The sequence below is a fragment of the Leucopleurus acutus genome (genome assembly GCF_964270905.1).
Source record: "Leucopleurus acutus genome assembly, chromosome: 3".
NCBI classification, from domain to species: domain Eukaryota; kingdom Metazoa; phylum Chordata; class Mammalia; order Artiodactyla; family Delphinidae; genus Leucopleurus; species Leucopleurus acutus.
This window is the reverse complement of record NC_139145.1, coordinates 53,321,703-53,465,881: the sequence shown is the minus strand read 5'-3', so window position 1 is coordinate 53,465,881 and position 144,179 is coordinate 53,321,703. Positions and strand designations below refer to the sequence as shown.

General features: G+C 39.2%; 2 protein-coding genes across 7 annotated transcripts; one reads left to right on the top strand and one right to left on the bottom strand.

Moving 5' to 3' along the window:
• Positions 1–57,232: 57,232 nt before the first annotated feature.
• On the top strand, positions 57,233–117,330 carry TCERG1 (transcription elongation regulator 1; the record flags this gene model as incomplete). Of its 6 annotated transcripts, XR_014326100.1 has the most annotated exons (24): positions 57,233–57,291; positions 63,180–63,405; positions 65,730–65,882; positions 66,932–67,391; positions 67,702–67,821; positions 71,710–71,952; positions 76,163–76,225; positions 77,754–77,954; positions 78,679–78,791; positions 79,913–80,001; positions 90,212–90,372; positions 91,432–91,488; positions 91,857–91,923; positions 94,425–94,560; positions 95,374–95,463; positions 101,126–101,244; positions 105,836–105,986; positions 110,140–110,304; positions 110,567–110,749; positions 112,717–112,896; positions 113,587–113,670; positions 114,980–115,080; positions 115,901–115,994; positions 116,272–116,377. XR_014326100.1 is itself a non-coding variant. In XM_082836410.1 (23 exons), the coding sequence occupies 23 exons, from the start codon at positions 57,233–57,235 to the stop codon at positions 116,471–116,473; spliced, it is 3,402 nt and encodes a 1,133-aa protein (XP_082692536.1). In that variant the 3' UTR covers positions 116,474–117,330. The 6 variants fall into 6 exon arrangements, 5 of the variants coding, with proteins under 5 accessions (XP_082692536.1, XP_082692532.1, XP_082692534.1 ...); XM_082836410.1 differs by lacking the exons at positions 67,702–67,821; positions 115,901–115,994 and adding an exon at positions 93,298–93,396 and having other exon boundaries at positions 116,272–117,330; XM_082836406.1 differs by lacking the exon at positions 115,901–115,994 and having other exon boundaries at positions 116,272–117,330.
• Positions 117,331–120,712: 3,382 nt separating this feature from the next.
• Positions 120,713–121,984, bottom strand: GPR151 (G protein-coupled receptor 151; the record flags this gene model as incomplete). The annotated part of the gene is made up of 1 exon (XM_082835636.1): positions 120,713–121,984. The coding sequence occupies one exon, from the start codon at positions 121,982–121,984 to the stop codon at positions 120,713–120,715; it is 1,272 nt and encodes a 423-aa protein (XP_082691762.1).
• Between the last annotated feature and the right edge of the window lie 22,195 nt (positions 121,985–144,179).

Here is a 144,179-nt window from a genome sequence, read left to right as displayed (position 1 = left end):
AAAGAATATAAGAGAAGCTGGAAATTCATTTTTTATCACTACCATGAATACACGATGAGCAAATAATTACATAAGAGCAAGGGAAGTTTGATTAAGCTATTTGGGAAATATTTCTGTAAGCTTGGGTTATTCAGCATTAGTCTTAGCTTTCTCTGGGGCATGGTGGCATCTTCTTAGGAAACAGAATACAAAAGAGAGTCTTGCCTGCTTAGGAAAGCAGACAGACGATGGTGACATCTTCATGTTGGTCCTATGAATTTACGAAATCTGGCCAAATCTGGGCTCTGGCTCACTCAACAAAGGGCTTTCTATCCGTTTCTATGCTACAAAATCGCACCTTCATTATGAAAATGCACATTATTAAGAGATAAATAGCTTAAATACTGAGAGGAACTATTATAATGATTCCTTGTCACATATCCTTAACCCCTTGGCTCTCCTGTCACTTCTTCACAGTCGATGAAAACCACAGCTTTTGTTCATCCTAACACCTACATACTCTGATCCTGTATCCATGCAGCTGAATGTGCTGGAGGAAATCCCACCACCATATCGACTGGATTCACTTTAAAAAGATGACTTTGAAACTCCAGCGGCCCCCTACCAGGCAATCATATTACTTGTCCTGGGTTCACTCATCCTCCTATATCCTACACAATTATTTCACACATTACCTTTCCCATTTCCTAATACCTCCTCCCCAATCCTCATTTTCAACTGGTAAGTCAGTTTTATGCTTCACGGAGAAAACGGAAGCTAACAGCAACCAAACCCAAACCTCCCAGTGTCTTCATTCACCTACTCTGCCTTCTTGTTACTGTAGAGGAGCTTTCCATACTCGTATCTAAATCCACTACCTTTGCTTCTGTGCTAAATCCTCTCTCCTCTCACTCACTTCAAGACGTAACTGAAAAGTCTGTCCTCACTCCCCACATAATCAATTTTTTCTCTCTACAGCATATTAATCCCATCTTACAAAAAATCTTCTCTTGACTCCATTCCCCTCACCAGCTACTGTTTGCTCCCCTTTTCATCAAAACTTCTCTAGAGTTGTCTGTGCTTCCTGTCTTCAATTCTTCTTCTTTGCATCTCTCTTGCATCCAGTTCACTCAAGTTCCACCCAAACTGCTCTATCAATTTTATCAGTGACCTCTACTTGGCTAAATTCATTGGTTAATAATCAGCCCTCAGCATCCTAAACCCATCAGCAGTATTTGACCAGTTGATCACTCCTTCTGTTTGATGCACCTTTCACTTTGCTTTCAGGATGACACATTCTCTTGGTTTTCTCCTACCTCGTTGGTTACTCCTTCACCGTCTCCTTTGCAGGTTCCTTCTCTTTTCTCCCAGCTCTTAGCTGCAGCGTCTCAGGCTCAGTCCTTGGACTTCTTCTCTATCTACACACTCTCTACTGACCATCTCATCAAATCCCATCTCAAGTCCGTTGACTCACACATATACATTTCCAGCATTCATCTCTTTTCTGAATTTAAGACTTGTATATCCTACTGCTGATTTGACTTCTCTATTCAGATGTCTAATAGACACCTAAAACTTAATATGTCCAAGGACAGAACTACTGATCTTCCTCCGTAAACCTGCTCTAGCCCTAGCCTTCTCCATCTCAGTTTATTGTAATTCCATTCTTCCAGATGCTCAGGTCAAAAAACTCAGAGTCATTCTTCATGTCAGTTCATCAGCAAGTCCTGTTAACTCTTCCTTTGAAATATATCTGCCCACTTCTCACTGCCTTCATGGCTACTACCCTAACCCAGGCTGTCATCGTCTCCTAGGGCAGCCTCCTAACAAATGGGTTTCCCTGCTTCCACTCTTGCCCCTCTTTGGGCTGTTCTCAACAAAGCAGCTAATATAAGCCAGATCATGTCACATCTATGCTCAAATCATCCCCTTGGGGTAAATATCAACATATTTACAAAGGCCCACAAAGCTCTGTGTGATCTAGATTCCCACTCCCTCTCTGTCCTCATCCTCTCCCTGGCTTACTCCGTTCTGCACTCTGGCCTCCCTGCTGTTACGTGAACATGCCAAGCCACTCTATCTTTGCTGTTACTGTTCCCTCTGCTTGGAATGCTCTTCCCACACATATCTATTTGCCCATCCTCCTCACCTCCCCGAAATGTTTGTTCAAATCTCACCCACTCACTTTCTGACCATCCTATGTAATACTTGCCATGTCCCCTACTCTTTTTTTTTTCTTTTTTTTTTTGCGGTACGCGGGCCTCTCACTGCTGTGGCCTCTCCCGTTGCAGAGCACAGGCTCCGGACGCGCAGGCTCAGCGGCCATGGCTCATGGGCCCAGCCGCTCCGCGGCACATGGGATCTTCCCGGACCGGGGCACGAACCCGCGTCCCCTGCATCGGCAGGCGGACTCTCAACCACTGCGCCACCAGGGAAGCCCATGTCCCCTACTCTTGATTCTCTTTACCTTGCTCAACTTTGTCTTTCTTGTTGCAGTACCTATCACCTTCTAATTTACTTATTACTTTAACAGTCTGCTTTCTGACTCCTTGTAGAAATTATTCATCTTTTTCTGTTCTGGGATATTACTTTCCCGAGCCTCTAGTACAGGGTTTCTCATCTGCAGCACCATTGACCTTCAGGCTTGTGATGGGCTGCTGTTCTGTGCTTTGTAGGATGTCAAGCAGTATCCATGGCCTCTAACCTCTAGTTGTCAGTAGCGCCCCTTAGATGTGACAACCGAAACCATCTCCAGACATTGCCAAATGTCCCCTGGAGAGCAAAATTGTCCCCAGTTGGGAACTAAGCTTCTAGAAGAGTGCCTGCCACTGGCCGACATTCAATCATTATTCGCTGAAAGAAAGAAAACAAGGATGAGCAATTTGAGGTGTGTGTATTCCTCATGGGTTCTCCCAGCATTCATAATTCACCTAAAAGCAGTGAATCTCACTGAACACAATGGCTGGCTCTGTCCTTGTTTTTGTGCAAGACAACTTGTGGGAGAGAAAGGTACAAAGTTAAGGATAGTAAAAGAAAATTAGGCATCAGGATAGAGACACACTGAGAGGCAAGCTGCCTAGGAAGGTACTGCTTATGAGAATCATGTGGATTTGTTCAGGAGGATTTATAGATCTCGGGACATTGAGTAATTTTCCGTACTGCTTCCATTCCCTTTTACAGTCATCTTTCCTCCTCAATATACATATAAATCGGTCTGAGGTTTCAACAACTGGTTCTGTCCAAAGATAGTAGTAATAATAAAAAAAAAAACTAATAATAAGAAGAATGTTTGTTGAGCCCTTATGTGCGCTGTCATTTAATTCGTAACAGCTTTGGGAGGCAGGTCCTACTATTATCCCCCATTTTACATATGAAGAAACAGGCTCAGAAAGGTTAAGTAATTTGTCCAAGGCGCACAGCTAGAACTGAGAATGAGCTGGAATGATAAAGTATATTAATGTAAGTATATTAGAAGTATATTATATATAGTACTACTTATTAAAAAATAGGTTTTATTAAGTAATACAGTGCAATCACAAGACCCATGCAAAAGTCAGTCTCACTGACAGCTACAAATGCTATCTGAGGCCGTTTCTTTTCCACAGCCAGAAAAGATATAGCACACCAAATCATAAAGACAATAATAATTTAAGACTTTAGGCTGGTTCTTTGATTTGAACGTTCTTTTTCATTTTCAAAGGAAGAGTACTCTGTAGGGAAGAATGAGGCCAACAGTTCTGTTCAGTGAAAAGACTCAGTGGGTTTAACATGATTTGAGGAATAAGGAAAGGCTGCCTTTACCAAAGGGTATTTTTCCTAAAGGATGTGTCCTAGGAGCCAGGATTCAGTTGAGCTTATTTATTTACTTACTTACTTACTTATGTATTATGTCGAAAGGCAAATCATGCACATGGTACAAAAATAAAAAAAAAAGGGCTTCCCTGCTGGCGCAGTGGTTGGGGGTCCGCCTGCCGATGCAGGGGACGCGGGTTCGTGCCCCGGTCCGGGAAGATCCCACGTGCCGCGGAGTGGCTGGGCCCGTGAGCCATGGCCGCTGAGCCTGTGCGTCCGGAGCCTGTGCTCCGCAACGGGAGAGGCCACAGCAGTGAGAGGCCCGCGTACTGCAAAAAAAAAAAAAAGATCTAGAGTGAAAAGTCAGTCTCTCTCCCTCTCCTGTCTCCCAGTCACCGAGTTTCTTTTTCTATGTGAGTCCTTCCGGACCTCTGCATAAACAGGCATGTAGGTGAATTCAGGGCTTCATCCGGAGACGGTTTCCTGTTTCCAGAGCACATCCACATCCAGAGCATCTTCTCTTCTGATCCTCTCCGCAAACAGCCCAACCGTGTGAAGGAAATCTGCTGATTGTCTCCACACGTGTCCCCTTCACAGCGCTCATTCAGGGTCCTGAGACATTTAATGAGGTCTGCTGTTTCTCCCACAAGTGGCTACTCCCTCTCCATCCTCTTCGAAAAATCTGAACACAAATGTCCCACAGGTATTTAGTCATAAAACCCAAGTAAAATGGATAAGCACTTGCCAGGGTTGTTTTTTTTTTTTTAAGTAGTGATCCTTTAATTTCCCTACACAGGCACACTTCTCCCCTTCTCTGCTGGGCTCAGATGCCAGCTGTATGTTGCCATGGTCCAAAGAAGGACCTGTGGGTCTCCCCTGGCAGATGCTGCCACTGTTTTAGCCTGAAGGCCCTGCAGGAAGCCCCTGGCAACATTTTTAATTCAACATCAAACTTCAACTTGAAATTTGAAAAAGAGGGGGAAAAATGACAAGATGTCAAAGTCTCGGAACCCAGCAAGCAGGGCTTGCAAATGTACTCAGTCTGGATTGCTTTGAGCAGGGAGGTGTGTGAGGGGGAGTTCAATGGCCCAATGTGGCCATTGAAAGTGACTGTATGCTATCAAAGGGACCATAAAGGATGCTGGAAGAACTCGAAGGGGCTGCTATGTCTCAAGAAGAGTCCTCCAGGGCTTCCCTGGTGGCGCAGTGGTTGAGAGTTCGCCTGCCGATGCAGCGGACACGGGTTCGTGCCCCGGTCCCGTGTACCACCAAAAAAAAAAAAAAAAAAAAAAGAGTCCTCCAGATCTGGTCAGAGAGCCTTTTAAGTGAAGTCAGGTGGAAAGCTTTCCAGGGTATATTTTTAATCAAAAGGGCAGGTTGAGAAACAGTGCCTATAAAAGGCCCCATCCTTGGAAAAATATTATGTGAATATATAGCAAAAATTTTGGCAAGCTATACTCCCTAAAATTCACAGTTCTAAGATTGTATAATATTTAGAATTTCTTCCTTATACCTTTCTCTATTTTCTGAATTTTTTTTGTGTGCAGAGACCCAATGTATTACATTTATAACCACAAAAATGCTATCTATATAAAATTTGAAAATAAAAAAGATAACAAAGCTGGATGCCTATCCCCTCAGTGCCCACAGACTCCTAGAGCAGAAACCAGCAAGTTCTCAACTGCCCAGGCAGCTTAGCACTCAAATCTCCAGGTGTATAGAGTTCAGGGGGCAAGTTCACTCAGCACAGTGCCTGGCGCAGCCTGAACCAGAGTTCAGTAATAATAGGGTCCATCTGGATAGAGCTTCAGAGCACGGCACTCTTTCATCATCTCATTCCATCCCACAGCAACTCTGGGAAGTATACAGAGCAGCCATTTTTACTGGCAATTTGCATATAAAGGAACTGAGGCTACAGAAATGTAGAAGGTAAGTAGTAGCCTGGGACTTGAAGTCCGTAGCGTTTACCACCACATATTTTAAGACGTGTGCGCATTTAGGAATGATCTCGTGAACTCCGAACCATACACTGCTCATTTGGGGTGGTGATGAGAAAATTTTCCTCTGGAATCACAAGTGTCAACTTGGCAGGCACTTGGGGTGAAGACTTCTGAAGGTAATACATTAGCAACCCCAGTTAGTTGCGTTACTGGAAACAGATCTGATGATCAGGGAATTGTGCTGTCCTACCTGGCCTCTAATGAAGATTTTGCAGGATTTTAAGGGACTGAAATTTGGGCAGGGGCTGCCTCTTGTTCTAGCTTTAGCTCTGGACCCTAACATGCGCGTGACACAATGTGATACTCCTTTCTTGATGAACAAAAGAATGAATGAATTTGAATCAGAGCTTTAGAGGAGGGAGACCCTTCCTTCTCTGTCCCAAGCTCTGAGTCTGCTTCCCACATGGCTCACCTCTGATCGTCTCTGCTTCTCATCCCCTACCGGACTCCTCCCCTGCCTCTGATTAGAGCTTCGACTTGGTGGTGGGTGGCATGGAGGGTAGAGGTGAGGGAAGTATGGGGAGTAGAGAAAATAAGATATGCTAAGAAGAGGGGTGAGTAGTCAAATCTAAGATATTAAAAAAAAACGTAATCCCTTTGCTCCCCCATCTCCCAGAAAAGGAATGCAATTTCCCCTCAATTCTAGCTGCCCTGGGCACTAACTGTAAAAATACTAAATGAGAAACGGAGTCGGTTGTTGTCATTCAAACACAAATGGGCATGTACATTCAGCCTTTATGGCTAGATAACTTCCACTTCCAGTGCTCTGTATTTATTGGCTTTGACTTATCGATAGAACATCCTGGGGCCTGAAGTCCTCCTTCCCACAGAGCAAAGATACCATCAGCAACCGCTTTCTCCTCTCAACCCATGAATAATAATGTGGATGATGATGACGGTGTTATTATTATCATTTGGTATTTAGCCAACGTGTTTCCCCGAAGTACTTAAAGCACTTTATAGGCATTGCCTTATTATTCCTCACAATACCTCCCCCGAGAAAGGGCCAGAAGAGAGATTTGATTTCCATTTCACTGAGAGGAGAAGCTGAGACCCAGAGCGATGAAAGGGCTGCTCCAAGGTTACCTGGAAAAACTGGGCCGAGGTTAGGAGAAGAACTGAGGGCTCGTAATGGCTGTTTAAGGGCGCCTTCCCACCCACCTTGAGGGAGAAGGAGTCATTAGCTCAGTCACTGAGCATAAGTGTAATAGGACATTAAAAGGGAAATTTTCACTGAGGCACATTCTAAAGTGAGGTGCTTGAACAAAACAAACATTTTCAAAGGGGGCGGCTGAGAAACCCCTCACTTACCTCAAGGGCATAAAAGGGCCATTAGTTGGAGATGAGAGGAGTTTCGAAGAGGATTTCTTCACCCCAGGGGGAGGGTGGAGGCTGAACTTCACCTGAAGTTCAGGGAAAAAGACTTCAAGTAAACCATCAAAGAGCTTAAAATGAGTCCTTTGCTGTTCCTGGTGTACGGTGGACGGGTGTGAGCCGTGTCCGAGAAATCTAAGGAAGATGAGGTTGGCTGGAGTGGCCTCTGGCACTGAATGGAGGCCTGAACTTGGGAAATAATTGCTCTTCTAGAGTTTAATGGAGCAAAGGATACGTGAGTATTTCCCATGATCAGGTGTGGACCATGTGCATGAGAAAGTCAGCCTGGGGTCATTGTGGATTCTGCCCAAGAAGACCACCACAAGAGGCAAAGGGGTCTTGGTAGAAAGAACATGGAAGTGGAATCCAAGATGCCCAGGGGTGATGGGTGGAGGCATGAGCAATGATCAGAATAGGCGCGCAGTCGTTCACATCAAGGAAGTGGAAGCAAGTGATCTGCATTGATGGGGGTCTCCAAAGAACCCAAGAAAGCGCCTCAAGAGAAAGGGTGAGCTTTATCCTTCTGCCAAGTCTAATATTAGCATTGTTCAGGGAGAACTCTCCTTCTTCTGTGTATGGTCAGGCCACTCAAGATGGCCGTTCTCTTGCTCTCCGTACACCCCCTGCCCGACCAGTGCCCGCTTCACCTACACCCTATGCACATGACTGACCTTCCTACATACTTGCCCCAGGCCCAGCTGGTGACTGTTCTTATCAAAGGGGCGGTGAGGGGCGTGCAGCTCTGCTGGTTTCCCTGGTAACTAATGAGCCAACCTGATATCAGTTCCCCCTGTAACTGGCAACCTCTTCCTCCCCCGGGAGCGAAGCCTGCCGCCATGGCCTGCCCACTGTCCGCTGCACACAGTGGGGTGTCGCTCCAGGACCTTGCTTCAGACATGTAAGATCCCCCATCCATTAAACCACTGATGTCTCTGTCACTGACTCTGAGCTCTTTCTTTGGTCTTAAAGCTGGGTAAGTGCGGGGCTTGCAGGCCTGTGAGGTCCAGCCCAACATCCTGTTACCTCTTTCCTCAGCCCGCCTGGCCCTGCAGGACTTAGGGGGAGTTAGGAATAAGACAGAAGTCTGTCCCATCCCATTCCCCAACTCCAGCTCTAAGGCAGGAGAGCTGAACATTTAACTTTAAGTCATATTAGATATATTTATTAGTACATGGGGACTGGGCATCTTAATTACCAAACTGAGATGATGTTTTACGAATTAAAGTGAATAAAATTTGCCTAAGAGTAAACAGCGTAGTCGTGGGAACCTGCCTAAATTTTTATCCTGTAGCAGAAGAACTCTCCCCACAGGGCAGATTTAAATGGACAGAGGGGTCAAACATTAAATTTCTTTGTGATTACACCCCACAAGATGTGCTTGTTTAACAGAATGATTATATAAGGTTTCATGAGGTCAGGGGTGGCACCAAGAAGCAATGCTGTGCTGCAAACCTGTGATGTTCACCATCATTTATACCCAGTTTTATCCAATATCATGTAAGAACAGCTACCATTTTAAAGCATTGATTTTAGGTGAGGCACTGACAAAGCACTTCACATACATCATCTCGTTTAACGCTCTCAGTTACCCTAAGAAGTAGATTTTTCCTCCCATTTTCTAGATGAGGAAACTGAGGCATAGAGAGGTAAAATAAACTTGCCCACAGGCATGCAGCTTGTTAAGTGGCAGAGCTAGAATTCACCCCAGGTTTGTCTGACTCCAAAGCCTTGCTTCTAAACCACGCTACAAGCCTCCTTTAGAGTCATAAAAACTGTTCTGGGCCCCTTCTTTGTCCAATGCTCTTCCCAGCTAGGGTGGCACACATTTAACCTTTGATCTTCTGCACATCTATATCACATTCTGGAAGTTTGCCCAAATTGAGTACCCTGAGCTCAGCAGTGTCTTGGTCCATAGTGGGAACTTTAAGGCAGCTACTGACTGGCTGAAAACACATATTCAACTGTGGGCTTTGGAGTCAAGTCGACATCTGCCATTTACTAGCTGTGTGATCTTGGGTAAATTACTTATCCTCAGTTTCTTCATCTGTGAAATGGGTTGATAATGCCTTCCTGGGAGGGCAGCTGGGAGGATTGAATAAGCCTGTTATCACTCTATATGCCTTCAGTAGTTAGTGTTGAATGAAATCACTAAGTCTGGTGCTGCCTTGTGTTGTTCCTTATTCACACATTTAAAGCCTTATCTTTCCAATCAGCTCAGAGGCTCCGTAATGGGTCAGCTCTCATCCGCTGTACAAGTGTTAGGCAGCAGAGCTGCGTGGATGTTAGCAGCTAATTGACATCGTCTTTGCCATGGAAGACTGCATGGTCTGGAAGCCCTCCTATCAATGTAGAGAAGTATATAGTCAGGGAAGTGCATTTCAGGGAAGTGAAGTAAGGGTACATGGCTAATAAAGGTGCTCAGTTAAGTTGATGGCTAAAAAATATATGTTATGAGTCAGTGCATATCCGAAGTGCCTTACATATAATCTCACTGACTGCTCACACAACGCTGTGAAGTGGACTCTATTATTGCATCCCTTTTTTGTTTTTTTTTGGCGTGAGAAAACTGAGGCTTAGAGACATTAAGTAACTTACCCAAGGTCACATGACTATCATGGGGATGATGGTATTGAAACCCATTAACCATTTACTGGACCTACGAAGTCTGCCCTTAGTAATTCCTACTTCTGGTTTTCCTTATACATAATTCTAGTGCTCACCTAGCATGAAATCAGTTGTCACGTGTCTTTTCTTACCTATTGTTTTATAAGCATTTTGAATTCAGAGACCATGTCCTCCCCATCTTTGTGTCTTTTCTGGGCCTTGTTCAGAGCATGTGCTTAATAAACTCTTGTTAAATAGACTCTTGGCCCGATCGACACCCCAGATATGTATCCAATCTGTCCACGTCTCTCCAGCTCCACTGCAACTCCAGTTCAAACTGCTAATATTTCCTCTGGAGAGTAATAAACCAGCTTCCAACTTTCTCTTCAATTTCCACATTGCAACTGCAGAGATATTTTTATATCATTTGTAACAGTAATAGTAACTTGGAAAATTTAAACTAATATACCATTCTTCTCCCCATGAAGAAGAATCTCAAACAGCTGATTGGCCACAGCAGCCTCTGGTAAGAGTGAATGGTGATGTCTCTTCTGGAGGAAGGAGAAAGTGATACAGGAAGTCCCGACCAGAGGAAGAAGAAGAGGGAGGCTGAATCCTTCTACCCCAGGGGACTGGAGGTAAGATTAGGGGACAGAGATGGTGAAACACGTGTGCCCTATCTCCCTTGTTAGGTGGATTGAGGGGAGACTTTTACTTGGCTTCCTGACTCTGATTTGGACTCTGGCAGGAGACTGCCTTGCTGGTGCTATCTGGGCAAATGTGGAAAAGCCACTTCAGGGTAAAACCAGTGGCACGGCATCAGTAGAGTTAAATCGCAAAAAACTCCAACCTTGGCCCCTTATAGCATGGAAAGTATCCAGAAGCTCCCATGTGCTCCGTGGAGGGATGTAGCAGAGCTGTTTGGAAAGCTTACTGAACGTGGAATAACCGAGGACTAGAAGGCTGACCCCCAAGCCCAGGGTTGAATGGGAGTTGAGGGCAGGCTGCAGGTCTGTAGCACCAGCAAGATCAAAACTGGGTCAACTGGGCTGGGATGTTGTGGGTTGGGGACACCACTATGGATCAAAGAGGCATGCTCACTCTTTACAGCCTTTCTGCAGCAGGGAGGTAAGGAGAGGAAAGCAAGGGCGCATTCCTGCTGCAGAGTCTAGAAAGACTCCGAGACCCTCACAAGGACCCACATTAGGTCCAAGGCCCTCCCCCCGCCAACACAAGGATTTGTGTGTAAGCTCCCATACCCCAGGGGCCATCTTGAGAAGAAAAAGGGCCAGATCCTCCTGGCATTTTCTGAGACCAAGATATGATGAATACTGAAAACTCCTGCTGGAGTTAGGAAAATTTTAAGATTGGACCCACGTGAGAAAATAGAGACTGCATTTTCTTTGCACATCTGAATGCAGTGGAGTAAGTTTCCACTTGCAGGTAAGTTAGATGCAAGCTCCTTCCCACGGCCTACAGAGCTCAGCACCATCTGCGCCAGGTCAAACTCCCCCGACTCACGTCTGACCTTGCGTCAGTTCTGAGAGCATGTGCACCTCTCTCCCAGGGACTTGCACCTGTTGCTTCCCTCCCTGGACTGTGCCTCGCCCTGCGTTCTCACAACTGCGTCCTCCTCTCTCTTCAGGCCTCAGGTTACAAGTCACCCACTCAGAGAACCTCTGTGACTACCTCAACGAAAATAGGTGCCTCTCCCCCCTTGTCTGTTATCGTCTATCCCGGTACTCTACTTCCTTCGGAGCAATGGTCACAATTTGGAATTATTTTGTGTGTTTATTTATTTCCTTGTTCATTGCCTGACTCCTTACTTAGACTCTAAGCACCCTGAGGACTAGTTTACTAAAGTATCTGTTGGAGGGAGTGAGGAAAGAAGGGAGGGAGGGAGCCTCGTTAACAGATATTGTCAACGTGAACAGAACTGCTTAGTCATTCTCACATTGTCAAAAACTGTTTCTTAAGCATCATAGCAGACGCAGTTGGTACCCAACCTGGATCCCTTTACCAGGCCAGCGCACCCATCCCCCAGCTGCTGCAGATGTTGGCTGCTACCGGCTCACATACTTGTACTCTTCTCTAGAGGGTTATCCACGCTTGCAGAGAGCCTCATGGTGGGAGATGCCTGGGAGGTTACCTCCCACCCCAAGGGTGGGAATGACATGGCATTTGGCTTCTTAATGGGGGGAGCATAACGGTCCAGCCCCTTTACCTGGGCAGGACATCCGTGGAGATGCAATTCATCCTGCAGAGGTCCCAGGGAGATTGAATCTAGGCTAGGTTTTTCCTAAATCCCATCTTTGCCCAGCTCCTTTTCCTGCCCCGTTCTCCTTCTCTCCCTCTTTCTATCCCCTCTCCCCTGACCCAATAAAGGCTTCTTCTGAGGGTAGTCCCTCAATAAATCACTTGCACAAGAATCGCCATCTGGGCCCCTGCATCTAGAGAACCTGATTTAAGACAAACTTCTTTCACGGACATGGCGCTGGGCGAGGGCGATGGAGGAGGGGGTACAGAGAAGAGGACACAGGCCACCGCTGAGGCTGCTGTGAGGCCACATCAGTATCACCTTCCTCTTCCCCAGCCTTCCCACCCCGATTCAACCCTGAGGTGCCACAGACGTGCCACTCAGAACACCATCAGTTACGGAAGAAGCTCCGAAAAGGAGAGATTGTAAACGAAGATGAAAGATTCCAATGGAAGACACACAGGTCCCACTGCTTGGGGAGGACCTAAGCAATCATGTGTGGGGAAAAAAGCGTTTTAGTTTCCTGCCGTGAGAAAGCTGCACATGCTTTGGAGCCTGAAGAAGCAGTTCTGACACAGACAGGAGTTTGAGGGCGGGGCTGATGGGTCTTTTGCATCTCCCCTCTCTTTGGCTGATCAAGAGGCAGGCGCTGTAAATCGGATGGCAAGGGCTGAGATGGTAGCAAACCTCTTTTCATCTCCCCTCTTGTGTTTTGGAGACAGGAAGGCATGGGAAGCCAGCCAGGCCCCAACTATCAGGAAGGTGGCAGCCTCAGAAGGGGAGAGACCAGGTCTGGGGAGCCTTGCCCTGGTCCTCAGGTTTGCGGGGAATCAGCAATAACAATGCCCGTGTGGGGCGTAAGATGACATTCCCTTCCCAATCGTCCTCAGGGTCATGTCAGGCACTTGCAGCCAAGGAAGAATGGGAGTGAATTCAGGTCAAGAGTAAAATCAAAGCGGGAACATTTTTAAAGGGATATTTAAATGCAGTGTTTTCATATGAAGCAACCTGGCCACCCCCCCCCCACTCCTTTTGGAAGCCTAAATGTCAAACAACAACTACTAATATTTACTAAGAACTTACAAGGATGTAGCCACTGAACTAGGCATTGATACAAGTCCCAGCCCCCCAAAATGAGACATGCTCAGTGGTGGATTCAAACCAGCGGGGAATCCAGTCGTGCTGAAGATGTGCATCTTCCACCACATCTGTGGACAGGAGTCCAGATTTACGATTCAGGCTCGATCGGGACGCTGGGAAGGTTGCAATCTCCTTGAGAACAGGGGGCTTTTGTCTGTCTCGTTCCCCGGAGTATCTCCAGTGTTCAGAACAGTGGCTGGGACCTAGAAGGGGCTCAACAGATGTCTGTGGAATGGAAGAATAAATGGGCAAGATAAGTGTACTGACTTGGGAGTCATTGACCACTCAGTTCCTTTTCTCATGAGCCAGGTTTCTTGAGCAAACTCTCTTGAATTTTCTGAGCTTTGGTTTCCTCAACTATAAAGCATGAAAAAATACTGTCTGCCTCCTAGGTTACAGATGAGGTTTGAACAAGCTATGCTGTACGTAGCACAGCGGATGGCACAGGGTAAGCACTGCCAAGAGGTAGTGACTGTCATTATGAAGCCTTGTATATTTCATAGGACAAATGAACAACAGAAGAATTTTCTAGGAGTGAAAACTGAATGCAAAGGAGATCTGTGAATAAGCAAAGTAAAACAGGGCAGTGACATCCACGTTTTCCTGACCGATTATTTTGCAAAGTGCCAGAAAAAACTAAGGCCATTCTTAGTTGTCAAGAAGCCTAAAATAGCAATTTTGAAATAAAGGAGGCAGTAATGTGTTACAAAACCCAATGTGTCTATTCACATCTATTTCAAAAGACTCAAAATTAAATGATCATAAAAAGATCTTGGAGAAATACCATTAAGGGAAGCAAGCTAGTTATCTAATTATGTACTGTGTGAATTATATCTAATTCTAATCCAATTTAATATAAATGCATTCATTTATAATAAAAACCTAATGATGATTTAAAAGCATCCTATTCAGCTTTGATTTTAAAATGAAATACTTACTCCCTCACACAGATTTGATGTGATATGTCCCGGACAGCCTATGAATATTCATACAATACACTTCTTACCCAAGCTGAGAGATGCACCCTTTTTCCTCTGGAAAGAAAATCAGGAAAGTGTAGTGGAAAATGGAAAAGCCAACAGTCCCTTAAAGAAAAGGTACAGCATCCAGAGGGGCTGCCAGCCTAATAAATTGTTTGTTTAACTCGTTTGGTATGATGAGGTTGACAAGGCAACAGGAAGCTTAAAAAGGAAATCTGCCTCGGTGGCCGGTACACCTGGGGCTCAGGCTGCCTGCGGTGTGTCCATCAGGCATGAAGAAATTCTCAGAAGCCCCACATGCTCTGCTGGAAGTAAAGGCGCAATTTACTGAGTGTGTCAGTTGGAGATCTCGCCTAGCCCCTTCCAACCACAGGCAATCCTGATCTTGGGACCCAGGAGGTTCTTTGCTACTTGGTGCTGCACCTGGCCGCTCCACCTCTCAGAGGACTGCCAGGTGGAGACATCTCAGATGAGAGGCTGGGGTCCTGAGCGAGGATGTGGACATACACAGGTGGACGTCATTTTACTCACTAGATGTGGCCCTTAAAATCACTTGCGTGTTCAACAGATTTTTCTAAGCTGACTATTGTTTTCCATGTACTATACAGCATAAGAATCCTAAAGCAAACTCTGCTGTAAGATAAGGAGTGCTTTTGGAGAGCTGCTCTCTCTTCTACAATTAGGGGGTGCAGTCTGGCACACCAGGAGCTCTCAGCAAATACGAGGGAGTGGCTTAGCAATGTAGTGCCTGGCCTTTGGGGTCACACATTCTATTGAATTTGGGTTCTACCACTGAGTGAAGTAAGACTGTTTACCCTAGCTGAGCCTCTGAATAGAGGAATCTTCATCTCTAAAATGGGGATAGTAATATCTGCCCTGTAAGGGAACAGAGAATGAAATAAGCATGGACACAGTGACACAGGAAATCCTCACTCAGTGTCAGCACTCATTAGTTGATGCTCCTCGAAGTGGAAAGACCCCACACACACACACACTTACAAAGGATCCAGCCGAGTCAAGGCTGTAACTCGTACAGGTTTGAAGAGGGTAGACCTCCAGGCAGATTTGCTACTCCTTCCCTGCTCCGCAGCCTTTGCTGGAGCCTCTGGGGAAGCTCTTACTCCACTCTCCGCTGACTGTTTGCATGTCTGTCTTCCCGTCTAAACTGAAGCTCTTGGAGGGTTGTCTTAGATGTGGTATCAATGTGGGACCAGCACAGTTCTTGGCACACACCAAGTGTGGAACTGGATTAATTCAAATTGCTGTTTTAAATATCTCCACATGTGGCTTTGGGTGGCAAGAAAAGGGGAAAGAAAACCTTGTAGGTTAGGATTCTTTTATTTGTAAGTACAGGAAGCCCAATTTCAATGGGCTTAAACACAGGTAACTGTGAAGTCCAGGAGTTGGGTTGCCTCAGGTGATGCCACCGGGAACTGACTTCTCTCTTCCTCTGTCATTTGGCTCTGCTTTCTTCGATTGGCTCTGTTTCAGACAGGTTGTTTGCCTCTAGCTAGCAAAATGGCTGCTTAGCTCCAGACCTAAAACTTCCCCAGTCTCTAATCCAGCAGGAAAAAAAAAATGTCAACAGTTTTTGTCCCAGGAGGAGACGTGTGCAGCTTTATTGTGGTCATACGTCCATCTTTGAGACACTCTTGATGTGACAGGTTGACTGGCTTAGATCTGAGCTGTATATTCCTCCCTGAGCCGGAGGTGAGAACAGCTCCCCTTTAATCATGAATTGAGATTGAAGTTGGGGTGGGTTCTCAGGGTTGATACTTGTTTTAAAATGTACCTAGGGGACTTCCCTGGTGGTGCAGTGGTTAAGAATCTGCCTGCCAATGCAGGGGACAGCAGTTTGAGCCCTGGTCCGGGAAGATCCCACATGCCACGGAGCAGCTAAGCCTGTGTGTCACAACTACTGAGCCTGCGCTCTAGAGCCCGTGAGCCACAACTACTGAGCCCACACGCCACAACTACTGAGGCCCACACGCTCTAGGGCCTGTGCTCCGCAGCAGGAGAAGCCACCACAATGAGAAGACTGCTCACTGCAACTAGAGAAAGCCCGCGCACAGCAATGAAGACCCAACATAGCCAAAAAATAAATTCATTAAAAAAAATGTACCTAGGATTTTGTTTTTATACAGATATGGACAGGTCAACACATCAGGAGGTGACTGCTGTTGAAAAGATAGTTTGTTACTCAGAGTTCCCAAGAGGAGGGGGCATGCCACGCCATGCAGGGCCACAAAGGGGAAGCACCAGGAGTCAGACAGAGCAAGGGCAGAGCATGAGAAAAAGCCTTTATTGTGGTTTCCACGGGAAGCAATGGGCTAGGGAGGGTAAACAGCTGAATAGGTTTAGAGTTTGAATAATTTTGGAGGGCTCTGGACTGCAGGGGTGGTCCCTAGTTACCTGGTACCTGGCCCTGGGTGATTTAGGGTAGGGGGATGGTGTCCGGGAAGGCAGGAGCCTAGTAAAAGGAGGTAGATATGGGGTATGGGCTCAGGATTGATTGGTTTGCATATTAAAGATGCACTCGCTGGTAAATTGTTTGCTATTTCTAGGAATTAGCTACCCCTGGGAGGGGCCGTTCTTCTCTGGGTCCACAGGGCCTCAAGATGTCAAAGCATCACAAAATATAGAAAGTTAAAGACATGATTAATACAGTATGGGGTGATAAAAAGCCACAGACATGTACTATGAAAACCAAAGTCTAACATAGGGCTGTCACCTCATTGATTTAGCCATTCATTCATTCACTCATTCAGTTATTCACACAGCATTTACTGAGCAACTTTAATGTACCACACCCTGAACTAGGTGCAAGGGACACAGAAGTGAACAAACCAGGCGTGGTTCTGCCCTCCCGATAATTAGAGCCATTGATCAAATAGTTAGAATTCTTTTTTTTTAGTGCTGACTTTATTTATCTATTTATTTATTTATTTATTTATTTATTTATTTTTGGCTGTATCGGGTCTTCGTTGCTGTGCGCGGACTTTCTCTAGTTGCAGTGAGCGGGGGCTACTCTTTGTTGTGGTGCGCGGGCTTCTCGTTGCGGTGGCTTCTCTTGCTGCGGAGCATGCGCTCTCGGCGCGCGGGCTCAGTAGTTGTGGCTCGTGGGCTCTAGAGCTTAGGCTCAGTCGTTGTGGCACACGGGCTTAGTTGCTCCGCAGCATGTGGGATCTTCCCAGACCAGGGCTCGAACCCGTGTCCCCTGCACTGGCAGGCAGATTCTTAACCACTGCGCCACCGGGAAAATCCGTTAGAATTCTTAAGAATGCTTCGTTCTGTCCTACTAGGACCTCTTCTACGTGATCTGGGATCCAACAATTCATTTTTAAAGGCTTTAATACACTTACTTATTTTAGGCTACAGTGAGATGTTTGGCCTGGAAGTATATCCTGGGCCGCTGGGAAAAGAAATCTGATACCCATAAATAAAAGCACTACAAGTGAAGCTAATCCTTCATGACATGTACAGCATTTCAGAGATTACAAAATGTTTTAACTATTCTCATGTATTCCTCACAACATCCCCATTACAGAGATTATTATCATCTCATTTTACAGCTGGGGAAGCTGAGGTTTTAAGAAGAGGTGAAGTGATTGGCCCGAGGATTTATAATCAGCAAGTGGCCAGGCCAGGGCTAGAAACCAAGTCCAACTCTCCTTCCATTTTACTGGTACTTTCCAAACTAGGGGCCGCTACCAGTGGCACACAGGCAAGAGCATCAAAGTACATGACCTCACCTGGTGAGAAGTTTATTTCCGCTCCACTTCTCCTTCAATCTTAGTTGCCCTTTAGTTCTGCCAAGGGCAAAGTCTCCTGTCTGTGCTAATATATCTTTAACACCTTTTACTTGCTAATCTCCCTCTCTCTTTAGAAACCAAGAAAGTGCAGGACTCTGTCTCAAAACCTTTGGCAGATAAATTCGATCTAGAATCTAATAACATTGTTTTGCTTTATTTATGACAAGCGATATGGGTTTTTCCATTGATGGTTGAGGTACTCAGTTTCCCTTTGAAATAAATTTATTTTTGAAGTTAAGACAAGTGTTGATTTAAAACAAATGCTAAATAAACAATATATAGATGATTTGTGGAGATGGGCAAGTTGTGAAAACGATACCCAAATTACTGCAACCTGGGAACACTGCATAGACCAAGTGAGTAGGAAGAGACACCTGGAAGGAATTAGAGGGTCTCTCTCACTTCTCTCTTTTCCAGGGTGGAAGAGGACTGGGTCAGATCCCGCTCCCCATAGAAGACATGGTCATGAGCCTGGAAGACAGTGGTTCTCAAGCCAGGGTCCACAATCCAAGATGCTGTTTCCAAATCCTTTGTGAGAAGAAAAATAAGGACGCTGTGTATGTCAGGGCAGGAATGCCAGTTGTTCTTTCTTAGGTAAGAATGTACTTTATTCTGGAATTATGTTCTTATTTTGGTATGAGTACATGTGTGTTAAATGTTCATGCTTTAGTGGTTGCCTGATGATAATAGATTGCCATTGTTTCTTGTGATTGTTTCAATAGCTTTACTTGGCAAAACAAAAAGCCGGCAATCTTATCTTAACAATCTCCTCCTCTATTTTTTTTTCTATATATCACTGAATCTCTGTTCTAGGAGACTTCAATTGCAGGAAACAGCTTGCCTTCTATAGTTAGAGGAAAAAGGTATTGATAGACCCACCATTATAATTGTGGTTAATAGCAATGCAAAAAAGCAAGCCATAAATCCTTATTGAACCCAGGAGCTGCTGTTTATCATTGAAGAGATCATTCTTTCTCTCCAGTGTAACTAAATAAAGATGGGAGATTAGCGAAATAAGATAGCTGTTAAATTAAAGAGGAAAAAAGTTCAAGTTTCAAGGAGGCTGTTACAAAAACAAACAAATATACAAATAAACCAACCCCCAAACTCCTAGACCAATATGTAGCTCTCAGTGGCCTTGAAGACCATCTCACTTGAGATGGGCAAGCTGATAGCCCATTAAAAATGGCAGCCCCACCCCCTCTCATACTCTGATGATGGAAATGCAAACTGGTGTGTCAGGCTAACTCCTTGACCTAGTGATTCCTTTTCCACTCATTTGTCTGAGAAAATATCATAATTAGGCACAAGTAATTAATTACAAGTCTACTCATCAAAAACATCACTTACAGTAAACAGTGAAAAGCTAAATACAACTTAAATCAGGAGATTGGTTGGGTAAGTCATGGTACATCGATAGACTAGAATAGTGGAAATATATAAAAATATGCTGTAGAAAAATACAAAATGTTGTATAAATATGTTAAGAATATATTGTTAAACGAGAAAAGCAAAAGAGTGAAACAGATACAGAACGTCGGATACAGAATGATTTAATTTTGACTTAAAAGATTGGGGGCTTCCCTGGTGGCGCAGTGGTTGAGAGTCCGCCTGCCGATGCAGGGGACACAGGTTCGTGCCCCGGTCCGGGAGGATCCCGCATGCCGCGGAGCGGCTGGGCCCGTGAGCCATGGCCGCTGAGCCTGCGCGTCCGGAGCCTGTGCTCCGCGATGGGAGAGACCACAGCAGTGAGAGGCCCGCGTATCGCAAAAAAAAAAAAAAAAAAGATTGGTACATTTTATCTGGATGGTGACATTATGGGTGAGTTCTCTTTTCTTCTTTTAGTGTAAAGGTATTTTCTAAAAACGTCTACAGTGAAAATGTACTACTTTTACTTTAAGGGGGAAAAAAAGGTGATTTCTTTAAATCGGGCCCCACTTAACCTGTTTAAATGGGTCAGCAACCATACGCCTAAGCTTAAAGTTATGTATTTGTGGACTTGTATTTTGCAGTGCTGACGTGCTTCCCCTAGAACCAAAGGGAGACACTAAACCTCTCTGCAAACTCTTTGTAGATTCCCATCTGTGACTTGATAAATATTTGATGCAGTGGCCAGTCAACATCCCTACATTAGTGAAACTTCTGCCCAGGAGCAACTGCACAGCTCTCAGCGATGAGATCGGAATAAGTTAAAAAGAGTGTATTCATTAGCTACTTCAAAAGGTTTGGTTTTTTTAGCTGGCAACTTCACAGACTGGATTATTGGCTCTGCTGTCTACTGCGTGACAACCAAAAAACATACTATTGCAAGGAGGAGCCTGCTTCTTCCCTTAACAATATTTTCTTTCCTTTTTGTTCACAGCCCAGGAGGCAAGTGCAGCATGACTCACCCCCTCCCTTCCCCTTGGTTAAACAGCTGTGAATATCTAAAATGAGTTTAGGGTCTGCCCAGTAACTTTGATGCCCCAAACCTGGAATCTGGTCCCCCTGTCTGATATAGTTTTATATAATGAGATGGACCACTTATTCTCTCCACACATTCATGGTTACAATGGATAATTAAAAAGTCAGCACTTTTGTTCCCAAGTAGCTTGAGTTGACAAGTAGAATGGGTGAACAAAATGTAGCAGGGCAGAGAAGGGGCCTGAAAATAGCTGAAATTAACTGCAACTGTAGGGGCCTCCAGAAGGACCTGGACAAACTCCTACTCATTCCTCAAACCTCAGTTTAAATGTCACCTCTTCTTGGAAGCCTACCAGGATCCATCTCCACTGTTTCAGGCTTGGTGTCCCTCCCCTGAGCTTCCATAACTACTGTGATTCTCCTGCAAGAGCACCTAGGCTGTATTATAGTTACATGCTGGTTTCTAGCTCTCTGTAGCCAGCTGAGTTTCAGGAAGACTGTCCCGTTCACCACTGCCTAGCGTAGTATCTGGCACTTTGAAAAGTGCTGAATAAATAGTTATGGAATTGAATACATTTGTCTGGAAATTACTGCTGCAGAGGACTCAGAACATTGCAGGATCATATGGCATCACATTTGAAAGTTTCCTCCATTCAGTGCTCCATGCCCTACCTGTCATAGCTCTCCAAGCAAGCAGTTGTTCAATCTCCTTGCACACTTCTAATGACAAGGAGTTCACCTCCTTCAAAATAGAGGTAGACTTTGAGTGACTTAGGAAGATGAGTAAAATAAAAGATGAGCATGACCAGTCCTGAGCTAAATCAGGAAGTAGTTAATCCAGCTTCTCATTTTTCTGCTGGACCTTTATCTCAATGGGGAGGTCAAGTAAACCCCACCCACGTGCCCACTGATAGCAGTTTAAGGCTCTGCTTTCTAAGCCAGAGGGCTGGACACTATGCCGAGGAGTTCTTGAGCTCTAAGAGGAACATGGAGTGAAGCATCATTTTTACTTGGATATCTGGAGGGAAACATTTTTATATTAAAAATATATATATATATATTATGGAGAAAAATATATGCATGATTTTAAAGAAATAACACAAGACTTAAAAGAAATTGATCAGAATCTTTTGGGCTGAGCCTTCAGACTCCTGTGGGTTAAGAATTCAATTTTGGTCTGATGGGTTACTTTGGTGGAAAAAATATGAGAAATACTCCTGGCTTCACATGTTAGCATCTTTTACCCCCTGGGAGGATTTGCATTTCCATTGGTTTCTTTTGGAGACTGGAAAGGCTTTAGAACTAAAAGGAATCACTGTATATAATGGTGGAATTTCAGGTGGCATGAATTGGGATAGAGTGACAGACATTTCCCAGAAGAGGCCTTGCATTTATAAAGCCCATTCCCTAGTACTCTGTCAGCCCTAACAGTTAGTCCCAGTTCAGGATGGGTACAGTAAATGTCCGTTTGATTCACTTTTGACATGGTTTGAGCAGCGACTTTAACCCCTCTAAAGCCTCAGTTTCCCTAGCTGTAAAATGAAATGAGAGTATTTGCCTTGTAGAGGTATTGTGAGCCTACTGTATAAAAAGTACCTAGCTCGGTGCCCAGTACATGATAAGCACTTAATGGTAGTTCTTGTCAGCATTACTTATAAAATGAACATGTGCTGAATTAGACCCACCCCTGAATTTGTGGACCTGGGCAAAAATATAAATGGAGAAACATATATCTAAATATTTAAAGTTATAAACAAGCTAACAACTGTTAAATAATAGTAAAATATGTCCTATCCTCCTACAGTTAAAACAAAATTGAAAATAGGTCTTTTTTGTCCTCAAACATTAAAAAAAATTTTTTTGTGTGTGATAAGAACATATAACATGAGACCTAGAGAACAAGTTTGCTTATTTATTTATTTGGCTGCATCGGGTCTTAGCTGAGGCATGTGGGATCTTTTTTGTGGCGCACAGGCTTCTCTCTAGTTGTGACATGTGGGCTCAGTAGTTGCAGCACACGGGCTTAGTTGCCCCACGGCATGTGGGATCGTAGTTCCCCAACCAGGGATCGAACCTGCGTCCCCTGCATTGGAAGGTGGATTCTTAACCACTGGACCACCAGGGAAGTCCCTACAGAACAAGTTTTATATGACTGAATATCAGCAGGCTTTAAAGTTGACTGCTCTTTTTTTTTAATTTATTTAATTTAATTTATTTATTTTTCTATACAGCAGGTTCCTATTTGTTCTCTATTTTATACATATTAGTATATACATGTCAATCCCAATCTCCCAATTCATCCCAGCCCCCACCCCCACGCTTCCCCCCTTGGTTGTCCATACGTTTGTTCTCTACATCTGTGTCTCTATTTCTGCTTTGCAAATCGCTTCATCTGTACCATTTTTCTAGGTTCCACATATATGTGTTAATATACGATATTTGTTTTTCTCTTTCTGACTTCACACTGTATGACAGTCTCCAGGTTCATCCACGTCTCTACAAATGACCCAATTTTGTTCCTTTTATGGCTGAGTAATATTTAATTATAAAATGTACCACATCTTCTTTATCCATTCCTCTGTCGATGGGCATTTAAGTGCTTCTGTGACCTGGCTACTGTAAATAGTGCTGAAATGAACATTGGGGTGCATGTGTCTTTTTGAATTATGGCTTTCTCAGGGTATATGCCCAGTAATGGGATGCTGGGTCATATGGTAATTCTATTTTTACTTTTTTAAGGAACCTGCATACTCTTCTCCGTAGTGCCTGTATCAATTTACATTCCCACCAACAGTGCAAGAGGGTACCCTTTCCTCCAAACCCTCTCCAGCATTTGTTGTTTGTAGATTTTCTGATGATGGCCATTCTAACTGGTGTGAGGTGATACCTCATTGGAGTTTTGATTTGCATTTCTCTAATAATTAGTGATGTTGAGCAGCTTTTCATGTGCCTCTTGGCCATCTGTATGTCTTCTTTGGAGAAATGTCTATTTAGGTCTTCTGCCCATTTTTTTAAATAAATTAATTTAATTCATTAATTAATTAATTTAGGCTGCATTGGGTCTTTGTTGCTGCACACAGGCTTTCTCTAGTTATGGTGAGCAGGGGCTACTTTTCATTGTGGTGCACGAGCTTCTCATTGCGGTGGCTTCTCCTGTTGTGGAGCATGGGCTGTAGGTGCACAGGCTTCAGTAGTTGTGGCACACGGGCTCAGTAGTTGCGGCACACAGACTTAGTTGCTCCGCGGCATGTGGGATCTTCCCGGACCAGGGCTTGAACCCGTGTCCCCTGCATTGGCAGGCAGATTCTTAACCACTGCGCCACCAGGGAAGTCCTTCTGCCCATTTTTTGATTGGGTTATGTTTTTAATATTGAGCTGCAAGAGCTGTTTATATATTTTGGAGATTAATCCCTTGTCCATTGATTCATTTGCAAATATTTTCTCCCATTCTGAGGGTTGTCTTTTTGTCTTATTTATAGCTTCCTTTGTTGTGCAAAAGCCTAATGAAGCAAAAGCTTCATTACATCCCATTTTTTTGTCTTTGTTTTTATTTCCATTACTCGAGGAGGTGGGTCAAAAAAGATCTTGCTGTGATTTATGTAAAAATGAGTGTTCTGCCTATGTTTTCCTCTAAGACTTTTATAGTATCTGGTCTTACATTTAGGTCTTTAATCCATTTTGAGTTTATTTTTGTGTATAGTGTTAGGGAGTGTTCTAATTTCAATCTTTTACATGTAGCTGTCCAGTTTTCCCAACATCACTTATTGAAGAGACTGTCTTTTCCCCATTGTATATCCTTGCCTCCTTTGTCATAGATTAGTTGATCATGGGTGCATGGGTTTATCTCTGGGCTTTCTATCCTGTTCCATTGATTTATATTTCTGTTTTTGTGCCAGTACCATATTGTCTTGATTACTGTAGCTTTGTAGTATAGTCTGAAGTCAGGGAGTCTGATTCCTCCAGCTCAGTTTCTTTCCCTCAAGATTGCTTTGGCTATTTGGGGTCTTTTGTGTCTCCATACAGATTTTAAGATTTTTTTGTTCTAGTTCTGTAAAAAATGCCATTGGTAATTTGATAGGGATTGCACTGGATCTGTAGATTGCTTTGGGTAGTATAGTCATTTTCACAATATTGGTTCTTCCAATCCAAGAACATGGTATATCTCTCCATCTGTTTGTGTCATCTTTGATTTCTTTCATCAGTGTCTTATAGTTTTCTGAGTACAGGTCTTTTGTCTCCTTAGGTAAATTTATTCCTAGGTATTTTATTCTTTTGGTTGCGATGGTGAATGGGATTGTTTCCTTAATTTCTCTTTCTGATCTTTCATTGTTAGTGTATAGAAATGCAAGAGATTTCTGTGCATTAATTTTGTATCCTGAAACTTTACCAAATTCATTGATTAGCTCAAGTAGTTTTCTGGTGGCATCTTTAGGATTTTCTGTGTATAATATCATGTCATCTGCCAACAATGACAGTTTTACGTCTTCTTTTCCAATTTGTATTCCTTTTATATCTTTTTCTTCTCTGATTGCTGTGGCTAGGACTTCCAAAACTGTATTGAATAACAGTGGCAAGAGTGGACATCCTTGTCTTGTTCCTGATCTTAGAGGAAATGCTTTCAGTTTTTCACCATTGAAAGTGATGCTTGCTGTGGGTTTGTCATATATGGCCTTTATTATGTTGAGGTAGGTTCCCTCTTTGCCCACTTTCTGGAGAGTTTTTATCATAAATCAGTGTTGAATTTTGTCAAAAGCTTTTTCTGCATCTATTGAGATGATCATATGGTTTTTATTCTTCAATTTGTAAATATGGTGTATCACATTGATTTATTTGCATATATTGAAGAATCCTTGCATCCCTGGGATAAATCCCACTTAATCATGGTGTATGATCCTTTTAATGTGCTGTTGGATTCTGTTTGCTAATATTTTGTTGAGGATTTTTGCATCTATATTCATCTGTGATATTGGTCTTTAATTTTCTTTTTCTGTAGTATCTTTGTCTGGTTTTGGTATCAGGGTGATGGTGGCCTTGTAGAATGAGTGTGGGAATGTTCCTTCCTCTGCAATTTTTTGGAAGAGTTTGAGAAGGATGGGTGTTGACTCTTCTCTAAGTGTTGGATAGAATTCACCTGTGAAGCCATCTGGTCCTGGACTTTTGTTTGTTGGAAGATTTTTAATCACAGTTTCAAGTTCATTACTGTGATTGGTCTGTTCATATTTTCCATTTCTTCCTGGTTAAGTCTTGGAAAGTTATACCTTTCCAAGAATTTGTCCATTTCTTCCAGGTTGTCCATTTTATTGGCACAGGGTTGCTTGTAGTAGTCTCTTATGATGCTTTGTATTTCTGCAGTGTCTGTTGCAACTTCTCCTTTTTCATTTGTAATTTTATTGATTTGAGTCCTCTCCCTCTTTTTCTTGATGAGTCTGGCTAAAGGTTTATCTTCTCAAAGAACCAGCTTTTAGTTTTATTGATCTTTGCTGTTGTTTTCTTTGTTTCTATTTCATTTATTTTTGCTCTGATCTTTATAATTTCTTTCCTTCTACTAACTTTGGGTTTTGTTTGTCTTCTTTCTCTCATTGCTTTAGGTGTAAGGTTAGATTATTTATTTGAGATTTTTCTCGTTTCTTGAGGTAGGATTGTATTGCTATAAACTTCCCTCTTAGAACTGCTTTTGCTGCATCCCATAGGTTTTGGATCATTGTGTTTTTGTTGTTATTTGTCTGTAGGTATTTTTTGATTTCCTCTTTGATTTCTTCAGTGATCTCTTGGTTATTTAGTAAGGTATTGTTTAGCCTCCATGTGTTTGTGTTTTTTACATTTTTTTCCCCTGTAATTGATTTCTAATCTCATAGCATTGTGGTCAGAAAAGATGCTTGACGTGATTTCAATTTTCTTAAATTTACCGAAGCTTGATTTGTGACCCAAGATGTGATCTATCATGGAGAATGTTCTGTGTGCACTTGAGAAGAAAGTGTATTCTGCTGTTTTCGGAAAGAATGTCCTATAAATATCAATTAAATCTATCTGGTCTATTGTGTCAAAAGCTCATGTTTCCTTATTAATTTTCTGTCTGGATGATCTGTCCATTGGTGTAAGTGAGGTGTTAAAGTCCCCCACTATTACTGTGTTACTGTCGATTTCCTCTTTTATAGCTGTTAGCATTCACCTTATGTATTGAGGTGCTCCTATGTTGGGTGCATATATATTTATAATTGTTATATCTTCTTCTTGGATTTTGATCCCTTGATCATTATGTAGTGTCCTTCCTTGTCTCTTGTAACCTTCTTTATTTTAAAGTCTATTTTATCTGATATGAGCATTGCTACTCCAGCTTTCTTTTGATTTCCATTTGCAAGGAATATCTTTCTCCATCCCCTCATTTTCAGTCTGTATGTGTCCCTAGGTCTGAAGTGGGTCTCTTGTAGACAGCATATATATGGGTCTTGTTTTTGTATCCATTCAGCCAGTCTTTGTCTTTTGGTTGGAGCATTTAATCCATTCACATTTAAGGTAATTATTGATATGTACGTTCCTATTACCATTTTCTTAATTGTTTTGGGTTTGTTTTTGTAGGTCCTTTTCTTCTTTTGTGTTTCCTTCCTTTAGCCTTAGTTGTAGAGCTGGTTTGGTGGTGCTGAATTCTCTTAGCTGTTGCTTGTCTGTAAAGCTTTTGATTTATCTGTCGAATCTGATGAGATCCTTGCCAGGTAGAGTAATGTTGGTTGTAAGTTCTTCCCTTTCATCACTTTAAATATATTGTGCCACTCCCCTCTGACTTGTAGACTTTCTACTGAGAATCAGCTGTTAACCTTATGGGAGTTCCCTTATATGTTATTTGTCTTTTTTCCCTTGTTGCTTTTAATAATTTTTCTTTGTCTTTAATTTTTGTCAATTTGATTACTATGTATCTCAGCATGTTTCTCCTTGGTTTTATCCTGCCTTAGACTCTCTGCGCTTCCTGGACTTGGATGGCTATTTCCTTTCCCATGTTAGGGAAGTTTTTGACTGTAATATCTTCAAATATTTTCTCAGGTACTTTCTCTCTCTCTTCTCCTTCTGGGACCCCTGTAATGTGAATGTTGGTGCGATTAATGTTGTCCCAGTGGTCTCTTAGGCTGTCTTCATTTCTTTTCATTCTTTTTTCTTTATTCTGTTCCACAGCAGTGAATTCCACCATTCTATCTTCCAGGTCACTTATCCATTCTTCTGCCTCAGTTATTCTGCTGTTGATTCCTTTTAGTGTATTTTTCCTTTCAGTTACTGTATTGTTCATCTCTGTTTGTTCTGTAATTCTTCTAGGTGTTTGCTCTTTAACTCTTCTAGGCCTTTGTTAAACATTTCTTGTCCTTGCAAACAGTTCTAGATCTTTGCCTCCATTCTTTTTCCGAGGTCCTGGATCATCTTCACTATCATTGCTCTGAATTCTTTTTCTGGAAGGTTGCTTATCTCCACTTCATTTAGTTGTTTTTCGGGGGTTTTATCTTGTTTCTTCAACTGGTACCTAGTCTTCTGCCTTTTCATCTTGACTATCTTTCTGTGAATGTGGTTTTCGTTCCACAGGCTGCAGGACTGTAGTTCTTCTTGTTTCTCCTTCTGCTCTCTCATGGATGAGGCTATCTAAGAGGCTTATGCAAGCTTTCTGATAGGAGGGACTGGTGGTGGGTAGAGCTGGGTGTTGCTCTTGTGGGCAGAGTTTAGTAAAACTTTAATCCTCTTGTCTGCTGATGGGTGGGGCTGAGTTCCCTCCCTGTTGGTTGTTTGGCCTGTAGGCTCCAGCACTAGAGCCTACAGGCTCTTTGGTGGGCTAATGGTGGATGCCTTCAAAGTCTGATTCTCTGGAAATTCCTTCTCCCATTGCCGGACCCCCAGGTTGGGAAGCCTGACATGAGGCTCAGAACCTTCGCTCCAGTGGGTGGCCTTCTGTGGTATAATTGTTCTCTAGTTTGTCTTGACTGATCTTTAATTTTTTGCACATATCTGAGAGTTTTGTTGTTTGGCTGACAAAGGCATATGTAGTTCATACATTATGATATATGTGTACTCAGCCATAAAAAGAAATGAAATTGAGTTATTTGCAGTGAGGTGGATGGACCTAGAGACTGTCATATAGAGTGAAGTAAGTCAGAAAGAGAAAAGCAAATACTGTATGCTAACACATATATATGGAATCTTAAAGAAAAAAAAAGGTTCTGAAGAACCTAGGGGCAGGGCAGGAATAAAGACGCACACGCAGAGAATGGACTTGAGGACACGGGGAGGGGGAAGGTTAAGCTGGGATGAAGTGAGAGTGTGGCATGGATATATATACACTACCAAATGTAAAATAGATAGCTAGTGGGAAGCAGCCGCATAGCACAGGGAGGTCAGCTTGGTGCTTTGTGTCCAGCTAGAGGGGTGGGTTAGGGAGGATGGGAGGGAGACGCAAGAGGGAGGAGAAATGGGAATATATGTATATGTATAGCTGATTCACTTTGTTATACAGCAGAAACTAACACACCATTCTAAAGCAATTACACTCTAATAAAGATGTTTAAAAATGTTTTTCTTATTTTCACTTTAGCAGTATTTCTAATTATGTTGTTATAATTAGGATTTTTACATAATTTGTGTTCCAATGATAGTAATGCCAAATTAGTCAACCTTGCTTAAGTCATTGTATTTTTATTTTTAAATCAATTTTCCTATAGAGAAAATTTGCTGCTTAGTCAATAGCAACTGAAATAGTCAATAAAATTATTGTAGTAACATTTGCATTCAGAAATCAACAATGAATTTTACACATAAAGTTCAAGTAGTGTGATGGGGTCTTATGTTAATTATTATCATAGAAATATTATAAAATATTCTAAGTTCATCATATAAATCATCACTTGTATTGCAATTTTCACCTTCTGTAAAAGCAGTATCTAGATCCATAAAATATTGAAGTCCTTTTTTAAAAATTTCAAGTCTGAAATATTGTAAGGAAGACCAAAAATTGGTAATATGTTCTACGATTTATTCAAATCTCTATTTAATTGACACTGTACCTTGATCCATAGTAACCCAAAAATAGTCTCATTAGAAGTTAGTTTGGAGATTATTTATATGTGAATACTCTTTTAGAGTGATGCAAATATTTTTATTTACTTGTTTTGATTTTCTTGTATTTTACAAGAATGTCACAGTTGTTACATACTTCACATACTGTTTATTTCAATTTAGGGAAAATAGTTTCTCTAAATTGAAAAGAATTTATCTTAAAAAGGCAAAACAGCCAAACTTGTATCAGTTTGAGTTTTTGGAGTTTCTGCAAGCTTTGGCTAATATTATTATAGCAAGCAGCAGTTCACAGATAAATGTGGGTAGTGCAAATTCAAAAATAATTTTTTGTCAAAGATCACCATTCTCTTTACTTAAGGATCATCTTTTCTCTCTTGTACAATTCTAGTGCATCTTGTGTAAATTAACTTTTAGTGCTTTAATGGTATTTAGTCAGCATTCCCTTTGTGTGTCTGAAAGTGGTTGTAGTGGTAAATATGACATGTTTTTCTTATCAAGATATTTCATATTTGGGCAAACATAGAAAATTTCTTATGTAATCATTGAATTGCTCCAAATATGCCATACTTAGTACAGTTGAGAACGTGTCTCTGAATAAGGAATTCAAATGATGCATTGTCCATGGATCACAAAAAATGCTTGTTCCTTCCTAATGGCTATTATTGTTAGCTTGCCCTCACTAGTCTTTCAATCAATACCTGAAATTCAAAGTTATTTTTGCAGTTCAACATTTTAACAGTTAGCATGAAACCAATAAAATGTTCATTAATTTTGACTTCCTCGATTTTCATCTTTTGATAGTTTGACAGTACATGTGATGAATGTTATTTGTTCAATATGATTTGTCCCAGTGTACACTAGTTAAATTAGTTATCATTAATGTTAAAAATTGTATGTGTAATTTCTTTTCTCACTTTTAATACTATTTTGAATTCTCTATTTTTATATGATTTTTTTAAAATTAGTTTTTAATCTATCTTATATTCTTGGCCATTCTGGCATCAAATTTGAAAGTAATTTTTTCTACCAAACTAGAAAATGTCCATTGTTTTCTATCAATGTTGTACTGTTGCCACACAAGGCTTAGCTAAATATGGAACACCTATGATTATTCTTTTTTTTTACTTGAAGTATAGTTGATTTACAATGTTGTGTTAGTTTTAGGTGTACAGCACAGCGATTCAGTTACATATATATATACGTATATACATATATACATACATATACATACACACACACATATATATTCTTTTTCAGATTCTCTTCCCTTATAGGTTATTACAAAATATTGAGTCCTATGACTATTCTTTAAGAATATCATAGCAATATTTTATATCAATATTTACATGTTTACTGGTTTCTTGGTTGATTACTATTTGCTATTCTTTTAGGTTTTTTTTTTTCAGTTCTAGTATTTGCATATGCTGGGGTTTTTGTTTGTTTGTTTGTTTTTGGTACAGGTAACATTTTGTATTCTTTTAGTTGAGAACCTCAGCATTTCCAGTCACAAATAGTTTCACTGGCCAAAGCTAATTGTGAAATATGTAACAATAGTAACAAAATACTTCGGTCTTTTTCAACTTAAAATATTAAAAAAGTTTCTGTGGTTTCTTTCTCTATTTGAAAAACATTTTATTTTGATGTGAAATAATTAAAATAATTAAATTTTCTGCCATGTTTATTCAATGGAAAATTCATAGCCAATAATTTGAGTCATCTTACATTTATCCTGAAGTAGTCTCATGATTTCAGAAGGGTATGACAGACTTTTTCCAGGATACTTTCCAACAAACAGTAAAGAGCCAAAGTTTTCATATTTCTCATCCAATTTGCCAATTTTCTTGCAAGTTCTTTATCTTCTGATGGGCAGGCCAGAATTGCATGTGTCTTTTCTGAGTTGTTAATTTTATAGGAAAAGTATATTTTTCATTGTTTTCTTTTGATCAGGAAAAAAATTTCATTAGTAAAGAACATAAGGTAACAGGTGTTTCATTCAACCTTTTCGAGTCGTGGATGCTAAGAATACTTTGGTTGCATATTTTCCTTGTTTTGCTCAGTAACTAAAATACATTAAATAAAGAACTTGTCATGCCTGTTTGTGAATTGTGTGTGGGTCATGCTCAGCAAAAGTCTGTTTACTTTCAATGTCTGCAATTTAAAAAATTGAAGCAGACCACCTCTTTGAATGTATTTTACTTATATCTTTTCAGTCCTTAGTATCCTGAGCCCCACTTTCATATTTTGTGGTTCTACCCCAATCTCAACTTGTTCTCATTCTCAGTGATCTGTAGAATTAAAAGATAAAATGTAATCATATTCAAAAGATTCCAAAATTGAATATGTGTCAGCAAAAATATAATTAAAGTAAATGTTAAAATATTGAAAAATTAAAATTATTTTTCTTATTTGCTGTGTCTCACAGAATAGGGATCCCTGAGGAGAGGGACCTCCTCTCCTCAGAAAGTCACTTTTTTTCTAAAATATCCAAAATAATCTACTAAAATTAAAAAACAAAATAAAAATAATAATTAATGATCATTAAAATTTAAACAAAAATTCAAATAAAGCTTAGTTTTTACTTTAGTTTTAAAATGTAATTATATCTTATAAAATATTCTCATAAACAAAATTATTTGCAATTCTTGCATTCAATATCCATCAGTTGCTAATGCCAAAAAGTGGTATTATGCTTCATGCCTCAAACATGTTATATCTAGGGTATGCATAAAAATGATTTAAGGATAATATTGTTTAATATTGCAAAATGTTCTCTGGCTGCCTCGTGTAACTATTGCAAATACTGCAGTAATTCGCGAGTGCGTACAGGTCTAGAAACTGGAACTCGAAGAAAGGAAGAAAGTAGATGCTCAGCACTCCTGGGAAATGATACTTTATTATGCAAGAATCTATAGCATTCATGACATCTGAAAGGAAGGATTTGACAAGTGAATTAATTGGTCTTTTCTCTCACCTAAATGCTTCCACAGCTCAAATTCTCCTTACACTCCTAAGCAGTGTCCTTCCACAATGCTGGCAGCAAGACAACCAATGATTCTTCTTGACATTTGAATCAAGTCACCTTTTGCTTTCAGGACAGAGGGCAAGAGCTGTGGAGAAGCATTTCCTGTGGCCTGAATGGTGTTAGTCATCAGTGTGGATGTTTAGGGTGATGGCTGCTCTGTGTCAGCAGTGGGTACCCAATCTCATAGGTTCTTTAATAAGCTTACCTTTTCATTGTGTGTTTGCAATTTTCAGACTCTCTAATACATGAGGTCCAAGGTAGGAGCCCCTCTTGACCAGATCTGAGGGTCATCCTGAGCTCAGTAAAAGAATTCAGGGCTTCCCTGGTGGCGCAGTGGTTGAGAGTCCGCCTGCCGATGCAGGGGACACGGATTCGTGCCCCGGTCTGGGAAGATCCCACGTGCCGCGGAGCAGCTGGGCCCGTGAGCCATGGCAGCTGAGCCTGCGCGTCCGGAGCCTGTGCTCCGCAATGGAAGAGACCACAACAGTGAGAGGCCCGCGTACCGCAACAACAACAACAACAAAAAAGAATTCAACACTACTTATCTGTGCAACCCATATGTATAAAGTGGAAATAGCTAACCCCCACTAGTACCTGAATAAATTACCATATAAAAAGTTGGGTGTTTCTTTTTCTAGGCAACTTTTACAGTAACGTACACACACATATATTTTTAACGTTTTAAAAAATATATAAAAACTTTGTAAGCTTCTTCTCTGACTTAACATATTATATACTGCTTTCCATATTGTTATATAAAATTCAACATTGACTTCACCTTACTAAAAACTACAATGATATCACTAAATTTTTAAGCCAGTTCCTCCTTGATTGACATTTGTTTTTTCAAATTTTTATTCTAGATGGACAAGATATTCTCATGAACCTCAAAATATGAGCAGGTGGAGGAAAACTACCAATAGCTCAAGAACCACATGGTATCAGTGTCTGCGCAGGAGGGAGCCATGAGGTATCCGATAGACCTGAGAACAGAACTCTAAAACTGGCAATAGTACTCACTGAAAAGCGGGGTAGACCAATTTGAGAACAACTACTAAAACTGGGAGGGGGTTTTCTACACTTCAGTAAAGATGTGGGTGTGTGGGGTCCAAGATAAGGCCTAAAGGAGCTGGTGTGGTTTTTGGCTCTGTGAACTTCAAATTACGAAGCTCCTTTTCAGAAGAAAGTCTCACACCAAAAGAATACTTCTGAGAGTAGAATCCAAATGAAGAAGGATGGGGTAATAGAAGCAAAGGAAAAAGAAAGTCTAGATAAAAGAGCAGAGGAACTACATCTCAGAAAGAACAGGCCATTAAAAAGTTCTTGGTAAGGACACCAGAAGAAGGGAATCTAAAGTAATGAAGCCAGAAAAGTTATCCTGATTCACCCTTCCTTCATAAAAGAAAAAGTAAATCCATATAAAAATGAACAATAGAATAAGATTGTGTTCAAATCCAGCACTAAGTTAGATGTGTTAACTAACCATATTGTGGTGATCATTTTGCAATGTATAAGTGTATCACATTATTACATTGTACACCTTAAACTTACACAATGTTATATATTAATTATATCTCAATAAAGCTGGAAAAAAATCCAACACTAAGTCATTATAAGAAAAAAAGAGGACTTCCCTGGTGGCGCAGTGGTTAAGAATCCGTCTGCCAATGCAGGGGACATGGGTTCAAGCCCTGGTCCAGGAAGATCCCACATGCCGCAGAGCAACTAAGCCCATGCGCCACAACTACTGAGCCTGCGCTCTAGAGCCCGCGAGCCACAACTACTGAGCCTGCATGCCACAACTACTGAAGCCTGTGCGCCTTGAGCCCATGTTCTGCAACAAGAGAAGCCACTGCAATGAGAAGCCCATGCACTGCAACTAAGAGTAGCCCCTGCTTGCCGCATCTAGAGGAAGCCTGCGCGCAGCAACGAAGACCCAACACAGCCAAATATAAATAAATTAATTTTAAAAAATAAAAGAAAAAGAAAGGGCAGAATAACATTCTAATAGTGAAAACATATCAGAAAGACATGCTTATAAAACAGATGAAAAATTTATTATTTCAAAATGAGATAAAAAACTAATAAAATAATATCAGAGAGGAAAGGACTATATAAATCAGAATTAGAGAAGCTCAGAAATGATGTAGGAGAACTCAGAATTAATATTAATCATTTGAGAGATGGAGACTAAAATAGAAAAAAACAGAAGAGTGAATAAATATATCAGATAACGTAGGTGAAAAGGAGGGAATTCCAACAAATCAAAGAGATCTGTGAGAAAGTGGTAGATGTGGAAAGGTAAACAAATGAACAAACTATAATAGAAGACCCACAAAAAAAAAGCAGAGGAAATTTTAAAATAATTTAAATTTAAAAAGCAAACATTTGAGAAAAGTTTTCCTGAAGTAAAAAAGGATTTGACACTAGTACCTAGGAAAATCAATCCAGAATGACCAATGTCAAGGTATATTCTCAGAAAACTTCTGGACTTTACAAGAAAAGAAAAAACTCTTTTGGGCATCTAGTCAAAATACCAAGTCACCTAAATGGGAAAGAAATGATTGTCTTTGAACTTTATTCCAGAAGAAGTAGAGAAATAGGGACTTCCCTGGTGGTCCAGTGGTTAAGAATCCGCCTTCCAATGCAGGGGATGCAGGTTCGATCCCTGGTCGGGGGACTAAGATACCACATTCCACGGGGCAACTAAGCCCGCGTGCTGCAACTACTGAGCCCACGTGCTCTAGAGCCCATGCACCACAACTAGAGAGCCCCTGTGCTCTGGAGCCTGCATGCCACAACAAAAGATCCCGCACGCTGCAACGAAGATCCTACGTGCTGCAACTAAGACCTGACGCAGCCAAATAAAGAAATAAAGAGAGTAACATATTGAAGATATTCAAGGAAAGAAAACATGAGCCAACGATTTTATATCTAGTCAACATGCCACAAATGATGAACATGAAAGAACCAGAGACTACTGCTCCCATGAATTTACTGAAGAAAGGTTTTTTAGACAACCAAAATGGAAAGACATTGGCATAAGGACTGATGGTAAGCATAAAATATGTATTTACCTATAAAACTACGATGGTTATAAGAAGAGTACATGACCAGGCAAAGTAGATATTATATAATAATTAAAAGGGAAGAATGGTAAGAGGGATGAAATATAGAATATACTTGTTGCTGATGAGGATAAAAGGATATTTATTCAAATGAGATACTGCTGGATAGGGATAAGAGAGGATAGAAGAAATTATTAATTAATTTTAATATTGTTGAGGAACCAATAGAAAATAACAAAAATAAGATGGGAGGATGGAGTTTATTTTAGTTTTATTATAAAAGTAACCATTAAAATAAAAATAAAACCTTCCTAAATACCAAATACATTTGAGAGAACAAATAAGTGAAACACCAGTGCTATAAAACACTTGCATTTGTATAACATAAAACAATATGAAGTGAAAACAATAACGTGCAAAAGAGTATATGCGGTATACTACTATTTGAATAAAAAAGGCAAAAATGAGGATATATGTATATGCATGCACATATACATATATATTATTTGCTTATTTTTGCAATTAAGAAAGGATAAACCAGAAACTTACGCGCAGGGATTGAAGAAAACTACTCTGAGTTACATTTTATATAGTTTTGACTTTTTAACTATGCTACTGTTTTACATATTCAAAAAATTAAATTAGCTCTTGCTTTGGCAGCATGTATACTAAATTGAAATGATACAGAGGAGATTAGCATGGCCCCTGAACAAGGATGACATGCAAATTTGTGAAGCATTCCATATTTTTGTCATGGATGTTAACTAAACTTTGGTAATTGTATCAATATATACATGTGCCAAATCATTATGTTGTATACCTTAAACTTACAAATCTTATATAGCAGTTATATCTCAATAAAACTGGAAAAAAATTAAGAAGCCCACTATCACAAAGAAAAAAATTACGTCAACAAGGAAAGGAAAACTCTAACACTGAATATAAAGAGAAACAAATGAACCTATTTCGAGGTTAAAAGTTTTTTTAACAGATCTTTTTACCTTTAGTGCGCTATATTCTAGGGATTAAAAAAAAAACACTGCAAACAATCTGGAACTTTATTAGTAGATTTGTTCTTGGTAGTGGTACTGATACAGTAATTCTGATACTATTGGGTGTATTGTAAGGAGGAGCAAATGAGTAAATATATTGATGTTGGATTGAAAACCAGGTTTTCACTGTGGGAGAAAAGAGATAAAAAATACGCACTGGGAGGAAAAGAGGAAGAATCCTGTGGTATTGGACTGGAGTTGGGGGATCAAGATAAATTTATGATTTAAAATCAAACATACTTCCTGGCTCTGTCCACTGAAAGGACCGAGACACAATGACATCCCGATAGCAATAAGCACTCTTACCACCCAGTTTTTGCTTTCTATGAACTACTTCTCACTAAAAGTAACCAAGTTATCTTGGGGAAACGGCTGATTCTAGGTCTGAATCAAAGGAAAGTACAAAATGAGCTTGGGCTTTCCTCTGCTAGAGAGCAAAGAAGTGCTCAAACAATGATGGGGTTATGTCTGAAGGACAGAGACCAGCTGGAAGGGGCTCCCACCTTGAAGGGGCCAAATTTGGGACAAATTGAAAATCGAAAAGAAAATGAGTGGTAATGAAAGATCTGAGTTCATAATAATACTCAAGAAAATTAAAAAGTGAGTGTGAGGGAAGAGAAAGCTCTTTTCCTTAAGCAATAGAATGCCACCTAATAAATGTAGAGAGGAAATGATAAAATCAAAAAAATGTGATCTTTGTAATCACATAGTTGATTCAGGCAAGGTTTACTAATGGCTGCTAAAACTTTGGGTGAAAGTTGTTGGGGAGCAAGATATTCTCAAAGTACTATCCCACAGATTACTTATTAATTGTAAAGACATCTTTTCAAACTCTTTATAATGGAGCATTCTAGCAGATAGCATCTTAATCAACTGATTAAACTTAGCACGACCAATAATAGGACACACTGGCTCCCTGTGCCTCTTGTGATGTGCTAAGAAGGACCCAACATCACCTCTGTAGAGTTTTTGCTAGAAATCTTTAACGAAATCTAATTCTGAAGAAACAACCAGATAAAAACAACTGGCCTGAAAGTGACAGGAAAGACCAAAAAAAAAAAAAGCAGAAGAGTTGTTTTAGAATAAAGGAGACTGGACCAAACAAACCAAAAAAAAAAAAAAATGCTCCAAAGGACATTACTGAGAAAATTGAAGAATTTAGTAAGATTTTTACATTAGAGAATAATCAGTATTAAATCTACTATAATGACTGTTTGGTTATATAGGAAAATGTTCTTGTTTCTTAGGAGATAAATGCTGAAGTACTTTGGGGTGAAGCTTCATAAACTCTCTAACTTACTTTCAAATGGTTCAGTGAAAAAAATAACCTCATATATATGGAAATATTATACAATGAACATGTACAGCATTTAGCTGCATATGTTAACAATCTAGGTGAGGGGTATTTCAGTGTTCACTGTATTATTTCCTCAACTTTTCTGTAGGTGTAAAAATTTTCATAATAAAAGTTTGGGGCAGGGGAATAAACACATGGATTGGAGGTAGGTGTGTGACAGGATAGCCTGCTAGTGACCTGGAACCTGAGTGACCTGGCCTGAAAAGATGAGCTATACTGTATCGGTCAGGATCCTTTTGGCTTCATGTAACAGGATACTGGAGTCAAAGTAGCTTAAACTGTAAGGATACCTAATTATCTCATGTAACAAGAAGTTTAAAGGTACATGGCTCCGGGGTTGGTTAATTTGTCAGCTCAAGGCTTTGTAGCCCGATTCTGCCAGTTCCTCTCTAAGTCTCTTGGCTTTACTTCATGGTTGCAAAATGGCTGCCATGGCTTCATATATCATGTCCTCACATGACATATCCAAAGTAGGCAGGAAGGGGATGGACTAGCTCCTCCTTGGGCTTTGCCTTCTTGTATCAAGGATAAAATTCTTTCCATAAGCCTCCCGAGAAGATTCCTTTTACATCTCATTGCCCTTAACAAACCAATTCTGGTTCATTACCTTGGGTTGTTCACCTGAACAAAACTGATTGGGAGGGATGATTGTGGGATGGGCAGCCAATAGTGTTTTGCCACATGAGCCAATCAGACTCTCTTGCTTAGAAATCTGAGCCAAGAAACCCAGCCTGGGTTTGCTGTTAGTGAATGGACAGCAAACCAGAAGTTGAGCTGAGGCCATGACACACCAGGCCATGTACAAGCTAAGGTTATGACAAGAAAAATTCTATAGAGAGGGTGAGGAAGCCATTTGGTAGAGAAAGGAGAATGGCGCGCATCTGCAGAGGTGGGTGGAGCTGCCCTGAGGGTTAGAAACAGTTCCCTAAACTGCCTAGATCCCTGATGTTTTCTGGTTATGATTTCACTTCCGGGCTAGAGAGAATGTACCAGTTAGGACTCAGAAAAAAGCAAACAAAAACTGCCCTAGCACAAAAGAGGAATTAGTTATCAGTGTCTTTCCTACCCAAGGCAGGAAGTTTACCCTGTCCTTAGGAAGTACTGGAACCAGAAAGGGCCAGAATGAGGTGACTTCTGTCTGCCTCTTCCTCTGTGTTTCTCCGTAGTTTATTGCATTTTTTTTTTGAAGTATAGTTGATTTACAATGTTGTGTTAGTTTCAGGTGTACAGCACAATGATTTAGTTACTATTTTATTACTATTCTTTTTCAGGTTCTTTTCCATTATAGGTTATTACAAAATATTGAGTATAGTTCCCTGTATACAGTAGGTCCTTGTTGGTTATCTATTTTATATATAGTAGTGTGTATATGTTAATCCCTACCTCCTAATTTATTCCCCATCCCCGTAGTTTACTTCATTCTTACCTCTGCAGTAGTATATCTCTGCTTCATGTTCCCCACATTATCATACATCCGCCCACATCTTCTAAATTTGCGTTTAAGTTTTGTCCCCCTGAAGAACCCAGCTGGTACTCAGTCCCTGGGTCCTAGTTTCAAATTCCCAAAGGAAAGAAGCTGAGAGACCTAAGTTGGGTCAGATGTCCAATCTGCCTGGTCCATAGGCTTCAGGTCACAACACACAAGCATGGGATAGTGAGGAGCAGAACTAGGAGAAAAAGGGGTCATTGACTCAGGCTGGAAAGACACCCCAAAAGATTTCCACCATGATCCTTAAAAGAATGGCTTTCAAGGTTGAGGGGTAGGGACTTCCCTGGTGGTGCAGTGGTTAAGAATCCGCCTGCCAATGCAAGGGACATGGGTTCAAGCCTTGGTCCGGGAAGCTCCCACATGCTGCAGAGCAACTAAGCCCGTGTGCCACAACTACTGAGCCTGCTCGCCACAACTACTGAAGCCTGCGTGCCACAACTCCTGAGCCTGCAAGCCACAACTACTGAGCCCGTGCGCCACAACTACTGAAGCCTGCAAGCCTAGGGCCCGTGCTCCGCAACAAGAGAAGCCACCGCAATGAGAAGCCCACACACCTCAACGAAGAGTAGCCCCCGCTCACTGCAACTAGAGAAAAGCCCGCGTGCAGCAATGAAGACCCAACGCAGCCAAAATTAAATAAATAAATACACTTAAAAAAAACAAAAAAGATTGGGGAGTGGGAATTTGCCCCTCGGGGACATTTTGCAATGTCTGAAAACATTTTTGGTCATCACAACTTAGGGGATGAGTACTACCTGTATCTAATGGGGGAGAGGCCAGGGATGTTGCTAAAATCCTAGAATGTTCTCACAACAAAGAATTATCTCATCCAAAGTGTCAATAGCACTAAGGTTGAGAAACTCTGCCTCCCTTTTGATTCTAGTAACTGTTCTTTCAATCAAATGGAGCATCTGTACCCAGAGAGCCCACACCCAGGCTTGGTAAGTCACAGGGCTCAGTAAATATTTGTAGGGCAGAGATCAAATGAAAACACCATCCTGGGATTCTGTGGATGCTGATTCTACTGCTGATTACCTGGATTCAGGGTGCATTCTTGGTGAAGGAGCCCACAAAGGCAGGAGATGCCGAGGTTCCTGCCCTGGGTGGGGGATTGTTAAAAAGAAAAGGGAAGATGGAATAAGCAGAAACAGATCCAAGCAGAAGACAGAACTAGAAACACACACAGAACTTGCTCTTACAAATGCTCAAAACATAAACAACAGCTGCCTAGCTGGTACCTGCTCCTCCCCAAACACCATAAGGGAGAGCCGTAAATCCTTATGTCCCGAACAGCTGTCGGTGATGACAGAGGCATCTTTTTTTCCACACTAACTTGTCTGGCAGGGAGGTACAGGCTCCAGGCCATTGGGTTTCTTTTTGGCTTAGTCAATACAACATCTGCTATCATCTCCTAAGGAGCATTGTCCCTGGAATCTTAAAACAAACAAACAACACAAAAAACCTGTAAATGACTCAGAGAGGAGAAGGCTTCAGGAATAAGGAGAAGAAAGAAATTTTAAGGCAAGACATTGCCCTGAAATTCCTGATAAACACGACGCTGCTATTTGGCAAAGGGGAATAAGTTTTCAAAAGTTTCTGGAGGAAACCCCAGAAATTAGATAACTTAGGGTCTTTGCTGCCCTCTACTGATTATGATGAAGACTAGCAGGGGGTTCGAGATGGAGAACGGTGTCAGTGGATTGCTTCATTCCTTCATTTGATTTTCAAACACACATTTACTGTGTATAAGTATACTTTGCCTATACCCTGTGCAGGTGCTGTGCTAAGCATTAGTGCAACGGTAAAAAATACATGTCCCTGTTCTCCTGGGATGTACATTCTAGCAAATGAGACAGACTATGTGTAAGTCAACAAATAAGAAACATTTAAGGTTTGTTCAGATGGCTCTGGAAGCACTTAACAGGCAATTTAAGACTCGGGGGCTGGGAGGTGACACGTGAGCTGAGACTGGGAGGTTGAGACAAACTCAGCTGAGCTGAGAGCAGAGCCCAGGGCTCTGTGGGCAGATTGAGAAGTGGGTCCCTGAACCTGGCGTGGGAGCAGGGACCAGTGTGGAGGGAAGGCCAGAGGGGCGGGTAGGGGCCGGGTCATGCAGGGACCCTGCAGTCTGCGAAGGAACTTAGATTTTCTTCTGAATAAATCTGACCCAATAGAGGAAGCTGTTGAAAGGTCGCTATTTTTGTTTTTAAAAGATTATTCTGGGACTTCCCTGGTGGTCCAGCAGTTAAGATTCTGCACTCCCAGTGCAGGAGGCCCAGGTTCGATCCCTGGTCGGGGAACTAAGATCCCACATGCTGCGACTAAGCCCCTGCAACTCCTGAGCCCACATACAGCATCAAAGACCCAGCATGGCCAAAAATATAAATAAATAAAAGTTAAAAGAGATTATTCTTTCAGTAGGACATTTTCGCTGTATGATTTCCATAAAGATTTTCCCAGAAGTATCAGAAAGTTTACAGGTGCGTACATGAAAGAAATAAGTAAACATCTAGAGGATCACTCTGTCTCCTGTGTGGATCATGGAAGGTAGGGCAGGGGACAAGCCTAGGAGGCAGAGCCAGGCAGGGGCTGTGTTGGAGGTAGGCTGGACCAGAGTGGTGCCGTGGACATGGGCAGAAATCGATGGACAGAAGATGCCTTTGGGAGCTGCACCTTCAGGACCCACTGATGAGTCAGACGTGGCAGAGGATGACTGACAGCTGCCAAGGCTACGAGGGCAAGCCGATCAGCCATGACACGCGATTGAAGAAATGTGGCACCTGCAAGGCTCCAATCTGGGCTCTTTGCGGGCCGGGGGGCGAGGACCATTACTCGCCAGCCCTTGCTCTCTCCTTCTGCTTACCTGACAGGTCTCAGGGAGGCAGCCCTCATAAAAATGGCTGTAAAGCCTTTTGCTAATACGCAGCCTCCCATAAATGTCAGGGGATGAGAATTACAGCCCCGCAGGCTCATCAAAGAGAGAGGGGGCTGCAGCTTGAGGAAGCTACAGTGACTGTAAGGGCACTAAGCTGTCTTTCTAAGCTGTATTTTAGTGTCAGGGAAGATGTGACCAGAGGAAGTGGAGTGCTAGCTGAGGCCAAAGTGGCCCAGAGCCTTTCTTGTAAGTTTAGGTATCAAATCTGTCTGCAAAGCTCCTCTTCACTCAGCCCAGGGCTTCTTCAAGGTGGAGAGGAGCATAGTCTTCACTTGTACCAATTGAGCCAGGAGGAGTGGCGATGTTAGGGAACCTGGCCTCGGGGCAGCCTCTCATTCTGGGAAGTAAACAACATACTGTTTCCCGCCTTTTCCAACCCTTGACCCACCTGTCAGCTAATTAGTACCTAGCACCTAGGAGTGTTCCCCTGCTCACCAGCTGTCTAGCGGTCCTTTGATGCACCGCATATGTCTAACAGCCCTGACCCCCAACTCCCTTTCTTTCTCCCCTTTCATTTCTCTCTTTCTTTAATATGCACTCAACATACAGCTAAAAATCACTGGGATCATATGATAAGCATGGCATTGTGTTGGGGTCCTGGAAACTGGGCTGGGGAGGGTGGGTAAAGAAATATGATATGAAGACCCTATTCAGAAGAAGTTATTCATCTAGCTGGCTGCCAGCTGTATGAGTAACTTCCGGGAGCACAGACACACTGAAAAAGTAGAACAATAACAAGTAATGGTGGCTAACATCTCTTCCAAGGGCAGGCTGAAAGCCAGGTACCTGCCAGGGGCATTGTCTCAAGGGGTCCTCATGATAACCTTACGAGGTGAGTACTATTGCCATTCTTGCTTTCAGATGAAGCTGGGGCTCGGGGAGGTGGTGACTTTTGCAGGGTGACAGCTAGTGAGTGATGGAACCCTTTTTTAACCCAAGTCTGCCTGATCCTGAAGCCTGTGCACTACTCTGTCTCTGGCCCATCAGTGAGGTTAACAGGAGATTACTAATAGCATGGGGGATAATCTACATGCCACTCCATTTCTGAGGCCATGCTGCCTTTTGTTTTTCCCTAACTTCTACACACTTGTGCACACAAACACACACACGTACACCCCTTGATCCATACCCCAATCCTGACCCTAATTTTTTGGACCCTAATGGTATTTTTGACATTGAATCAAAATTATACCAACACTGTTACATGTTCATTGAGAAAGCATTTTCAGGATCAAAGTCCAATAAATCATAAACCCCAATAAATAATCCTCCCCCAAAACACCAATACTTTTCTGGATCAGTTTTCTGTATTAGACAGTATTTTTTCATTTTTTGCTATTTTTTTATTTACTAAAGTTTCTTTTTTAAAAAAATTATTTATTTATTTTTGGCTGCATCGGGTCTTCGTTGCTGCACATGGGTTTTCTCTAGTTGCTGCAAGTGGGGGCTACTCTTCCCCCACTACTACTACTACTCTTCGTTGCAGTGCGCGGGCTTCTCACTGCGGTGGCTTCTCTTGTTGCGGAGCACGGGCTCTAGGCGCGCGGGCTTCAGTAGTTATGGCTCACAGGCTCTAGAGTGCAGGTTCAGTAGTTGTGGCACACAGGCGCACGGGTTGTGGCGCACAGGTTTAGTTGCTCTGCGGCACGTGGGATCTTCCTGGACAAGGGATTGAACCTGTGTCCCGTGCCTTGGCAGGCGGATTTTTAACCACTGCTCTACCAGGGTTATTTCTGACAGAATTAGTTCTTCATTTAAATTTCAGAGTGAATATTTGAGTCATCCAGCAGTTCTGTCTGCATCAAATTTTATCAATTGTTATATAGTTGTGTGAAGTTTCTTCAATGACTGTTATTTCTACCAGGCTCAACTTTGCTGGCTCAAATTTTGCATATTTGCACTTTAAGATTTGATCTTCAGTCAATTTTTAGTCAATATCACATTTTATTACATGCAATGATAGCTATTTTCAGTTTCAATTTGTATTGGTTATTTTTACCAGAAATATCCATTATGAATTGGACATCAGACTAATACTTTGTATTTATTACTTAGCTAACCTATGAGAAAATTGAGAGCAGTATATGCAACAGAGAGAGCCAGGTAAAACAGAGAGAAAGATTCAGACATGAGAGATAAAGACAGCAAGAGGAGGTCAAATAATAAGAAAAAATATTATATTTATAGAAATGGTAATAGCTAATTTTTATTGAGCACTTACTATAAGCCCTGTTCTAAACACTTTAAACGGGCTTACATTCATTTAACCCCCACAGAAACTCTGCGGAGATACAATTATTATTCCCATTTTAAGATGGGGAAACTTTGGCACAAGGAGTGGAAATAAATTGTCCCAAATTATGCAGCAGGTAAAAGGCAGATCCAGGATTCAAACCCAGGCAACCTGTGACAGAGAAGCTGCAGCAGTCCTTCGATATTGCTTGCTTACTTCTTGGTATTGCAGCATTGAAACATCCCCTGGAACAAAATGGTGGGGTGAGTCAAAATGTCCTTCTTCCATCCCATGCTTTGCTGCTACCTGAAATGCTCACCACATTGTCTGTGCCTAATACAATCACATGCTTCCTACAGGGTAGGCGGCCTGACCTCAGGGGGGAGGGGCCACTGCCCGCAGGGCTGGGTCTCCTTACCCTCTTCTGGGATTCCCAGCATCTGAACTAATCCTGTTGGAAATTTTATCATCTGTGCTGCAGTTTTTGCTTCTTAGTCTTCCTAAACTAGACCATAAGCTCCTTGAGGGCAGGAGCTGGGTCTCGTTATACTGTTTCCATTTACAAGTGTAGAAATGTATAAGTTAGAAAGGCTATGAATGAATGTGTCATTTCACTAATAGTGAATTCCACTAAAAGTGATTTGCTTTATTATTTACTTTTTAGTATGATTACTTTGGCCTAACAAGTTCTTCTGCATAAAGGGACCTGTGACCTTTCATGTTAGTTCTGGAAACTTCCTAATTCAAATCTCATGAAGTTTTGATGTTCTGATGCAAGTAACTGGGCTGTGGGTAAACCATTTAATTTCCACATTCCTCTGTTTCTGTTTCGTTCTAAAAGTCCTACAGTATCTGGTAAACAAGGAAGTTTGAATATGATACGGAGAGTCCAAACCCAGCAAGTCTATTTAGAATTTATGTCTGTGACTATAACTATATACTTGATCTTTAAGGTTGGAGAAGTTATCCCTATGTAACCCAGGCTGCCCCAGTTAGAAATCTTAATGTGGCCTAAAATTCCCCACCTGTCCAACACTCAAATCCAATCACTCACCTAGTATAGCTCCTGCTCTGGGGCAGTGCGGGGAACCAGCAATCTGTCAGGTGAGGTGCCCCGGAGGAGGTAGAGCACATGTGCATCTCGCGAGGTCAGGCATGAAAGAGGGCTGGCGGAAAACAGAGCCGGCGAAGGGAGACTGTCGGCATGGCCTTTGACATAAGGGGTGAAGTAATAGATTAGGTATGAAAGCTAGTCATTTCCCCTCAACATGTGTCACTTTGCTGCCTTCCCTTCTCTTAAATTGTCTTCACTTAGCCATTAGCTTCAGCAACGCGGACCTTCGGGGGCTGAGGCTTGTATAACTGACCATTTTGCGTTTCAACAATCATCATAATCTCATTGAGATTTAAGAACCCTCGGGAGTTCCCCGGTGGTCTAGTGGTTAGGATTTGGCACTTTCACTGCGGTGGCCAGGGTTCAATCCCTGGTCCGGGAACTGAGATCCCTCAAGACGCACGGGTGCAGCAAAAAAAAAGAAAAAGGAAAAAACAAAACAAAAAAAACCCTCACTTTGTTTCCACCTGAGTGGAAGAAAGAGAATAGAAGTATGTTCCAAATGGAATATGCCAATATTTCAAGCAAGGGCTACTTGCAGAAAAGTGGACAAATAGCTAAAAGTTTCTAGTCTTCTCTTTTGATATTATACCTGCAACCTCCTTGTTTAATTACAGGTGATTCCATCCTGTTTTACAAAACATATTTCTGAAAAGTTATATACATATATATATATATATATATACACACATGTAATAAGGACGAATCTATAAAAGATTACAAATTCACAGTTACACTTAACTGTTTGTTTAGAGCTTATCTTTGATGATGAATTTGCAACATTTCATATCTCTGGTCTTTGACCAACTCAAATCAAATAACTTCTAATCAGAAAAAAAAAAAAAAAGCTCCTGAACCTGTCCCCTCTTCTCCAGTCTTGCTGTCATTGTCTTAGCTCAAAGTCTCATTATGGTCAATCACAACAATTTCTACTGTCTCCCTGACTGCAAACTTAACTCTTTTCTAACTCATCATACTGACTGTAGTCAGCAAATCTGATCCTGTCACTTCCCTACTTGAAACCCCTGAATAAAAACTTATTACCGGGCTTCCCTGGTGGCGCAGTGGTTGAGGGTCCACCTGCTGAGGCAGGGGACGCGGGTTTGTGCCCCGGTCCGGGAGGATCCCACATGCCACGGAGCGGCTGGACCCGTGGGCCATGGCCGCTGAGCCTGTGCGTCCGGAGCCTGTGCTCCGCAACGGGAGAGGCCACAACAGTGAGAGGCCCGTGTACCGCAAAAAAACCCCACAAAACTTATTACCTATGGAATAAATATAACCTCACCCACCTTTCTAGTTCATCTCCTGCCACTCCCCTGTACATCAGTGCTTTAGTTCCTAAAATTGCTTCCAAAATGCTATCCCTTAATGCATCCTTTCCTGGTCCTTGTTTGCTTCCTCAGTTTCCATCTTCACAGTGGACTTTCCCTCCAATCAGAGCCCCTGCTTCTGTGTTTCTGCCTGAATTCCCAGCAGTATGGCATAAAGATTCAGGGCAAATGCAATAGTGTGGAATTACCTGACTACACCACTTAAACTGTATGAGTTTGGGCAACTCGATGAACCTTTCTAATTCTCAGCTACCTCATCCGTGAAGTGGGGATAAATTGTTGCCGCATATGACTGTCATGAGGACTTAACTGGGAAGTTCCATATAAAATGCTTGCATGTGGTAATCGCTTAGTCAACACTAGTCATTTGCCATGGCTATGATTTGGTTTAGCTACTTCCTCTTCTAGGCTGTGTACTCCATGGACAGCGAGTCTTGTTTCTTTAGCAACTGTGATAGTTCCTGGCACACAGTAAGTGTTCATCAAATGTTTGCCAAATGAATGGATTTGCCAAATCGACAAATGAATTATCTTCTGAATTCGAAATTAGAACACTTGGTCTGATATGTTTTTGTAATGGAGAGGAGTTCATGTAACTTCTAAGATGGAGTTATTGCTACAGCAATAACAAATTATTACTTTACTTTGTCCTGAGACTGGTGTGGTGCTTAATGATACACTACAGATGTTGAGTTTTGTAAATTTTAAGAGACAGAGCTTTCAAATTGAACTGAGGAAGCACAATGTTGTCAAGACTTGCGTTCTAGTCCTGTTTTTGCCACTAACTGGATATGTGACTGTGAGAAAGTTAATAATCAAACTCTCAGGGTCTCTGCTTCCTCATCAAATTTGTGCAAAGAATGTTGGACTAGATGATCTCAAAGATTCTTTTTAGCTTTCCAATTAACTCCTTTTGTAACTTCTCAAGTTGGCAATTTGGGGAAATTGTGTATGACAGTATTTAAAACAATTGCATTATAATAGAGTCTTAAATATTACTTTTATGAAAAAAAACAAAGACTAAGAATGCTCTTTAGCCAACTTGAACCCTTTCCCTTGGGTCCCAGGATTGCTTTAGGGACACACCTCTTCCTTAGACAGTACACCCATTCATTTTACTATGTGTAGGGAAAGTATTTGTTGTTTTAGCTAACTAATTAAAGTCTTTTAAAAATAATGTTATCTTTTAGAGCTGTCCTTTCACCGCTTTCAATCATAACGTCTCTTAAAATAAAAAAAATCCGTAACTTCCTAATTAAAAAAATAACCATTATGTGAGGATTCCTGAGATGATGTTGTTTTAATTTTGAAAAACAGAAAAACTGGGGCTTCCCTGGTGGTGCAGTGGTTGGGAGTCTGCCTGCCGATGCAGGGGACACGGGTTCGTGCCCCGGTCCGGGAAGATCCCACATGCTGCAGAGCGGCTGGGCCCGTGAGCCATGGCTGCTGAGCCTGCGCGTCCGGAGCCTGTGCTCCGCAACAGGAGAGGCCACAGCAGTGAGAGGCCCGTGTACCGCAAAAAAAAAAAGAAAAACAGAAAAATTTTAATACTATGATTTTAGAGCTGGAATGAACTCCAAAAGACATAATTGTTGTTGCTAAAAGAAGGAAAGAGAAATGCCTCACCAATTTAGTAAGATAAATAGCAGTTACTTTAAACAATGCATTTGATTAACAGTTTATATTAATGAACCAAGAGATTATAAATGTGTCATTGAGTATTTTGGAACAAATCCAGAGTTTCTTGGAGTTAAACTAGTAAAATGCATATATAATACAATGGACTTAGGTATAGTCACTTACGTTAATAAACCAAGGGATTGCAAATGAGTGGTTGATTATTCTAGGACAAATCCAAATGAGGGTAATCCTAGGGAATGTGATTATCATTTAATAAGTGGAAGCCTAAATAATTATATGGTATTCTATTGGGAAAAAATTGTGGAAACAAAACATAGATGGTCATCCCAGAGTACTGTACTCTACCCTGTGGCTTGCAGATCCCAGGAGGTCCATGAAATTATCTTAAAGGACTGCAAATTCATGAGCTCACTAATTATTTATTGTTTGTTGACTGAATCAGCCAGTGATGTTAATAATAAAAATGACTTCCTTTCTGTTTGCTTCCTATAGAGCGGAACAGAAAAGAACACACCTCTTTTTAAATCTCCACTTAGCTAGAGAAGTAGGCTTAGGTATATATGCAAGGAAGAGGTTCTTGGGTGGGACAGAGAGTTTCCCAATGCAAGAGTAGGCAAAGATGCTCTAAGTGGAAAGTATATCTCTATTTGGAATAGTGAATTTTCAGACTATCATGACCCAATCCCACTAAAGATTCAAATCAAATAACTTACTGCCCTTGTTCTGCTTCCAATCACATTGAACTGCTTTCTGATAATTTCGCTTGCTCTGTAATTCTGCCCACAGAGAGGATAGGAATGTCTGGCTCATCTGACAGGTGTAATTCTCTGTAAATAAATTGGCATTCTGGTTTATCAAATTGGATCTTTTGTTCTAGTCTTTTTTTTAATAAATATATTTATTTATTTATTATTGGCTGTGTTGGGTCTTCGTCGCTGCATGTGGGCTTTCTCTAGTTGTGGTGAGCACGGGCTACTCTTCGTTGTGGAGTGCGGGCTTCTCATTGTGGTGGCTTCTCTTGTTGTGGAACACAGACTCTAGGTGCGCAGGCTTCAGTAGTTGTGGCACATGGGCTCAGTAGTTGTGGCTTGTGGGCTGTAGAGTGCAGGCTCAGTAGTTGTGGTGCACGGGCTTAGCTGCTTCACAGCATGTGGGATCTTCCTGGATGAGGGATTGAACCTGTGTCCCCTGCATTGGCTGGTGGATTCTTAACCACTGTGCCATCAGGGAAGTCCCTGGTTCTAGTCTTATTTTGTCAAGAAAATATATTTGGAGAACAGTAAAGCTAGGAGTACAATCCTTAACCACACGTATTTCCCAAGGTCAAGGGTACCTTGGGTGCTCTCTTGGCACTCAGGTAACTGAGCCTTTACTAGGAACATTTCTGTGCACTGCTTGCCCTGATCATTGGATGAGCATCTTGTCCAACCCTCTCATTTTATAGATGGATAATAAGGCACACATCACAATATGGCTGTGGTTTCCACCCTCTGCACTTGGCATCATTGAGAGTTAACTATCTGGAAGCTGAAAACATATTTTAAAAACTTTTTATTTTGAAATAATTTTGGATTTACAGAAGAGTTGCAAAGTTAATACCGAAATCCTCTGCACCCAGCTTCCCTTAGTGTCAACATAACCATGGTACATTTATCAAAACTAAGAGGTACAGGGGACTTCCCTTGTGGCACAGTGGTTAAGAATCTGCCTGCCAATGCAGGGGACACAGGTTTGAGCCCTGGTCTGCAAAGATCCCACAAGCTGTGGAGCAGCTAAGCCCATGCGCCACAACTACTGAGCCTACGCTCTAGAGCCCACGAGCCACAACTACTGAGCCCACGTGCCACAACTACTGAGCCCGCATGCCACAACTACTGAAGCCCGTGCGCCTAGAGCCTGTGCTCTGCAACAAGAGAAGCCACCGCAATGAGAAGCCTGTGCACCGCAATGAAGAGTAGCCCCTGCTCGCAGCAACTAGAGAAAGCCCACACGCAGCAATGAAGACCCAACGCAGACAAAAATAAAACAAACAAACAAACTTAAGAGGTACAATACTAACTAAACTACACACTGTATTAAGATTTCCATGGCTTTTCCTGCTAGTGTCCTTTTTTGGTTGCGGGATGCAAGCCAAGATCCCACATTGCAGTTAGTTGTCATGTTTCCTTTGTTGCCTTAAACAGTTTTTCTGTCTTTACCTGTCTTTCATGACTTAGACACTTTTGAAGAATAGTGATCAGGTGTTTTGTAAAATGTTCTTCAATTTGAGTTTGTTTAATGTTTCCTCAAGTTTAGATGGAGGTTACAGATTTTGCGGAAGAATAGCACAGAGGTGAAGAGCCCTTCTCATTATGTCATATTAGGGGTGCATGCTGTCACTGAAGATGTTAATCTCCATCACTTGGTTAAGATGATGTCTGTTGGGTTTCTCCACTGCAAATGTAAGCTGTATCTGGTGGTCACTAAGTCTAACTTACACTCAAGGAGAGGGGACTTAACTCCACCTTCTGAAGGGAGGACTGCCAAAGAACTTGTGGACATATGTTAAAACCACCACAGTGATTTATAAATTTGGGGTGGAGATACTTTGAGTAATGCAATATCCTGTTTCTCCTTAAAGTTTCACCCACTAATTTTAGCACTCATCAGTAGATCTTGCCTGCAGCAATGATTACTGTGGTGTTCTAATGGTAATTTTCTGTTTTCCTCATTCCTTTCATGTTTATTTGAAAACAAGGTTGTAAATGGATATCTATTTGTACCCCAGTGTGTTTTGTGACCTGGTGTCTTTTTATCTGGCTCCTCAATTTGGTCAACTTGGATAAGTCCTTCTCTTGAGGATATCTTTTCTTCTAGAAGACAGATTCACAAGTTTCTTTTCCCCTTCCTTTTGTAGTCATCAGATATTCTACAAGTTTTGGCATTAAAAAAAAAAAAGCATACAGCATTATTGGCTTTCCAACAAAAGGTCAAACGAGTTAATTATATCTCAATTTTTAAGAAGTCAAACATGAGATTTTTGTTACCTTAATCTCCCTTATGAAGATGTTTTTACTCTTTACGTGTGTTGGGGTACCTCATATCATCTCCTTTACTTTCACATCGACTGTCCAACTAAAAACTAACAATGTAAGCAGACACATTTTGCTGTGTATCAGTTTAAGTACTTTTAGGCAGCTTCCTATAGTTGAATGTTTCAAGGGCTTAGAATATTTTCTCTATGAATGGACGATTTCAATATTAAAAAAGTAGAGAGGATAGTATCATAAACCCTCATCTCCCCATCACCCAGCTTCAACAGTTATCAAGGTATAGTCAACCTTTTTTCATCTATAACCTGCTGCCCTCCCCTCACATTCTCTCCCTGACCTTGCTGCTCCCCATTCTTGTTTATTTTGAAGCTAATCCCAGACATTATTTTATCCGAAAGTCTTTAGTAGGTATTAGAATTTTCATTTGGTGTCAACTAGAAATGATAATCATTAACTAATTTCCTCATTGACTTATTTATTAAATGGCACTGAGCTATATTCAGGAGAACCTGATTAAGAAACATGAATGCATTCCTACTCTCTCGGAGTCTGTATTCAACTGCACGTTGAAGTTACAATCTGAGCCACCTTAGTAAATTTCTCAGTTACCTAACTTCTCTTTGTCTCAGTTTCTTGATATGTAAAAGAGACAGTGATGTTACCTTACTTAGATGATTGTTGTGAAAAGAAAATGGATAATGTATGAAAATTCTAGCATCAAAAATTATTGATTGTAGCTAATTGAAATGGATTGAATAACTGAAAACCCGTGTGTCCGTAATAATACTTAAAGAAGTCAGAAAAAGGAATCTGTTCCCAGTTGAGATGACTATCAAACCATCATTTTATTTTGAAAGTTAATAAATGAAGGGAAAGAACTAAGCATCTATCCACTTTTAGCATAGAAACTGTATTTGGGGGCAAGAGCCCCTGTTGTTGAAGGAAATCTCTAATTTACAGAAGAATTGTTAGCTAGTAAATGTAGAAAGTAACATGTAATTAGAAAATCATTATTTTGCTTGCCCTAAGGAAAGTATTGATTCAGGAAAAGATAAAATCATTAAACCATTAGGTCATGGTGGATAGGTAGGGTGACCATTTGTTCAATTTTGCTGGAGATGGTCTTGGTTTATGACTGTTGTCCAAAAGTAATCATTAATAGTGCAGATAACATTCTGATTACAATGTAAGGATTGAGCTGTCATAACCTTAACCCAATGTCAGTGATTAAGGGTGGGAAATATAGATATTCATGTGTCTCCTGGTATGATGTAACTGAAATACACAGTACTACTTATGAAGTCCTCTTGATAAAAATGTTCAATTTATATCTGATCAAGTCTTCAGATCTAACTTCCAACTTATAAAAAATAAAAGGGTTAGAGGAATCAATCAGACAGATCCAAAAGGTGGAACTGGCCTGGGATCTTCAGCAAGTCAGTGTCATGAAAAAACGGACTGTTCTAGGTTAAAAGGGTCTTAAGTGACATAGCAACCAGATGCATTGTATGGTTCTGAATTGGATCCTGATTGGATCAGAACAAACCAGTTGAAAAGGACATTTTAGCGACAGTTGGGGAAATTTGAATATGGATTTGGTATTACTGCTAATTATGTTAGAAGTGAAAATGTTATTTTTGATCTGTAGAAAACTATGGGATTTTTAAAAAGAGATAAATACTGATGTATTGAGGGATGGAATGTCATGATGTTTATAATTTACTTTAAAATACTTCAGAATTAAAAACAATAAAGTGAGTTGACATGAAAAGAAATAAGGTAAAATATGTAAAACACATTATACCCATAATGCTCAATGTTACAATAGGTAGTAACAAGTGCTTGGAATGTTACAAAGGCATCTTGTGTGCTATAGGAGAATGTGATAGGGGAAATTACCTAGATGGGGGTGGCTAGCGGTCAGATTTTCTCTCTGAAGAATGCTTCCTGGAGGAAGTAATTGTGTAAGTTGAGACCTGAAAGGAAGTGTGGTAGGTGAGATGGCCCCCAGTGATCCCACCTCCTGGTATTCAGCTCTTGTGCAATCCGCTCCCCTTAAGTGTGGGCTGGATGTACTGACTTGCTTTAATGAATAGAGTATGGGCAGAAGTGATGGAATTTCACTCTAATATTAGGTTACAAAATGTCTGTGGCTTCCATCTTGGGTATTCTCCCTCTGTCTCTCTCTCTTCCTCTCTTTCTTAGATTGCTCATGCTGGGAGAAGCAAACTGCCATGTTGTCATCAGCCCCATGAAGAGACCCATGTGGTATGTCCTCAGTCTAACAACCCACGAGGAAGTGACATATGCCAACAATCATGTGAGTGAACTCAGAAGCAGATTCTATCAATACAACCTTGGGTGAGTCTTACCCCTGAGCCTCAGTGTCCCCATATGTAAAATGGGGACAGTATGCCTGCCCTGCAGGGGATTAAAAATAGTGTATGCAAAGTACCTACCATGGGCTTAAGATAAGTGTTCAAAAATGGTAGTTATTAAGAAAAAAAAACTGACTCAGCATTGGAAACACTTCTCAAGAGTCACTTCTGAAGAGTGACTTCATAACAAAGACTTAGAGCCCTGATGATATTAATCAGTTTTGAGCCAACACTGCCTCTTCAGTTCACTCTGATATACTAAATGTTAGGATCTATAACTCAATTGCTGCCAATTGGGCAAAGATGGTATTTGTTTTTCTGTTCTGTACAGCTATGCCCATCTGTAGTATCTTAAGAGTTATCAAGCTTTGACTACAGGAAGTCTATTTGGTTTCTTAAAAGATTCACTGAATTTCTTTAATTCTTTTTTTACATTGATTTAATCAAATGGTTCACTGAAGACACAGCTCATATTTGCATTATGTTTTTAATAACTATTGAGTGCAAAATACCTGAATTTCAAGGACATGTTTATGTGAGTAAACTATAGTAGTGAAGCAATGAAATGATTTTATATCTATCTATATCTATCTAATTATATTTATCGAATTGTATCTATCTCTAATACATGTGATACGTCTACATATGTATATATGTCTGACCCACAAGGCATTCTTCTATCCATTCAAACTGACAGTTTGTTGTCATCTTTTATAATATGCCAGTGACTATCTTTCTGTAAGGTATCCATTTTGAGGTGGGTTTTCTTTGTTTCGTTTTGTTTTCCAGCAGTGGGGATTAGTCTGTCTTGAGCCATCTATATAAGTATTATTTTTGGAATAGTTTGCCAGGACTTGGAGATGCATGCTGGTGTTGAAAAAGGGGTCTAACCATTCACTCTCATTCAAGCTCCAGTTTGTTCAAATGTTACGTATTTAGTGACATTTTAACCATACTTTCCTTTTTCCAAACGATCATGGTCAGAACTGTGTTCAGCCTTTATCACATTTTATCATACTTCGTTGATTTTGAATATTTAACTGGCATTCAGTATAGCATGGTACTTATTGAAATACTGTAATTCACGTACAATAAAATTCACTCTTTAAAGTGTACCATTCAACAGGTTTTAGTATAGTCACCAAATTGTGCAATCATCACCGCTATCTAATTTTAGAATATTTTTATCATCCAAAAAGAAATCCCATACCCATTAGCAGTCACTCCCCACCCCCATCCTGGAAATCTACTTTCCATCTCTATGGATTTGCCTGTTCTGGATACTTCATTAAATGGAATCATATTGAGGCAGGAGGTAGATGGGCCCCCCCAGGGTTAGCAATTGGAGTTCGTTCCCTGTGAACAGAAACTCCAAAATATCAACAGCAGGACAATTGAGAGAGGAGGCTGGGCCCTGCCCAGATAAAAGATAAGAGACCACATATTTCTCATTTTTGAAGTCAAGGAGACCTTCTCGACTAGAAAGCTCCTTGGAGGTCAAAAGGGGAATGATGTCAAGTATACCCATAGGCCTCTTTGCTGGAATCCATCTTGACTGAGAGATGCACGCACACACATGGGAAGATCCTGAGATATACCAAATACGGACTCTGAACCAGGCAAGTCAAAATGATTGGCCAAAGAAAACCCGGAAGAAATACCCCACATAAGTGATTGTAAACTACCACGAGGGCACAACTCTATCAGCCAAGATTGAGGCAGGACATAGTTGGCCACCCACCCTGCCCAGGGTAAGCAACTGGAGTTCGTTCCCTGTGAACAGAAACTCCAGTTGTTTACCCTGCAGGGGGGCCCACCTATCTCTTGCCTCAATATGATATGTAGCCTTTGGTGTCTGGCTTCTTTCACCTAGCGTAAAGTTTACAAGGTTCATCCATGTTGTAGCATGTATCAGTACTTAATTATTTTTTATGGCTGAATAATATCCCTTTGTATAAATATACCATATTTTTAAATCGATTCACCAATTGCTTGGACATTTTAGCTATTATGAATAATGCTGCTATGAATATTTTTGTACAAGTTTTTGTGTACATGTATGTTTTCAGTTTTTCTTGGATCACGGGGTTTAGCAATGGGGATTTGCTGACATACTGTCTCAGGTTTAAGGCCAGGCTCTGCCATTTATTAGCTGTGTAAACTTGGCCAAGTTACTTAACTTCTCTCTGCCTCAGTCTCATCTATAAACTGTGGCTATTCATAGTACTCACCTCTTATAAGGCCTTTTTATGAGGCCTAAAACAGATAATACATGGAAAGTAATTAGGACAGTGCTTGGTATATATGCTTAGGTCTGAGTAAAATATATCTATTATTAGTTTAATATTTTGAGTTCCTTAATGGTAGAATTCATCTTCATCATGACTTTGAAACTCCAGTGCCTAAAGTTTTGTTTTGTTTTGTTTCTTTAATAAAAAGACAAATAAATATTCAGAATTCCTTCTGGGTATCAGGGTATGCTAATTTCAGACAAGTGTATTTTGAAATTGAAGGACAGATGGTTTAAACTGTAAATTGCCTGAGGCTTGCCTCCTGCAACTTACTTAATACAGCAACTTACAACACTTCTTAGCCTGCGACTAATTATTTAATACAATTTGAGGTATTCTTGTAGTTAGTAATATATTATTTAATAACACGGGTATAATCCAGTGGTGCCTTAAGACTCCTGATTCTGAAAAGCTGGGAAATGGCTCATTTCCACAGCAACTCTGTGATTGGTTTACCGGCGACCCAGGTCGATTTTTGATTGGCTCACGCAATGGAAATGGTCTCCACCCGAGCCAATATGTCCAGTATGAGGCCAATATGGCTCCACAACTGACTTTTCTGGAAGCCGGCAGACACGTGGCTACCGCAGGCCGAGGAGTACGTGGGAGGACCCAGTTTCACTTACCGCGAGAGGGCGCCGGCAGTTCCCCGTTGCTGAAGTCTCGTTTACCATAAAGCCTCCGAGCGACCAATCAACTGGCTGTCTCCATACCGCTTTCAAAGTCGGCGGGCCCTTTCACCAATAATAAGGCAGATACCATCCTCAGCTCGAGGATTGATAGAAAGTCTGACCAGTCATTTCACAGATCTCTGCTATCTCCGCCTCTCTCGCGCGAGATTGACGATCCGCCCGGCCAATAGGGAACGCTGAGGCGGCGGGTGGAAGAACGCGGCCCTCTGTAATGGCGGAGCGTGGCGGGGACGGGGGGGACGGTGAGCGATTCAACCCGGGGGAGCTCAGGTAAGGGCGCTGCTCTACCTTACATCTTGGCGCTCCGGCGTCCCAGGGGCTCGGCCCGCCGCGCGGAAGGCCGGGGTGGAGGGTGGGCCGAAGACGCGCGGCGGCTGGGGGCCAGGACCGCATGGGATTGGAGAAGGGGGAAGGGAAGGCGGCTTGAATGAGGGAGCCGGGCCGGGGCTGGGTCGCGGCCTCCTGCACGTTCTCGGGGCGCTTCCTGCGGTTTTCGCGGGGCCCCGGCGCCCTTCGCGGCCTGCGGCCCTTGGGCCGGACCCGGCGTTCCCGCTTTGGGGCCCCGCCTCAGGCGCGGGCCGTCTCAGCCTTGCTCCCGGCGCGACGCCGGCGGGGGCCCAGTTTTCCTCCCGGAAGCCTTTCACGCCTCAGCCAACTCCCCGGCTCGGCCTTCTCCACGCCCTCCGCCGCCCTTTGGGGTACACACGTCTGCCCTGTTCCTTCTTCCCCACGTTGCTTGCTTTTCATTAATTTCGTGCGGCCTTCCTTTCTCGTATCCTTTGGTTTCTTACCCCGTATTTGTGAGTAGTAACAATAGCAGCAGCCGTTTGTTAGGTGCTTCCAGGGGCCAGAGGACCCTTGCCTTAGACTTGTCTCTTGTGATCCTCACACCCATCCTTTGGAGTAGTTGCTGTTCTCATTTTGCAGGCCCCAGTGCAAGAGCCAGCTTCAGTTAAGTGACTTGCCCATCTTACAGGTGAGGAAACTGAGCCTCGTAGAGGTTGGGGAAGTAGAACCGGCTCGGTTTGGTGGAATCGTGGCTTCAGGAAGTGGCTTGAACCCAGGCAGCCAGACTCGGTGCACTCTTCCATTCCTCTTCCTTCTGTTTGTCTGCTCACGCCATCGCCCTAAGGATGGCAGTGACCTTTCTTGCCTTGGTTTTTCCCTGCCTCTGGAATCTGTAATTAAGTGTCTTGGAGAGAAAAATCTTTAGTCAGTGGTTTTTAAGGAAAACGAGGTACTGAGCTTTGCGTGTATTTGATACTTTTTTTTTTTTAATGTTTCTGGGTGGGAAAAATGTCATGTCAGATGTTCAGCTCCCATTCTGAATTGTGCCACTGTCAGTCTTTGAGAATGAAAAAGCGCAGAATAAGTTATGAGGTCTCTAGTATTGTCTAGAGCACCAGATGAAATTGTATAAGGAAAACGGGTATTGTTACTTAAGTTTTCAGGGAAAAAGAAAAAGTCATGTTTTTTAGATTCTGAATGGTCACAAAAATTCTTACAATGGTAGGAATAAAGTCTTATTTCAGGGATGTATCTCAAATCCTTTAAACCCCACATGTACACTTCAGTAATGAGTGATCAAAGTGCATTGCCAGGGTCGTTCAGTTTTCGTGATGAAAGGTTCATTCCTGATTCTGACCTTAAGAGAAGGTTACTAGTCTTACAGGTTTATTTGGGAACATTACTTTGTGTTTTAGAGAGTATTTTTCTTCAGTTTTACAATGAGTAGCCTTTTAGACTTTAATAGTAGTCTAGACATTGTTGCAAAACTGATTTGAATAGGACTTTAAATTAGGTGTTCTGTTGGAAATGTTTTATACCTTAGCCTGTTGGATTGGAAGTTCCTTCCAGAGCATATTGTAGACTTTTATTTTAACATTTGTCATGGTTTAAGAGAAATTAGTTGTTTTTGTGGCCTCTGATGGCAGAAATTGGGACTTAATTTTTGTATTTGTATTCTGAACGCATGTCATGGTGTGTCACTATCATAGTGCCTGAAGAATAAGGTGTTCAGTGTATATATATTATAAATAAATGAATAGAGGAGATTTAGAGATGGTCTGTGTAGTGGACCCACATTAATTAAGTGTGTGCAGTGTGAGAGTCACTGACCTAGGTACTGGCAGTAGAGTCTTGAACCAGACTAAAAACCTTTTTCCTCAGGGACCTTCCATGCTAATTAAGATTGATCTAAATTCCAAACTAACCACATCAAATGAGGAAATCAGCCTGCAAATGTGAAGAGACTTACACAGGGTCACCGAGGTATTGGCAGGGTCTGGATTAAAACCTAGGTCTCCTCACTTAGTCTTCCTTTTAATTTGCCTGCCATATATCAGCATTTAAAAAATTTTTGCTCTTCCTGTTATATTAAAGTATTTGCAGACTTGTCTTCACCATTGGGAAGATTGCATATCTGGATTTAGTACTTCTAGGGAAATACGTTTGTTCTTGTAAAAAAATTTTTTGGGTTTCTGTTCATGCAAGTAGGCTTCTGTTTTCCTAAAGATTGAAAGTGGTAGGAATGCAAATAACCTACAATAGACAGAATTTATTTGGAGTTCCAAATGCCTTTCTATTCCTTTATGGTTGAGGGCCATTAAGATTTAGAGTTATATTTGTATAGATCCTTTACCCAAGGCCTATATTTACTTATTAATGCTTTATGACTTATGATAAGGTACTTGGCAGTCTAAATTTCCTCAGCTGTATAATGGGAATAAGAATATGTTGGTGTTACCACTGACTAACTACCATAAACAAGTTCTTTTTCTGTGCCATAGTTTCCTCTGTAAAAATGGTGCCAAACTTATCTCATTGGGTTGTTGTTAGGATTGAAAGACTTAGTACAAATAATGTCCCTATAACCGTACCAGGTATATAGGAAGTACCCAGGGTTCACTATCATTATTAAAACAATAATTGAACACTACCATCCTGGACACTGAGATGCATCACTATAATAAGGAGAAACTATGTACTAGTGGGTAGAGATAATACAAAAGTAAACAAATAAGTGAGATGTTTTTTCATAGCATTTACCATAATTGTAAACTCAAATTGGGTAATGAAATAGAGAGGGGCTGGGAGAGACTAGGGTGAGAAAGGAGTTTAAGGTGAACTTTGAGCTGAGACTGAAGAGTGAGTCAGTTATATAAAGATCTGGGGAAAAGCATGCCAGGCAGAGGGAACAACTGTAGAGGCTTCAGGGTAATCAGGTAGTTGATCAGAAAGACTAGAGTCTGTAGAGAGGTCAGCAAGGGCCAGGTTATGTAGAGCCTGCTAATAGTAATTATAGTAATAGTTAACACTACTAATATTAAAACCGTTTAACAGTAATTTTAGTATTTTACTAATACTCTTACTATACTGATGTTACAGCAACAGCAATAATAGCTAATACTTAACGTGCTGGGTGCTGTTCCAAGTTCTTTATTAGCTCATTTAATCCTCCGTGCAGGTCTGGTGAGGTTGTTGTGATGAAGCAGTGTATATAAAGAGCCCAGCACATGTGCTATACATATCTGACATCAGAAAATGGCAACTTGAGGCTGTCGATAGAGGAAATTATGTGAATTTTGCCACCATTTTCATGGCAGACTTTGAAAGCCATCTAGTCAAATTGGCCACCAAGTGCTTTTTAGGTAGAGCACTATGCTAGGTTTGTGGGGGAATGAAAGTAATGATAGTTAAAATAGTTTACTGTGTACCAGGTACTATCCTAAATGTTTCATGGGGATTATCTCATTGAACAGAGAGGTTTTATTTCTATTCCCCCCCCTACCCCGCTCCCCGCTCATTTACATGTGAGTATATTCAGGCTCAGAAAAAATGTGAGCAGCCTGACAACAAAAGGCAGAGCCCTGATTTGACTCTTCATGCTTTTAGAACCTAAAATGCTTAACTTCAAGTTATAACTAGGAAGTGTGAAATTCTAAAGAGAGAAATAGTATAGATTTTTTGAAAAGGAAGAGGCAGATTCAGGAAATCTTAGATTAAGATACATTGTTAACTGAAGGCTGAAATGGAATATCTTTTCTTGGTGGTTAAGTTTTTTCCTGCCCTAAAGGTTAAGACATTGCTTCAATAACAGTGACCATCTGTCTTTTGGGAGTGCATATAATTTGAAAAAGACTGATTATTCTTTTTGCAATCACTTTTAAACTCATACTTTCTAACATTGAGTGTAGGATCATTTGCAGATTTGGTGAAATATATTTGGTATGGTAGTTCTGGATGTGTTTACAATCCTAGTGCTCTCCTAGAAGGCAAATTGGTTCTTTATTAGGATTTTTTGTGTCAGAATTGAATTACGATGTGGAAAACTTAGAGAACATTGAAATGGGGGTAGTCTTAAGCACAGGATTGAAAAGTGTAGGAAAGTTGGAAGAGCCTGGTGAGGAGAGAGTATAAGAATGATTACCATCAAATGTACATGAGGAATATAATTGTTAATCTTCTCTTGAGCACTGAAATGTAAATTTCATGTATAATGGAGAGATTTATCATAGCTACTGGGAAGACTGTGATAGGTGCTCAGTAAATTGACTGGCAAATTATAGTAAAGATTTTTTTAACATTCTATATACCCTATTTGTAAGATACAGTATTACCTAGGTGTTCAATGGTACATTCAGCAAATACTTATTGAGCCTTACTATGGGCAGGCATAACTATGTGCTGGGGATATAAAGGTGAACAGGACAGACAATTGTTGCTTAAAAGGGGCTTAGATAGAAAGCATGGTATAGCATTTAAGAGCCATTCACCTGTGTTTGAATTCTGGCTTTACCACTGAACCAGCTGTGTGGCCTTGGGCAAGTTATCTTACTTCTGTGCACCTTAATCTGTAAAATGAGTTTGATAAAATCTATCTCAGGGTTGCTGTGATGATTAAATAACTTAAAAAGAGCTTATGATTACTGCCTGGCACATAGTAAGCACTTGTTAGAGTTAATAATTTTTTTAAAAAAGCACTTATGAGAGGAGATAGATAATGCCATCTTAGGTGATATTGCTTATGTGCTTGAGTGCCATGGAGAAAATAGGGTGTTTAGCTAGAGATTGAAGGGTGGGGTGGGATGCAGTGTACAGAGGGCTTTCCCTTTAGTTAGAGAATACTAATGATCTCTTAAGCTGCTCCCCTCCCCTGCTATAAAAACCTTGTATTTGGAAGTAATTTCAAACTTCCAAAAAGTTGCAAAAACAAATAGTATGCTTAGTGTTAATATTTTACCTGTTCTGCTTTATTACTTGTCACATACATGCTCTCTGTTTCTCTGAGCCATTTGAGGGTAAGATACACACACACACACACACACACACACACCATGGCCCTTTACCCCTAGATACACACACACACACACACACACACACACACACACACACACACACACACACACACACACACACACACACACACACACACACACACACACACACACGGCTCTTTACCCCTAAATACTTGAGTATTTATTTTCTGAGGGTAGAGATCTTTTCTTACTTAACTACAGCACAGGCATCAATGTAAATTTGCGTTGATAAAATACTTTAATCTGTTGTCCGTATTCCAGTGTTGTCTATTAATCCATTATGTCCTTTATAGCATTTCTTCTCTCTAGTTTAGGATCCTGTCTAGTTGGTATTGTGTTGTCATGTCTCTTTGGCCTCTTTAATCTAGAACATTTCCACAGCCTTCCTTTGTCTTTTTTGTATAACATCAACATTTCTGAAGAGTATACTCCCTGCTGCCCCCTTTCTAATAGAACATTCTTCATTTTGTGTTTGTCAAATAGCTCCTTATTAGATTGAGGTTATGCATTCTTGCCTGGAATAGGTGATGTTGTGTCCCTCTCAGTCACATTAGGTCAGTTTCTCTATTGCATAGGTGTTTTGTTCATCCTTCTTTGCAACTGTAAGAAACATGTGGGAAGATAGTTTAAGACTATCCAAATAACCTCCCTCATCTAAATTTCCTCCTAGATTTGGTGTCCATTGATCATTCTTACTGATGCACTCTATTGCAGTGTACAGTATGACTTTCCAACTCTACTTGCTCTTAAGGGCTTTAAAAATTTGATGTAATTAGAGATTAGTAGCTACATTTTTGTTACGTTGAGAAAGAAAAATTTATTCATGGCTTTCCCACACAGGATGGCTCAACAGCAGGCCTTGAGGTTCCGAGGCCCAGCTCCCCCACCAAATGCAGTGATGCGAGGCCCACCACCTCTCATGCGACCTCCTCCACCTTTTGGTATGATGCGAGGCCCTCCTCCACCACCTCGGCCCCCATTTGGACGTCCTCCTTTTGATCCTAATATGCCACCAATGCCTCCCCCAGGAGGGATTCCTCCACCTATGGGCCCTCCACACCTCCAGGTAAAGAATATAGAGGTAGCTGTTTCTTTGTTGGCATTAGTGTCAATATTATATATGGGTTTTGCCTTTAAAACCTGTGTTCTTGGTTTTATAGGAAAATGGGAACTAAAGAGAACATCCTTATATTAATGTGTTGCTCTAAAAGCACTGGTAACAATAATTAGTATGGAAATTCAGACTGGAAATGTATATGGTGATAGAAAAATGTGTTAAGTTAGGATTGAATAGGGTAGTTCTAACCTGCCTTAGTCTCTGAAAATTGTCTTTAGTAATCCATCTTCTTTATGGGAAATGAAGTTTGAAATCTTATGTATAGAGTAGGGGAAATTTGTTTTCAGTGATACATATTGCAGGTAAACTTAAATATATATGTATGTATATTCCTGAGCAGTTCTCCCCAGAAATGATGCCTAGTATAGAATCTAGAAAGTGACAACAAACACATTTTGTAAGCACAATATTTGGATTTTTTTCCTTCCCCAGAAAAAAAATACGGTTATCTTACAATTTTAGAAATAGAATTGTGGGATTTCTTTAAGTAAAAACTTTTGTGGTGTTTTAACCTGAGGCATATATCCCTCTTTAGTGTAAATAGACCCAGTTATTGTCTGAAATGAGGTTATGAAGGTACCAACTCTCAAAAATACCTACTTTTGAGATTATATTCTTTTTGACTGAGTATGTTTCTATGTTTTCTTAGTTTATTCAGCCTGTACCATTCTGAAATGAAATAAATACAGTAGTATCATCTCCCTTCTGTTAGCTTGGATAATCAAGAATGAACTTACTAAAAATAGAAAGAGATAATGAGCTACTGTTTAAATGATGTTAACTCTGTTTCAATAGGGTTATATTTATGGAAGAAACACCAGGTTTTAATACTTTGCTTAGTAATTTTGTTGCCTTCCTAGTAATGAGCAGCCCCCCTTTCCCCCACCCCCTTAAACAAATTGTTAAATGGTTTTATGTTTTCTTCAGGATTAGAATAGGAAGTAACTTTTTGACCTACTGACTGGTATAACTTGTTACATGTGAATTTATTCTACTTTGTGCCTTTAATAGTTAAAGTCCTTGCAGAATATTATAAAGTGTAATAGATTAATGTAACCCTCTAATGGAAGTATATCAGATGTTATAATGGGATACTTTCTAATGTTGTGATGCTTTTCTTGGTCTTGATGGTTGATTGTGTGGTTTTACAGTAAATCCAAGTGATTTCCAGCTCCTGGTGCATGAGATATATTTGGGGTAGATATTTTATAGAACATGGGCCTGTGTGCTGATGCTTGAAAGACAGCGAGCTGAATCCAGAAAGACTGGAGTATGGAAAAGAAAACATTTTTAGGAAAATGAAATACAGTTGCACATTATTAGCATAATGTCAATTCCATTATCCAGATTAAGATGCTTTGGATAATTGAATTCTAATGTTACTTGTAGATTATAGAGGAAATCTTTTAATCCCTGTTCAAAATCTGTTTTCAAAATGGCAGACCTCTTTTCTGGTTTGGTGAGTAAGATATAGCAGTTACAGTTAAATTGTTTGGTTCAGGATCTTGGCTTGGGTCAGCAGTCATTGAAGGAATTATCAGATAGTGTTGAATCAGTAATGAATGGTTCCAGGAGTTGTTTTTTTTTTTAACTATAATATATACCATTTAAATTCTCATTTAAATTAGCCATTTTCCTGGCTAATTTTTTTTTTTCTTGTAGGAAAAGAGAACAAAGGGTTAGGTATATCTGGTTTTTCCTTTTTAGTTATTGCTATGTTATTTGTAAATAAGAATCAGTTTTTTTCTTTTGAAAGTAATCTAGTGCCCAATGTATGAAATAGGCAGTTAGGGTATAAAGAACAAAGCAAAACTCACCCATAATGCTATAACCCAGAGATGACTATTGTTAGTACTTTTTTGTTTTTTTTTTTTTGCGGTACGTGGGCCTCTCACTGCTGTGGCCTCTCCCGTAGTGGAGCACAGGCTCCGGACACGCAGGCTCAGCGGCCATGGCTCACGGGCCCAGCTGCTCCACGGCATGTGGGATCTTCCCGGACCGGGGCACAAACTCGTGTCCCCTGCATCAGCAGGCGGACTCTCAACCACTGCGCCACCAGGGAAGCCCTATTAGTATTTTGATGTACTTCTTTCTAGTCTATTTAGTAATCATTTTTATTACAGAGAAACTTCTCTTACATAACCTAGATAAATGTATCTGAATTGACTATAAAACTAGTTTCTCTTATAGTGCTTTACTTTTGGGTAGAATTTAGTAATAATTTGAAGGAAAAAAGATAAACACAAGTGACATTACTTCTTGTGAATTAACAGAGACCACCTTTCATGCCTCCACCCATGGGAACCATGCCTCCTCCACCGGGTATGATGTTTCCACCAGGAATGCCTCCTGTGACTGCTCCTGGTACTCCAGCGCTGCCTCCTACTGAGGAGATATGGGTTGAAAATAAAACTCCAGATGGGAAGGTAAATTATAAAATGTATTTAGGTTGTTAGCTTCTTAGTAACAGAAGAGTAAAACAGGAGTTCTGGCAGATTGAGATCAGTGACTATATCTTTGCCAATTAGGAATGAGCCTTGGGTAAGCCAGGGTGGGGCAGGAGTCCTGGAAAGCCTCACTGGATTGGACTTATGCACAGACATAAGGTGGCCTGGAGCACTTACATAGGTTTGCCTATGATTCTGGAAGCCTGTATTTTAAGTATGTGCCTTGGGTCCCCAAAACAGCCCTCAGGTTTAGTGTTTGCTAGGAGAACTCACAAGACTCAGCATGTAGTTGTATTTGCAGCTAAGACTAATTACAGAGAAAAGATACAAAGCAAAACCAGCAAAGAGAAGGAGGTGCATGGGCTGCAGTCTGGAGCAACCACGCACAAGCTTTCCGGAGTCCTTTCAGTGGAATCGTATAGAATGTGTTTAATTCCTGCGACTTGGCATTGTGAACACACAGGGGAAGTGTTGTCTGCTGGGAAAGCTCTCCTGAGCTGAGGAGTCGAGGGTTTTCATTGGGGACTGGTCCTGTATCTGGCAACATCTGCCCAGCACATACCACATTCCAGACTCCCAGAAGGAAGGCATGTATTCAGCATAAACTGCATTGTTTGCATAAACAGTTTAAACATAATGAGCCATTCTTATCAGTTAGGGAATGATGGGAACCCTCCTGAAATCTAAGTTTCCAGATGCCAGCCAAGGACCAACATTGTGGGCGGGGCTTTCTAAGGATAGCAGTCTCAGGCCCGCTGTGTTAACTTTGTGCACAAAATATAACCTTGGTTCTCCTTTTTTGGTGTGTGTTAAAAATATAGTGTGCTCATTATAGAAAACTGGGGGGGGAGGGAAAAAGGAGTGAAAAAGTACCTTTAGTCTCATCATATACAAACAGCCAATTTTGGTATACTTTCTGTTTTGTAAGGTTTTTTTTAATACTGTTTAAGACAAAATATAGTTGTATTATTGTTTATAAATGATAGTTGACAGATTCGTTGATACTGATGATTTTGCTTTCTCTGCAGGTTTATTATTACAATGCTCGGACACGTGAATCTGCATGGACCAAGCCAGATGGAGTTAAGGTCATTCAGCAGTCAGAACTGACACCTATGCTTGCAGCCCAGGCCCAGGTTCAGGCCCAGGCCCAGGCCCAGGCCCAGGCGCAGGCACAGGCACAGGCACAGGCACAAGCTCAAGCTCAAGCTCAAGCTCAAGCTCAAGCTCAAGCGCAGGCCCAGGCACAGGCACAGGCGCAGGCACAGGCACAGGCACAGGCTCAGGCTCAGGCCCAGGCCCAGGCCCAGGCCCAGGCCCAAGCCCAGGCCCAGGTGCAGGCGCAAGTGCAAGCACAAGCAGTGGGAGCTTCCACCCCTACGACCAGTAGCCCAGCACCTGCGGTATCCACTTCAACGTCATCATCAACCCCATCCTCTACCACTTCTACCACAACAACTGCCTCTTCAGTTTCGCAGACAGTATCAAGTAAGTACTAGTCAGCATGTGTTTTCATTTAGGGGCTAGAGAAATGGACAAGTGGGAATGCATTCCAAAATGATCCTAGTGTTTTAGGTATTATCCTTGATGTTATTTAAAATATGTTTTTGACATTAAGACTTTTGGCTAAAAAGAACAGAAATTTACATTAGTAGAAGAAATTATTTGCCCAGTTGAAATTCATGAAGCTAAACTGGGGAAGTGTAGAGTTAGCTATTCAACTTGGCCAACAGTAATGCTGGGTGATGTGGGGTTTGCAGAATAAGTGTAAGTCTTGGCCCCTGCCCCTATCTTGCAGAGTTTCCAGTTTTTCTAATTGAGGAGGCAAGAATAATGCATGTGAAACAATTAGAGAATAGCGTGCAAAGTTATGCAGCGAAAATAGAAGATATAAGAATTCAAGAAAACGGAGAGACAAGTGAGTGGACTACATGGGTATTGAGGTTTATCATAAAGGATGTGTGATAGGATTTGAATAGGTTCAAAGTTTCAGAGAGGTGTTTCAGGTAGTGGGAAACGTAGGTCAGGAAATGAGGATAAATGTAGTTTATGAATTGTTAGGTGGGAGGATTTATATTGGTTAATATATTGAATAAGAGACCAGGTTATGAAGAGTTTTAAGAACAAGGCAAATGGATGAGGCAGGCAGGCACTAGGCGGTCTATATGAATGCAGTATTCTGGAAGATTTTTATGGCACTCGTTCTCTGGGTAGTGTTGAAATCAGGGAAACTTAGGAACTTTTCAGTAACCTTGTTTAGAGGTAGATGGGTCCCAGAATGGGATGCAGGCAGATGAAATGTGGAATTGTGTTAGAAGCAGTTCGAAAGGTAAGAGAATTTTCAGGTATGAAGACACAAAGGCCCAAAGGTTACATCTTTTTTATAAAGATGAGAGACAATTAATAGATTTCAGGGATGAGGAGAGAAGAATATTAATTTGCTTGAAAGATTGTCATTAATATTTATGCTACTAGTTCTGGATTTTATTTTGTTCTTTTTTTTTTTTTTTGATATAAGTATGCTGCTGCTTTTTCTACAGGCTGAGATTGAGCCCCCAAATATTTACATAATTTTATTTATTGGATTATTTATTATGATACTGGCATGAAGATACATAATTATCCCTACAAGGCGATTATAATTTAGATTATTTTGCTACCTGGATAATGGGAGAGAATTAAAAAAAAAAAAACTGTCTCTCTTCTCTCCCCCAGTAGCTTCAGGGACTAGGGAATTATTAGTGTATATTACCTTGTAAGAAATATGTACATGAGAGAAATTTAGTCATCCTACTGAATTTAAATTCAAATTTGATTTTATTTTACTGATGTGCGTAGTAACCGAAGAAGTAAGATACATGTGATATGGAGACAGTTTTTTTAAAGGCCCTATTTGATATTTTTTAGAGGGCTTGGGAGAAAATGTACTTAATAGGAAGATGTAAATAATGCTTTACCAGGTCTCTTGTAGCTAAGTTGAATTCTGAAAATACAGATTAACAGTGATACTAGCTAGTTCGTTGAAGGTCTTTGCCTTTTTATAGGCAAATGCTTCTAAAACCTGTGGGGCAAGGCAGAAGACAGTCAGTTTTTATGGGGTACTTGTGGTGATGGGAGAAGGAGATTAATTAAAAGCAGTGTGGTTCTATGTGGAGGCTCTGTGTTGCTTCTGTTTTATTCCCTGCCTCTTCGGAAGGAAAAATAGTAGTATTTTGTTTTAAGGGAGGTGGGTAGCGAAAAACTTTTAACTGTTCTCTTTGTATTTCATTTCCATATCGGAGTGGTCTATCAGTAGGCCCATAGGTATCTTGTCCATTACCAACCATTCTATTCAGAATTCCTGTTTTTCATTTTTTGTACTACCCTTCAGTGATAGGGAGGCCTTTATTCTAAGAACAGAATAGCAAAATCTTGTTCTTTTTACAGCCTTTAAACATCAATTTTGATGTTGTCTTTCTGAGTATTCCTGATAGCTGTTTTTATTTCGCTTGATTGAGTGTCAGGAAGTGTTATCAGTCTTAATATTTCTCCATCTCTTAGAGATAGTCACTTGTCTTTTTTAGTTAAGATCTGAGGCTGGATTAGTAGTATATTTTGAGATCAAGTGTTACACTAGTTATTTTAGCAAATGGAGTTAGTAGGAATTTACCTGCTCTAAAGTCCTAGCTACCATTCTCCCAGCTTCCCAGTTAATTCTTTTGTTGCCTTTGTCCCTTTTCTCTCATGACGCATGGCAACTAATCAAATTCAGAAAATCCTGTGTCAGCAAGAGGAATAGGTTGAGTGAATACTTTTTGCCATCTCCATTTCGTGTTCCTTTCCCCCTGAAATTTGATGCCTTTGTAACTCATTTTATTTTCCTGACTCAGTACTTTGTATTGTGAGTTTAGCAAATATTACTAAATACTATTACCATGATTTTTTTAAAAATGTAATTCTGTGAACTGCAGTATAAACCTGTCGGTAAATTGAACTAAAAATTAAGGAATTTATATTTTAACCTCAGTTGAGCATAAACTCATTTTATCCTATGCAAGTTTTGTGAAAAATGCTGATGAAATCCTCCTCCTCAGGGAAGTTGGGAAGAATAACTTGATATATACTCAGCCATTGCAGTAGATTACAAATGCTAAATGGTATATGTATGGGACTGGGCAAATGTTGCATGTAATTTGTATTTTTCATACTGTTATAAAATTATATTAATATGATACTGTACCCTAAGGCTAGGTCTATGCTAGACCACCAATTCATTCCTGGGCCCCTGAAGATACTTGTTTGGCCCTGCTGTCTATTTAGCCAAGGTGAGTCCCTCATTAACAAGTATGAAATTGCTGACATCTTCCCAGCCTAAGTGAGTTTTTCATTGTTAGGAGCTGAAGGAAAGACAGTGAGAAATTTTTTCAGTTGGATTATTGGGTGGTTTGCATTAAACAGTGTGCTTTCCCTTAGAATAAAATTGGCATAAAGATTAGGAAAGCACTGTTTTATTTAATTTGATAAATTTCATTCTTATTCCAGTATAGGTAAAGTTTGGCATTTTTCTTTATATCAAGATAAAGATGAAGTATTAGTTACCAATGAATTATGAATTTTGTTTTGGAACTAGATGGGTTGTGAATAAATAACAAAAAATGTTTTGTAATATTTGAGAACTGAAACTTAAAAAAAGGAAATACGAATTTTATATATTTTGGGGGTCACAAAGTGTGATTACTAGGGATAAAATGTTTTATTTTTGATATTTAAAAATAACATATTAGCAGAACCAAATTATCCTGAATTTCACATTTTGCTGGTCTCTCACACTGGAAACCTGAGTTATTTTTTTTCTTTTTTTACCTTTTTATTTTGAAATAATTATAGAGAAACCCAAGTCGTTTTTGACTCCATTTGTTCATATCCAGTCAGTCATTAGTTATTGCATACCTTTTTCTCTCTGTTCTTCCTTGCTTGGACAACTCCAGATACGTTGAAATTGATTTTCCCACCTCTGTTCTTCCTTTTCTTCCTATGCATCCGCCAGGTTAATTCATCAAATGAACAGTGATTGTTACTCTTCCATACAGAAGCCTTCATTCTACCTCCCCCACATCCCTTTTACATTCATGAAGTCACATAAACAACGTGTGAATGCATTCTTATAAAAAAAATCAAACTCTAACGAAGCATGTGTAGTAAAAAGTAAAAGGTGTACACATACGTTTTGGTGTTCATTCTTTTAGATCATTTCTCTACGTTTACATAAGTTCTTCCCTTTCCCTACCCAGTCAAGTGCTGACTCCTTAGTCGTCTGTTCAAGGCCTCCCACTTAATGCCTCTGGCCTGCCTTTCCAGCTGTAACTCACTGGTTCTGTTGGTATGCCTAGGGTTTTACTAGTTGACTGCTTGTCTTCTGTTTTCTAAACAATACCTTGTTGTCCCCTACTCTTTGCTTTTACTCACTTTTCTCACCACTTGCTTATTTACTCCTTTCACTTTGTCATTTTCCTTGTTGAAATCCTAATCTTTCAAGGCCTATCACCACAGTATAAAATTTTCTGTACTGTCTCACAGTAAGAAATGGTCTTTGGGTCTTGAGTTACACTCCTATACATTTATCCCATTTCACTTTGTGTTTTAGTTATTGTTTATGTTTCATTTAACTATTTTCAAGCTTCTTGGAAGACAGAGACCTTGTTATAAATTCCTTGCAGTGCATGGAATGGGCCCTAAATACTTACATACTGAATGAGTGAATGATGAATGAATATAGTAAAATGGTTTATGAAGGAGTGATACATATTTCTGTTTTATCTTTTATCAGCACCCACAACACAAGATCAGACCCCAAGTTCTGCTGTTTCAGTTGCCACGCCTACAGTTAGTGTTTCAACTCCTGCTCCTACAGCCACACCTGTGCAAACTGTTCCTCAGCCACACCCCCAGGCGTTACCTCCTGCTGTTCCTCATTCAGTACCTCAGCCAGCAGCAGCAATACCTGCTTTTCCACCAGTAATGGTACCTCCATTTCGTGTTCCCCTTCCTGGCATGCCAATTCCACTTCCAGGTAAACCAATAGATAATAATAGTTTTTCCAGCTATGTTTTCATATTGTCAGTTAGTTTGTTCTCATGTGTCTGTTGCATTTGAAATTTGCCTTGAATCTCACTTGTTTGAAACATTTTTGAAAGATTCATGGCTAACTGCAGTATTTTTCTCTTCAGTTTTGGTAAATGTCCTTTTCTGTTGTTGTTTACATGTCTTAAAATTAGAGCCACATTTAAAGCTACACTCATTTTGGATAATGGCCCCAATGAATTAAAAATGATCATCTTTTTGTGTAAATATGTTCTAAATGCAATATTTTAAGGGACTAAGTGTATGAAGTTAAGAAATCACAGGTCACAATAGGTAAAACAAGTTAAGTGATTTCTATATCATGCATTGGTCTAAGCACTTTACATGGAACAATTCGTTTAGTTTTCACAACCGTCTTATGAGGTAGATACACACACAGGTTAAGTTACTTGCCCGTGGTCACATAGCTAATAAGTGATGGTGTTGGGGTTTGAGTCTGGGCACTCCAGATCCAAAAATCATGCTCGTAATAATTACGTTATACTGAGAAGAAAATGTGAGTCACTTAACTTAAAAAAATTCATCTAAAACAGAAAGCATAAGTTTCCCTTGTAACAATTGTGAAGTATAACAGGCACCATTTTAACGTTTAATTATGGTGAGTTCATGTGTTTTATTTTTTTAGGGGAAATCATATCAACTAGAGAAGGAATTAAAAGATTGTGGAGTAGAATTTTTCCCACAGGGATTGAACAGTGGTAGTGTTTGGCATTGTAATTTGAGTGTGTTTGCTGTTGTCAAACATATTTACTCCTTAATCCATGGTCCGTTCTCCTAGAATTATAGTTGAAAATGTTGACGCCTTAGAGAGGTCAAGCTCACAAGGCTAGTTTGTAGCAAAGATGAATAGAACCTAGGCCTCTTGTCTTCTAATTTCACACTCCTTTCACTATGGTTGCTGCTTTATTGTACTAGTTTTTGTGTAAGAATAGGGTTGTGATACAGCTATTTCTTAGATTTGCACACATTTTAATTATCACACTATTTCCTTGTAACTACTTCGAAAAGAACACTTTCATATATTACACCTTAGCAAGAAAGAAACCAAAAATTTAAGAATTAGTGGGTTTTTTGGAAAACCTTTTTACATGTTGTCGATGTAGTGTTAGATAATTAAATGACCAGTATGTGATGTTTAAGAAACCAAAATCACTTAAAAGTAAGAAGAAAATAAAAAATGTTGTCTCTAATACTAGGGATTACCCTTTTTCAAAATTAAATTTAAGCTTAAGCAGCTGATACTTTCCTCTTTGGATATACTCTTTGTAGAAAATTAAGTGATGAATGGATAAAAGCTTGATATTCATCATAACCTCTTGCAATCTTGGTCTGCTTTAGGGTCAGGGACAGTGTTAAGACCAGATCCTGGATTCTGAGCAATCGTAAGGAGCTGAGATTGTTAATTCTGTAGAGAGAAGATTGAGAGGTAGCATAATAACATATATGAGGTATTGGAAAGGCTGTTGTCTAAAAGAACTTTGGTTTTGCTTTAGAGGTTCTTAATAGGACCAGTGGGTGAAAGAGTAGCAAAATTTATTTATGTAGAAAGTGGAATTTTGTCACAGTAAAATCCCTTCAGTTATAGCTGTCTTTGGATGTCTTGGTCTTCTCTGGTCCTCATCCCACCGTTAAATTTTAGAACAGGTGGTAACCGCTTGTGTTACCAGATGAGGTAGTACCTATGAAGTTTGGCAGTAAAAGGCATTTAATAAATGGGAGCCACTAATAATACTTTGTAGGTCAGTTGGAAGAGAACCTGAGTTAAATAATCTGTAAAATTTTATGCAAGATACCAGAGGTTCTTTGGAGAGGGAACTAATGTTTTATAGAAAGTAATATTTGTTTTATATAGTAAGGCATCTTAGAATTCGTTCATTTTCTCATTTCCCCTTTTAATTCAGTCATCTAAGGTACTTTAGTAAAAAAAAAAAAAGAATGGAAAAGAAGACTTGTTTTTCTCCTCCCCAAATCTTTGGTTTTATGTATAATGCCATCTATCTCTGTTTTTCCTTTTTTATATCAATTCAACAGTAAGGTAAAGCAGGAGGAATTTGGATGTAATTTATCTTGGAGCCTTATATTCTATTTGAAATAGCAATGTATGGTGCTAATGAGGATGATTAAAGAAGGGATAGTGAAGATGAAGAAAAGGAGTGGAAGAGTTAGGTAAAATATAGGAGTAAGAGGTGGAGTTGGGGATAGTGAATTGGATTAGGATTACAGGATTTCTACTTCTTAGTCTGTAAAATCTTATTTGGAATTTTAAGAAGCTTATGGTCAGTGACATCAGGATTATCCAGAATACTAAATGGAATTTTCTAATTTCCTGGTAGAATATAATTTGAGGGTAGAGTTGTAGGAAAATTGAACAAATGCTCCTTTTTAAAAGAAGGTTAAAAATTTAGATGTTTGGTTATTTTGTGAGTCTTCATGATATGCATATAGTCACCCTTAGAAAACCTTAAGTTGGTCTTTTTAACATGAGAAGAAACAAATATGCCCTTTTATTATGGCCTATAATGTTGATAGTCAAATACAAGAGTTCTGTGTTGGCCCAGCTGATATTTAGCAATGGCAGTTAGGCCTGAATATGAGTATATTTGACTTTCTTTTGTTTAAGTTGTATAGTTGAAATTACTTATTAGGAGATGGTTTTGGAGAACAGTCTTTGAGAGTAAAGTTCAGAGTCTAAGAATTGAATTTCTAGTGCTGACTTAATAGGCTCAGTGATCCTGCAGATAGCAGTATTTATACTAATTTAAACCTAATATATGCTGTAACTTCCTTAATCAAATGAATTTTTCCATTGCTTTCTTTAAACATTATGGAAAATAAAACTATACATAAACTTTATTCAGCATACTTTTTTGATCCAGTGCGTTTTAGTTTCATTGTTAATAGAAAGTTTAGCTTTAATATTTTTATTTAAAATAGTAATTAAGAAATTAAGGCACTTTTCAAAAATTGGCAGTATTTTGTGTGTGTGTGCGCGTGAACATAGGTATGTTATTTACAAATGCAGGGGTTTAATTTAATTTTTGTCTCTGAATTAGGAAAAATTTATTTTTATGTACTTTAGTGGGGAAAAGAATTTATTACTTTTAATTTTTATCGGTACCAAAATAGGTTTAGTGTTTTTTTTTAGCCAAAACAAATAGAAAATAAAATTTAACTTCCCAACCCTTTGCCTTCAGCCTTTTCCTTTAAAAGTTTTAAAAAACTCTTAATTTTGATTTTCCTCAATTAATCAGTCTTAGTTTTCCAGCTTTTCGTTTCATTCCCTTTTTATCACCATTGTAATGCATCATGATGAGTCTTCATTCTTCTAAGAACTGTACGTAATTTCCATTCTTTAATACAAGTGCTACTCCTTTAGCTGGCTTAAACGATTGAGGTTTCTAAAGTAATCAGCCCAGGTAGTCATTAATGATACTAAAGGGGCTGTCTTCTTCTTAATTTGTTAGCCTGCCCCCACAGTGTTCCAAGCCCGTGACATTCCATACAGCAGGCACTACACATGGATATTTTGTCAGTTGAATGCTACCCTCCTCTTCATCTTTGCCCTTTTATTTAAAGTATTATTTGCAGTGGTATATTGGGATCTGTCTTATACTTTATTTTCTTCCTTTTCCTCCCACCCCTCTTTGTCCTATCTTACTCTTTTTCTACTTCTGCATGGTTATGCTCCATGCCTCTGCTTTTGCATGTAGTTCCCACTTAGCAGCAGCACAGAGAAAGTGTCTTGTTAGTGTCATGCTGCGTCTGCCTTTCACTGGTGTCTTAAGCAGCATGGGTTTGATGTCCTGTGGGAAAATGTCCCACATGAAAACATGAAAACTTGTTATGCATACGTAATGAAGGGGCTTTCCTTTGTTGAATTTAAACTCTTGAGACTCCTTCAAATATTATCAGCTGGTTTGATAAAAAGGTAATTGATGCTATAATTTAGAATTAATTCTCATTGGATTTGGCACCACTTCCCACAAAATGTCAAACAAAAAGAAATTCTACTCCATCCTTGGTCTTTTTCATTGGAAATAACATTCTAAATTGTAGTGGTAACTTATTTCCCTGAATCCCAGTGGTAGCCGACATACAATGGCAGCTTTCCAACGTATGCTTGCTTATCCATTTTACAGGTGTAGCAATGATGCAAATAGTCAGCTGCCCGTATGTAAAGACAGTCGCTACCACCAAGACCGGTAATTTTTAAAACCATCTTAGTTTGTTTTGTCTGTAAGTTGGCATGGTAGTGAATGTTGTTGTTTATCCTTTTATTTATTTATTTTGCCCAAGTGAGTGGATTTTTTTATATTTTTCTTTTTAATGAGCAGTATAAATGCAGTTGTCATATTTGGCCAACACTTAATTTTCCCAATTGCCTGTAGTATTAGCTTCGTTGGTTCACAAAAGCAAATAAGGTCAAATCACTTTATATCTTAATTTTTGTAATAAGTGTAAACAACTTCATTCTCATATTCATAACATTTAATTTTATTTTTTGACGTGTGTTTTTAAGTTAAATATAAAAAAATCATTTCCATGTGTAAAGTGATGTGATTATGCTTGCATGCTAGTGAGTATATGTGTGTGAATATTTGTGTGTATAGTATAAATTTGCATTTTAAAGTTACTGAAGTTATCTACCTGAAACTTAAATTCTGGTATAGGATTTGAGTTGTTTTTTTTTTTCAATTTTGATTCACGTTTTTGATTATTTATAATACCAGCTTGTTTAGTTGTCTGGTGAAAAATATAGATCTTGGCTTATCTTTAAAAAAAAAAAAAGAAACATTGCTCTCTTTCCGGAAAAGAATAAACTGTCAAAGAGTTTACAGGGATATCTCACTTAATCACTTAGTATATTAAAGTTGATTTGATAGTAAACTCAGTCATTTACTTTATTTTTACTTATTTATTTTTTCAATCATTTACCTTAAAATAGAATTTTATTCATATCCTTTTTAGGTACCTTAGAACAAGAAAACAATTTTGCCTCAGGAAATATGCTTAGTAAATGTGCTTGTTGCCTTGATTTCATTAGAATTTGAGGAAATTCTTTTTTTTTTTTTCAAATAAATTTTATTTATTTATTTTTGGCTGTGCTGGGTCTTTGTTGCTGTGCACAGGCTTTCTCTAGTTGCACGAGCGGGGGCCCCTCTTTCGCTGCAGTGCATGGGCTTCTCACCGTGGCGGGCCCTTCCTTGCGGAGCACAGGCTCCAGGCACACGGGCCTCAGCATTTGTGGCATGCGGGCTCAGTAGTTGCGGCGCATGGGCCCAGCTGCTCCTCGGCATGTGGGGTCCTCCCAGACCAGGGATCGAACCCGTGTCCCCTGCATTGGCAGGCGGATTCCTAACCACTGCGCCACCAGGGAAGCCCAGGAAATTCTTTATAAAAATATATTTCTATTAATAAGTAGAGAATGTACCATTATTTTTATAATTTATTATGTTATATTTTATTAAGATTTCACTTATAGGTGTGACCCAAATTTCTGACTGTTCTTAAGGTACTTCTTGGGTTCAATTTCTGAATCTAATTGAATTTAGGCATTAGAAGTAAACCAGGGATATAGATTTAAGTAATTAAATCATAATTTATATGATTTTTTTTGTTTCAACTGGCTCATTCATTATTAATGTTTAGTAGAAAGATTTAGCTCATATTTCAAAGTTTTATATCACAATTTGATACTTGGATCTAATTTTTTTATTCTTTTTCTTCTAGGTGTATTGCCAGGAATGGCCCCTCCTATTGTACCCATGATACACCCCCAGGTTGCTATTGCAGCTTCACCTGCTACCTTAGCTGGAGCAACAGCAGTTTCTGAGTGGACTGAATATAAAACAGCAGATGGGAAGACATATTATTATAATAATAGAACATTAGAATCAACCTGGGAAAAACCCCAAGAGCTAAAGGAAAAAGGTATAGTTTTAATGACTTGGTGGGACATAGTATAAATAGAAATGCTATTTGAAATTCTGAGTTAATTCCTTTTTTAAAACGTTTGAGGGATTTTTTAGTTACATAGTGTTGGATTATTTATTTCCTGTGAATTGTTAAATATGTATTCATTTAAAAAGCCAGTTCTTCTACTTACATGTTTGTCCATCACTTTACCATCTGGAGAAGTTAAATTATATGTACACACTAATATATATTTTTTACTGTGGTCAGGAATTGCATAATTATTCTACTGAATAATTATCGTTATCCTTATTGAGATTGATAGTAATGGTCAGGAAGGAATGTGTTTATTGTATGTGTTCTGAAGAAAAACTTTAGGCTGTTGGAATCTTGGAGGAAGAGGACTCATAATTTTCTATTTCACAAGTCCCTGTTTGTGTTTTTTAGTATGTTATCACTTTCAGCAAAATGAACGATTGCTACAAATGATATATGAATGACCTGAAAGACTTTATGTCCCTCTGAAATCAGTAGTTCTTTTCTACTGACAGTTTCCTGATTGGTATAGCAAGGTATTTGAAGTTGAACATTATATTAGATGCAAATCAATGATATTACAAGGAAGAACATTTTATTTTTGTGGTTAATAACTAGAAATGGAATATCTTAACTGCCTAGTCTCTGAAAGTTCATCAGAAGTTACTTCAGAACCACTGTGTGATGTTATCTCAATTTTTAATAGAAAAATTAGAGGAGAAGATTAAAGAGCCAATTAAAGAACCTTCTGAAGAACCTCTGCCAATGGAAACGGAGGAGGAGGATCCTAAAGAAGAGCCAATAAAGGAGATAAAAGAGGTAAAGGGCCATTACCTGTTTACCTGGGAGCCACCATTGATTGTTGGGTACAGTTTACTTGTAACTGAAAATCCATTTGCTGTAGTTTTATTTTTTACAAATTTATTTTATTTTTGGCTGCATTTGGTCTTCTTTGCTGTGCGCAGGCTTTCTCTAGTTGAGGCGAGTGGCAGCTACACTTCATTGCGGTGCGCAGGCTTCTCATTGCAGTGGCTTCTATTGTTCCGGAGCACAGGCCCTAGGTGCACAGGCTTCAGTAGTTGCAGCATGCATGGTCAGTAGTTGTGGCTCGCGGGCTCTAGAGCGCAGGCTCAGTAGTTGTGGCACACGGGCTTAGTTGCTCCGCGGCATGTGAGATCTTCCCGGACCAGGGCTTGAACCTGAGTCCCCTGCAGTGGCAGGCGGATTCTTAACCACTGTGCCACCAGGGAAACCCATTTGCTGTAGTTTTAGATAATTGCTGAAAATCTGACCTCTGCAATTTTAGGGTTCTTTGAAATTTCTAATTCAGTTTTTCCTTTGAAAGTTTCATTAAATTACTTCTTATACTAAACCAAGACCCCCTTAGAAAGAAAGGACCTTGGACCAGAGCTGATGTCCCCTCCTGACTTACAGACTGGTACATGTTACAATTAGAAGTACAACTTCATATTGGGGAATGATCGTTGTATTTTATTTGTCCTCTCGTGGCATGGAATAATCTCTGTACAGCACTAAAAGAGCTCTGCTTTTTGGAAGCTTTTTTTATTCAATGAGGGACCAATGGTAGTCTTGTCTTATCAGTAAGGAATTTCGCAGAAAAAAGAAACAACCTTAGATGAAGTGGTCTCCTGTCATCTTCTATACCCTTCTCCTTATTTCTACTCTTAAACAGATGGTTAGTGAGTCTGTAAGATAGGACCTGCTGCTGATCGGGTCTACTGTTGTGCAATTCGGCTCTGTCTAGGGGGCGAGGATTGAGAACTTATTTAGAAATTCTGACTCAGTCTCTCCTCTGTATGCTAGCAACACACCTTATGTTGGTTGTACTTTAAGGTATTTGCAATCTTTCTTGTATTTGTGGGATATTCAGGTATAGTTTTGTAATATTAATTTAATGGGAGTAATATCATTTCCCATAGGAGCCCAAAGAAGAGGAGATGACTGAGGAAGAAAAGGCTGCCCAGAAGGCAAAACCAGTGGCTACTACTCCTATTCCTGGTACTCCATGGTATGTACTTGACTTAAGCTGTTTGATTGATTGCCATGCTTGATTATTACATTATTATCCAATAGGAAGAAAAAGGACTTTAAAAAAGCATGTGTCAAATACCTGTTTGCTTATTTATTTATTTATTTTGGCTGCCTTGGGTCTTCTTTGCTGTGCATGGGCTTTCTCTCTACTTGTGGTGAGCAGGGGCCACTCTTCGCTGCGGTGTGCGGGCCTCTCATTGCGGTGGCTTCTCTTGTTGCTGAGCACAGGCTCTAGGCATGCGGGCTTCAGTAGTTGTGGCACGTGGGCTCAGCAGTTGTGGCTTGCGGGCTCTAGAGCGCAGGCTGAGTAGTTGTGACGCACGGGCTTAGTGTCTCTGCGGCATGTGGGATCTTCCCGGACTAGGGCTCGAACCCATGTCCCCTGCATTGGCAGGTGGATTCTTAACCACTGCGCCACCAGGGAAGTCCTCAAATACCTGTTTTTATCTACTGAATATTTTTTGGTTCTTGTTCATTGTATTTTGGGTGCTCAAAATTCAACTGCTGCAGTGTCTTCCTCCCTTCATGGAACTCTACATTAATATTTATTGTTTAAAATTATAGATTTGAACCACTAAGATTCTGAATCTACTTTTTTATTGTTTAAAATGTTTTAAAATTGCTTTTGTATATATCTCCTCATATGTGATTATGTTTACAGAACTTTGTAAAATTATGTCTTTTTATCTTAGCATTGAATAGTCTCTTTTTTTTCTTTTTTTCTTATGTTTGGTTTTCCCTTTTCTTCCTCTCCCCACATGAGGATTTTCTCTCCTGTTCCTATTCTAACTTATTTAATCCGTGTACAGTCTATACATGGCAATGAGTTGGCTTGTTTCTTAAGTCTTATAATCTACAGATTCCCCTCCAACTTGTTTTCCTTGCTTTTTCCTCCTTGTTTTTATATTGAAAAAAATAAATGTGTGTGTTCTGTAGAGTCCCACAGTCTGGATTTTATTATTGCATTCTCATGGTACTCTTTAATAGAATCCTCCATTCCTGAATTTCCTGCAAGTTAGCAGGCAGTTACAGAGATGTGCCGGATTCATGTGTGATCTTTATCTCATATATTTCCTATTTCAGACCTAGATTCAGCCATTTTCCAAGGAGCCCTGGTTTCTTTTTGTGAGAAGTGGCATTTTTACACCATGTGGGATCTAGGGATAGTTGTTACTACTGAATTAGTCATTATTTTTAGACCTCTTTGGTAGACAGAGGTGGAAGATACATACGTTTAAAGATACATCTTAAGTTCACACCATTACTTGCAGTTCAAATCTACTACAAGATTTTTACTGACTCTCATCATCTATCTTAATTCAGTACCTCCTTTTCTTCTGAAAACCATCTTTGAGTGATAGCAACATAATTATTCATTTGCTTTTCTCACAGGCAAGACCAGTACTATCACCAACAGTGTGATTACTGAAGACAGTTTAAGCTTTTTTTTTCCAGTTATTTTTATGTTTAGGGTATATTACTCTAGGGATGTATAGTCAAATCATTGTGTTTTAAAAGCATTTTGGAATAGTTTTTGTTTTGTTTTGTTTTTTTGTTCTTTGCGGTACGCGGGCCTCTCACTGCCGTGGCCTCTCCCGTTGCGGAGCACAGGCTCCGGACGCGCAGGCTCAGCGGCCATGGCTCACGGGCCCAGCCGCTCCGCGGCATGCGGAATCCTCCCGGACCTGGGCACGAACCCGCATCCCCTGCATCGGCAGGCGGACTCTCAACCACTGCGCCACCAGGGAAGCCCTGGAATAGTTGTTTTTTATGTAGTTATTCTACCAACTTGGTACACAGGTTCCCTTTCAAAAATAATTGTGCAAAATATTTACCCAGTTCTAGAATCAAAGTTATGAAAACAATTTGTTTAAAAGAATGCATTTTTTGGGCTTCCCTGGTGGCGCAGTGGTTGAGAGTCCGCCTGCCGATGCAGGGGATACGGGTTCGTGCCCTGGTCCGGGAAGATCCCACATGCCGCGGAGCGGCTGGGCCCGTGAGCCATGGCTGCTGAGCCTGCGCGTCTGGAGCCTGTGCTCCGCAACGGGAGAGGCCACAATGGTGAGAGGCCCGCGTACAGCAAAAAAAAAAGAATGTATTTCTAGATTGTGGTTTCTCTGAGAATTGTACATGAAAAGCCGGTAACCAGCTCCAAACCCTACCAGTCTGGAGTTTGTGGACGTTATCAGTTTTCAGACTTGGGTCTTTTCTCAGATTATTAAAATTTTCTTTTGGAATTTGTTTAAGTAATGCTTTTTTTCATTTGTTTCTTTTCCCCTTTCTGGAACATTTGTAACTTGCTTGTTGAGTATCTTGTACTTATGCTAAATCTCTTACTTTTTCTCTTACGCTTTATATCTATAATTCCTGTACTTTGCTTTGTTATTTTCTCATTGATCTGATATGATATTAGATGAAAGCATACAAAAGAAAGCATACAATATAAAGGAATTATATGAAGTAAAAAATTACAGAATTCCACTGTCACCAAGCCCTTCCTCGTTAGTAAAAGTTTGGTACATATGCTTTCTGCACCTTTTGCTATATTGTGTTTTATGCACATGTGTGTGGAGATGTGTGTGTGTTATACATTCACATTACAGTGTCTTTAGAAAGTATATTATTTCTGAATTTTTTAGTAAATATGTCCTAGACATTTTGCAATTTTAGTACATGTAAATCTATTTGTGATAGCGTAGTTTTCTGTTGTATGAAAATAGGTAATTTGCCTACAAATGGGTGATTAGGTGGTCTTCTGTTTTTGTATTGTTTGTGTTTTTTTGTTTGTTTTGCCCTGGCATTACGAAAGTTGCTGTTTAGGGCATCCTTTATACATACATATTTCTTTGTGAACACATGCAAGTATTTCTGTTGGATTTATTTCTAGAAGTGAAATTGTTGAATCAAGTGATAAAGCTATTTAAAATTTTGGTGAATATTGCATTGCTACATAGACCTCAGAAAGGGTTTTTTTTGTGGGAAGAAGGGGGTGTACCAGTTAATATTCCCAGCAACAGCCTGAGCGTACCAGTTTTCTCTCACTCTCACCAGTGTAGGGATATTCGTTTTAAATCTTTAGTATCCTGATAAGAAAAGAAATCTTGTATGTTTCCAGAATGTTGGTATAATTGAACCTATTTTATGTCTGTTGGCTGTGCATTGCCTCTTTGCAGTTGTTGCTCGTCTTTTTATGGACTTGTCTTTTTCTTATTGGTATGTGGGAGCTTTGTATGTATACTGCTTTTAACCCTGACATAAAGAACTCGCACACCTCAATAATATGGAAAACAATCCAACAAAAAGTAGTCAAAAGACATGAACATGTACTTTACAAGCAGTACGTGTGAAGGAAGCTCCTTGTCATTAGTACTCAGAGAAATGTAAATTAAAACCACACCTATGGGCTTCCCTGGTGGCACAGTGGTTGAGAGTCCACCTGCCGATGCAGGGGACACGGGTTCATGCCCCGGTCTGGGAAGATCCCACGTGCCGTGGAGCGGCTGGGCCCGTGAGCTGTGGCCCCTGACCCTGCGCGTCCAGAGCCTGTGCTCCGCAACGGGAGAGGCCACAACAGTGAGAGACCCGCGTACTGCAAAAAACCCCACAAAAAACCACACCTATTAGAATGGCTAAAAGTTTTGAAAACTGGGCATGCCAAATGTTTTAGAGGATGGTGAGCAGCTGAAACTCTCATACACTGCTGATGGGAATTTCAAAATGGTAGGACCACTTTGCAGAGCAGTTGGGCAGTTTCCTAGGAAGAATATATAATAAATAATTCAGCCATTCCACTTCTATTTATTCGAGAGAAACAAAAACATATGTCTATACTTTTACAGGAATGTTCGTAACAGTTTTATTTGTAATTTATTTGGGCTGTTTCCAATTTTTGGCTATTACAAATAAGCAAGTATCTAGGAGTGGAAAAATAGAAAACTAGAAATACCCCAAATGTGCATCAACAGGTGTATGGATAAACAAATTGTGGCATGCTACTCAACAATAAAAAGGAACAACTATAGATGCACTCAACAACATAGATGAATATCGAAGTCATTATTGCTAGGTGAAATCTTTTGTGGAAATTATTTTTGTCATGGAATCCAACCAAAAACTAGGGCTTACTGATCCTAGGGAATACAAAATACTTCTAGTTTTGATCTTTCTTTATAATTAATTTAAAGGCAGGAGTTGAGGGGGGTGAGTGTAATACATTTTCATCCAATTATTCAGTGCAGAATCCTCTTCAAGAATTTCCATTAGAACCATCCTGAGACACTTAAGCGATCTTGTTAGATGTTTAACTTTATTGGGAAAAAACTAAGCCTAAATTTTCAATACCAATTTCTGAAACACTGTTTGATCCATATTAATAGCAATAACTACTTTGAGGTGGAGGTGCTATTCTACTAACTCATGTTGGCTTCAAAATACCTAGGTGTGCTAATACAGCTCCAATGGTATTAGCGGTAAATGTGGAGTGAGAAGCTGTCAGGACATTTCAGCATTAATAGAAAAACTATGGACAAAGAATTCTTGTGTCGCAAAACTACCCTGTGCTAATAATATGCATGTTAAAGTGATTAGGGGTGAAGTGTACTGATAATCTGCATTTTTTAATGTATCAAGAAAAGTAAGACTGGCAGATGCATTGCTGGAAGGATAGATAAGTGATAAAGCATATGATAAAATGTTAAATGTAAAATCTAGGTGGTCAGTATCTAGTATTCATTGTTCTAGAAACATTCTTTCGATATTTCTGTATGTTTCAATTTTTTCATAATATTGGGGGTAAAAAACTATGGAAACAAAAGAAACCCTAGAAAAGCAGCAGTTGATTGATATAAATGTATATATAAATAAAAATAAAGTCCCTGTGCCACTATAGGTAAATACAAAAGTTTAAATACTATAAGTTCAAAGATAAATTTTTCATAAGTTAAAACCCAACACAGATTACAGACAAATAAAACATGGCAAATACAGGCAGCCCTCAATTTGCATTTTGTACGGGACTGTAAAAAATTTATGGCAGGCTAAATCTTTGTGATGCAATCTTAGCAAGCAATGGAAAAAGTTACAGTTCTCAATGACCTTAAAAATTTTTGTCAAAACATTAAAAACTCTCTTAGAACCAGAAACTAAAGCTTACTGATCTAGGAAATATAAAATGCTTCTAATTTTGACCTCTCTTTATTCTTAAAACAACAACAACAAAAAGTCAGATTGATGCTCTGAAATACCAGGAAAAGAATTCTAGTATAGTTAAGGAAAACATGGAACTTCATGTTTTTTACATTTAGCTTCTTATCTCTAAAGAAATAATAATTTGAAGAGCAACATCTAAAGATATCAAAAAAATAAACTAATAAAGTGTGATTATCCAAATGAAGTAGCATACTTGCTTAGCTGAACAATTTGTTTAACTTAGAGTTAGCACTTACCCATCTTATAAGAAATAGAAAATAAATTAGGGAATTAAGGTTACACTGATAGTACATTCCTTCATCGACAGAACTTGGAAGATAATTTGGACAAGTGGTTATCTTTCGTGTATTCAGATGGACTGTAAAAACACTAGGACCATGTAGTTGCATGTTTGGAGAAGGAATGGGGTGCTTCCTAAGGCACAACCTAGAAGCTGTAAATAAAATAAATAAATTTGACCTCATAAAAATGTAAAATTTATATGTGATATGGTTTCATATATTAATTTTGTAGACTTGACTCTTGCTAAATGCATTTATTACTGTTTTGTAGATTCTCTGGGATTTTCTACATAAATAATCGTATCCCCTGCAGATGGGAGCACATTTATTTCTTATTCTCTGATCTTTAATGCCACTTATTTTTCTCTTCTTATTGCTAGGACTATCATATCAGAGCAATGCTAAATAAAAGAGGTGAACATCCCTGCCTTATTCGCCATGTAGAATGAGAAAATTCAATCTTTTTTAAAATTTTATTTTAATATAAATTTATTTATTTTTGGCTGTGTTGGGTCTTCGTTGCTGCACGTGAGCTTTCTCTAGTTGCGGTGAGCGGGGCTACTCTTCATTGTGGTGCACGTGCTTCTCATTGCAGTGGCTTCTCTTGCTGCAGAGCATGGGCTCTAGGCTCGCAGGCTTCAGTAGTTGTGGTACACGGGCTCAGTAGTTGTGGCTCGCGAGCTCCAGAGCACAGGCTCAGTAGTTGCGGCACACGGGCTTAGTTGCTCCGTGGCATGTGGGATCTTCCCGGACCAGGGTTCAAACCCATGTCTCCTGCATATTGGCAGGCGGATTCTTAACCACTGCACCACCAGGGAATTCCGAAAATTCAGTCTTTTACATCAGATATAATACTAGCTATATGGTTTCTTTTTTAATTTGCTACTGTTTTTATCATAAATCTGCATCTTTCAAAATGAGTTTTTCTCCTTCATTCTTTTAATATGGTGAATTACACTGAGTTTTGAATGTTAAACTAGCTTTGCATTTCTGGAATAAACCTTGTCATGGTAGATTAATCTTTTTAGTATATTGTTGGATTTGATTTGCTAATGTTTGATTAAGTATGTTTGCATCTATACTCCTGTGGGATATGGATCTGTAAGTTTCTTTTGTAATGTTTTTGTTAGGTTTTGGTATTAGGCTTATGCTGGTTTCATAAAAATGAGTTGGGTGGTGATTGGTGATTTCCATTCCTCTGTTTACTGAAAGTTTATAAGATGATAGTACTTTTTCCTTAAGGTTTTATAGAATTAACAAGTAAACCATCTGGGATCAGAGTTTTTTTGGAGGGGAAGGTTTTTGATAACAAATTAAACTTCTTTAATAGTTATAGGACTATTCAGTTATTTTTGTTGTTTCTTCTGTCAGCTTTGGTAAGTTTTTCAAGAAATTTGCTTATTTTATCTAGGTTGAATTTGTTCTAATTATTCTCTTAATATCCTTTATTTTTTAAAATATTTTCTTTATTTTTTCTTTTGGCTGCATTGGGTCTTCCTTGTGGCACATGGGCTTCTCTCTAGTTGTGGCTAGCAGGTTTTCTCTCTGTAGTTGCACCATGCAGGCTCAGTTGCCCCACAGCATGTGGGATCTTAGTTCCCCGACCAGGGATCCATCTTGTGTCCCCTGCATTGGAAGGCAGATTCTTTACCACTGGACTATCAGGGAAGTCCCCTCTTAATATCCTTTAAATGTCTTTGTTCTTAATCATTCTCTTAATATCCTTTAATATCTATGATCTGTGGTGATAACGCCTTTTTCTTTCCACATAGTGGTGATGTGTTCTTTTTTTTGGATCAGTCAAACCAGAGGTTTGCCAATTTTGTGGTCTTTCGTAAAGACCACCAGCTTTGGGGTGGTTGGGCCCCTCCCCCCTTTTCCCGCTCTTATTTCCTTTTTTGTAATTACTTTGGGTTTACTTTATGCTTTTTCTAGCTTCTTATGATGTCCTCTTAGGTCATTAGTATTAGTTCTTTTCTAATATAATCATTTAAAGCTTAACATAGTTTCCTTTTAAGCACTACTTTAGCACCAGTCTACAGATTTTGATATGTTGTATTTTCGTTACCATTCAGTTCTTACTATTATGAAATTTACTTTTTGATTTTGTCTTTGACTCATGTATTATTTAGAAGTCTGTCATTTCATTTCCTTAATATGGGGTTTTTCTAGATATTTCACTGTTACTGATTTAATTGTGGTCAAAGAATGCATTTTCTTTGGTTTTGATACTTTAAAATTCACTGTCTTTTTTTTTTTATTGTTCAGCAGATGGCCTTTAGTACTCTTAGTTTTGGGGTTTGGTTTGTCTGTCAGTTGTTGAGAGAGAGTTCTATTAATCTTTTACAATAGTGGGATTGCGTATTCCTCTCTAATTGGTCCGTTCTTCATCTATTTTTAAGCTCTGTAAATAGGCTTATATACATTTTACAGTTGTTATGTGTTCCTGATTGTCTTTTTTTTATCATTATGAAATGACCCTATTTATCTCATAATACCCTTTGTCTTCATCTGTTATTAAAATAGCCATGCCTGCCTTGTTGTGTGCATCTTTTTCCATCCATTTACTTTCACCCTTTCTATGATTTTATGTTTAAAGTTTGTCTCTTAAGACAGCTTATAGTAGTGTCTTGTGTTTTTATTCACTGTCAATTCTGATGCAATTCATGAAATAAATGAAAGAGAAATATGAAATCAGAAATAACAGAATATAATGACAGAAATTAAAGCCACATTAGAAATAGTAAAAAGGTGAACAGGCTCTGCTTGGTACATAGTCAAGAACAAGAAGAAACATTTGAGAAGGCTGAGAAAAATAAACAGAACAACCACATGAATGTAACTTTTGGTTGGATTTAGATCTATTATTTTTTCTGTCTTCTTTATTTTTGTTCCTCTGTTCCCCCTTTACTACTTGCATTTGAATTATTTGAACATTTTCCAACATTCCATTTAATAATTTATCTGTTGGCTTTCTGGTGATATCTCTTTGCATTAACTTTTGTTGTTCTAGGGATTACAGTATACATAACCTAACCATTATAGCCTACTTAGAGTTATTATTGTACCACTTCACATAAAATATGGAAACCTTGCTACCATATAGGTTCGTTTTGAGTAATTTTTCATACATATTTTGAAGAACTTAAGAGGAAAAAATATCTTTGATATTTACCATTTCTGTTGTTTTCCCTTCATTACTAAAGATCCAGGGGTTGTTTTTTTTTTTTTTTGAAGAATCATTTCCTTTCAGAAAAACTTTCTTATAGGCAATTCTGATGGAGATGAAATCTCTTAGTTTCCCTTCATTGGGGAATGTCTTCTTTTCCCTTGTTCCTGAAGGATATTTTTGCTGTATATGGAGTTCTAGGTTTGCATTTCCTTTTTCCAGGGCTTTAAGGATGTTGTTTTACTGTATTTTTGCCTCTGATTTCTGGTAATTAATTCACGATCATTGGACTTGTTTCCCTGTTTGTTTTGTGCCATATTTTTCTTAGCTGCTATCAAGGATTTTTCTATTTGATTTTCACCTGTTTGATTATGTGTGTCTAAAAATGATTTTCTGGAAGTTTATCCTGTTTGGGGTTCACTGAGCTTCCTTAGTATTTATGTCTTTTACCAAATTTGGAGATTTTTGGGAGCCATTTTGTCTTCAAATTTTTTCTGCCCCAATAGTCTCTTCTTCTGGGATCCCAAAGACGTGTCTGTTAGGCATTTTGATATAGTCCCATAGGTTTCTGAGACACTCCTCATTCTTTTTTTTCACAGTTTCTCTGCTGAGAACTTCTGTCTTCATTCATTTCAAGTTTTTGCTTATCTTTGTTTTTGTTTTTCTAACTGCTGCTGTAAAGTCTTTGATTATTTCAACAATAGAAGCTTTGTTTGATAATTTCAACATCTAGGTCACCTTGATGGCAGCTGTGGATTAACTTTTGATTATCTGGTCATAAAGACCTGGTTTCTCTTAGAGTTTTAGCTGCCTGTGCTACTATCACTGTGCAACTAGGGGCCACCTCAGGGCAGAGGTTTGAGAGAGGAGGGGAAATTTATACCCTTGCTTCTCTAAATTTTGACTCCATATGTCTGTTTATTTTTTTAAAAAAACCTTACAGAGTTCTCATGTACTTGTCTTTTCTACGTTGTTGCTGAGTTTCTAGTTGTAGTTAATAGGAACAGTGGGCTGTAGTGGGCTACAGTGCCATACACGATAGGGACTTCTCTTTATTTTTTAATATTTGATATAGTCAGATATTAAAGCCTTCATAAATGATTGCATTTGAGTTTGTAATCTGGTTTGGTAAGAAACATTAAGAAGTATTATGTAATACGTAGGGTGCCATGGTCTGTTCTTTAGCTTCAGAACTGCTCAATAGCATTATTTTTTGCTAGTAAATTCATCTTTTGTGATAGGTTAAAATTGAGTGTGCCAGACTTAAGTTCCTGAGCACTCTAAATTCTGATCACAAATTGCTTTGCTTTTCCTGGTTTTCTCCATAAGTATGTTGAGCTGCTATTTTACCCATAGCCAGTCAGCTCTGTTCTGTTCTAAAAATCATATTTTGCTCTCTATAAGTAACTAATATTATGAGTGTGTCCTTCCCCACCACCACCTCCCCTTTTGGTTGGATGGTAGTAAAAGACCTAACTATAAAATAATGTTCCATAACATAAGAAAATAATGTTTGAATCAATTCATAGGTGTGTTGTTTGGACTGGTGATGAGAGGGTCTTCTTTTATAATCCTACCACCCGTCTTTCTATGTGGGACCGACCTGATGATCTGATTGGAAGGGCGGATGTTGACAAAATTATTCAGGAGCCCCCTCATAAAAAAGGAATGGAAGAAGTGAAGAAACTAAGTAAGTTTTAAATTAGGAGTTACCCTCTAATTTTAATATTCTTTTAATATTTTTATGGAAAATGTGAGGCAATTTAGAAATCCTCTCTGTTTTCAAGGAATATAAGAAAAGGAATATTTGAGAAATGGAAAATAGACTGCTCTTCTAGGTTGAGTTCAATAATTTAAAAAATAGAGAATTTGGGTAAAATTATGTTTTGTAAAATATTATATATATTTTTTTAACTTCTTGTCCTTTTCAGGGTTGTCAGTCCAAGATATGTAGGTACTGCTCATGCTTGCTCCATGCTTATTGAAATGCTCCTCAGTGAGCCTTTTAGCACCTTTTGTGATTAGTAATATATATTTTGAAATAATCAAACTGTACAGAGTATTTTTAAAATAAAGTTTACTAAAGTTTTGTAAAATAAAAATGCAAAGGTCTTTTAAACTTGATGAAATATAGGGAAGGTAAGCCTTATTCCTGAGACTAGGGAGACTCCTGCACCTTATTAAGAGATAATCTTTTAATCTACTTTATGTTCAGATAGCATTTCAGTATATATGATATATAATAAATAGAAATATTTGTACATATTTTTATTGCATGTGTTTTATTGGTAATTTGCCATTGTATTGATATGGTTGTGTTTTTAAAGAACCCCCTTGTGTAGTATAGAAGCATGATAAATGAATCATTTAATAATTCAATTGAAACAAATCCTGGTATGTCATTTAATAATAATTGAGAAATCTTCGTAGATTATGTATACGTGGTACTAACATTTTCTGCTTACTGGTGATTTCCAAATTAGTGAAACTTCATCTACCCGGTGCAGAAGATACAAGGATTTGATTCATTTATTTGATAAATACATGTGTTAATAAAGATTTCAAAATGAATCAAAGATTTAATGTAAAGGGAAGATGAATAGAGGAGGTTTAGAATTATCATGCTTTGTTTAATGTTTTATAAAGAAGTGTTATGAGATAGATATATAAACAGTAATTTTTTAAAAGAAAAGATTGTGTACCATGTGCATATACTATTCATAATATTTGAAATGTTTTTTTTTGCCAGGGCACCCAACCCCGACAATGCTGTCCATCCAAAAGTGGCAGTTCTCTATGAGCGCAAGTGAGTGAACTATAAGTTGCAGCTTTAAAAAAATGCTGCTATCACCAGTGTTCCAGTAGTGGTTAGTGGAAGGATTCATACCTAAATATTTAAATTTTTGCTTACTGATTTTATTTTATTTTATTTTTTGCGGCACGCGGGCCTCTCACTGCTGTGGCCTCTCCCGTTGCGGAGCACAGGCTCCGGACACGCAGACTCAGTGGCCATGGCTCATGGGCCCAGCCGCTCCGTGGCATATGGGATCCTCCTGGACCAGGGCACGAACCCGTATCCCCTGCATCGGCAGGTGGACTCTCAACCACTGCGCCACCAGGGAAGCCCCTGCTTGCTTATTTTTATTCTGATAGTTTAATTAAATTTTCTTATAGTTAAAGAAGAACAAGAATTAATGGAAGAAATGAATGAAGATGAACCTGTTAAAGCCAAAAAACGGAAGTAAGTAATACTTACTGTTTATGTAATTTAGGTAGATTTTTACCTTTTAAAAGCTGTGATTAGGTGCAGTCAGTTCATGATTGGGACAGGTAATGTGTGTGTTAGGAGACATAAGTCATGATTGCTCTCTTTAGGCCTGTTATTAAAAAGCTTTGCTTCAGGATGTAGAAATGGTGTCCCTTCTGTTGCTAGATGTGCAAAAGATTTGGTTATTTAAATATGTATTATGAAGTCAAATGACATTTTAGGAGTTAGTTGATAAATTATTTTCAGACATTCATTATGCCTGAATTTTATAAAAATGTTACCTCCTTAATGTAGACCCCAACAGACACCATTCCAAAAATTTGATAAATGTAGACCCAGATTTGTCTCTCTTTTTATATACTGGTCACTTCACTAGTCCTTGTGTCCGTGGTCATTACTTGGAGGGAACCCATAAGCTTATTAGAAAGTGCTCTGAGAGAAAGAGAGTGGTATAAGTGGAAGTATTAGCTTGACCAGTGCTTGGTAAAATGAATGTTACTAACTATGGGGGGTGAAAGGGTGGGGTAGAAGGTGTTTGTGTATGGGCCGGGGAGGCATGGGACCATTATTTAGCAGCAAAAAGGAAAGTTTGAAGACGTTACTATGGACTGGTTTATCATAGTCCTTATCTGAAAACGACAGATTGAATGCAGCCAAATTACGGCAAAGAAATCAGTAAGACAACCCCTGTCAAGGGTGGTTCTTTTTTAAAAAATTTTCTTTATTGGCAACAATGTTAAAGAAAGTAAGATATTAAAGAGTCACTCATAATTGACCACAGTAACAACAGCTGTTTGAATTTTTACAGTTGACTTTTTTAGTTCTTGACCAAATGTATAAGTATTTTTATTGGTTGTAATCAACTGAATTGTGTTCTTTTTTTAAAAAATGTAGAATAAGATGTTTGTTTTCTTAATTATTATAAATGACTGTATTCATTCTGTTTATGTACCATAATTTTGGATGTTCCTACAATGTTAAACTTTTAGGTTGTTTTTAATTGTTTGTTCTTATAGACAACTCTGTAAGGTTTTTAACTGCTTTTATCAGGAGAATGTCAAAGAAGTCCTTTATGTGGATTGCCCGAGCTTCTCTATTTAGGTACAAAGCTAAAAGCCTATTTTTCCTGGCTTAGTTTTTCTTTATTTCTTTTATTGAGATAGATAGTGATAGTTTGTATTGTGACATTTTCATTTAGTATAATTCTATAAAGGTTATTTGTTTTCATTAGTTGTATTTCTTGGATGTCTTTTAACTCTTTATTTAAATAGTTCTTAAGTGAATTATTATAAGAGGGTATATTGTTTGGCAAATTGCTTTTACCTGTTTGTTTTGTGCATATCTTAGGTCACAGACTATCTCGCTAAGTTCCTGCAGGTCACGGACTATATCTTCTATTTTTGATTCATTCCCTAAATTGCCAGTTACCTCTCACTATATTTGTGGGCTGGCCTTATTCCATTCATCTCCTGGGCTACCTTCATTTTCCTATATAGCATGCTTTTGAATTTCCTGATGTTCTGTTTTCCTAATTCTCTTAAGTTTATGCAGGAAATATGAACCAATTTTATTTTTATACTTAGCAGATCGAATTTAAGAAGGAAGATCTGCTTAAACACACCTGAATGTTACTGAATTACTTTTTTTGATTATTCACATGAATGGTCCTTCTTCATAGGGCAGAGGTTTGAGAGTTGACTCAATTTCATGTTTACAATCTCACTTGAGTACCGTACAGCAGCAGGGTTGCCCTTAGCCCTGAGGTGCATTTTTGGAGAAACAAGAAGTAGTTTAGTCATTGATGAACAGTTCTAATTCCACCTAACTACTCCGGGGCCTATGTTGCTCTCTGGGACCTGTCCTTCAACTTAAATCTCAACTTATCACCCAGAAAGTGAGTAAAAAAAATGTCAGGTAGGTAAGGTATATATCTCACATATCCACTTGGCCAGGTTTGCAGATATTTTATTTTCAAAATAAATATTTGAGATTACTAAGACTTATACCAATTTTTATTAGATTAAAAATTGTATGCATTTATAATGTAAAACATTTTGGAAAATATTGTTTTTCCTATATCATTTCAAGAACTAAAAACTATATTCTGTGCTGTTTGATTCTAACACATAGAGTTTTAATGCAATATTAGATAAGTTTTTTGTTTTTGTTTTTAAGTAAGGTAGTTCATTTTGTGTATCAGCTAGTGTCAGGGAGAGACAGCACATTAAAGGTATTTTTCATTCCTAACAATGCAGCCACTGTAACATCATTAGAAGCTCATTGTAACTTTATTATTATTATTTTAGTGAAAGTTGCTTATCCCTTAGAGTTTATTTGAAACCCTCAATATAATTCTTTTTTGCCAAAAATATGCTGCTCAGTAGTGAGTCTTGGATATTCCAGTGATTTTAAGATTTTAATAAGATTCCTTATTAATATTTTGTCAGTTGATGCCTATATTTTCTTTTTTATAGGAGAGACGATAATAAAGACATTGATTCAGAGAAAGAAGCTGCCATGGAAGCTGAAATTAAAGCTGCCCGAGAAAGGGCCATTGTCCCTCTGGAGGCCCGAATGAAGCAGTTCAAGGACATGCTGCTAGAGAGAGGGGTCAGAAAACAATCTTTGGGGGAGATATTTCTGTTTTGTATAAGTAATATAAATATGTCTTGCTAAAAGGTCAAATCTAAGGTTAGTGCTCATGCTGTGGGGGGCGGATAAGGGAAGCCTGTCAAATCACTGTACTCTTTCAAACAGCCTTTTTCCTGGCTAATGATATCATGTTTAACTAGATGCCATTTTACTGTCCTTTTAAGTACAAATAACATTTAACATTTATTGGGTCATTAAATTTTGGTGAGTAATATAAGATGAATATTAACATTACAGAATGGCGGACTACACGGAATAGGTAAGGTGTATGTGATTCTTTTAATATCTACAGAATGGCTTTTGGTTAAAGGAGAACTGGTACTTTATGATATTACTGTTAATGAAGCTTAATTGAGAAGGGATTTCAACCTTTTGATTATATTCACAGATTCATTTGAGTAAGTAAAATTGTTCAACTTTAAATCCCAACATTGTTCACAAGGTTGGAGCAAGCTTGGGAAATCAAAATGCAAATCTTCAAGGCTTTTTCTGATGTACTGATTTTTAAAATGTCACACAGTAGTGGTTATTTTAATGAGTAATTGTGTGTTATTTCTATGTAATATAGAAATGTTCAGAGCCAATTAGTGTGGAAGTGTGCTGTTGCTAGCCTCCCACTGCTTGTCATTTATTAGTGATGGAAACGGCAGTATGGCTTTTATTATGTGTCCTTTTTAAGCAGATGTCCTGTAGATTTCAAGCAAAATTATATGACCTTTCTGTTTTTAGAGCCAACTTAATTATGAGGCAATACATTTTTTTATTTTAAAGGTGTCTGCTTTTTCAACATGGGAGAAGGAGTTACACAAGATAGTTTTTGATCCTCGGTACTTATTGCTTAATCCAAAAGAGAGAAAACAGGTAAAAGGAAAATAACAGTATTTAAGTAATGTATATCCCTTGCCAGCACAATTTTTTAAATTAATTAATTAATATAAATTTATTTATTTATTTATGGCTGTTTGGGGTGTTTGTTGCAGTGCACCGGCTTCTCATTGTGGTGGCTTCTCTTGTTGTGGAGCACGGGCTCTAGGCACGCAGGCTTCACTAGTTGTGGCACGCAGGCTCAGTAGTTGTGGCACGTGGGCTCTAGAGCACAGGCTCAGTAGTTGTGGCGCATGGGCCTCGGTGCTCCGTGGCATGTGGGATCTTCCCGGACCAGGGCTCAAACCCGTGTCCCCTGCATTGGCAGGCGGATTCTTAACCACTGCGCCACCAGGGAAGTCCCCAGTATAATTTTTAAATTGTAAGGAATAAAGAACGATCCTTTATTTTTCTAACATAGTACTTTAAGAACAGTTTCATACCTTAGAACATAGTGATCCTTTGTGTGGACATTTCTGCCTCAGAAATAGTTGGATTCTTTTGCCATTGTGGACATGGCTTTGCCTCATGCACATTTTGTCCTTATGCTTCATATATACTGATGTTATACCAAGGTTTCAGGGTCATTTCACATGCATTTATTAACTTAGTTTTTACTGGTCAAATGATGCAAATTTAATGTAGAAAAATAGCAAAATACAGATGAGTAAAAAGGAATAAAACCTACCTCCAATCATTTCCAGCTGATAGGCCCATTGTTGAACACTTGACCCTTCCCAACTGTTATGTGCTAACGTACATATTCATATATATGTGTCTGTATTGTAGATAGACAAGACTCAGCGTGTTTTTATCTCACACATGCTACCCACACAAATTCCACATCTATTAAGTGGCAACTGTTAAAATGTCTTTTCATCGTAAACTTAGAGTAATAATGGACGCTTCAAGGTCTCTACTGAACTACTAAGAATTATAAGAACTAGAGTTAACTGGTTACTGAGCTGCCCTTTATTTCCACGATGATTCAGTGACACATACCATCTCATAGTGATTGCTGCTTCCTCTAAAGTGTTGCACACTTCCAACTTATATAATTCCTGAATTACCTGGACCACCCTGACAGTCATTTCTGTAAAATGGTATGTCGAACCACTTGCTATAGTGCTGTTGAGCTACACAATTTCATTTGGTAGAAGTAGTGTCCATCTTCCATATTTATAGTTTAATGGTTGTAATAATTCTCTGCACAGTTTGTACCATTATGCATGTAGGTCTAATCATAGACATTTTATGAAGAGATGAAATTTACAGTGTACCAAACATGTATTTTAGACTCATAATAGGAAGACATGACTTTCCATATGTACTTGCATCTGTGTTTCATGCACTGTAGTCTTTTTTATTTTAAACTATTTGTGTGTGATGGTCTCATTTTCACCTCAGTTGATGGCCCTATCAAAACCTATAAATTAGCTTCTTTACTTTTCCCCACTGTGCATTTCAAGTCTTATCAGCAAAATCTACCTCCAAAACCTTTTCTAAATTATTTACCATTTATTTACCTCTTATTTACCATTTCCCTTGCTATACCCTAATTCAAGGTACCATGGTCATCTGTGTGGCCCCTAATTGATCTCCTTGCCTCCTTCCATTCTTGCTCTCCTCTGTAGTCAAGTTCTTTTTCCACACAGCAGCCAGACTAATTTTAAAGTTTGACAAATTAAGGCACTGTTTCCTTGCTTAAAAAATATGCATTGCATACTATTTCATTTAGGATAAAATTGAAACTCTTTTTCATGACCTATAAGATTCTACCTACACTCATGTCTGCATACTTCTCAAGCCTCTTTTTTTATGTTCATTTATTCTAGCCACGCTGGCCTTGATATGCCTTGGCCAATACAGGCATATTCTGGTACTTATTAGTCCCTTTTCCTGGAATGTTCTTCCCCTAGGTGTTTGCATAGCTGACTAAATCATTATATTCAGATACTTGACCAGGTGCCTTCTGATTAACCTGTCCCTTTGCCTTCTTTACTTTCTTTGTAGCACTCAGAATTCTATCTAAAATTATCTTAACCATCTGTCTTTTCCTACCACAGAGGGCAGGAACTTTGTTTTGTTGATTGCTCTGTATGTGGTGCCTGGAACAGTGCTTTAACCTGAATATCCCTGAAGACTTAACTTTAAAACTTTTATGACTTTTACTCCTCATGGCACTGAGTGTTGCAGTTTCTGAGTTAAATTACAAGTGCATATTGAGAACTAAAATTCTTTTTTAATTTTGAAGGCATTTTATAAGCTGGTGGTATTATTAACTCCTTAATAGAGTTACAGTTAAAAAGAGAAAAAGTATCAAGCATTATTCTGTTTTAAATAAAAACTCAAAGGTTCTCATACTTTTTGAGTAGAAATCTTTTTTTAAAACTGGAGTGTAAGGAATGAGGGAACGTAAAGCCGATTGTATTGGGAGGCATGGCACAAATAATTAGGAGAAACTTGGAAGCATACCAGAATTTCTAATTTTCTATGAGATGTTCATCTCAGAGAGTGAATCCTAACCTTGGTGTGGGATATCCTAGAGGAGAGGATATGAAGTTTTTTCCAGCTTCTGAAAGGAAACTTAATATAAATTCACTTGGCTATTATTTATAATTTAGTACTTTTACAAGTAAGAACTATATACTGAGATAGGAGAGGGGTTGGAAACAACACTCTTCCCCACTTCTGTTAGCCTGCAGATACTTTCATGAGCTACTACAGTGCTATATTTAGAAGGTTTTGAAAATGACCTACATGCCTAGCAGGGGACTGCTGAGATAATTGTATATATTTCTATATAGCTTTTAAAGATTTGTGGATATATATGAACTTACCTGGAAAGAGGTCTGAAGTGTTTAAGTATTTATTTATTTGTTTGGTTGCGCTGGGTCTTTGTTGTGGCAGGGAGGCTCCTTAGTTGTGGCATGCGTGTGGGATCTAGTTCCCTGATCAGGGATCGAACCCAAGGTCTTAAGTATTAAAAAAAAAAAAAACTTCTTCTGTTTTACCTTTTTCCAAGACGTGCATGCACATTTTTAAGGAGCCACAGAGTTCTTTAAGATATGTTTGGAAAAATATTAGAGTGTTTTATCTTCCAGAAGACATTTCTTTCAGAGCCTTCTGACTTTCTTCAGTCTGGACTGGTTGCCCTCAACACCTGATGTACAGCTGTCATTTTTGAGGATGACAGCTCTTGATCATCATCCTGGGGATTTCCTTCATCTCTCTTTTTTTGTGGAGGGGGAAGTTTACCTGTCTCCTGCATTGTATGTCGTTTCTTTCTTGGTTTACTCTCTTTTAATGCATTCTATCTCTGTAGTAGCTTCCTGAGAGAATATGCATGGGAAATAAATTTTTGAGGCCTTATATATTTGAAAACACTTTTATTGTACCCTTATTTGGAATTGTTTGGCTTGCTAAGGAATTTGAAGTTGGAAATCTTGTTCCTTCAGGATTTTGAAGGCATTGCTCTGCATATAGTTTTCACTGTTATTTTTGGAACTTCTGTTTATTACTTGTTCCCTTGTATGTGGACCTTCTTATTTTTTCTGTAACATGTAGGATCTTCTCTTAGTCTTCAGTGTTCTGATATTTCATGGTGATTGTGTATGGCTGGTGGAAGGGCCCTTTGTGCTAGGCACTTGGTGGCCCTTCCAATGTAGAAACTTTTATCTTTCAGTTCTTAGATTTTCTTGCATTGCTTTTTTGATTTCCTTCCAGCTGCTTTATTTTTCCATTCTGGGCCAGAGCATTTGTGCTCTGGGCTGGTCCTCAGAGTTTCGTATCTTTTCTCTCTTGTTTTCTATCTCTGTCTTTTTAAAAAACTTTCTGGATGATTTTCTCAACTTTATTGTCTAATAACCCTTCAGTTAGATTTTTTATTTTCTTTGTCATGCTTTAGGAGTTCTTTTTTTGTTGAGTTTTCTTGTTTCATGGTTGCAATGTCTTAATTTTATAATATAGTTTAGGATTTTTTTCTTATTTTTCATTTTCCTGTATAGTCTCTCTTTCCCCTAAGATTTTTCTGTCTTGGTCTCTTTTTTTTCGTGTTGGAGAGTATCCTTAGATGTTTTTGTGGACCCTAACTGCTGATGATTAAGAACAAGGCACTAAGGTGCTATTTGGGCACTCTTAGCATCTGGTGGGCTCTCATGATTGTTGGCTTTACTGTAGAACAGTGGTTCTCAACCAGGGCATTTTTGCCCTAGGGGACATTCTTGTTTGTCACAACTGAGGGAGTGCTGCTGGCATCTTTTGGCCAGCGATGCTGCTGAACATGATCTGGTCCAAAATGTCAAAAGTGCTGAGGTTGAACACCCCCCCCCCCCCCCCCCCGCCCAGCCACCCCGCTGTAAGGTGATTTAGGCTAGTTTGTTGCGATCCTGCAGAGCAAGTAATTTTTAGGCTGGTTAGATCCTGGATAAGGACTTTTAGTCTCCTTGCTCTTGCTGCATTGGTTCTGAAAGAACTGTGTCTTGATATGTGGTAAGTAACTACTTAATTCCCTGTTTTCTCAATCTGGTACGCCTCATTCTTAATTTATGTTCCCCCAGACCAGAGAGAGTGTTTTGCCTTTTAGAACAAGGGTCAGCAAATTTTTAACATAAAGGGTTAGATAATAAATATTTTAGGTTTTGTGGGCCACGTGGTCTCCGTCATGATTGTGTAACTCTACTGTTGTAGTGTGAGAAGACCCACAGATTTATGTAAAGGAATGAGCATGACTGTGTTCAAATAAAGCTTTATGGACACTGAAATTTAAATTTCATTTAATTTTCGTGTATCATGAAGTTTTCTCTTACTTTCCCCAACCATATAAAAATATCAAAACTATTCTTGTGCTGTAAAGAAAGAGGCAACCGGCCAGATTTGGCTAGCAGATTGCGATTTGGTAACCCTTACTCTAGAGAATAACCCCTTGCCTTACTGAGTTTCAGGAGTGGCAGTGCCCCAGATACATAAAGTTGGCAACGAGGATCTAGTGGTTAAACTGCTTCTTAAAAAGCTTTATTGTAGCATTACCCTATCCTCACTTCATGGGTATCTGGTGCTGTCAATTCTAGAGCTGTTTGAGGATTCTCTAATTTACAAAACTGGTTACTTTGTTTTCTTGACTGCTGGTTTAGGGCCAGCTTTCTTGTGTCTGCCAAATCCTTTATCACCTCTCCATGTGCTTTTCAGCTTCCAGAGTTGCTGTTTCTTTTTTCCACATTTCTCTGTTCTTACTGGTTTGTGACTTCAAAAGTTCATCATCTTGACTATACATTATTAAGTGGGAAAAAATATATAGAATATGTGTAAAGCAAGATTACATTCTGGGTGAAAATAATTATGTCTTAAAGAGAAGCGGGGGCTTCCCTGGTGGCGCAGTGGTTGGGAATCTGCCTGCCGATGCAGGGGGCGCGGGTTCGTGCCCCGGTCCGGGAGGATCCCACATGCTGCGGAGCGGCTGGGCCTGTGGCCCGTGTGGCCACTGAGCCTGCGTGTCCGGAGCCTGTGCTCTGCAGCGGGAGGGGCCACAGCGGTGAGAGGCCCGCATACCGCAAAAAAAAAAAAAAAAAAAAAAAAAAAGAGAAGCAAAGATTCTGCACTTTGGTATTTAGATTACCTATATGAAAGACTAACTTGTCAAATTGGTTTATTTTTGTAATAGGTATTTGATCAGTATGTAAAGACCAGGGCAGAGGAAGAACGCAGGGAAAAGAAAAACAAAATAATGCAAGCCAAGGAAGATTTCAAAAAAATGATGGAAGAAGCAAAATTTAATCCAAGGTATATGGTTTATTACTATCAAATATCGAAGTATGTATATATTTTCTCCTAGATCAGTTGAATATATATATGTGTGTGTACACACATGCGCGCGCACACACACACACACACACACACATCTTTTGGACTTCTGGACATGAAGAACTTCTTGTTTCATTATTGGTTTCTGCCTTTCTAAGAATCTTCGTTCTTTGGAGGGAATCCCTGGTGCTCTGTGAGGCATTGGTTTTCAAGAAAGGGTACCTTTGTTTTAAAAGCTTCCCTCTGAGAATAAGTTTTCTTCTCTGGAAACTGGTAAATGATTAAAAATCTGTCCCTGTCTTCTTTAAGTTTTACACATAATGAATTGCAGAGTGGGAACATTATTTTGATTGAATTGAAGTGGTGAAGGACCTTTCATTTCAAAAATTTCGAAGTGTCTAGATTATTGTCTTGTCTGACATTTTCATTTAATTGTTAATATATATTGAATATATGTAAAGGGCTAAAGAAAAGGAGACATTTTAAACTTATGTGCTTATTAGCATTATAATAATAATGGCATCAGTTATTGGATATTTTAGATAGATGTATGAACTTACACATATATGCAGTTAAAGTACATGCATATGTGTATGTATATTATCTCATTCAGTCTTCAAAACAACCAGTGTGATTCAGGTGCTCATATCCTACCTATTTTACAGATAAGGAAAGTAAGATATATGCAAATTAGGTAACTTCCCTGAGTGAATGTGGGATTTCAGCTGGGTTCCAGTATTACACAGAATAGTCAAGACAGGGAGAATCACTTTCTTGTAGAGATATTAAGTTGCTTTGAGTATACAAGAACATGGAGAATCTCTAAAACTATGGGGTAGAATCATGGAGTCTCTGGGTTAAATGGCACTTTTTATAAAAGTTTATCTTGTTTAAACAGTTACTTTTGTCAGTGGAGACAGGGAAGAGTATTGTTGTTTGGAAAAGTGTATTTGGTACACTTTTTCAGAAGTGTATATTTGAAAAATGAAGGGAAACTTAATGGTGCTATTAATACAGATTTCATAAAAGCAAGCTGAGTATTTGTGACCATAAAGAATGTAATATTCTTCAGAGGTTAACAGAGTTTCAGACTTTCCAGGGGGTCTTGGGCTTTTTCTTAATCAAAAGGGTAAGTTCATGGGTCAATGCAATTGCGACTGGGTTATAAAAGACGTTTTGGAAGGCAGTTGAGGAAATTGGAACATGAATTGGTATTATATAATATTAGAGATTAGTAATTTTCTTGGATATTGTGGTTATGGAAGAAAAAGTATTTAGCCTCAGGAGATGTATGCTGAAACGTTTATAGATGGAGTCTCATGATGTCTACAGGTTATTTTCAAATGATTCAGCAAAATATATCTATAAAAACCCTTTATGGGTCTGGGAATAATTGAGACTCCAATGAGATTTCTCTTTTGTGGATTTGACAAATTAAGTCTTGCTGTATCACAGTACCCTACTGATATTCTTATGGGGCAGATAGAATTGTTGAAGTGATCTTTACTATGCAGGTTATTTCAGAAAGTAAAACCATCAGGCACATAACTGGAAGTCTTAGCACTTGGGGCATTGTGCTGTATTGCTAAGTTGATGCATTTTAATACTAGCATAGAGATTAGGACCAATTTTAGTAAGTAGTAGAAAACAAAGAGGAAAAACTTAAAGTTGAGAAAATACCGTCCATAGAGCTACTTTGAATTGGGAAAAGACTACTAACTGTTCTTCAGTACAGTTCATAGATATAAAGCACTGGAGTTTATTCCAAGGGAAGGAATGGCTGGGGAGAATTACCTAACTTTAGTGCCTGTTTCTTCTATGTCTTTTTTCTTTTCTAATGGAAATTTCAGGTATACCTCCTATGGTAAACTGCGAGTCACTATACTCTTTCCCATCCCCTACCACCAACCAACTATCCACCTCACTTTTTTCCTGCAAAAGATTCTCTACCTTGTCTGTTATAAAATAGCATTTTTGGAATTAAAAGATGAGTCATATGAAAACATCTGTATGGGAATCTAATGCTAAAACTTCATTTTAGTCTCTTCTGGTAAAAAAAATAGATATATTTTACATATTTTTTAACCTATTCTAAATAATATAAGTATGTATAAAATAATTGAATTCTCACTTTTATACATTGATTTTACGTTTTAAAAAGTTTATTTAATCATAGTAATAATTGCTTTTTTTGTCTTAAAATTATAAAGCAAGGTATACTTAATTTATCATGAAAAGAAAATAGGTTTAATGGACTACATATTATCCCTTTTCTGGGGTATGCATTTTTATTTTACCATATAATTTTATTATGGTTACATATCCATTGTATGTATATGTGTGGTTACATACCCAGTTTTGCAATGTATCCTTTGTTAAAAATGTTGAATTAATGAAGTTAGATATTTTGAGTAATACCAGTTGCATATAAAGAGATTGTTAGAATCTGGCTTTGGTTAGCAAAGCTTAAAAATAGCAAATGTTAGGGCTTCCCCGGTGGCGCTGTGGTTGAGAGTCCACCTGCTAGTGCAGGGGACACGGGTTCGAGCCCTGGTCCGGGAGGATTCCACATGCTGCGGAGCGGCTGGGCCCGTGTGCCACAACTGCTGAGCCTGCGCTCTGGAGCCCGCGGGCCACAACTACTGAGCCCACGTGCCGCAACTACTGAGGCCCGTGTGCCTAGAGCCTGTGCTCCGCAACAGGGGAAGCCACCGCAGTGGGAAGCCCGTGCACCGCAACGAAGAGTAGCCCCCCTGCTTGCCACAACTAGAGAAAGCCCGCGCACAGCAGCCAACACAGCCAAAAATAAATAAATAAAATAAATTTATAAAAAAAAAATAGCAAATGTTAGCAGTGAGTAGTACGCCTATTCTTCAGTTGATGTTTTAAACTCCAAATTCTAAAGTTAACCAGCCAGTTTTTTCTTGATAATTAAAGTAGTAATTTAATCTTTGTGTTAATACCTAAGTGGAGGTGTTTTATTTTTGAATTGAGATAAGTAGTTTTATAGGGGAAAGTAAGCTTTATTTTTCACCTCTAAAAATGTGCTAAATATGGGAGTGTTTATTATAAGAGTGAATTCTTATTATGTAAGGTGAAATATATTCAAATATATGAAAGCATTATAAATGCCTTTTATTCATGAAGAAATTTTTTAATACTTAGTTTCATTAGCCCTCATAGACCTTAATTTTCCATATCTCTGCTGGAACTCCCTAATTGTTCATCCATTAAGATCATGTCTTTGAACATATTTTTTAATTCTTCCAATATAATTATAATAGTTTTCTTTTTTTTTTTTTTTTTTGGCGGTACACGGGCCTCTCACTGTTGTGGCCTCTCCCGTTGAGGAGCACAGGCTCCGGACGCGCAGGCTCAGCGGCCATGGCTCACGGGCCCAGCCGCTCCGCGGCATGTGGGATCCTCCCGGACCAGGGGCACGAACCTGCGTCCCCTGCATCGGCAGGCGGACTCTCAACCACTGCGCCACCAGGGAAGCCCAATTATAATAGTTTTAAAGGATTTGTCTGTACCTAAAACAACATCTGGGCATCCTGGGATAATTTCTGTTGGCTTAAAAATAATTTTTCATATGGATCCCATGTTTCTTTGTATGTTTAGTGATTTTTAATTGAATATTGGAAATTGTGGATAATAGGTAGAGACTTGAATCTGTTATCTTTCTCTCAAGAGTGTGTATTCTTATTTTAGCAGGCCAGTCACTTTAATTTTAGGTTTGAGTTTCTGCTTTGTTAGTATGGATCTCAGAAAATGGAAGGAGTTTTTGTCAAACTTCCGACTTTGTCTCCCTTGTGGATCTTTTGTGGGCTTTGTTGTCTTAATATTGTTCTTTTTACAGCACTATTCAGTGTCTGGTATCTCTTTTTTGCTCTTAAGCATGTAGCAGTTTGGTACCGGGTGTGGTCTTTCTGCTGTTTTATAGCTTGGCCTTGGCTATCTACTTATTCATGAGAGATTTCGAAATGGTATTCTTCTGGGGTAGTACCCTCTTTCTATAGCTTATTCCTCTGCCATTTTAGCACCGAAACTCTGATCACTGCTGCTTCTAGCTCATTGGGACCACTGTACTCTGCTTGGACTCTACCTCTTTGCATTTTGGGAAATTGTCCTGAGGCACAGTGCCACGGGGCTTCTTACCTCAGTCTTACTCTACCTGTTGTCCACTGCTTGAAATCAGTTGCCTCATATATTTTGTCTGGATTTATAGTTGCTTATGGAAGGAGAGATAATTCAATAAGAGTTACTCCACCATGGATGGAAGCAAGAATTCAGCCTCATCTTAGTGTGGAAATAGATGGACTCTTTAAGTCTCTTGAAGTACACAAATTCTTTGCTCTCAGATGTCTATCCCCCTAACACTATGCTGATAGTATACAGATCTCTAACCACATTTTCACTCTTTAGCCCTTTCACTCCTTTCTGTAGGCAGATTTGGGACTCATTGTCTTGTTGGCACATATTCTTACTGGGAAGATGGTATCGTCTGCTATACCTTTCTACAAGTAGAAAAAGCTCTACCAAAGTTAGCACACTTGCCATTTTGTTACAGAGCTACTTTTAGTGAATTTGCAGCCAAGCATGCTAAAGATTCAAGATTCAAAGCAATTGAAAAGATGAAAGATCGAGAAGCCTTGTTTAATGAATTTGTGGCAGCTGCAAGGAAAAAAGAGAAAGAAGATTCGAAGACCAGAGGTGAGAAGGTAAGATGGTTTTAGTTCCAGTGGTGTGATTGATGGGAGTGTGAATGGGAAGGGACTGAACTGGGGCTGCGTTTCTAATCTCATTCATGGGCATACATAACAGGACCCACATTTATTGTTTAGCTTTTTAAGTTAACTTTTACAGTTGTTTATATTATCACTTCACTTCAATAATGCATACATTTTAGTAGTGTCACTAAGCTGCATAGATTTTCTTTAAATTTTATTAATACTAGGATGCCCAATAAACCCAGAAGTGGTTATTAGGCCTATCTATTCACTGGTGCCTACCTGCTAAGATTTCAAGGTTCTTTATAGGTAGTAACATTTAAGTTTTTCAAAAAGCTTCTTTATATTTTTTGCCCTCTAAAAGATAGCATTTTGGTGACTTTCTAATCTTTTAGTAAACATAGCTTACATATGAATTATTGCTTATCAGAATTAAAGGTCAGCTATTAAAGATTAATGAATTCCAAATGTCATTTGACAGTGGTGTCAGGAGTGGAGAGGAGCTCACCACTGAGGAGGCAGACTGGTAGGGAGGTGGCACCAGTGGTGCGTAAACCATCAAAACATGCAGCCACTGTCCTTAGTGACCCTGTGTGCTTTGTGAATAGAGAAAAAGAACCTCTGAAGCTTTATCATTCTTGACATTTAAAATTGCCTCTTATTCTAGAAAGTTAAAATATTACAGATTCTATTAAGAAATGTTGTTATGGAAGTAACACCAATCTTATTGGGAGGAAGCCTCTTTCATTGAAAATAGCAACAGTATTAGGTGAAATAACTTTTGTCAGAAATAACTGAAATTTCCTGATTATCTGATTTATTATGCTTCAAGGTAGATTTTTTGAGAATTATTTCACTGTTGACTGTCTTTGGTAAATGATTATGCTTCTCAGAGGAAATGTGCAAGGTTGAGCTCTGCATAAACATTTTGACTGTTGAATTAGAATCATGTCAATGAATTGTTTGCTACTTTTGACTTTTAGTAAGAACCTATTTTTTTTAAAGAAAACCAAGTAAATAAATGATTGATACTGTATGATTGCTTTTAAACAAACTGAATGTTTTTCTCTTTGCATTTGTAACTAATGTTCTTTTTCTGAACACTTTTTTTGGTAATTATTTTATGTATTCTGTTTTATAACAAGTGGGTAGACTTTACAGTTTTGTGCTGTGTGGCCTGTCAATCAGTTTGGTTTGACAGCTGTCAATCACTGCTATGCAAAGTATTATGGGATTCTCTAGTGAGGAAAGAATTGATATCTCTCTGTGTGGTCACTTTAGCCTCCCACAGTTCCGGTACATTACATTTTTTTTAGTCTTTTTCCTTATGAAGTAATGAGAGTTGTGCCCAGGATGTGTTAATTAAAATAAGAAATTAAATAGACATTACATCTAAATGAACTTAATATATTCAGCTTTACTTTCTTTTGATTGTAAAATTTGAATTCTCTAAATTAAAGGTTTATCTTTGTACTATTACATTGGAAAAAAAGGAAATTACCAAAGTAAAACTTTCTCAGCCAGTTTAAAGAATACAAAATCAATTACTAACTAGCTTATGAAAGCAGAAATCTTTATAAAGGTTTAAATGTACTTTTTATACTTACATTTTGAGAAGTATCTGGTTAGTGAAGTTTTATCATTTCATGACTTTCACTGTGTATTTATTCTTATGAAGTATATTGGCAGTACGTTTTTTAAAAATGGCATTTTAGCTGTGTGTAATTGAATAATAAACTGGTATATTGGAGTTTCTTTGTTCTTAAGATTCCTAACTGGTCTTTGTAACATTGAGAGAGTTGAATCAATAGCTGAATAGTAAAAATTTAAAGGTAATTACTTGCTGAGTCAAAAACCTGTGAAGGGCATTGACTTTTGGTGAAATCCTTTTTTCCCTTTAGTAGGCATTTTCAAGCTAAAGGGTGCAATCATCATTTTCATGTAGCTTTTCACTGGTAGTTTTATAAAAAATGCCCCCAAAGCTGTTTTACTGGATTATTTTGTTTACCAAAGTAGCTACCCTCTAGTTTTTGTTTATTTGATTATAATTTATTATTATAACCAATTTTTATTAAATTGTGTTTCAAATAATTTATTTTTTGGAACAACAGATTTGAAGTTGCATATAATGGAGTTAATCCTCTTATGAAGTTGGCATTTTTCTCTCTTCCCTCTCTTTTGAATTAGCTGCTGAGCAATTTTTGTTTCAGTACATTTGGCTGAGGAAACTATTTCTCCCTTTTTAACTAAACAGCTTAGTTGGTAAGGTACTTCCATTTTTGGAGAGAAGAAGATATGGACAGTAGGACCTTGAATTGTTGCTAATGGAAATTGACATTTATGCAGTTGTTAAATAATTCTTCTCATATAAAAAGCAGCTTCAAAAAAAAAAAGCTTCAGTAAGCCATTTGTAGCCTGTCATGGTAATATCCACAGTGAAAGAAGTTAAATTTTATTTAAAGTTCACTTTGTTTATACATCATATATTTTTTAAACTATATGATAATTATTTGTAGGCTTCATGTCTAATGTTTGAAATATTTTTAAGTTAATGTGAATTCTTATGGCTTAGAAAGATTCCTATTTGATGCAGCTTACATGTTTTATTTAACGTAAATTTTGCCTTCTAGTTATCCCATGCATCTGGGAATTTGGTGTTCATTGTGTCAGATACAAAGTTAGACAGATGAACAGAAAAGTTGTGTTACATCGCTACCTCAAGTATAGTTTCTTTATTGCCATCTAGAAATATTGGGCTTATGAGTTATTTCTCATTAATCCTAACAGTCAAGAGCCAAGTTAGCTGAGTGAAGAAATCCACAGCTGAATAGCTCATATTTTAAAAAGTTCTCTAATGCAGAAGCTCTGTTTTTTATAACCTTACAAGTGTTTTCTAGAAAGGACATCTACCTTCCTTTTAATCCTCTATTAGGAGAAATGAGGTTACAGCGAGAAGTGAGAGAGTTGGAATAGGCAGAAGGAATGATTCATTTATTTTGTGCCCACACAGAAATTCTGATTCCATTTCTAATTTCTCACTCCCTTGGTCAGGTAGGAAGGCAGCATGTTTAATTCCTATGGGGAGGAGAGGTTCTTGACCTGGTCAGAATCCTCTGTTGAAATGACTTTAGCTACCTCGGATGTCTTCCCTGGTAGCAGTACATAATAATTTAAATGAGACTGAATTTTAGAAGAGGTCCTCAAAGTGCATAAAGACAAATGCCTTGTTTATTCTTATAAAAATATTATTAAAGTAAAATTTTTCTCTTATTAAAGTAAAATTTTTAACAATTCTAACAAATTTTTCCAGTTTTAAGAATTTGGAAGGGATGTTCTAAGTATTGTATACGTTGACACTAAAAGGTTAATATTATTTAATACCTTTAGTATAATGTTACTAGCTTGGTACTTGATTTGTTAAGAACGTTAATTTCATTGACACATATTCTGGTGAAGGCATACATGTTTAATGGCTAAAGAGCACAGGAAATCTGAATATAGTGTTTTTTTTAGATATGACTAATTATGACCATAGAAATTCTATAATTTTCTTATATATAAAGGTAAAAACATTGCTCTTTTTTAAAACCAAAATATAAAAGTTTATTTTTTGTTTGTTTTTACACATTTGACAGTATAGTTTCAGATTTGTAATGAATAAAACTTGCTCTTTGTGCTCAACTGTTTCTAAATTCCCCTATTAATTTTAACAAACAGTTTTATTCATCTGCTTTTTAAAATATTCTTGCTATCTTGATGTTAAAGTATTTTTGCCATTAGTTCATAAGCCTGAATCTTATGGCAAATTCATATTCTTCATAAAAACATGACAGTTCTGAGATCAGAAGTTATAAACAACCTAAAAAAGTTACTTCTATATTTGAATAATTTCACTGAAGGATATGATTTATTTTGAATTTGGTAGATTTTAAATGAGAGCCTGTATGTGTATTGATTTTTATATTTCTCATAAAAGAGCAATTCTGATATTCTTTTTTACTAAAATTCTGCTCTAACTGCATTAAAAAAGTTATTCTCATCTTTAAGGTAAGTGAACTTTTTTTCTATTTGTAAACATTTATATCTGAGGAATTTCTTACGGCATATTGTTTTCCTCCCACCTCACACCTGTTTTGAAATACAGATAAAATCAGATTTCTTTGAACTATTATCTAATCATCACTTGGACAGTCAGTCTCGATGGAGCAAAGTAAAAGACAAAGTAGAAAGTGATCCACGTTACAAAGCAGTGGATAGTTCATCAATGAGAGAAGACCTTTTCAAACAGTACATTGAAAAAATAGCCAAGGTAACCATTTGTGTTTACTCATATAGTAACCATGGAATAGTAAAATTCTTAATTGCAGTGTAAAGCCATTTGCTACTGTTTTGGGTTTAGAATTTTTCTTGTTGGTATTCCTAATACTCTCTAGTAGTTGACTTTGAAATGAGTATTTAGGTATATTGGTTAAAAACTAGGTTTGAAATTTTGTATTTGGCCAACTAGTTATTCTGTGGAGGCATATTTTGATGGAGTTAGTAAGAAGGTTAATGTAATTTCACTTTTACAGAATTTAGACTCAGAAAAAGAAAAGGAGCTTGAAAGGCAAGCCCGCATTGAGGCAAGCCTCCGAGAAAGAGAAAGAGAGGTGCAGAAGGCTCGTTCAGAACAAACAAAAGAAATAGATCGAGAGAGAGAACAGCACAAACGAGAAGAAGCTATCCAGAATTTCAAGGCTCTTCTGTCTGATATGGTATTACTCTTTTGCTTTTTTCTCTGAAGTACTGGATGTTAGAAATCTATTACATTACCTTATTAGTGGACATTTTAATATTCTTTAAATTGACTCAGAGATATAATTTAGTAAGTTACCTATGAAGTATTTTAAAATTGAGTACTTGGTATTAACACCATTAGAATAGGAAAACCCTGGTTATTTAAAATTTTCAGAGGTTTGATGTTTTGTATAAAAATTCATGGTCTTTTAGTCTCAAAGCTTTTTAAAAAATTATCCTTGATGAAGTCATCTTAAATCATCACACACTTGCATGTCATAGTAATAAAGTGTGCTGAACATGAGTTCATCTTTAGATGATTTGGGTCATCATTGTGATGATCAGTTATTGTACATGTAGATGGTATGGAATGTAGGACTGGAGGTTTACTGACCCCTGGGATTTTTTTGAAAATCCTCCTGTATTATCCAGGGTTGTTGAGGTAGGTAGGGTTTTTTGTCCCTACACCGAATGCCCCCAGACCACTCTGCTGTTCTATTTGTTTTTTCTTCTTCTCTTCGTCACTGTCTCTCCTCCTGTTTCTTTTCTTTCTTTCAAGAAAGCTCTTCTCATCACTCCTGTTGCTTCTTCTGATTTCTTCCCTTGCTTCTGCTGATCTGTTTTCAATGACTTTTTTCTGTTCTCTGGGCAATTACAGTTGTTTCTTGTTTTCTGTCTCTGCCTCTGCTTCCCCCAAATTCATCCTCTTTATTGCAATCACAGAAGTCTTTGTAAAAAGCAAATCTGATGATTTTGTCACTCTCCCTGTTACTTGAAGAAGGTAAAGGTCCTCCCTACTTCTGGAAGTTCCCTGCATTTCAAATTCAGGCTCCTTAGCATAATATAAGAAACTGTTCATTCCTTGACTCCCTACCTTCATATTACCTTATCCTCTGGTTTCCTCTCTTGCCCCCTAAGCTGTAGCCTTGCTGAACTTACCTTTAATGAACCATACTTAGTTTAATGAATGCTACCATTAGACATGCCAATCCCTCCACCTATAATGTTTTTATTTTTTTATTATTATTATTATTTTTTGCGGTACGCGGGCCTCTCCCTGTTGTGGCCTCTCCTGTTGCGGAGCACAGGCTCTGGATGCGCAGGCTCAGCGGCCATGGCTCACGGGCCCAGCCGCTCCGTGGCATGTGGGATCTTCCTGGACCGGGGCACAAACCCGTGTCCCCTGCATCAGCAGGCGGACTCTCAACCACTGCGCCACCCGGGGAGCCCTATAATGCTTTTAAATTTCCCACCACAGTGGCAAACTTTGTCATTCTTGAGGAGCACACTCAAGTATCTCTCTGTAAGGCTGATCCTGACCCATCTGGGCAAATTTGATCTCACTGTTGCCATTTACCAAACTTGTGCTCAGCATATGCCTTTGCAGCACTTATTACATGTTAGTGCAGTTCTTTATCTTCCCTACAAAAAGTAAGCCCTTTGAAGGAAGACATAACTGTGTTATTTATTTAGTATTCCCAGTGCCAAGTTCAGTGTTCACCTGACATGGTTTTAGGTGCTTGATAAATGTTGTTAAGTCCCAGATTGAGCTCAAGAAAAAATTTTTTTGTCTGGTGAGCTGCTTGTGCTGTGAGATGGTATATTTCCTCTTTTATTTATATCCATTTCTACTACTAACAGAAGTTGGTAAGATGTTCAGTAGGTACCTAGGTACTTAAAGTTCTTAGGGACCATGGTTGATGGGAGATATCTTCTCTTCATCCTTGCCACCTCTAAACCCATACTACATAACTTAGGTGAGCTCTGGGAGGTGAGATTTCTGGCTTAAAGAAGTAGATGTTCAGTGACTGCTTGACTAAGATGGAGTCATCAGAAACTTCTTTTATTAAGTGTATTGTTCCTAAACCAAATAAATGAGTCTTTTATTGATGAAATAATGAAAAGGTAAGTCTGTTTGGTGATAGATACCATTCTCTATTTTTAGGTACGTTCTTCAGATGTGTCCTGGTCTGATACTCGGAGGACTCTTCGGAAAGATCACCGCTGGGAATCTGGATCCTTGTTGGAAAGAGAGGAGAAAGAGAAGCTTTTCAATGAACACATTGAAGCACTTACCAAAAAGAAGAGGGAGCACTTTAGGCAACTTTTGGATGAAACTTCTGCAGTAAGCGGCTCTTACTTTTCTACTTTAATCTAGGTGAATCTTTGTTAATAATTCCCAAAGTAAAACATTGATATGACTTTTAATGTCATTCTCTTTAGACCCATTACTGGAGTTCATGGGTTTTATGACACTTTCTTCTCTGATTTTTTTGTTTGTTTGCTTAAGTAAAATGTTGATGGTACTTTCACTGTTTAGAAGTTACTTCCTTTTGCAGTTTTTAAGTTCGTATATGCTCCCTTAGTAATTCCATATGTCCTTAGCTGTGTGTGATCATTGATGCTTCCTGATGATAGAGTTAATAGATTCCTTCTTTTGCTCCATTTTCAATTTGGTACCGTGGCCCTCTTGTTTGGCAGTTTGTACCCTCTGTTCAGGTTTTGCTCCTATTATCTGATCTCTCTTTGGTGATGGTTTCTTCAGAAGTTACGATGTTGCCCATGGAGATACAGGGTTTGCAGGTGATTGTCTTAGGTCATCTTGAAAGTATGGCCATGAACATAACTCTTGTGGCAAGCCAACAAAAAGAAATTGCATTAAAGCTGCTTCCCTGTCCCTAACTTAGTCCAGTTATGCTTGGGCATTACAAGAGATTGCAGGTCAGTGTAATGTTATGTACCATATGTGCTGCAGTTTGATCCCCTCGATAAAAGTGAGTTCTATTTATGTTTTTTATTCACTTGTCTTTCAAAGATTACCTTAACATCCACGTGGAAAGAAGTAAAAAAAATCATTAAGGAAGATCCTCGGTGCATTAAGTTCTCCTCCAGTGACAGGGTAAGAAAATTTTGTCTGAGATTTGCTTTCAGTTTATAAATATTAATTGGGTGCTTAATCAGCAGCATTAATATCTTGACTGAAAGGAAGTTGATGGTTTTAAGTGAATAACTTTTAAGTGTATGAGAAATAAATCTGAATTTCAAGTTTATATTTTCTTTCTTGTACAGTATATTAACAAGACAGCACAAGAGGAACTTTAAAAATCTAATCCTTGGGGTTAAGCCTGTGTTTTGGGATCTTCTAAGAGACTAATGAAGCTATAGTTTTTATTTATTGTATAGTCAGGTCCCACTAGATAGATATTATTCAGCCTGGCAGTTGGTACCAGGCTATCAAAGTGCTTGACTCTTACAGCCACGCTAGCAGAAAAACATAACATGATCTCTAGTTCTTATATGCTCCAGAGACTTTGGAGTAGGGGAACCTCAGATGTGTGAGGTTTGTAGAAGCTGAGCTCTCTTCTGGTGCACTCTGGCTCCTGTGTAGGAGAAGAACTCACCAAGGGTCTGAAATAGTGAATGATGTCAAGGAAAGTGTAGCTTATTCCAGTCCATTTTGTCCCTCAGCCTTCATATGTTCCTTCTTCCCATCATTCTGTCCTGGTTGGCTTCTCTAGGTCTAGAGTCCAAATAGCCCATGATCTAATATTCTTCCCCCTCCTACTCCATTAGGTGGAATTTTAGATGTGTGGACCGCAAAATATACGTGGTTGGAAAAGAGTGGTAGATGGATAGCTGAGAGAACCAGTCTCAGTCTCTAACTTTTCTGATTTTTAGAATTGATAATAAGGTCTTTTTTTTTTTTTAAAGCTCAGAGTTTATACTTTGCTATTCCCTTACCAAGCTCCCGTACTGAGCTAAACGCTCAGTTGAACTTTAAAGTTCTGAGCATTATCTTATAAATTATGCCACATTATTTTTGTGCTTGAAGATATAAATACAGTCTTTAGGAATGCACATTTAACCCTTAATTTCCTTATTTTTAAGAGTGTCTACCCCTTGAGGTTGTTATGAAGGGTAAAGGAGATATCTTATAAAACCCTCAGCACAGTGTAGCACATAGCAAGCCCTGAAGTTTTAGCTACTACTAATATATTATATGGTTTCTCATTCTTGCTTTTTCCCTTAAAAATGTACACTGCAGATTTTCCTTTTTAATGAATGTTACATGGATAAAACATACCTTATTTCCTTTCTCTTTTGAATTATTTTATGTCGTGACTTACAGGTTACTTGTTTAATAAATAATTGATACTAATTTTGGAATTAGTAGAATTTTCCCCCCTAATCTTATTGTCTTTTTGCAGAAAAAACAAAGAGAGTTTGAAGAATACATCAGAGACAAATACATCACAGCCAAAGCTGACTTCAGGACGCTTTTGAAAGAGACCAAATTTATAACATATAGGTGTGTGCAATGAAATGTTTCATATCAGCAGTCATTGTCTTTACTAGTCCTTACTCTGATGGCCAAAGCATACTTTGCATTCACACACATGTTGACATTATTAATTTTTAGGAATAAGAAGAAGGCAACTTTATCAAAGATTGAATACAGCCCATATCTACGCTTACCTTTTTTCTTTCTTTTTTCTCTTTTTTTTTTCAAAGAAAGGGCCCAGATGTTAATTCTTATTTTGTGTTACCCACCCATCCAGTTTTTAAACATACTTTTGTTTTCACTTCACTGCTTTTTTAGAAGTATTTCCAAATATATAAGAATTGTATTTCATGAAGAGACTTAAAAAAAAAATCTTTCACTATCAATTATCTTTGCCTCCTCTGAAGACTATTCAGTGTTCATTCTAAAGCTTGAAATCATCTTATTTGCGCTCAGCAAAAACATTTTTTCTCAGAGGAAAGCAGTTTGCTGGATACTTTTAAATTAAAACTTTAAATTATAAAATCAGAGCTTTAAAACAAATTTTCTCTGTAACATACCCAGTAGTTCCCCCCCCAGCAAGTTGTCATCGGGAGAACAATTTTACATTGCTTAGCAATCAGTATGCAGGAAACCATTTTTGTTTCATGCTCCAGCTTTTCTTCTTTTAAGAGAAAAATTTGAAATATCTTAATGAAGGGTATGTGCACGGGAGGATAGATAGTGCTGAGGGTGTGGTTTTTAGGTATTTTGTGATTGGATTTTTTGGTCAGGATCCTTAATGTTTTGCATCAGCTTGGGCTTTTAAATTAGATGTGAAGTAAGACTTCTTTCTACATTTTTATAGTTAATTTAGTGAAAGATGTGAAAGTGAAAGCTTGTGAAAGATGCTGGGATTGGCAGCCCCGCAGACTGAAGTCCTCTGTTCATCCACAGAACAGGTACAGCACGGGCAAGATTTACCCACCCACCCTCAGCCCTGATCTGGAGGGACCACCAGTAGGGGTGGGAGGGTAATTCAGCTTCTGAGGCCCTTTCACTCCTTGGAGTCTTTGCTGAGGCGACTTACAAAGGTGACCACTGCAGTGAATTTTTCTTAAAAAAAAAAAAAAAAAAAAAATGGAAACACAATTAGGAACTAGATGGACATTTCCAGCTCATTTCTGAAAGACCTAGGAACAGCAGTCAGTAATTCTTGGACTTCTTTTCTTATTTCAGATCCAAAAAGCTAATCCAGGAATCTGATCAGCACCTGAAAGATGTAGAAAAAATTTTGCAGAATGACAAACGGTATCTAGTACTAGACTGTGTGCCAGAGGAGAGGCGCAAACTGATTGTGGCATATGTGGATGACCTGGATCGCCGGGGTCCACCCCCACCTCCCACAGCATCAGAGCCCACAAGACGATCAACAAAATAATTCTGAATACTCTTCCACAGGGGTGTCTGTTAATTCAAAACGCTTGCATGAGCCAATTTTCAGGTTTTTACATGTATGTGCATTAGTCAAACTATTGCAAAACCATCTGATGAACAGAAGGAGAAGCATCCGTGAACAGTTTCTGAACAGAGAACACTTTGGAAATATTTATGCTTTTCTTTGTGTGGCATGACTGACTTGCATACTCAAATATAGGCTGTCTCTAGTAAATCTAAAATCTTGAAGCTAAAAAATTATCCTTTTATGAGGTGTGGAAGTCAGTGACTTTTGGTGACGTTCTTTCTAGCAGTGTTATAATACATGCAAGACGTAAGAGCATTTGTGGTTTGAACTTGCAAGATGCAGATACCGCAGACTCCAAAAAAACCTAAGTTGGGGTTTGTTTTGTTTTGATTTTGTTTTTTAAAGCGGGTAAAAGACAAAACACTGAAAATTGAATTCTTATCTTCCAGAGGCTAAGATTATTATAATGGACATACTTTTACCTTTGTCTCTAAAGAACACTTTAGTTTTATTTGTTCACTTATGTGCTTTGATTATCCCCTTTGAATTATAGGCCAAGTCTTGTTGTTTAGCCTAAGAGAAGATTTATTTAGTAATTTCTTCTCAGGTATGGAACCACGGTCATAACTAACATGTTGACCAGACTAGGACTGCTGGTTAAAAACATTTTATTCACCATTAAGTGATCTTTATCGATATTCTGGATTAGACAACAAATTACCTTTCTTGGGTGTTCCTGTAAACTGTACTCCTATTTGAATGTTAAATTTTTGTTTCTAAAGTTTAATTTTAAGATGTTTGAATGTTCAGTTTATGTATTTGAACTACAATAAACCAACCCTTTTTATATACATGGATTGTATATGATTATTGTTATATAATTTATAAATACTTCTTTTAAACCTGTTCTTAAAAGCAGCAGCAAATGTAATTTGGCACAAAGAAAGTTTAAATTTTGAAAATCTCATCATTTTAAAAGGCTTGAATATAATAAATTGCCTGCATCATAAAAGGGAAGGAGTTTGAAGAACCATTTTGGTGCTCAGTCTCTTAGCAGTATCTTATTGCTTCATAGGAAGAAGATGCTGATTTTTGTCTGTTTTCTTGTTTTTGTCTTTTATATTAACATATTGATGATGAATGCCTTTTTGGACTCCTTTCAATGTGTCATGCACATCATACCGTGAAACTTACCTTTGATTCCCAAGTGCTCTTTCTAGCTTTACCTCCCCAGTTTAAAAAGATCCCTCTATTTCATTCCTTCATAGATTTCTAGTTTGAGTTACCACATAAATAAAATGTTTAAGAAAAATATATGTTAACAGGATAAATTGTTTTCCCTGTTACCTCACACCTGCTATGATTGCAACAAAACCTAAAAAAAGCGACAACGATATTTGTATTTGTTGTATGCGTACGGACCCAGACATGCATCACACACATACAAAAATACAGTCATATCTGTGTGACTTAGTGCTTAGCTTAAATATATGATGAAGCACCACAGAGATGATGTGAGTTCTATATGTAGAAACCTGGAGTGGGTTATCTGACTGAAGTCTAACCTATAAAATTGCTAATTAACAGGATTTTTTTTTAATAAATCCATTGAGTGATTTTGAAGCTTGTCAGAAGTGAAACAAAATGCGTGCCCAAAGGAACACAACTATTATAGAATAGGACTGTCCTACAAAGGTGAAGTTTCTAGAATGCTTTATTTTGTTATTCTGAATTCCACATATATTGTTTGCATACTCACTATGTTCCATTTCTCACGATAGAAAAGTGTGAAGAAAATGGTTTGGTGATACCTATTTTAATTTCCTACTTTTGCTGTAAAGTATTTGGGATTAATGTTTCACGTAAGGTGTAAATCAAACTTTTCTATGCAGATTTCTTCTTAAAGGGAGTGAGGACTTTGTATATTAGGTTCTTTTTTTTTTACTTGAAGTATAGTTGATTTACAGTGTCATGTTAGTTTCAGGTAACAGCAGAGTGATTCAGTTATACATATGTATATACTTTTTCAGGTTCTTTTCCCTTATTTAACCTTATAAGATATTGAGTATAGTTTCCTGTGCTATATAGTAGGCCCTTGTTGTTTATCTGTTTTATATACAGTAGTGTGTGTATATTAATCCCAAACTCCTAATTTATCCCCCCTACCCCCCATTAGGTTCTTAATGACAGGGTCATTGTAATTACATTGTGTTTCAATATCTTCATTTTGATCTGGAGCTTATCAGCAAGCTCTTTAAAAATACATGGTTTGTTGGCGTGCTGATACCTGTGCAAGTGTTAAGGTCTGACCTCCCTGTAAAGCCCCCTTGTGCAATGATGATTTTGAAAGCAGCATTCAAAACAAAGACAGCTTTAAGTCTCCAAAACTATCTGAAGTAAAACATAATTGTTTTTATTTGTTTACAAGTTAAAATGTCACACAGTGAAAGCTTACATCGTGCATTTACTATAGATAATGAACATAGAAATCTTTAATTCAAATAGTTCATCACAGTTTTAAAGGTAATCCAATTACATAACTATTGTCTCACAAGACAGTATTTTAGGTACTTGGATTAACTGTATGTGCTCTTGTGAGCCTTAAAATGAAATATGAACCAAGGCAAAAAGCCTTACCTTCTGTGTTAAAAAAGCAAATCATGACCATTTATAAAGAATAAACCAAAAAACCCACAGACTGTACATTAAAAAAAATTCCATCCACAGCATATTTTTATATTTTCTCCACTGCTTGCCCTAAATGCAGTTTTTTTGTTTTTTTTCAGAGAGAACCCCTCAGTGAAAATATCCCAGAATTCCATTAGAGTAACCAAGAATCGTGGATAAATGTCTTTATTATATTTAATAGGGGAAGAAATGTTATCATCATCATTGCTTTATTGGGTATGCTTTACCATGCTGTAAATTGAACAGTTATTGCTTGTTATTCAAATTATACTGGTAATACATTTTGGAACACAGAATTTAATTTTATTGCTTTTTCTGCATTGCCTTGTTTTCTGTTACCCAGATTCTCTGTCTTGTGTCCATTGAATTTTCTCTTTTCCATGCTAACTCTCTCTCTCTTCCTCCCTCCCTTTCTTCCTCTCTCTCTCTTCCCCCACTCCCTACCCCCACCCCACCTTGGGTTACTCTTGATAGTCTTTGTAACTTAAAAACCCGGAGGTATTTTAAAAGTTGGGCACAGTTCATGTTCAGTGTTAGGGCTATGTTTAATGCTCATTTAACAAAAAAGATGATCATCTTTATATTTGAGGGTTACATTCACCAATTAATACCTTTATCATTAACCATAATGGTATGGTTAACCATAACATAGATAATAGTTTATCTTGAGAGAAAGAAGATTTTGAGAGAAACATTGATTTCAGCTTGTAGAAGATTGTCTCCTGCTACTCTTTGGAAGAGGAGTCAATTGGGAAGAGAATTAAGGGTGGTTATTAAGTTCTTTCTCAAAATCAGAATATAGAATATCATGATAGGCTGCTAAAAGCCCCAGACTTAGAAACTGAAGACTCACAGAGGTGCTTTAAAAAGATCAGTGAAGCAAATTTTAGTATAAGGCAAAGTCTGAATTTACTTAAACTTAGCCAAAATAAGCCATGGTTTGAAATTAGCCCAGAATTGGAATAAGGTGATGTTCCTTATTCTTCAACCTTCAGTCATGGAAATTCTGTATGGATTTTCATCAAGTAAATGAACATTTCTTAAGCAAATGAAGATAACTCATTAAAATTTATGTGTTAAAAATCTCAAGTAGAAGTAGATTTTGAGCTCTGGTTATGTGCAGTAAGGTTTGATAGGTGAAGTTAGAGTTAGCAGGTTCAGGAAGAAACTAAACGTAAAGAGATTGAACCTTTGACAGATAAGCTCCACTCCAGCCAGTACATTGCTGGTCCTAAGGACTACCCATTAAAACAGCCATTGTGGACAAGTGACAAAACAGCTGGCCTTTCTAATCACTGTGACAGAAGCATCTTCAAACAACACAGTTAGTTCTTTGGATAACCAGGTTATAACATAGTTATTCTAATACGGTGTCCTACTTACCAAATTGCACATTTTGGAAATGCAGACTGTGAAGCATTTTTGTAATTCCTAATGGTAATTTTGTTATGTTATGGCAAAGTCAACAATACTGATTAGCAGCATTACAAATAAATAACAGTAATCGCAATTTGTTTTGCTTTGAAACTATTTATCACCATCTCCTGTCTCTTGATCTTTGTGTTCCCAGGGGATAGGGTCATTGTCCTGTACACAAGGGACTGTGTCTCTCTCATGCCAAAACTGCTCTACATCAGGGAGAATGGGAATCTCTGCCTTCTCAGCCTTCTCTTTGCTGGATGAGGGAGAGTCAGTTTTCTCTCTCTCTGGGATGGATGATGGGGATTCTGGAGATGGAACATTGTCACGAAGGACCTGTGAGTTACCAGCGGGTGTTTCCTGAGACTCTGAAGCAGTTGGATGTTTTTTTGTTATCATCCATTTCCATAAGCCTTTTAAGCCTTCCTTGAACTCCTCTGACATCACTAGAAAAATGAGAGGATTTGCTGAAGAGATGGAAAACATTAGGACTTGAGACAGGGCTATAAAACCTTGCGGTGGGGCCGGGCCTCCGGCCTTCAGATGCCATATCCACAGCCACGCTATCCATTCAGGGAGCCACAGAATAGCGGAGGTGATGGCAATGCTCAGCAACATCACTGTGAGTTGCTTTGAGTGCATCTGGCTTCGAAGATTTTGAGTCTTAGTTCCTCGTTTCTGACATTGGCCATAAGCTCTCCAGAAATAAAAGCCGGCAAAGAGTAACGGAAAGCAAAATACCAGGAGAGGGTAGAGCTTACCAAACGTTGACATGAACTCTTCGGCCATAGCGGGTACATCCATGAGGCACATTTCCACACCTGCGTGATGCCTGGTGGTGCTAAAGAACCATTCTGGCAGGGGTAGCAGGCTAGCCACAGCCCAGATGGCTGCCAGCACTGACCAGATGGTGCAGTTGTGGATATTTTCTTGCTTGGCTGGGTCACAAGCATACGTGAAGCATACTTTGGCCACTGCAACGATTGTCAGGCTCTTGGCTGCCATGCATGTGTGGATGAACCAGTCAGAGGACTTGCAGACAAACCAACCTAGATCCCAAACACCTTTGGAGTATGCTGTAGCTCGGACAGGTGCAGAAAACATCAGGAGAGAGAGATCAGCCAGGCTGAGATTCAGAATCAGGGAGTGGATCATGGATGGCTTTCCTTTCCAAGCACTGTGGAGGAGGATGCCAATCACACAGAGATTCCCCACGAAGCCCACCAGGCAGACAGCCACCAAGAGAGCTGGGACTACGGTCCTCCAGTCCTTGGAGTCAGAGGGCAGGTACCCACCGGCAAAGTGGAGGTGAGCAAAGGACCCGTTCATGGTGCTGGAGTTGGAGTCTGCCAAGGCAGCTGTCAGCATACCCCTTTCCATCCAGCTTCTACTTGCAGAAGTTAGCTTCTGTTTGTCTTTCTGCCTTGGCTCTTTTGTGTAGGAAGTAAATACGTCATCGTCAGTGTCAACTGACACCTCTGGACCCTCCTCTTGCTTATTTCCTGAGAGCAGACTGTGGAAGAAGTTTGACTCTTCTCTGCTCGTTGTTGCGTGTGCTATTTGTTGCCTGCCCTGAGTGACAAGCAGCAGGAGAGCGTGGTTGCTGCTCATTAGCAAGTCTAATATCAGATTGTCAGCTCTTTGGAGTAAAAAACTCCCCAATATACCCATCAATGATAAATGAGGAGAACATACATGGCAGTGAGTTATGTTCCTGGGGGGTCACTAGAGCCAGTTAAGGCAATTATTTTCAACTAGCTGTTTCTAAAGCTAGACCTCCGTCTGTAATAGAGCAAACACCACATCTGAATAACCAAGTCCTTTACACTTAGGCACGTATTAGAATCACCTGCGTGGCTTGATCCAGCGGGTCTGGGGAAGGGCCCTAAAATTTGCATTTCTAACAAGTTCCCGGGGGATGATGATGATGCGGGTTGGGGGAACCACATTTTTAAAGGAAGAACCAACACTGCTTTTCCCCTCCCCTCTGCAGGGATGAGCTTCCTCTTTTACCAAACCCTCACCACCACTTCAGCCCCATCAACGGCTGGCTGAGGTCAAACACACAGAGCTAGATAATGAAAAAAAGCTACCGGTGAGAAGTCCTATTAAAAAAATCTAATTATGGATTACTCTAAGTTTAGTCTATTGCGAATTTCTTAGAGGTATTTCGGAGCACTGCATTAGAACGAGTTTACATACTAATAAGACTCTTAAACAAGTGATGGTGATTAAAGCAACCAAATGATGAATTAGGCTTCTTTTCAGAGAGACTTCCTAAAGGATTTACTGACAAGTGAAGTAAAAGGAAAATAATTTCTATGCAGAAGACATTTACGAGATTTTAAAGAAAATGACATTTTAAAGTTGGGAAAAGAAAATTTTCTTGGATAAAATGATTCTAGAACCAGTCTTGAAATTTTATAATGGGCAGTGGAAGGATACTCTGGAGGAGGTCAGAGGAGCTGGAATTGTTCAGGGAAAAGGGTTTGTGGAATTGAAAGGATTTTGTGTCCTACTCTGTGCTGAATCAGAAATGCTTAGTGTCATATAATGGAAAGTGTGCTGAGCTCAGAGTCTGACGACTGAGCTCTGGTTCTAACTGCTTTCACCAGTTTTTCTCTGGAAACTAAGGATTACATTTAAAATCTCCCCAAAGACTCGGAACTCAACAAATAAGTATTGACTCAATAAAAACGTAGTGAATATTAGGAAAGCTGTCCGTGGTGCTGGGTTACCTTTTCTGTTTTCTTTCCCTTTCCCTGTAGGAAGTAGCTGTATCTATGAAACAGTAAATGGGGGTAATGTCTTGTCCCAGCAATTCATGGTAACCCCCAGTTAGTGCTGTGGACAATGAAATATCCTTAAGCCTCAATAGAACCACTTTTGAGGGTGAAGAGGCCCACACCATCTTCTAGGAAGGCAAACGGTGGTGGGGGGGGGCAGTATGCAGAGAAACACGTTGAGTACTACTTAGGGCACATGAATGTTTTGTGAATTATAGGCTACAGCAGAGCCAGTCCTACCTGATGTATGTGGAGAGATGAGTTCAGGACCAGAAAACAAATACTACTTTACATTAGGGCTTATAAACTTGGCATGCTCAAGGCTCCTGAAGATACAGAAGACAAAAAGCTAAATGATTCAAGGAGGTTTTAACAGCATGAAAGTTTGATTCTAACTTTTTGTTTTGAAATAATTGCAAACTTATAGGAAAAAAAAAAGCAAGAATAGTACAAAGAATTATCCTATACACTTCATTCTGATTTTCTAATTATTAACAGTTTGTGTGCACACTGTACACACACACACACACTTACTTGCATATATATACACACATAAACATATGTATTGTTTTCTGAACCATTTGAGAATTGGAAATGAATTTTTGAGTTTTCTTCCTGGATTATCATTAGATATAAAAATCAAAATGAGACTATGTGCTTGTAGCAAAAAGGAATTCTCTCCTTTGGCAACCCTCATTAACCAATCCAAGTTTCTGTTTGTCTTTTGATATATCAGCACTTGTGCATCTAGGTATTTGACAAATGTAATATGTAGCTTGTATCTGCTCTTTGTTTTAACATCGTTTCCATTTAAAGGATAAGTGTAACTTAGCCAACCTAAAAGAAGAATTACATCATATGAATTTTTGTTATTTACATTATGAATTCAAGTTATTTTGATCTTTCTTGATAGCATATTCATTTAAAATACAGGATTAAATTATATGCGTGGTGGACATTTGTTAGGTTTCCTTATTTTTTTTTATTTTGGGGAGTTGCCTCTTTCTTATTTGATAGAAGGGATCCTGGGGAAAAATGATACAGGTGAGGTGGATGGAGAAGTACAATACAGAAAAAAGACAGAGTGTTTGGGATGAAAACTGGAAACAGCCCCTTACCCTCACCCCAAAATGCTGGAAAGAACTCAACTATCCACCTGTTGGTGAATGGATAAAGAAACGGATGTATTCATACAATGGACTACTATTTAGCAATATAAAGGAATAAATACTACAACATGGAGGAACCTCACAAATACTATGCCAGTGGAAAGAAGCCAGACACAAAGGTGACGTATTGTGAGATTCCATTTATATGAAATGTCCAGAAAAGGCAAATCTGTAGAGATGGAAAGTAGAATAGTGGTTCCCTGGAGCTAGGGGTGGGAAATGGGAGTGACTGCAAATGGGCACAAAGGACCTTTTTTGGGGTGAGGAAAATGTTCTCAATTGGGATCGTGGGGATGGTTATAGAACTCTGTAAATGTACTGAAAACCTTGAACTGTACACTGAAAACGAATGATTTTTATGGTATGTAAATCATACCTCAATAAAACTGTTGGGGTTTTTTTTAAGTTATTTGGGATGGAGAAAAGGTAAAGAGCAGATGTTTTTGCTCTTAGAATGCTGAGTAGCCTCCAGTATGAGGGGATATTCCATTCTGAAACTGTGATTAATATATATATATGGAGCCAGGGAGAGATTGTGACCTAGAAGGACCAAGCCAAAGGACAGTACTAGGTGGGAAAGGGCAGTGGGGAGAAGGGAGACCCAGAATGCTGGGATTCAGAACTTGCTGCCCCTGTTGCCTGGCTCCCCCAGCTTGGAAATGGGCTTTCATCATAGCCTTCCCCCTCTGCTTCCACACTCCTGCCGAGACACTAGCAGCAGGGCAGCTGTGACATCCAAATACCTCAGCTGGGTTCCAGGCTACTTTTCCTTTCCCTGACAGGGACGCCACCCACAGTGATGAGGCCAAGAGGTAACCCTTGGAAACTGAGAAACAGTAACAAAACAATGGAAAATCTGAGCCTTTTTTTTTATATATATTTTAAGTTACAAGGGACCTCAGACAACTTAATCCTCAAAAGAACCCACGCAAAGCAAATGAGTGGCCAAGATTGTTAAGTGGTTTCTGATAAAAGCAGAACTAGGTGTGAGCTCTTAAACTAGAGTAAACTAGTTTACTTAAACTAGAGTAAAGTAGGTAAAGTTTATCCTATAGCTCAGTTCCAGGGAAGGGGAGATAATGAAAACAATCATTTATTGAGTGAGTCCTCAGTGCCAACTTCTGTGCTAAGCTTTCTATGCCCTGAGTCATCACGATAGCTCCTGGAGATACTATTACTATCCCCTTCTTACAGATGATGACCCTGGGGCATAAAGAGGTGAATAACTCACCCGTGGGAATGTAGATCACACAGCTAGTAGATGAGAGAGTTGGTATAGAGACCCCCATGGGTCTGAGCCCCAAGTCGGGGTTCCAGAGCTGGTGTTCGTAAGCTGTGTGCTGTCCTGCCCCACTAAGGACGTTGTGGGATACTCACTGTTCTCTAAGCATTGCGATTATGAAATTGGTCACTTCAACAAGCATGTATTGAGCCCTTTGGCACTGGGAATATAAAGTCCACGTATTTTTCTTTTCTGCTTTTCTGGGGACCTGGCATTGTGAGTCTAGGACAGGAGCTGGGGACCTGATACACCTTGGTCTAGGCAGTAAGTTGGGAACCTGGAACACTCTGGGTCTAAGAGGAGCTGGGTGCTTCTGACACTTGGGTCCAAGAGAGGATCCCAGCTACAAAGGTATATGGGATTCCTGGGTCTAGAGTGGGAGCTGGCTGTCTGGGATCCCTCGGTCCTGTAGGGGGAATGGGTACATTGGGTCCCCCAGTCCTGAATGGGAATTGGAAGCCTGGTTGATGCCTGGGTCCAGGAGAGAAGCTGAGGGCCTAGGATCAGAGCTTGGACCTTATGTGAAGCAGGTGTGGGGTGTGGAATTAGAGTCTGGGATCCCTTGGTCCTAGGAGGGAACCAAAGGCCCTAGACCCTTGAGTTCTGGAGGGGAGATGTTCCATGAGTCCTGGAAGAGAAATAGGGGCACTAAATCCATCAGTGGAGAGAGAAGAAGGGGATCCCTGGGTTTCCTCTCGCTCTCGGGCCACCCCACCCCTGGAAGCACCTGTCTCCAATGCCTCAAGCAGGCATGTGCCTGGCTCACCCACCCAGGCTCCTGGGGCACTAACCCAGATCTCGTGTATTTTTCTTTCAGTGAATGTTTGCTGAGCCACTTCCCCTGGGCCAAACACAATGCCAACCCCTGGGAACCCACTGTGGTAGAAGGGTCCCTTTTCTAGAGGAGTTACCATGTAGTTGGAGAGGTGAACAAGCAAGAAGTTGCAATGACGGCGCTACAAGATACCAGCTGATGATGCCTGCGCGAGGGGCGCCTGGAGCGAACACACCAGTAAACAGCTGCTTCTCATCAAAGAAGTTAGCTTGGCTGGCTTTCGGGTTCTAAGAGTAACCTCCTTCCACCTGTGGATTTTCAGGTTCTGAAGGTTGCAGGCGGAGCTCAGGGAGGAGCAGAGTGGGTCAGGTGGGGCTTCTTGACCAGTTGCAGTTTGTTGGCTTGTAGAGCATGCTCAGTTCCGTCTCCGTGGGCAGTAGAGAACTGAGCTCTCGGATGTGCACGCACTTTACCACCCTGCGCTCCCACTCCCAAGGTCAGTAATACACAGCTGGTGGTTCCTTCTTTGACAACAGTCTTGCTTTGCTGAAGCTTCCTTTCTCCAGTCCTCTGATGGTGCTCCTTTCTGGACCACAGTTCCTTGTTTTTGTGGAGTATCTTTTGCTGTGCGGCCTTCCTGAGCGACCTGTCCCAGTATTTCGTGTCCGGTGTCTTGGAGTGTCGTTCCAGGCTGTGGGTGCAAAGCTGAGTGACACTCCATCTCTAGGGAAAGTGTTGGGTAAGTCTGGCTGGGTCTGAGTGGCCGCTCCTACAAGACAGCTCCTTCCCTCTCCCTCCTGCTTCTGCTGTTGGTTAGGTAGCTCTTAAGTCCACTGTGGGGAAGATGATGGAAGTAGATGGATTGTGCTGTTAGTTACAAAGCGGGCAAGTCTGGAAACATAGATCATTATCTTGTCATGTTATTTAACATCAATAACCATTTATTATGTGTTAGCACATGTTTCCACACTGGATGGCCTGTCTATTTCACATTCCACAGACTGGGAGTCAGGAGATCTGAACCCTTCCTTACAAAATGAGACTGTTAGATCTGCAAGGGACCCTTTTGGATTGTTTGTGTCACAACTTCATTTTCCAGATTGGGAGACAGATGCTCAGAAAGTGTTAAGTGACCTGTTCTAAGTCACTTGGTTCCTCGGTAGCTGGGCACGTGCTGGGATCCAGGAATCTCAGCTGCTAGGTGGATGCCTTTTGTTCTTCGTACTGTCTTGGACTTTTTCCTGCTGGGTTTTTTGCCTTTGCTAATAACTTGTGTTTTGACTTTATGGAGGATAAAATTTGGATGTAGATGTGAAGCCCCTTTGGAAAGCAAGAAGATGGCGAGAACATAAGGTGGTTGCATTGCACCAGCTTCTGTAGAACTTAAACTTTCGTTTCTTGAAAAAAACAAATTTCTTGTCCTATCAAAACACAGCTGTGGTTAATATGATGATGTATTTTCTTTTACGTTTTTTTTTTGGTTCCAAGAGTTTGTTTGCTTTTTACACTGTTAGAATGCAAATTGTAATTGAAGCTCTGATTTTTGTTGTAATGTAATGAGAGGCACTGATTGTCCAAAATGACCCTAGAGAGAACTGTCTCAGGGTTGATTTCACCACAGTGAAGATGACAGTCTGCTTTTTGTAGAGGCCATAGTCCTAGGAGAACAGCAAGTAAAGGATTAACATATATATATGGGCCCAGAATGGTTAAAATCATGCTTTGGATGCATGTTTTTTCAGGGTACAGTTTGCTGTGTGTTCTTACTGAACGACGTGTCCCGTCATTTAGAGAAAAATCTAGTTGTTAAAAAAAAAAAACCCAAAATTTGGGCTTCCCTGGTGGCACAGTGGTCGACAGTCTGCCTGCCGATGCAGGGGACGCGGGTTCATGCCCCGGTCCGGGAAGATCCCACATGCTGCGGAGCGGCTGGGCCTGTGAGCCATGACCGCTGAGCCTGCGTGTCCGGAGCCTGTGCTCCGCAACGGGAGAGGCCACAACAGTGAGAGGCCCGCGTACCGCAACAAAAAACAAAAATTTATTACTGTATCCACCTTGTACAGTGAATTTTTTTCACACTTTTTTTTAAAAAAGAGCTTTATTGACATATAATTCACATACCATACGTTTCACCTATTGAATGTACAATTCAGTGGTTTTTGGTATTTTACTCTTTTCACATTGTTGCCCATCCTAAGTGGCTAGTGTAGATGTGATGCTGTCTTCAGCACTGCCTAGAGTTGTTTCCATGACTACTGAATCCAGCAGGTGGTGTGGCATCGTTGCACACGTCTCAGACATCCCAGGACTAGATGGGCTGGGGAGGGAATGCGCTGTGTTCAGAGATCTCACGCTAACGCAGTTTCTCAGGGGCCTATTAGAAAGGAGAGGACACCACCATCCCCAAGTCCCCGACTTTGCCCTCCTTTTTAAAATGGGAGAGGCAGCTCTTGTGTCTGTAGGTCTTGCCCTTCATGTTTACTCTTGGGAGGAAAAAAAGTAAAAAGAATTTTTTTAAATAATCCTCAATAATATCATATTCCAAATCCTGGAAAGAAAAAATGTTTGGATGGAAAGGAAGGAGGGGTTGAATTTGATTTCAAATGTTTCAACCTGGGTACAAAACACTGTCAATCAGCTTTTCTGCTCAGTGCATTAAAACAAAACCTTTTAACACTTTTCAGTCCCTCACAAATCCTTGTTGAAAGTTCAGGAAATTCTTCTAAAAGTTTAAAACTTTCCACTGTATGCATTATTTTAGCCCTCATTCAGTAGTTGTAATTGAGAAGTTGAGATATGGAAGTTTGATTTATTCTTGTAACGTCTATAATGTTTACCTTCATAAAAATTTTTAATATTAGGTAAAAGAGGTGATAATGTTATCATTTTGTAGAAGAAACTGAAGCACCCCAGAGGTTTTGACTTTCTGGTAGTTACAAAACTTGTTAGTTACTGAACTGAGAGAGACCCTGGATTCCTGATTCTAGTTCCAGTTCTTCCCACCAGATCAGGCTCCCAACGGGACATCAGTATATTGAAAGATGTTTTCAGGTGTTCTGTTTTAGTTTCTTGTTGCTGCTACTGAAATTACCATGAATTTACCACCTTGAAACAACACATGCAATAGTCCTGGAGATTGAGAGTCCTAAAATAAAGGTCACAGCTGGCCTGCATTCTTTCAGGGGGCTTTAGGGGAGTCTTTTCCAGCTTCTAGAGGTCACCCACAGTTCCTGGCTCCTCACCCTTTCCTTCATCTGCAAAGCCAGCAGCATATCATCTTCATCTTTCTCTCTCTCTTTCTCTAACTTCTGTTTTCGTCGCATATCCTTCTCTGACTCTGGCTTTGACCCTACCACTTCCTCCTTATATAAAGGACCTTTGTGATTACACTGGGCCCACTGCATAATCCAGGATAATTTCTCCATCTCCAAATCCTTACCTTAATCATATCTGTAAAGTTCCTTTGGTCAGGTAAGGTGAATATTCACAGGTTCCTGGGATTAGGAACAGATGTCTTTTGGGAAGTTATTTTTCTCTGCTCCATGTATTCTAAAAAAGTTTGGTGGTAGTAAATTTGGTATATGCTGTGTTAAATAGGACTTCTTGCACTTTAAAAAATATATAGCCAAATAAAAAATAATAACCAAAGCTTACATTTGTTGAGACGTTACTATTTGTGAAGCACTTTGCTAAATTTTACATGTACTATCTCATTTCATTCTCATGACAATACTAAGGAGTTCTGTTCCCATTTTTCAAATGAAGAGACTAGGGTGGGACGAATTGGGAGATTAGGATTTTGACACATATACACTACCCTGTGCAAAATAGGTAGCTAGTGAGAACCTGCTGTATAGCACAGGGAGCTCAGCTGGGTGCTCTGTGATGACCTAGAGGGGTGGGATGGGGGGATGGGAGGGAGGTCCAAGAGGGAGGAGATACATGTATACATATAGCTGATTCACTTCGTTGTACAGCAGATATTAACACAGCATTGTAAAGCAGATATACTCCAATAAAACAAACAAACAAAAAAGTGAAGGAACTTGCTCAAGTTCACATTGCTAAATCAGTGGCACAGCTGGGATTCAAACTCAGATCTATTTCATGCTAGAGCATGAGTCTTGGAGTTTTCTTTTTTTTTTTTAAACATCTTTATTGGAGTATAATTGCTTTACAATGGTATGTTAGTTTCTGCTGTATAACAAAGTGAATCAGCTATATGTATACATATATCCCCATATTTCTCCCCTCTTGCATCTCCCTCCCACCCTCCCTATCCCACCCCTCTAGGTGGTCACAAAGCGCCGAGCTGATCTCCCTGTGCTATGTGGCTGCTTCCCACTAGCTATCTATTTTACATTTGGTAGTGGATATATGTCCATGCCACTCTCTCACTTCGTTCCAGCTTACCCTTCCCCCTCCCCGTGTCCTCAAGTCCATTCTCTACATCTGCGTCTTTATTCCTGTCCCGCCCCTAGGATCTTCAGAACCTTTTTTTTCTTTAGATTCCATATATATGTGTTACCATACAGTATATGTTTTTCTCTTTCTGACTTCTTTCACTCTGTATGACAGACTCTAGGCCTATCCACGTCACTACAAATAATTCAATTTAGTTTCTTTTTATGGCTGAGTAATATTCCATTGTACATATGTGCCACATCTTCTTTATCCATTCATCTGTCGATGGACACTTAGGTTGCTTCCATATCCTGGCTACTGTAAATAGTGCGGCAATGAACATTGTGGTACGTGACTCTTTTTGAATTATGGTTTTCTCAGGGTATACGCCCAGTAGTGGGATTGCCAGGTCATATGGTAGTTCTAGTTTTAGTTTTTTAAGGAACCTCCATACTGTTCTCCATAGTGGCTGTATCAATTTACATTCCCACCAACAGTGCAAGAGGGTTCCCTTTTCACCCCACCCTTTCCAGCATTTATTGTTTCTAGCTTTTTTATTTTTATGTTTTTTATTTTTATTTATTTTTATTTTTTTTATTTTTTTGCGGTACGTGGGCCTCTCACTGTTGTGGCCTCTCGCATTGTGGAGCACAGGCTCCAGACGCACAGGCTCAGCAGCCATAGCTCACGGGCCCAGCCGCTCCGCGGCATGTGGGATCTTCCCGGACCGAGGCACAAACCCAGGTCCCCTGCATCGGCAGGCGGACTCTCAACCGCTGCGCCACCAGGGAAGCCCACATTTAATTTTTAAAAAAATCTTTATTGCAATATAATTTCTTTACAGTGGTGTGTTATTTTCTGCTTTACAACAAAGTGAATCAGCTATACATATAGGTATATTCCCATATCTCCTCCTTCTTGCGTCTCCCTCTCAACCTCCCTATCCCACCCCTCTAGGTGCTCACAAAGCACAGAGCTGATCACCCTGTGCTATGCAGCTGCTTCCCACTAGCTATCTGTTTTATATTTGGTTGTGTATATATGTCCATGCCACTCTCTCACTTCGTCGCAGCTTACCCTTCCCCCTTCCCATGTCCTCAAGTCCATTCTCTGTGTCTGCATCTTTATTCTTGTCCTGCTCCTAGGTTCTTCAGAACCTTTTTATTTTTTTTTAGATTCCATATATATGTGTTAGCATACGGTATTTGTTTTCCTCTTTCTGACTTACTTCACTCTGTATGACAGACTCTAGATCCATCCACCTCACTACATATAACTCAATTTCGTTTCTTTTTATGGCTGAGTAATATTCCATTGTATATATGTGCCACATCTTCTTTATCCATTCATCTGTCGATGGACACTTAGGTTGCTTCCGTATCCTGGCTATTGTAATTAGAGCTGCAATGAACACTGTGGTACATGACTCTTTTTGAATTATGGTTTTCTCAGGGTATATGCCCAGTAGTGGGGTTGCTGGGTCGTATGGTAGTTCTATTTTTAGTTTTTTAAGGAACCTCCATACTGTTCTCCATAGTGGTTATATCAACTTGCATTCCCACCAACGATGCAAGAGGGTTCCCTTTTCTCCACACCCTCTCCAGCACTTATTGTTTGTAGATTTTTTGATGATGGCCATTCTGACTGGTGTGAAGTGATTCCCCATTGTAGTTGTGATTTGCATTTCTCTAATGATTAGTGATATTGATCATCCTTTCATGTGTTTGTTGTCAGTCTTCATATATTCTCTGGAGAAATGACAGTTTAGGTCTTCTGCCCATTTTTTGGATTGGGTTTGTTCTTCTGATGTTGAGCTGCATGAGCTGCTTGTATATTTTGGAAATTACTATCTTGCTTACTGTAGCTTTGTAGTATAGTCTGAAGTCAGGGGGTCAGATTCCTCCAGTTCCATTTTTCTTTCTCAAGATTGCTTTAGCTATTCAGGGTCTGTTGTGTTTCCACACAAACTGAACACTTTTGTTCTAGTTCTGTGAAAAATGCCACTGGTAGTTTGATAGTGATTGCACTGAATCTGTAGAGATAGCTTTGGGTAGTTTAGTCATTTTCACAGTGTTGATTCTACCAATCCAAGAACATGGTATACCTCTCCATCTATTTGTATCATATTTAATTTCTTCCATCAGTGTTTTATAGTTTTCTGCATATAGATCTATTGTCTCCTTAGGTAGGTTTATTCCTAGAAATTTTATTCTTTTTGTTGCAATAGTAAATGGGAGTGTTTCCTTAATTTCTCTTTCAGATTTTTCATCATTAGTGTATAGTAATGCAAGAGATTTCTGTGTATTAATTTTGTATGCTGCTACTTTACCAAATTCATTGATTAGCTCTAGTAGTTTTCTGGTAGCATCTTTACGCTTCCCTATGTATAGTATCATGTCATCTGCAAACAGTGACAGCTTTACTTCTTCTTTTCTGATTTGGATTCCTTTTATTTCTTTTTCATCTCTGATTGTTGTGGCTAAAACTTCCAAAACTATGTTGAATAAGAGTGGTGAGAGTGGGCGACCTTGTCTTGTTCCTGATCTTAGTGGAAATGGTTTCAGTTTTTCACCATTGAGAATGATGTTGGCTGTGGGTTTGTTATATATGACCTTTATTATGTTGAGGTAAATTCCCTGTATGCCCACTTTCTGGAGGGTTTTTATCATAAATGGGTGTTGAATTTTGTTGAAAGCTTTCTCTGCATCTGTTGAGATGATCATATGATTTTGCTCCTTCTATTTGTTAATATGGTGTATCACATTGATTGATTTGCGTATATTGAAGAATCCTTGCATTCCTGGGGTAAACCCCACTTGATCATGGTGTATGATCTTTTTAATGTGCTGTTGGATTCTGTTTGCTAGTATTTTGTTGAGGATCTTTGCATCTATGTTCATCAGTGATATTGGCATGTAGTTTTCTTTCTTTGTGACATGTTTGTCTGGTTTTGGCATCAGGGTAATTAATGGTGGCCTCGTAGAATGAGTTTGGGAGTGTTCTTCACTCTGCTGTATTTTGGAAGAGTTTGAGAAGGATAGGTTTTAGCTCTTCTCTAAATGTTTGATAGAAGTCACCTGTGAAGCCATCTGGTCCTGGGCTTTTGTTTTTTGGAAGATTTTTAATCACAGTTTCAATTTCAGTGCCTGTGATTGGTCTGTTCATATTTTCTATTTTCCTGGTTCAGTCTCGGCAGGTTGTGCATTTCTAAGAATTTGTCCATTTCTTCCAGGTTGTCGATTTTATTGGCATAGAGTTGTTTGTAGTAATCTCTCACGATCCTTTGTATTTCTGCAGTGTCAGTTGTTACTTCTCCCTTTTCATTTCTAATTCAATTGATTTGAGTCTTCTCCCTTTTTTTCTTGATGAGTCTGGCTAATGGTTTATCAATTTTGTTTATCTTTTCAAAGAAACAGCTTTTAGTTTTATTGATCTTTGCTATCGTTTCCTTCATTTCTTTTTCATTTATTTCTGATCTGATCTTTATGATTTCTTTCCTTCTGCTAACTTTGGGGTTTTTGGTTCTCTTTCTCTAATTGCTTTAGGTGTAAGGTTAGGTTGTTTATTTGAGTGTTTCTTGTTTCTTAAGGTAGAATGTATTGCTATAAACTTCCCTCGTAGAACTGCTTTTGCTGCATCCCATAGGTTTTGGGTCGTCGTGTTTTCATTGTCATTTGTTTCTAGGTATTTTTTGATTTCCTCTTTGATTTCTTCAGTGATCTCTTGGTTATTAAGTAATGTGTTGTTTAGCCTCCATGTGTGTGTATTTTTTACAGATTTTTTCCTGTAATTGATATCTAGTCTCATAACATTGTGGTCGTACAAGATACTTAATATGATTTCAGTTTTCTTAAATGTACCAAGGCTTGATTTGTCACCCAAGATATGATCTATCCTGCAGAATGTTCCATGAGAACTTGAGAAGAAAGTGTATTCTGTTATTTTTGGTTGGAATGTCCTATAAATATCAATTAAATCCATCTTGTTTAATTTGTCATTTAAAGCTTGTGTTTCTGTATTTATTTTCATTTTGGATGATCTGTCCATGGTGAAAGTGTGGTGTTAATGTCCCCTACTATGATTGTGTTACTATTTCCCCTTTTATGGCTGTTAGGATTTGCCTTACGTTTCTAAATATTTATAAATATAAACATTTACAATTGTTATATCTTCTTCTTGGACTGATCCCTGGATCATTATATAGTGTCCTTCTTTGTCTCTTATAATAGTCTTTATTTTAAAGCCTATTTTGTTTGATATAAGAATTGCTACTCCAGTTTTCTTTTGATTTCCGTTTGCATGGAATATCTTTTTCCATCCCCTCAGTTTCAGTCTGTATGTGTCCCTAGGCCTGAAGTGGGTTTCTTGTAGACAGCATATATAAGGGTCTTGTTTTTGTATCCATTCAGCCAGCCTATGTCTTTTGGTTGGAGCATTTAATCCATTTACATATAAGGTAATTATTGATATGTATGCTCCTATTACCATTTTCTTAATTGTTTTGGGTTTGTTTTTGTGGGTCTTTTTCTTCTCTTGTGTTTCCCACCTAGAGAAGTTTCTGTAGCATTTGTTGTAAAGCTGGTTTGGTAGTGCTGACTTCTCTTAGCTTTTGCTTCTCTTTAAAGATTTTAATTTCTCTGTCGAATCTGAATGAGATCCTTGCTGGGTACGGTACTCTTGGTTGTAGGCTTTTCCCTTTCATCACTTTAAATAAGTCCTGCACTGCCTTTTGGCTTGCACAATTTCTGCTGCAAGATCAGCTGTTAACCTTATGGGGATTTCCTTGTATGTTATTTGTTGCTTTTCCCTTGTTGCTTTTAATATTTTTTCTTTGTATCTAATTTTTGATAGTTTGATTAATATGTGTTTTGGAGTGTTTCTCCTTGGTTTTATCCTTTATGGTACTCTCTGTTCTTCCTGGATTTGACTATTTCCTTTCCCATATTAGGGAAGTTTTCAACTATAATCTCTTCAAATATTTTCTCAGTTCCTTTCTTTTTCTCTTCTTCTGGGACCTCTATAATTTGAATGTTGCTGCGTTTAATGTTGTCCCAGAGGTCTCTGAGGCTGTCCTCAATTCTTTTCATTCTTTTTTCTTTATTATGCTCTGCAGTAGTTATTTCCACTATTTTATCTTCCAGGTTGCTTATCCATTCTTCTGCTTCAGTTATTCTGCTATTGATTCCTTCTAGAGAATTTTTAATTTCATTTATTGTGTTGTTCATCATTGTTTGTTTGCTCTTTAGTTCTTCTAGGTCCTTGTTAAACATTTCTTGTATTTTCTCCATTCTCTTTCCAAGATTTTGGATCACCTTTACTATCATTACTCTGAATTCTTTTTCAGGTAGACTGCCTATTTCCTCTTCATTTGTTTGGTCTGGTGGGTTTTTACTTTGCTCCTTCATCTGCTGCATATTTCTGTGTCTTCTCATTTTGCTTAACTTACTGTTTTGGGAGTCTCCTTTTCACAGGCTGCAGGTTTGTAGTTCCTGTTGTTTTTGGTGTCTGCCCCCAGTGGGTAAGGTTGGTTCAGTGGGTTGTGTAGGCTTCCTGGTGGAGGGGACTGGTGCCTGTGTTCTGGTGGATGAGGCTGGATCTTGTGTTTCTGGTGGTAGGACTGCGTCTGGTGGTGTGTTTTGGTTTGTCTGTGAACTTATTATGATCTTAGGCAGACTCTCTGCTAATGGGTGGGGTTGTGTTCCTGTCTTGCTAGTTGTTTGGCATGGGGTGTCTAGAACTGGAGCTTGCTGGTCGTTGAGTGGAGCTGGGTCTTAGTGCTGAGACAGAGGTCTCTGGGAGAGCTCTCACCGATTGATATTATGTGGGGCTGGGAAGTCTCTGGTGGTCCAATGTCCTAAACTCGGCTCTCCCACCTCAGAGGCTCAGACCTGACACCTGGCCTGAGCACCAAGACCCTGTCAGCCACATGGCTTACATGTAAATGGGTTAAATTCTCCAATCCAAAGGTACAGGGTGGCCAGCCTTCTGTGCTCTGCGCAGTCCTCCAGCTGGACAGTCCTCTGGGCCTGGTCGATATGGAGAGCCTGTTTTGGATCCAGGTCCAGCTGCCTTCCCTAGCATCTAAAAGAAGTAGCCGACACCCTCATCCTCCCTTATCCCTGCTGTAACTCGTCACGATCCTGGAGCGCCCCAGTCTTGGAGTTTTATAATATTAATATTGTAATATGTAAAGCAGGGGGTTTAGGATGCAGAAATTTCCAGATTAATTTACCCAGAGTCATGGTATCTTACCAGGCTAGTGTTCTTCAGAACACTTTATGAAACGTTAAGCTTGTTGGCCTTTATATCAATGCTGTCCTATAGAACTTTGTGTGATGATGGAAATGTTCTGTATCTGCATTGTCAAGTATGGGAGCCACTAGCCACATGTGGCTATTCAACACTTGAAATGTGGTTAGGACAACTGAGGGACTGAATTTTAAATTTTATTTGATTTAAATTATTTAAGTAGAAATAATCACATGCGGCTAATGGTTTCCAAATTGGACAGCCCCGTTCTTTATTCTTCTGTATCTGATGTTTAAGTTTAGCCAGGCCCATGTAGTTACTTTACTTTTGAGCATAATATTGTATTTGGTAGTTCCTTGGTATCAAATGTCATTTGAAGAATGGTTGTTGATAGCTTCAGGAAATGCTTCTGAAAAGGAGGTGCATTTGGGTTGGGAGATAATAGTAAGACAGGATTTCAGGTGTCATGGGCAGAGCCAGTGGAGATTTGTAGACCACCGAGTCCTAGTCTTTGATGGAACTTTGTGGGGTGTTGGTTAGTTGACAGTCTCCCCTAAAGATGGATGTCCTAGTGAAAGAACTCTTCAATCATTCAACAAAAGGTATGAAGATAGTCTAGAAATTGTGGGAGAATCAAGGAAGTAGGAAGGGCCTGTCAGATCTTTGAAGAAATTCTGGGGAAACAGCATGTACTTTGGTGAAAAGATCATCTGTAATGTTATATAAGACTATATCATTGGAAACGTTGTAAAGAAAGTACCATGTTAATGTTACGGCCAATGATGTTCACACTTACTTTAGCTGTGCAAAACATTTTTTCAGATGAAATCGTAAGTAGAAGTCCAATAACTGTGACGGATGAAAGGGGAGCTGTCCTGTGTGAAGCAAGTGTTGGGTGGAATCGTGGTCCTATTTTCCGAGGCCCCCTCTTTTACTGCTGTGGCCGTTGAGGTACCTCCCTGAAACTCTAGGGGGTATAAGTCACTGACAAAGTCCAGAAAAGGGTTTAAAAGCTAAGAGGCAGGAGTGTTCCTGGGTTTCTGAGGGAAGGCTGCATGGAAAGGAGAGACATGGTACTTCCCAGATATCTCTATATGCATACTTTCAAATACATTTTGTACACATATAATTTTGAAAGGTTACCATTAGATGCTATTGTAAATTTGCTTTTTCTTCTTCTATTATGTCATAAGTAACTCCCTGTTATCACCTGATCTGCATCTTTAAAATGGTGCTTGAGGGTTCTCTTTTATTCTTGTATGGGACAGGGCATAGGTTGGGGAGAAAGGGGAATCCTTAGGATCTCATGTCACTGAACTAAGCCAGGCCCTTCCCAAGATCCTTGGGTATATTCTTTACTCAGAACCAGCCAATTATTTTTTAGAAAGAGCTATTCCTGTGCATAAATGCCAAATGACACTGGAGATCAGTGAATTGGCTTTAAATCTTGCTACCGTCGTTTGCATTACCTGTGTTATGTGGGCACAGGAATTACATGGATAATTGAATCAGGTTGAGGCTTTGAGTTCTTCATGTCATCTATTTCAAGGTCTTGTCCCACCCAATCTTGAGCATTCCACTGCATGAAGTAATGGATTCAAGTTTACATGGCTAGTGAGTGATAGGCCTAAAATTTGAACCCAGGTAGTCTGGCTTTGGCATTTGAACTCCAACTCATTAACCCATCTCCAAAATAGGCTTTCTTTCCAATAATGGTAACAGTAGATAATGAATTATCAAAGGGAGGCCCCTGGTGAATAGGACAAATGTAATAAACACTGTCTCTCTTTCTCATATGAAGTCGTTATTTCTCCCATCATATTGACCAGAACCTAGATATCTCCTTCATGGGGTCCCCTCTCGACAGCAGCCCTGCTTTACTGTAAAAATAACTCAGTGGTTTGGTGAACACCCTTCCATATATGTCTTTATCCAAATTTACAAATAAACTATATACATGTATGTGATTTAAAATGGCATCCTACTAGATTCCATCATACAGGAATACACTCTTTCTTACTGTGTGCCATGTGCAAGACCATTGCTTTAGAGACTTTTTTGCCAGAGGTGTGTGTGGAGGTGACCTATGATGAGACAGAGCTCTGTTCAAGGTGCAATTAATAAATATTATAAGTTACCCAATAATAACTTGGCTTTAGAATTAATATTCAGTCTGTTTCTTGGAATCAGACAAGGTCTTAATTTTCTTGTTTTTCATAAACAAACACAGCTGATTGTCATGAAGCCTCTACTAAGGCCAAAGAGTTTTCATTTTTATTTCATTTTGGCCTACTTAATCATGGCTATTGCTGGATCACTTGTGCTCTGTTTGAGACTTATGCTTCTGGTCACCACCTGCAATTTAATTCTTCCAGTTCCCATCTATTTTTAATAATATGTTCATGTAATCATGCAGTTCCACAGCTCCACCAACGCTGCTGCCTAACCTGAGCTACTGATGGGCAGGCAGTGCCCCTTGTGGGCAGCTCAAAACACTAGTTCAGCTGATGGAGAAAAGAATGATTGTGGTGTTTGTTCTAAAGGTAGTTTTTTGGGTTTTTTTGTTTTTTTCCCATTTGCAGCAAAATGGATAGACCTAGAGATTATCATACTAACTGAAGGAGGCCAAAGACAAATATATGATATCACTTATATGTGGAATCTAAAAAAAAAAAAGAGATACAAATGAACTTATTTACAAAACAGAAATAGACCCACAGATATAGAATACAAACATGATTACCAAAGGAGAAAGGAGGGGAGGGATAAATGAGGAGTTTGGGGTTAACATAGACACACTACTATATATAAAACAGATAACCAACAGCGACCTACTGTATAACGCAGGGAACTCTACTCAATATTTTGTAATAACCTATAAGGGAAAAGAATCTGAAAAAGAATAGATATATATCTGAATCACTTTGCTGACACTAACACAACATTGTAAATCAACTATATACTTCAGCAACAACAAAAAAGGTAGTTTCTGGGCATCAGTGACTAACATACAAAATAAAAGTTGAATGAAGGTCAGGGATGTTTGTTGAATGGGACGTGGATGAGAAGTACTTTTAGGATAAGCATGTTTGAGTATAGACGGAGGAAAATGAACACAGAAATAAGAAATGGTTAAAGATGCCCATGAGAGGAGGTGTGCAATCTTCTTCTAAACTGTGGAAGGAGGACCAGCAACGTGGGTACTGCTTGGGAGCTTGTTAGAAATGCAGAATCCCAGGTCCCATTCCAGACCCTCGAATCGGAATCTGCATTTAACAAGGACTGCAGATGATTCATCTGCATGGTAAAGTGTGAGAAACGCTGGTGTACAGCATGGCAGAAGTGCTTGGCCCGTGGACTTAAGACTTGGGTAGAATTGGGTTGGAATGCCAATTCTGCCACTTACTACTGGGGTGAACTTGAGCAGGTAACATTTCTGTGCCTCAGTTTCCTCATCTCTAAACGAGGAATAATACCAGTACATCCCTCACAGGATTATTGTTAGGCAACGGTCACCACCACCATCACCAGCATCATCGCTAATGTTTAATGAGGGCTCACCACACTCCAGGCACTGTCCTAAGCACTTTTTAAGAATTCATGAATGGGATGGGGAAGGCTACATGCCGGGCAAATGGTAAGCCTCATCAAATCTTAAAAAATGATGGGCTGTGATTATTATAATCACTCTAAAGCATGGCCTTTAGCAAGTGGGATGGAATGGAATTCCTCAGCTGAAGAAGTGAAGACTGTAGGTTTGGTGAGTGGACGTGGATCCTGGGACGGCTGGAGCCTTGAAGCGCTGAACTCTGAACACTTGACCCACACTTTTCATCAGTGATGCAAAAAGGATTGTTTAAGGTCAAACCAGTTTTCTGAGAGTTTGCTTAATCTAGGAAGCAGCAGGAAAACTGTTTAAAACAGTGGTTCTCAAACTTTTTGGTATTAGATGACCCCTTTACCATTATTGAGGATCTCACAGAGCTTTTTTTGTTTATGTGATTATATCTATCAAAATTGACCCTATTCGAAACTAAAGCTGAGAACATTTTAAAATATTAATTTAAAAGAAATAATAACCCACTGCATGTTAATGTTAAGCAATACTTTTATAAGAAATAACTATACTTTCTAAAACAAAAAAATTTAGTTCCCTGATGGCCTAGTTGCTAGGATTCTGGGCTTTCACTGCCTGGGCCTGGGTTCAACGGGAACTGAGATCCTGCAAGCCGCATGGTGTGGCCAAAAAGAGAAAAGAAAAAATTAGTGAGAAGAGTGGTATTTTTCCACGTTTTTGCAAATCTCCTTAAAGCCTGGCTTCATAGAATAGAGCTGGATTCTCTTGGTCTGCTTCTGCATTCAGCATGTGGACGTATCACTCATCATGTGGCCTCTAGAAGAGTCCACTGTATACATACAGGAGCAAATGAGAGTGGAAAAGGCACATCATATTTTAGTATTACTAAGAATTGGGTTTGATCTTGTAGACCCCCTGAAAATGTCTCAGGGACTCCCAGGAAACTGGGGATTTAAAAGATGAAAGTACATTCATTGCAAGCAAATATATGTAGTTGAAGTATTTATTTTCTACATTAATTAATTGCTTAATAGGGCAAAGCTCTTCTGGGATCCCACGCTGTACTTGAAATGCATGAAACAGAATTTCTTTAAGAATGATAACTCCATTTTTGCTAATTCGGATTGGTCATACACACCTGTGGGTTTTATCATATTTCCATGGGAGTCTTTGATTGGGTGCCCTTAGCAATTACCCCTAGACTTCCAATTCAGCTGCAAAAATTGTAACTTTTTGTATTCTTTGGCTGTTCCTGCTGCTAGTTAGGAATTGGTGATTAACTTACAGGGTATGATCAAAGCATTGCTTTCTTGTCATATTTTATCTTTTAGAGAGAAGAGAATAGTGGTAAAAAGTAGAGTAGGAATCTCTTTAATTGAATATATGACTTTCCAAATAGAACTGTTGAAGTACGTCAAATTGCAGTGGGCTATAAAATCTCTGCACGCAGATTGGGGATGCCCTGTGAGGCGGTGATTTCCCCTGCTTGGAGGGTTGCATTTGGCAGCTCAGTGACAAAGAGCCTATTGTTTTGTTTTGACCCCTGTGATGGCTACTGTGAGCACTGAGTTGTGACATTAGTTTAGCATCACAATCTTTGGGATGATTAAGTGGAGTGTAGCTCACGGAAACTTCGGGATGAAATTAATGTGCCTTAATCATATTCAGGAATATAGTGGGAAATGATTGCATATGCTATTTTTGGAAAAAATTAAAGCTCTGTTATGTAAATGAAGTAATTCTGAATTCTCTTCACAAATAAATCCAAACTGAAATAAGCGATTTGTATTTGATGAATGCACAGGCATTCCTGTGCACATTTCGAATGGTGCTCTGTGAAAAAAACAAATTCAGTTTGCATTTTTTGAATACATATCATCTGATGTTGGGAGGAGGTCAGGAATTTTTGTTTTGGTTTTGGTAAAGAATTTTGTTTTTTGAGTGGCTGACATACCGAGTTATTCCAATCAACAGGCTGGAATAATTTGGTAGTTTTGTGCAGCTGCATGGAATCGTCAGCAGAGGGCGAGAGACTAACATACCTTGCCGATGCTAACACCAAGGAGGTGTAGCGTGTATGAATTCAGACGCCTAGATGGTACGGGTGGTGGAGACTTTAGTGAGCTGGAGAGGGGTTCCAGGTCTGAAAACACAGACTTGCACTCAGTTCTCTAATGGTTGTCTTGTGAAAGAAAGCCCTCGTGTTGCCAGGTCTGATTTTTCAGGAGAGAAAACATTTCAGATTTCTCTCTGAAATTTTCTGATTTAAAAAGATTGCTTAATTTCTTTTAAAGCATCATTCAGGGCAAAAAAAAATCTGTAGGATCCCAGGATTATAAATGGCCCAGTCTTGTTTGTCTCTTTTTCTAAAAGGACATTTCCATAGTATTTCTTTAAAAGGGGGGAGAGTGAAGTCTAGACAACAAAGGTAGAGTGGCTTTAATATTTCAGGAGGAAGTTGTGCAGTCTCAACTGGATTAAAATTTCAAGACGACAAGAAGCTTTTGTTTTGGAATCCTGATAGGAATTGACCTGCTTGTTAGACAAGAATTCTCCTTCCAGTAATAAATTACTCTGAGTATCTATAATAAAAATATTTTAAATAAGTATTTATAGTAAGCCTACTGCTGTAGGAATGACCACACCAGGTTTTGTGGGATTGTTGGACTTCTAAATATTCTGCCTTGTTTCCCTATAACTATTTCCACACTTGTGAGGATGGTGTCTTACTTTTAATTTGAAAGGCGGAGTACTCTCTGGCTGGTGACCCACAGCCCGCCCTCAAGTTCTAGTATGAGAGAGAGCCTCCTAAGAGGTCTGTCTGCATTTTTCTGGTCTTCATCCATGTTCTTGTAATTTTTCTCCGCAAGGCTACCAGAGTCATCTTTTGAAAACTCCAATTTGATGAAGTTTTTCCTGCTTCCGCATTCTTCCTTTACTTTTTTTTAAAACATCTTTATTGGAGTATAATTGCTTTACAATGGTGTGTTAGGTTCTGCTTTATAACAAAGTGAATCAGTTATGCATATACATATATCTCCATATCCCCTCCCTCTTGCGTCTCCCTCCCACCCTCCCTGTCCTATCCCTCTAGGTGGTCACAAAGCACCAAGCTGATCTCCCTGAGCTATGCTGCTGCTTCCCACTAGCTATCTATTTTACATCTGGTAGTGTATATATGTCCATGCCACTCTCTCACTTCGTTCCAGCTTACCCTTCCCCCTCCCCGTGTCCTCAAGTCCATTCTCTACGTCTGCATCTTTATTCCTGTCATGCCCCTAGGTTCTTCAGAACCATTTTTTTTTTTTTTTTTTTTTTTAGTTTCCATTTATA